The 144,179-nt window shown below is 42.7% G+C and overlaps 3 protein-coding genes across 4 annotated transcripts; 2 read left to right on the forward strand and 1 right to left on the reverse strand.

The window, feature by feature from the left end:
- Window positions 1-1,094: 1,094 nt before the first annotated feature.
- Window positions 1,095-65,262, forward strand: rtbdn (retbindin). 2 transcript variants are annotated; one of them, XM_043694923.2, is made up of 6 exons: window positions 1,095-1,294; window positions 10,412-10,566; window positions 46,191-46,278; window positions 48,469-48,597; window positions 51,874-51,985; window positions 60,763-65,262. In XM_043694923.2, exons 2-6 carry the CDS (start codon window positions 10,431-10,433, stop codon window positions 61,030-61,032), a joined length of 735 nt encoding a protein of 244 aa, XP_043550858.1. In that variant the 5' UTR covers window positions 1,095-1,294; window positions 10,412-10,430; the 3' UTR covers window positions 61,033-65,262. The 2 variants fall into 2 exon arrangements, with proteins under 2 accessions (XP_043550858.1, XP_043550855.1); XM_043694920.2 differs by having other exon boundaries at window positions 1,099-1,258.
- Window positions 65,263-73,432: 8,170 nt separating this feature from the next.
- Window positions 73,433-99,218, reverse strand: rnaseh2a (ribonuclease H2, subunit A). Its single transcript, XM_043694918.2, has 8 exons — window positions 98,972-99,218; window positions 97,000-97,071; window positions 94,999-95,125; window positions 93,886-93,973; window positions 89,475-89,612; window positions 85,550-85,637; window positions 82,409-82,532; window positions 73,433-74,337 (listed from the first exon to the last, which is right to left on the reverse strand). Exons 1-8 carry the CDS (start codon window positions 99,096-99,098, stop codon window positions 74,202-74,204), a joined length of 900 nt encoding a protein of 299 aa, XP_043550853.1. The 5' UTR covers window positions 99,099-99,218; the 3' UTR covers window positions 73,433-74,201.
- A 22,409-nt stretch (window positions 99,219-121,627) lies between these two features.
- prdx2 (peroxiredoxin 2) lies at window positions 121,628-128,623 on the forward strand. Its single transcript, XM_043694917.2, has 6 exons — window positions 121,628-121,650; window positions 124,593-124,710; window positions 126,296-126,449; window positions 127,308-127,430; window positions 127,792-127,922; window positions 128,332-128,623. Exons 2-6 carry the CDS (start codon window positions 124,605-124,607, stop codon window positions 128,415-128,417), a joined length of 600 nt encoding a protein of 199 aa, XP_043550852.1. The 5' UTR covers window positions 121,628-121,650; window positions 124,593-124,604; the 3' UTR covers window positions 128,418-128,623.
- Window positions 128,624-144,179: the final 15,556 nt, after the last annotated feature.

Raw genomic sequence — 144,179 nt, forward strand, 5'->3', positions numbered from 1 at the left:
TTCAGAATTGAGATTTGAGAATACAGGTTGGAGGAAGACATGGAGGTTGGAAAAGGGAAGGCCATGGAGGAAATTTGAAAACATGCTAGATGACCAACCCATCCACCGACCTTCTCAGTCTCACCTGAATGTCCAGCTTTTGTTTGTCACCCAATCCTAAACTCGGCTGAACAGGCTGGGGCTGTTTTCCCTGGAGCGTCGGAGATTGAGGGGTGAACTTATAGAGGTTTACAAAATCATGAGGGGCATGGATAGGATAAATAGACAAAGTCTTTTCCCTGGGGTCAGGGAGTCCAGAACTTGAGGGGATAGGTTTAGGGCGAGAGGGGAAAGATATAAAAGAGGCAACTTTTTCACACAGAGGGTGGTACGTGCATGGAATAAGCTGCCAGAGGAAGTGGTGGAGGCTAATACAATTGCAACATTTAAAAGGCATTTGGATGGGTTTATGAATAGAAAGGGTTTGGACGGGTTGGACCAAAGAGTCTGCTTCCATGCTGTACATCTATCTCTATGACTCTATTTGCAACCCCACTCAAAGCATGACAACTGCGGAGTGAACATCAGAACAGGAGTGCAGCCCAACCCCTATCCTTCCCATCTGCTCTCTACTCGATATAATGATTTATACCTTTGTTTTATCTACTTGTGTCAATAAGAGTTGCAACATTGTAAATTACAGTCTGGGGCTAGTGTTTGACTTGTGTGAGACTTGCCCCCATCAGGTGTGGCTCACTCGCTCTTACCTCCCTATCCCAAGGTTCTGGATTCGAGAAGACTGAAGACTGAGTTCAGACTCCGGTGCTGGACTGAGGGGGTGCTGCACTGTCGAAGGTGCTGTGAAGGAAAAACTACAGAGATGGTCCGCAATCTCAGAACTACTGACGTCCTTTAGCTGAGATCATGGTTCTTTTTAAAATATATTTTATAAAGCTCATTTGATTTCCCACGGTTCATTGCGTTATAATAATGTGATTTTTTTTTCCCCCCTCTCTCTTTTCGATCGGGGTGGGGGAGGTTGGGTTTAGCAGATGCCTCTCAGCTCCTCCCTCAGCCCCTGATGCATCACTGTGGTAGTGAGAGCAGGCAGCGAGAGATGCTGGCGGGAGACGCTAAGACTAGGTAGAGTGCTTCCCGTGAACTGACAGACGCACACCCCGTCCGAGTTGAGCCAGAGGCAGTGATCATCTTCCAGTGTCCTCCCCACCCACAAGTCGGACAGAGACCCAACACCTGGGAAAGCGGCTGTGATTCGCAGGTACCGGCAACGTTAGAACGGGCGATAATTTAGCCGGTGGGTTACAATGGTCACAGTGGTTTTTGTTTTGAAATCTTTTTTTTTTGCCTGAAATATTTCGGACGCGGGTAAAACCCAAGCAGTTGCCGGGCTCGATCCCTCATCTCGCTGCTGGATTGAATGTTGGTCATGTTTTAATGGTGAACGGGTGAACTCTTGGGACGGTCTGTCGATTTATCCCCCTCTCTCACCCCCCTTCCCCCCCCCCCCCAAAAAAATGAATATTTAACGTGCGGTTTAAATTGTTAAAAATTAGGAAAGTGTTTTGCTTCGCTGTCCAGATTTTGTTTTGGGAAGGGAAGGCAATGAAATGGAATCGATTTTTTTTAATATTTAAAAAAAAATTGCGTCAAGCCTCCAGCTATCCTTGCAGTCAGTGAACAGCGATGGTTAATCTCCAACCCAGGCAAAGCACGAATGGAGGCAGTGGATATGCGGATTTTTGTTGTTGTTGTTGGGGGTCTGATGTTAAACTGGCTGACATGAAATTTACACGGAGTGAATGTCCTGAAATTGAAGCGTTCGGGGCGGGAGGAGACGGGACCTCTTTTAATTCGGCTTAATAAGAGCGAGGATTAAAACGAATGATTCGGTGTGAGGCGATTGCGATCACCAGTAACCGGGAGCAGGGTTGAATATCAGTCTAAGGAGGGCAAGCATAAACAAAATACGATCCGTTTAAAATTAAAAAAAGAGTCCGATGTTAGAGCGAGAAATGTTTTTGAACAACCGGATCAGAATTGACTTGGGAAATTCAACAGTGCTCCCAAATTAAATACAATTTGGCACTTACTTTTTTTAAAAAAAATTATTCATGAAACACATTGTTAAAAGCAAAATAAGCACTCTTAGAAATATCTTTTTTTAAATTGGATAAAGAGTTTTAGAGAAAGATAAACCATCTGGAGTGTGAGATCCGGGGGATTGTCAATGGGAGGTTTATTGCCTCACCCCTGCTTTCAGGTCTAAGCGGGACACACACTCAGTAAAGTCAAGGTGGAAGCGGCCACACAGTTTTCAGGCAGGGGCTAATGACGATCCACCTAAAATGTGTTATTAAAAGCCGGGATGTTAGGGGTGAAAGATGGAACAAATCTGTGGTATTATCGAATGACTTTGAGCTTCTGGCCTGTTCCTTTTTTTTTTGGTTAAATCTTTTCGAATCTCTAAATTGCCCCATCGTGACCTCGGCTGTGCAAGTTAAAGTGGGTTAGCCATGGGAAATGCAGGGATAGGGTAGATGGAGAGAGGATGCTCTTCGGAGGGTCGGGGTTAACTCGATGGGCGGAATGGCCTGCTTCCACACTGTAGGAATTCTATGATTCTTTTCCAACGAAAGGTAACTCCGTTACTGAAGCATTTTAAAAAGTCTGACCTCCAGTGTTAAGCTCAACTCCGAGTGACAGCCGCAGGCTGTGTCCCCCTGACCTCCTGGGCTGCCAACCCAGCTAATCAAAAAAAGGTCGCAATCATTCAGCATTAAGGTGTATTTTACAAGTTTTGTTCTTCACTGCAGAGGGCTCAACCTTCACAGATGCTGTTTAACATTTGTGCACTGCTGGCAGACTTTTCTTTCATTTGAGATCTTTAGTCTCAGAAGCCTTTTGTCTGAAGAGAATATTGTACCTTCTTTCATAAACTGTGAAATTTACTGTGGAGAAGAATATATAAACATTGGTGTGAAATTAATTTGGGTCAAATTATGACAGATATTAATGAACCCACTGACACCACAATTGGAAAGCTCACCTTAGACTTGGAGAAACTGTCTTGGATAGACCCAAATGGACAAGTCTCTGTCATCCAGTGATTTTACTGTTTGAGGACAGAGACAAGTATTCAGGACAAGTGAGCACCAATGCTAAGCCATCTATCCATCCCTGCAATACTAACTTTATGTACAACATTAGCCAACAGTTAAGGTATTGTGCAAAGATGTGTAGGTTAGGTGGATTGGCCTTCCTAAATTGCCCCAGAGTGTCCAGGGTAGGTGAACTAGCCATGGTAAATATGGAGTCGCAGAGATAGGATGGGCCGAGGTGAGATGCTTTTCAGAGAGCTGGTGCAGACTCAATGGGCCGAATGGCCTCTGCCTGCTCTGTAGGATTCTATGATTCCATGAATTAACACTAGGCTCAATGTTACAACATGGAACAACATCAACATGGTCTGCAAAGGAGTCTTTTTTAATTCTGGACACCCATCAAACAGCAGGAGAATACATTGTCAAAGTAGCAGAAAGGTAGATTTCACGAAAGTATTAGTTTGTCTGAATGATATCACAACTCTGGGATTATGAAAGGACATTTTAGCGCTCCAGGTGAAAAATGTCAGGAACCAGGTGGCCTTTTTAGAATGTCGAGCATCAATGGATGGCAGTTCATTCTGCAGCCTGCCTAAATTTACAGTCTCACAACCAGATGAAAAGCAGACAGGGTAAAAGGTGAGGCCTCTGTCCTGTCGATATTCCAAGACGTCCTGTCATTTGGAATACGTTGAATCATGATATAACAGGCACAAACTATCACATAGTCCCACCAAGATCACCCTTCTAAACCTTAGCACTTAAGAAAAATAAAATCTCTGTGAAACGCAAAGATTCAAAACAATAAATAAACAAAGCATGCTGCAAAATGTTCACTGCAGGCTGTTGTCCATGGGACGAAGGTCATAAGAAATAGGAGCAGCACATTTGGCTCCTCAAACTTGCTCCAGTCAATAAGATCATGGCTGTTCTTGTCTCGGTCTCAATTCCACTTTCCTACTGTTAATATATTGACCCTTTTCGTCAGTCACCAAAACTTTACACATTTTTGTAATGTGTTATTGTCATAAATTTCCAAATGTGTTGGATATGATTAATCAGCACCTTTTAAAGGGGCCTAACCTGTTAAAGAGGCATTGAGCTGTTGAGTTCACTTTGTTCTTGCATGTGATACAATGGGTAATTTGTATTTCAAAAGTGCCACTGCATTATATCTCTTTTCAGTTGGGTGGTCCCTGTTCTTGACCCTGCTCTTCTCCCCCCCCCCCCCCCCCTCCCCCTCCATGACTACACTCATTGTCCCAAGTACTGAGGGAATTCTGCATGGTCACAGTTAGCATTTTGGTTGAGATGTTCAACCAAAGCCTGTCTGCCCCTTCAGGTAGATGTAAATGAACCCCTAGCATTGTTGAAAGAAGGATCTATCTGGTGTACTGGTCAATATTTGTCCCTCAAAGAATATCATGAACACACCATCTGTTCATTGCATTGACATCCATAGAACATACATGGTATATGTTGAGCACATGTTCATAAGACCAACTCAGGTGCCTTGATAGGTTAACTGCCACAAATCCTTCTTATTAGTATTAGTCTGAGCTACTGATGCCAAGTGGGGAAGGATGCCCACATTAAGTCCTTGGCAGAGATATCTTTGGTATTGTTAACCATTATAGGTTTAATACATGATACTTAATAGCTAGTAAATTACTTCTGAGTTACATAGTAAGTCTAACCTGAGGTCTCGCAAGAGACTGAAGTTTGATTAGTTTCAACTTTCTCTGTGGCAATGTAGAAATAAACTCATGTTGTGGCCAGATTCAAGCACCAATTTTACATCATACCAATCCATAAGTATTAAATCAAATACTCAAGTAGTATCTTTCTATGTGCAGATTAGCTTCAAAGATTGGCAGTCATTGTTCTATAAGCCAACACAGCAGTATTGCAGAGTCAGTGTTACCATGTATGACCAATTAGTTTGCTTTGGTACTGCTGCAAGCAGGAAGCATTGATGGGGAATACGAGGAGTTCCTGCATTTCCTGAAATAATGGCAAATGCCTGAATCATCTAGATATGGAGATGGCATTTTACTGTAACGTCCATCTGTAGGAGGCGGTATTTTGCTCCCTCGATGACTGTCCTGCCATATGCCTTAGGCCGCAATCTTCTAACAGAAGATTGTTCCACTTGTATGAATCCTAAACCAAGTGTCAATGTTATTAAAGAAAGCAATATCAGTAATAAATACAGTAGAGTATTCAGATAAAGCATCATGGCACAAAGAGTGATTGGAATATGGAACCTGCCACAACAGAGAATGGTTAAAAGGCATGGAATGATTACATTAAGAAAAGTTAGGAAAGTATGTGCAGAGGTGAAAGGGTGAGATGAAGATAGGAAGAGGTGCACGTGAAGCACAGACTTTGTATGGCCCATTTCTGTGATGTAAATACTGCTGTAAAGAAAAATGGTTACCTGCAACTTAAAACTCCATCGTTTAAATTTGCTTTTAGTTTAGTCATTCAAGGGATGATGTCAAGAAGGGCAGTCGAAATATGAAACTCTCTCCCACAAAATCCTGATGAGATGGAACATCAATTGAAAGTTTATACACTATGATTGATCGATTTCTGCCAGGCAAGTGTTATGAAACTAAGGCAGGCAAATGAGCCAACCTACAGATCGGTTATCGCCTAAATGAATAGCAGAAGGACTGAATGACCTTTACATCCAAAATTCAAAAGGGTGTTTCCTCTTGTGAGAGAATCTAATACTAGGGGTCATAATTTAAAAATAAGAGATCATCCACTTAAGAACAAGGTGAGGAAACTTATTTTCTCTGAGGGTTGAGAGTCTTTGGAATTTCCTTCTTCAAAAGGTAGTGGATGCAGAATCTTTACTTCTGCCATTCAAAATATTTAGATAGATTCCTGCCTTCGGAGAGAATGAAAGATTGTCAGGGACATGCAGGAATGAAGAGTTGAGGTTAAAATTAGATCAGCCATGAATTGACACAAGAGCAGAACAGGTACAAAGGCCAAATGGTCTATTCTTGTTCCTTGCTCAGACATTTGTATGACTTTTAATGCTCCTTTTTAATGTTTCATATTGCCAAATATTTTCTCCCCCAGTATCATATTTACTTTCTGAAACTTCTATTGCCCATTTCAGATTTGAAACAAGTTTTGAAAAACTGGACTTTGATTATTTTAGCATACTTGATGTTAAAAGCCTAATAATTTAGATGTTTAGATGAACACTTTGTAACCATGAACTCAAAGGTCACCATGGTAGCTGTGGAAATTCAAATTCAAATCTTGAATATAAAGTTAGTATCATTGATGGTGACAGTGAAACTAGCCGATTGAAGAAGAGTTGGAGCATAATCCCCAGTGTCCAGGCCAACATTTGTCACATGACCAACATCACTAAAACAGATTATCTGGTCATGACCACACTACTTTTTGTGGGAGCTGCCACCTTACTATATTACAATAGTGACTTCACTTCAAAAATCCTTTGTTGGTTTTGGGATGTCCTAAGGTCTGTTTCATCGTGTGGTCTATGCCTCTTCCTATTGTGAAGATATCAATTCAGATTCCATATGTGCTAATACCTATTTTGATAGCTCTTTCACATAAGCATTTTTCATGTGTGAATTCAGTGTGTGAGTTTTTGCAAATTGGTGGGAAATCGCATTCAAGCCCAGCTTTCAGTTGAATGATGCCCCAAGCACAAGACCCAGAAATTCATCTTGGATGGTAGTGCAAGACAGCCACTAATATTTAAGGGCAGATGTTGGTGTAGTTTTCATATCAATGGGCTCAGCAATTCATCAGTTCAGGTTAATACTGTAGGGATACGGGTGCTCATCCTGCTCTGGAAACTGATGGGATTTAATTAAATGACACAAAGTTATAGTCCAAAGGTTTATTTGAAATTGCAAGCTATCGGAGCTCAGCTCCTTCCTCAGCTAAGCTCCAAAAGCTTGCAATTTTAAATAAACCTCTTGAACTATAACCTGGTTAATTATTAGATTACTTACAGTCTGGAAACAGGCCCTGTTCGATTTTTGACCTTGCCCATCCCAGTCCAACTCTGGCATCTCTATATCATGGATAAAATTTTGAGTTAAATGACTGTAAACTGGAATTGAAAGCTAGTTGCAGTAGTAGTGATAATTATATCAACATCTATTGTTGTAAAAGCTTATTTGGTTTGCTAATAATCTATTGAGAAGGAAATCCACCACCCTTCCCTGGCCTGGCATACACCTGACTCCAGACACATGTCATGGTGGTATGTGTATGGAATGAGCTGCCAGAGGAAGCTGGATGGGTATATGAATAGGAAGGGGTTTGGAGGGATATGGACCAAGTGCTGGCAGATGGCACTAGGTTGGTTTGGGATATCTGGTCGGCATGGATGGGTTGGACCGAAGGGTCTGTTTCCGTGCTGTACATCTCTATGACTCTATGATTCTAATTTGTTTGACTTGTAACTGCCTTTTGAAATGACCAAGTGAGCTACATTTTTGCTTTTCAAAAGGTGGTTCAGTATCTCAAGGGGAAATTAGTGAAAGGTAATAAATGCTGGCCTGAACACCCACATTCCATGAATGAGCAATTTATTTTTTTAAAATCCTTTAGACAACCTGAAACTAAGATATTGGAAATACATAACGTACATAATATCTATAGATGAATAAAATCAATCTCTGCTGATTTAATTTTACTCTATAAAAGCAGACTAGCATAAAAGAATGGTTACAGCTGCCGTCTGGGTCCCCAAACTGGATGAGAGCATCACAACAAAGACTTGAATTTATATAACATCATTAATACAGTAAAACATCTAAAAATATTTTGCACGGTAGTGTTATCAAATAAAACCTGATATCAACCCACATGGAAATATTCGACCAAGTTTCTAGTCGCATGTTCCAGGAGGTAGGATTTAATGACCATCTTAAAGAAGAGAGAAATGTTGGGTTGAAGGAGGGAATTTCAGAGTTCAGGGATTAGGCAGCTGAAGATATGGTGGTTCACAATGGGGGAGATACAAATTCCTGATTTTCTAAAGGTCAGTCTTGGAGTGGTGCAGAGGCCAAGAGAGTAACAATGTAAAGATAGGGAGGGGACAAAGCAATTTGGAAACGAGGATGAGTATTTTAAAAATGGGAGCCTGTGAAGGCCAGTGAGAATCTATGAAATGTAAAGGAGGCTCTAAGAGAGTTAGGATAGGGTCAGCAGATTTTTGAAACAGCTTGATATGAAGGGTGAATGGAGCAAATTGAAATAGATGAATTTAAAGAAGATAAAAGCGTAGATGAGTGCTTTGACAGTAAATGATCTAGGGCTGGAGAGGAGACAGGCAGTGTTACAAAGGGTTAAGACCATTATCTAATCCTTGGGTACTGACTGAAACTAAACTGCTCAAGTTTCAGTCTTGTGAATTATGACATCAGTGAACCTCTCAATTGGATTACTGTTTTATAATTAGCTGGGAATCATCTGTTATCTTTCACATAACAGTATATGGCATTAACACAAAGCTCCAAGACATCAGAGTGAGCTCACACCATAGTTAGTCATGCAATGCTTTGCCTTCCAAACTATTTTACACTTGCAATCCTCCTCTCCAAATGCTTGAACACAGTTCATGAATTAATCATTTTGTTTTTGTAAAAAAAATAGATCTATTAACATAAGAAGTGATTCTGAAGAAGGGTCACTGGATCGGAAATGTTAACTCTGCTTTCTTGACACAGATGATGCCAGACCAGCTGAGTTTCTCCAACAATTTTTACTTTTGTCTAACCTAAGTAGGCCTTTGCTAAATCTGTTGAGATGAGCTTTACAATTACCAGGATGAGATTTAGCAATGGGGACTGGGGCACTTTGTACATTAGTCATCAGTGGCAGCATCAGTCAGTCCTGGGTCAGAATGATGCAGTTATTTACAGAAGGAAGCTGTCTCTATACTGCTGCAACTCAGAAGAATGCCCTCTCTGTGACATTTCCCCCCCATTTGCCACAAAGCATTAGGGAAACAGTGCATGTTCGTTGTGCTATGGTCTTGGAATTGGACTGCGACAGCTCAATCCCAATCCACAAAGGACTTGCATATCAACAGCCAGAACCAGATTGGACCTTTATACCAATTCAAGTTCTCAAAATTGTAAAGCCAGTATCTAACCCTTAACTTGTTTATTCTTTGTACTGAAAACAACACTCTTGACAGCTACAGAGATTCAGTCCTGCAAGACAGTTTGATGATGAATAGTATTGCAAAGGAAAATAGTGAATGACTTACATGCCATAAGCACCATGTACTCTTTATTCAGTGGAATATGTCAGTCTACAGATGTTTTCTTTACTTCAATAAAGGCTCCTCATCGAACTACTGTTATAAAGTTAGCTGACAATGTAGTGAGTTGAGTGCCTACAGTTTCATAGGACCAGCGCAGTGAATATTTATTTATTCCTTACTGCTTGGAAAACTTCAGTTTTATGGTAGAGCTAAGCTAAAAGGCAGGGTTTCAGTAGCAGGAAGAATGCATGGAAACTCGGTTGTTAAGTTAAATTAGAAGATCACAGGTTCATATCCTATTCCAGAGACTGCAGCACAAAATCTAGACTGACACTCCAACAAGGGAACGTTGCATAGTTGCAGATGCCATCTTTTAGGTGAAATATTAAAGTTCCAAATTCCATGTCAGATATACGTAAAACAGAATCTCCTTAGTTCTGTTCCAAAGAGCAGCAGGATAGCTATCCCTCCATTAACATCACTTAAAAACTGATTATCTGGCTATTACCATTTTGCTATTCATTTATGCACAAATCAGGCGTATTTTTTTAATAAGGTGTATGCTTCAAAAATGCTCCATTGGCCATAAAGCATATAGGGCATCGTGAGGTGGTGAAGGGTGCTATATAAATGCAAATCTTTCTTATTTCCTAATCGCCTTATTCATGGAGGTTAAAGTTTCATGGTTGAAAAATCGTGTTGCAGTTCCTTACAGTTCTTTACTGCCAAATTGTAATTAATTAGGCACACGATGAATCTATCCTCTGTGGGGAACAAACTTCCTTCTGTTCTATAATCTGTAGGATTGGGAACACTCGATCATTTCTGGTCTAGTGGAGAACACCAAAAAGCACAACAAGAAAGACTGCAGCTTTGATATTTGATGAGTAACTTTACACCTCTCATCCAGACTGTCCCATTTACCATCCCATCTAATGTTCTTTCTATCAGAGTGATATCAAGGGAGTTGTTGGGCAATTTTATAAATTTTTTTTAAATTCCTAACTTTCCATCCTTATGGGTTTTTTTTCAGAGTCAACGCAAGTGCCAAAATGCTGCCATTGATTGCTGTTATTTTGTTGTGTGGGACTGTTAGACACCTGGAAGCAACCTGCCCAGTAACTGGAAGCCACAAAGCTGCCCCGAGCCCTGAGCCAGATCTCCATGACTGTCCGTTATATTCAAAGAGTAAGTGTTTGCAAGCTATATTTAATATAGAAACAGACTATTTTGCCAAAGTAGTTTGTATCAGTGTTTATGTTGCACATGCACCTCTCTCACTGATCGTCTAAGTCCAGCATTAAAACATTATATTCCTCTCTGCATTGTTTAGCATTTCCTCAAATGCATCCATACCATTTGGGCAGCACGGTGGCACAGTGGTTAGCACTGCTGCCTCACAGCGCCAGAGACCCGGGTTCAATTCCTCAGGCCACTGACTGTGTGGAGTTTGCAACATTCTCCCCGTGACTGCGTGGGTTTCCTCCGGGTGATCCGGTTTCCTCCCACAGTTCAAAGATGTGCAGGTCAGGTGAATTGGCCATGCTAAATTGCCCGTAGTGTTAGGTAAGGGGTAAATGTAGGGGTATGGGTGGGTTGTGCTTCGGCGGGGCGGTGTGGATTTGTTGGGCCGAAGGGCCTGTTTCCACACTGTGAGTAATCTAATCATTTTCCTCAATCATTATCCAGGGTAGAAAGTGCCGCATTCTCATGATTCCCTGTGTCAGAGCGTTTTGCCCTGGTTCCATGCTATATTTATCCCTGACTATCTTATACTTACAATTCCTAGTTTTGATCTTCCTCACAGATAGAAATACTTTCTTCTTCAGCTGTCTGCCCGACGGCAGATCTCAATCACAGCACCATACCTTCCACCACAGGTATGGGAAGCCAGCTGGTTGTAAAGCCTTGAAACCTCAATGAGCAGGAATCAAATCCCACGCTGTTGACACCAATCTGGGGCTACTGGCTGTCAGCTGGTTGGACCAACTATCCAAATTGTCCAACCGATCTGCTTTAAGGAGTCCAAATTGTTACGGCAACATGTACTTCTACAAGCATGCTGCAGATATTGATGGTAGAGGCTTCAGTTTTCTTACCATCATACGACTGGCCAGGAACTTTTTACCACTTGCATGTGTTGAGAGTATTTGCAGGTTGATGGTACACCTGTTTGGCTGTGTTATGAACACACCTTCCTTGACCATTGAGTCCTAGCGTGGGATGTGAACTCAGAGCTTCTATGCTACCCACTGTGCTACTAGATCTTTTTCTTTAAATCTAGCCTGTTAAAGTCTTTATAACCCTGAAGACCAATGAGGCCCACATGGATTGAGGTTAAAATGTAATATATGCACCATTATTGCTATTGAATACTAAAGTAATGCACCCTGACATTTTATGTTCATCATGAGTATAACTTTACTGCTTTTGGAATGAGCTATTAGTTAACTAAGCAACATCTCACTTTAGGACTAGAATTTTGTTTATTTAAGTGTCTGAGATCTAAAGATGTTTGTGCATTTTTCAGCAGAATTTACCATGGGATATATTTAAGCTGTCTCTTTTGCATGATAACTGGAGTTGAGAGTCATAAATGCAAACCAATTGATGTTAACTGCATATGTGGGAGGGGTGATGTAACACAGTGTGGCACTCTTCTATTCATGATAACTAAGTGTCAGTACTGAACATTCTCCAGCCACACAAAGTCAGAATGAAAGCTCCATTCAATTGCAGGTTTCCACTACCCAACTTCCATGCAAAAGACTGAGCTCAGGAGCTTTGGCATTACTTAGTGCCCAGTGAAATCCCCCTAAGTAACACAATGCCTCAAAGTAGAATTACCGATTTTTTTCTGCTGTGTGGGATCTTGTTGAAAATCTACAAAAAGCAAATTAGTTCCCATTATGTAAGAATGATACCTAAAAGTGTCTTCATTGGTTGTGAACCCCTATGGTCCATCATGAGGATGTGGAAGGAATAACATAAATGCAAGTTTCTCCTTAATGATGTGTAAATTTGCTCCTGGCAAATGCTTCAAAAATCTTTCGCTGGAGAAGACTGCTTTCATATTTCCTCATTTTACATTGGTCCAATGGATAGATAATAGATTTGCATAATGCTGAGAACCCTCTTAAATGAACCCTGGCTGGAGTTGGGGTTTTTATGCTGGTGTAAGAGATGCTTAAAAACCTTCAAAAATATGGATGTGAGGATCAAAGTGTATTTCAAATATTCTGCCTTTTTATTTAATTTGTAGAGTATTCTGTTTAAGAAAGAATTGAATTGAAGCAACTTGCAGAAGAACTCTGATTATAATAGCTCACAGACTGTTTGATTTGCAAGATTTTAAATTCCCTCACAAACATCTTCAGCAGTTCAAAGGTTTGTGCTTTTGTGCAGTTGTTGACTCCCCAGAAGCTCTGATTTCTCTGCAGATCAGTGCCTATCTGTCAGCAGAGAGAAACCACTGAACACAGGACACAGCCAGTGATGAGCAGTAGTTGTGTGTAAGAAGCATACTTGAAAACGGTCACCCTTGTGGTGCGTTCTGAAATGGTATAGAAACAGGAACTGCTTGTCATTAACATTAGCTAGCCATATGCCTTCATTGTCTGGCTGAAGCATTATCCTCGCTAATTACTTCTCCTAAGACATTAATCTTAATACTTAGAACAAGGAGGACATGGAGAGTTAAACCCTTCCACCCAGAACTGGTTTTCTGTCCAAGGATTGAGCAACAATTGGATTATTTACTTCAAAGATATCTACTCCTAAGTATGTTTTTACTTCTGAAAAAAACATTCTTGTCACCAAAATCCAGTCAGAGAATCGAAGAAGTGAAGACCCTTTGGCTTTATCCTTCTGCCTAATTGAAAGTATACAGTTAATGGATACTCTTTTTGCCATTGATTTCCATCTACTCGGAATTGTTTGTCCAAGGATAATAAAGTTTTGGGTCTTAGTGTTGCAGAGCAACAAGTTAATTCCATCTTCTAGGTTTAATTTGTATTTCACTTTCTCCAAGAAGTGCAAGCAGAGCTTTCTAATATACGACACACAAATGAAGAGCAAAAGTAAGCTATTCAGCTCCTCAAGCTTGCTCTGCCATTTAATAAGATCATGGCCAATCTGTTTGTTTTTTTGAATTCAAAATTCCCACCTACGCTTGATAATCTTTGATTCCGTTGTCCAATAAGAGTCTATCCACTTCCACCTTAAAAATATTCAATAATTCAATATTCAATATTCTTCTGTTTCCTGAGGCAGAGAATTCCAAATTCAAACAAACCTGCAAGAGAAAAACATTTCCTCATCTCTGTCCTAAAATGGTGACCTTAATTTTTAAATAGTACCTTCAAGTATTGGATTCGCCCACAAGAGGAAACATCCTTTCAATGTTCACCTTGTCAAGATCATTCAGAATTCTAGTGATAAGAAAGTCCAATCTGTCCAACCTGTCCTCATAAAATAACCCATTAATTCTAGGAGTCAGTCTGGGAAACCTCCTCTGTACCATCTCAAATTATTTACATCTTTTCTTAAATCAAAGAGACCAAAATGCACATGATATTTGAGATGTGATATCACTGCTGCCCTATATGACTGTAACATAACATCCTTGTTCTTATTTTCATTTCCCCTCATAATGAAGGATAGCATTCCATTAACCTTCTCAGTCACTTGCTATAGCTGCATGCCAATATTTTGTGACTTGTGCATTAGAACACCTGGAACCCTCTGCGCCTCAGAATTCTGCAGTCTTTCACCATTTAAACAATATGCTGCTTTTTAAATTCTTCCTGTCAAAGTAAACAACTTTACATTTTCACATATTGTACTCCATTTGCCAGTCTCCATTTTGTCCACTTGGCCTATGTGAATTTTCTCATGTCCACTTCACAATTTATTTTCAAACCATCTTTATGTCATCTACAAAATTAGCTACCATACCTTTGATCCCCTCATCTAAGTCTTTAAAATGAAGTATGAAAAGCTGAGTCCCCACAGGACTCCACAATTTCATCCTGTCAATTAAAGAAATGCCCATTATGCTGACATTGGTTTTTGCTTTATTATCCACTACATGTGCTCCTACTTTGCACAATAGCCTTTGGCTCAGTGGTTAGCGTTCCTGCCTCACTGCACCAGGGATATGGGTTCAATTCCAGCCTTGTGCGGCTGTCTGTATGGAGTTTGCACATTCTCCCAGAGTCTGTGTGGGTTTCCTATGGGTGCTCCAGTTTCCTCCCACAGTTCAAAGATGTTCAGGTTAAGTGGATTGGCCATGCAAAATTGCCCACAGTGTTCTGGGATATATAGGTTAGGTGGGTCAGCCATGGGGAATGCAGGGTTACAGAGATGGGGTGGGTCTGGGTGGGATGCTCTTCAGAGGGGCAGTGTAGCCCCTCAATGAGCTGAATGGCCTGGTTCCAAACTGTAGGGATTCTAGGATTCTTTGATTAATGGTCAATTCTAACACCACCTTCATGGCAGATATCAAGCTATTGGACCTATAGTCTCTTGGTTTCTGCCTCCTTCCCTTTCTGAATTGATTTCTATTTGTTATTTTCCAGTCTGGTGTTCCAGAATCTACTAGGAGAAAGTGAGGATTGCAGATACTGGAGATCAGAGCTGAAAATGTGTTGCTGGAAAAGCGCAGCAGGTCAGGCAGCATCCAAGGAGCAGGAGAATCGACGTTTTGGGCATAAGCCCTTCTTCAGGAATGAGGAAAGTGTGCCAAGCAGGCTAAGATAAAAGGTAGGGAGGAGGGACTTGGGGGAGAGGCGTTGGAAATGCGATAGGTAGAAGGAGGTTTGGATGAGGGCGATAGGCCGGAGTGGGGGTGGGGGCGGAGAGGTCAGGAAGAAGATTGCAGGTTAGGAAGGTGGTGCTGAGTTCGAGGGTTGGGACTGAGACAAGGTGGGGGGAAGGGAAATGAGGAAACTGGAGAAATCTGAGTTTATCCCTTGTGGTTGGAGGGTTCCTAGGTGGAAGATGAGGCGCTCTTCCTCCAGCCGTCGTGTTGCTATGGTCTGGCGATGGAGGAATCCAAGGACCTGCATGTCCTTGGTGGAGTGGGAGGGGGAGTTGAAGTGTTGAGCCATGGGGTAGTTGGGCTGGTTGGTCCGGGTGTCCCAGAGGTGTTCTCTGAAACGTTCCGCAAGTAGGCGGCCTGTCTCCCCAATATAGAGGAGGCCACATCGGGTGCAGCGGATGCAGTAACTGATGTGTGTGGAGATGCAGGTGAATTTGTAGTGAATATGGAAGGATCCCTTGGGGCGTTGGAGGGAAGTAAGGGGGGAGGTGTGGGCGCAGGTTTTGCATTTCTTGCGGTTGCAGAGGAAGGTGCCGGGAGTGGAGGTTGGGTTGGTGGGGGGGGTGTGGACCTGACGAGGGAGTCACGGAGGGAGTGGTCTTTTCAGAACGCTGATAGGGGAGGGTAGAGAAATATATCCCTGTTGGTGGGGTCTGTTTGGAGGTGGCGGAAATGACGACGGATGATACAATGTATATGGAGGTTGGTGGGGTGGTAGGTGAGGACCAGTGGGGTTCTGTCCTGGTGGTGATTGGAGGGGCGGCGCTCAAGGGTGGAGGAGCGGGAAGTGGAGGAGATGCGGTGGAGAGTATCGTCGATCACTTCTGGGGGGAAATTGCGGTCTTTGAAGAAGGAGGCCATCTGGGTTGTTCGGTATTGGAACTGGTCCTCCTGGGAGCAGATGCGGCGGAGACGAAGGAATTGGGAATATGGGATGGCGTTTTTACAGGGGGCCGGGGTGGAGGAGGTGTAGTCTAGGTAGCTGTGGGAGTCGGTCGGTATATAGTAAATGTCCGTGTTGTTCATCCACTTTACCAATACCTTCCACCCCGACCTCAAATTTACCTGGACCGTCTCAGACTCCTCCCTCCCCTTCCTAGACCTCTCCATTTCTATCTCGGGCGACCGAATCAACACGGACATTTACTATAAACCGACCGACTCCCACAGCTACCTAGACTACACCTCCTCCACCCCGGCCCCCTGTAAAAACGCCATCCCATATTCCCAACTCCTTCGTCTCCGCCACATCTGCTTCCAAGAGGACCAGTTCCAAAACCGTACAACCCAGATGGCCTCTTTCTTCAAAGACCGCAATTTCCCCCCAGACGTGATCGACCTTGCTCTCCACCGCATCTCCTCCACTTCCCGCACCTCGGCCCTTGAGCCCCGCCCCTCCAATCGCCACCAGGACAGAACCCCACTGGTCCTCACCTACCACCCCACCAACCTCCATATACATTGTATCATCCGTCGTCATTTCCGCCACCTCCAAACAGACCCCACCACCAGGGATATATTTCCCTCCCCTCCCCTATCAGCGTTCCGAAAAGACCACTCCCTCCGTGACTCCCTGGTCAGGTCCATATCCCCCACCAACCCAACCTCCACTCCCAGCACCTTCCCCTGCAACCGCAAGAAATGCAAAACTTGCGCCCACACCACCCCCCTTACTTCCCTCCAAGGCCCCAAGGGATCCTTCCATATCCACCACAAATTCACCTGCACCTCCACACATATCATTTACTGCATCCGCTGCACCCGATGTGGCCTCCTCTATATTGGGGAGACAGGCCGCCTACTTGCAGAACGTTTCAGAGAACACATCTGGGACACCCGGACCAACCAACCCAACCACCCCGTGGCTCAACACTTCAACTCCCCCTCCCACTCCACCAAGGACATGCAGGTCCTTGGACTCCTCCATCGCCAGACCATAACAACATGACGGCTGGAGGAAGAGCGCCTCATCTTCCACCTAGGAACCCTCCAATCACAAGGGATAAACTCAGATTTCTCCAGTTTCCTCATTTCCCCTCCCCCACCTTGTCTCAGTCCCAACCCTCGAACTCAGCACCACCTTCCTAACCTGCAATCTTCTTCCTGACCTCTCCGCCCCCAGCCCCACTCTGGCCTATCGCCCTCACCCTAACCTCCTTCCACCTTTCGTATTTCCAACGCCTCTCCCCCAAGTCCCTCCTCCCTACGTTTTATCTTAGCCTGCTTGGCACACTTTCCTCATTCCTGAAGAAGGGCTTATGCCTGAAACGTTGATTCTCCTGCTCCTTGGATCCTGCCTGACCTGCTGCGCCTTTCCAGCAACACATTTTCAGCTCTGTTCTAGAATCTAACAAATTTTGGAAAATTAAAATCAATGCATGTACTATCTAATAGCCTCCTCTTTTAAGACCCCAGGATGATATTCAACAGGACCCAGAGAATTGTCAGTCCACATCTCCATTTGTTTCCTCTCATCACATCCCTAGTGATTGTAATTTCACCAAATTCATCTCTTCCTTCCAACTTGTGATTTACAGCTATTACTGGATTGTTTTTTATATCGTGAATACAAGCAAAATATTTGTTCATTTTTTTTCTGCCATTTCTTTATTATGATAATTCACTCCCCATTCTCACTCTTTCAAGGGCCAACACTCACTTTACTTTCATTTATTGTTTAAATACCTGGTAACCTTTTTTACATTTTTTGCAAGCTTCCATTCATACACAAATTTCTTTCTCAGATGTACGTTTTGCTATTTCTGCGATTCTTTATATTCTGCCTTGCTTCACTCTCGCCTCTACACAAATATATGCGATTTCCTTGAGTTCTGTGCGGGCTCCTTGAGAACCTTGAGCTCTTGAGGGGATATGGCATACAAAGGGAAAAAAGGACAAGGCAACATTACCGGGTAGATATTTCAGTAATGAAGTTGGGCAGGAAGGGGCAGTGTGCACGAACAAAAACTTGCAGCAATAAAGTCAAAGAGAGAAAATACATTAAAAGCCAAAATTAGTGGCTCTGTACTTAAATGCACATTATCAAGTCATAGAGTCATACAGCATAGAAACAGACCTTTCAGTTCAAATAGTCCATGCCAACCATGTTCCAAATTAAACTAGTCCCACCTGTCTGCATTTGGCCCCTTCTCCTACAAACGTTTCCTATTCATGTACTTATCCAAATGTCTTTTAAATGTTGCAACTGTAATTGCATCTACTACTTCCTCTGGCACACACTAACGACTTTCTGTGAAAAAAAATTGTTCCTCATGACGTTTTAATATCGTTCTCCTCTCACCTTAAAAATATCCCCCTTAGTTTTGAACTCTCCCGCCTTAGGAAAAAGAGTTTGCTATTCACTTTATCTATGCTCCTCATGATTGTATAAGCCTCTATAAGGTTACCCCTCCATCTCCTATGTAACAGTGAAAGAAGTCCCACTAATCCAGTCCATTTTTATAACGTAAGCTTTCCATCCCGACAACATCCCCGTAAATCTTTTCTGAACCCTCTCCAGTTTAATAATATCCCCCCTATAACAGGGCAACCAGAATTGCACACATTACTCTAGAAGAGGTCACACCAATGTCCCGTACAACCTTAATATGATGTCCCGAACAAAATAAATGAATTAACAGCACAAATAGAGGTTAATGGCATGATCTTATAGCCATTATGGAGGCATTGGTCCAAGAAGATCAGACCTGTGACCTAAATGTTCAGGCAAGAACTAAACAATAATCGAATGGCTTTGTTAGTATTAGATGGAACAGGTACAATAGCAAGAAATGATCCTGAATCAGAAGATGTAGAATGCGCATGAATGAGGTTAGATGGGAAAGCACTGATGGGAATAGTCTACAGGCCCCCTAACAGTAGCTATCCTGTAGAACAGATAATAAATCAGGAGATAATGAAGGCATGTAACAAAAGCAGTATATTAATCATAGGTGACATTAATTGTCATGTATATTGAAAAAAACAAACTGGCAGAGATAGTCACGAGGAGGAACTCATGCCTGACAAATTCATCATAATTCTTTTGAGGATATAACAGGCAAGATAGTTAAAAGGGAACCAGTAGATGCAGTATATTCGGATTTCCAAAAAATATTTGATAAGTTACTGCACATAATATGACTTAATAAGGTTAGAGCCAATGGTGTTCAGAGTAGTATTTATCATGGATGGAAGATTGGCTAGCTAATAGAAAATTAAGTTGAGATAAGGGGTGCATTCTCAGAATGGCAACCTGTAGCAAGTGGAGTGTCACAGTCATAAGTATTGGGGTCACAATTACGTATAAGATATATTAATGATATGGATGCGGAAATGAAGTGTAGCATCTCCTAATTTGCAGATGACACAAACATTGATGGGAGGACAAGTGACAAGGGAGACATGGTGTCTGCAGGGAATATAGATTAAGGCAAAAAGTTGGCAAATAGAATATAATATGAGAAAATGTGAACTTATGCATTAGGCAGGAAATGGAAAAAAAAACTGCAGCACAGGGGATTTAAGGGTTCTCAAGCATAAATTGGGAGCAGATATTCTCAGGGAAATGCATGACAGAAATGTGGAGGTTGTTTAGGGAGCACTTGCTGCAAGGCAAAGAAGGGATAGTAGGGTGAGGAATCTTGGATGACAAGAGATGTGGAACATCTGGTCAAGAGGAAGAAGGAAGCTTTCTTAAGGTTGAGGAAGCAAGGATCAGAACGGAACTGAAGAATGGACTTAGGAGAACTAGAAGAGGGTATGAAAAAGCCTTAGTGGGTAGGATTAAGGAAAACCCCAAGGTATTCTACATTTATGTGAGGAACAACAGGATGGCCACAGTGAGGATAGAGCCAGTCAGGGATAGTGGAGGGAACTTGTGCCTGGAATTGAAGGAGGTATGAATCGGAGGGTGAATACTTTGCTTCAGTATTCATTAATTAGATGGACCTTGTCATTTGTGAGGACAACATGAAACAGGCTGATACGCTCAAATAGGTTGATGTTAAGAAGGAGATGTGCTGAAAAGTTTGAAAAACATGAGGATAAATAAGTCATCTGGGCTGGACAGGGTATACCCAAGATTACTACGGGAAGTGAGGGAAGAGATTGCTGTGCCTTTGGCGATGATCTTTGTGTCCTCATTGTCCACTGGAGTAGTGCCAGATGATTGGAGGGTGGCAAATGTTCGTCCCTTATTCAAGGAAGGGAATAGGAATAACCCTGGGAATTACAGACCAGTCAGTCTTATGTTGGTGGTGGGTGAGTTATTGGAGAAGATTCTGAGACAGGATTTACGACTATTTGGAAAAGCATAGCTTGATTAGAGATAGTTAGCATGGTTTTGTGAGGGGCAGGTCTGCCTCACAAGCCTTATTGAATTCTTTCAGGATGTAACAAACATATTGATGTAGGTAGAGCAGTGGATGTGGTGTATATGGATTTTAGCAAGGCATTTACTAAGGTTCCCCATGGTAAGCTCATTCAGAAAGTAAGGAGGCTTTGGATAAAGGAAATGTGGCTGTCTAGATACAGAATTGGCTGGCCCCATAGAAGCCAGAGAGTGGTAGGAGATGGAAAGTATTCAGCCTGGAGCTTGGTGACCAGTAGTATTCCACAGGGATCTGTTCTGGGACTTCTGCTCTTTGTGATTTTTATAAATGCCTTAAATGAGGAAGTGGAAGGGTAGGTTAGTAAGTTTGCCGATCACATGAAGGTTGGTGGAGTTGTGGATAGTGTGGAGGGCTATTGTAGGTTGCAACAGGATATTGACAGGATACAGAGCTGGGCTGAGAAGTGGCAGATCGAGTTCAACCTGGAAAAGTGTGAAGTGATTCATTTTGGAAGGTCAAATTTGAATGCTGATTACAGGGTTAAAGGCAGGATTCGTGGCAGTGTGGAGGAACAGAAGTATCTTGGGGTCCACGTCCATAGATCCCTGAAAGTTGCTACACAAGTTGATAGGATTGTTAAAAAGGCGACTAGTATGTTGACTTTCATTAGCAGAGAGATTGAGTTTAAGAGCCGCAAGGTTATGCTGCAGCTCTATAAAGCCCTGGTTAGACCACATTTGGAATACTGTGTTCAGTTCTGGTTGCCTCATTATAGGGAAGATGTAGAAGCTTTAGAGAGGGTGCAGAGAAGATTGACCAGGATGCTGCCTGGACTGGAGGGCATGTCTTCTGAAGAAAAGTTGAGGAAGCTGGGGCTTTTCTCATTGGAGCAAAGAAGATGAGAGGTGACTTGATAGAGGTGTACAAAATGATGAAAGGCATAGATAGAATGGATAGGGAAAGACATTTTCCTAGGGTGGAAATGTCTATCATGAGGGGACATACTTTTAAGGTGATTGGAGGAAGGTTTAGGGGAGATGTCAGGGATAGATTCTTTACACAGAGGGTGGTGGGTGTGTGGAATGCACTGCCAGCAGTGGTAGTAGAGTCAAATACATTAGGGACATTTAAGTGAGACTTGGAGAGGCATATGGATGATAGTAAAATGTAGGGTATGGCAGTGAGTTTATCTTTAGAGTAGGATAAAAGGTTGGCGCAACATTGAGGGCTGAAGGGCCTATACTGTGCTGTACTCTTCTATGTTCTTTGTTCTAGCATCCAAATTCAACAAGAAGGTAAATGGAATGTTGGCCTTCATTGCAAAGGGACTGGAATATAAAAATAGGGAAATCTTGCGAAAAATATACAAAAACCAATTAAGCCATAGCTAGAATACTTTGAACCATTTTTATCCCCTTGTCTAAGGAAAGATATACTGTTGTTGGAGGCAATGCAGAGAATGTTCAATCGGTAGATCCTGGATGTGGATGAAGGTGAGGTTGAGCAAGTTAGGGCTGTCCATATTATAGTTTAGAAGAATGAGAGGGTAAATGTAAAAAGGTAGTTTCCACTTCTGAGAAAAAGAACAAGTCTAGAATCCCAGGGTATAATCTCAGAGTAAGAAGTCTCCCATTTAAGACAGAGATGAGAGGGAATTTCTTCCCGGAGGGAAATGAATCTGTGGAAACTTTTTTACCACAAGGGGCTGTAGAGGTTGGGCTAAGTAAATTCAAAACTGAGATCTATGGATTTGTAATCATGGTAAGCTCATTCAGAAAGTAAGGAGGCTTTGGATAAAGGAAATGTGGCTGTCTAGATACAGAATTGGCTGGCCCCATAGAAGCCAGAGAGTGGTAGGAGATGGAAAGTATTCAGCCTGGAGCTTGGTGACCAGTAGTATTCCACAGGGATCTGTTCTGGGACTTCTGCTCTTTGTGATTTTTATAAATGCCTTAAATGAGGAAGTGGAAGGGTAGGTTAGTAAGTTTGCCGATCACATGAAGGTTGGTGGAGTTGTGGATAGTGTGGAGGGCTATTGTAGGTTGCAACAGGATATTGACAGGATACAGAGCTGGGCTGAGAAGTGGCAGATCGAGTTCAACCTGGAAAAGTGTGAAGTGATTCATTTTGGAAGGTCAAATTTGAATGCTGATTACAGGGTTAAAGGCAGGATTCGTGGCAGTGTGGAGGAACAGAAGTATCTTGGGGTCCACGTCCATAGATCCCTGAAAGTTGCTACACAAGTTGATAGGATTGTTAAAAAGGCGACTAGTATGTTGACTTTCATTAGCAGAGAGATTGAGTTTAAGAGCCGCAAGGTTATGCTGCAGCTCTATAAAGCCCTGGTTAGACCACATTTGGAATACTGTGTTCAGTTCTGGTTGCCTCATTATAGGGAAGATGTAGAAGCTTTAGAGAGGGTGCAGAGAAGATTGACGAGGATGCTGCCTGGACTGGAGGGCATGTCTTCTGAAGAAAAGTTGAGGAAGCTGGGGCTTTTCTCATTGGAGCAAAGAAGATGAGAGGTGACTTGATAGAGGTGTACAAAATGATGAAAGGCATAGATAGAATGGATAGGGAAAGACATTTTCCTAGGGTGGAAATGTCTATCATGAGGGGACATACTTTTAAGGTGATTGGAGGAAGGTTTAGGGGAGATGTCAGGGATAGATTCTTTACACAGAGGGTGGTGGGTGTGTGGAATGCACTGCCAGCAGTGGTAGTAGAGTCAAATACATTAGGGACATTTAAGTGAGACTTGGAGAGGCATATGGATGATAGTAAAATGTAGGGTATGGCAGTGAGTTTATCTTTAGAGTAGGATAAAAGGTTGGCGCAACATTGAGGGCTGAAGGGCCTATACTGTGCTGTACTCTTCTATGTTCTTTGTTCTAGCATCCAAATTCAACAAGAAGGTAAATGGAATGTTGGCCTTCATTGCAAAGGGACTGGAATATAAAAATAGGGAAATCTTGCGAAAAATATACAAAAACCAATTAAGCCATAGCTAGAATACTTTGAACCATTTTTATCCCCTTGTCTAAGGAAAGATATACTGTTGTTGGAGGCAATGCAGAGAATGTTCAATCGGTAGATCCTGGATGTGGATGAAGGTGAGGTTGAGCAAGTTAGGGCTGTCCATATTATAGTTTAGAAGAATGAGAGGGTAAATGTAAAAAGGTAGTTTCCACTTCTGAGAAAAAGAACAAGTCTAGAATCCCAGGGTATAATCTCAGAGTAAGAAGTCTCCCATTTAAGACAGAGATGAGAGGGAATTTCTTCCCGGAGGGAAATGAATCTGTGGAAACTTTTTTACCACAAGGGGCTGTAGAGGTTGGGCTAAGTAAATTCAAAACTGAGATCTATGGATTTGTAATCAGTAAGAGAATCAAGGATTATGGGGAAAAGGTACAAAAGTGGAGTTGAGGATTACCAGGTCAGCCATGATCTCATTGAGTGGCAGAGCAGAGTTGGCGGGCCAAATGGTCTACTACTGCTCCTACATCTAATGGAGTTTGATGATTTCTTTAACTTCCTTAGTTAACAATGAATGCTGGATCCCCCCCCTTAGAATTTTTCATTTTAGTACGAATGTCAGCATACATTTGTTGAAGCTTTCCATCTTGCATTTATCAGGATAATTCATAAGAATACTAATTTAAAGTGGTAACCAACATTTACAGTATCTGAGAAAAGAATGCTGAATGATTGACAAGTAGACATTTCTATCAATCAGAGTTCTAATGAGTGCAGGGTGTTCAGTTTCAGTAACGTGCTTTGTGCAAACTCCATACAGGCAGTCACCCAACAATGGAATCAAACCTGGGTCCCTGGCACTGTGAGGCAGCAGTACTAACCACTGAGCCACTGTGCCACACTTTCTGTATTGATCTATCTACTAGCTTAGCGTCCCAGTTCACTTCAGCTAGCTCAGTTCCATGTGCATATTGTTGCCCTTAATTAAGTTTAAAATTTTTAATCTCAGACCCACTCTTCTTCCTTTCGAGGTGGAAGTAAAATTCAATCATGTTGTGGTCACTGCTCAGTTCAACAGCAAGTTCTTTCATTGACGCTGTTAGAAAACTTTGCCTATTCTCCCAATGTTTCACTATTTTCATCTCGACCAAATCTGTACCCTTATAAAGCAGCAATATGCTGAGTGCATCAATGTCAATCATATTTTCACCAGATTACCTAGCAGTTTACTGCTGTTCTCTGCAGCGATCAAAGCCACTGAAAAGGTCAATTCTTGGATGCTTCACTTTTCCTTTATTATGGAGCAGATCTTTCTTTCAGCCTTCTGTGACAGTAGCTGCTCAGAATATGCTAACATCCGTTCAGATCTCAGAAGGATTGCACCTGTACCCTTGACTTATCATTAACAAATATTTGATGGCTGAGTTATTTTTCAGTTGTTTAATAGTTTTTGTGACAAATGTCTGCTAGTTTGAAACAAGTTCTGTTGTCAATTGATAGATAATCAGGGTGCAGTCAAATAGTATGTGTGAAACAGTTTTTTGTTGGCATCACTTATTAATTGAACAAATTGGCAAAGCCAAACCTGTGAGGCATGATTTCCTTGTATATTCAATGGTCTGGCAAATAATTAATTTTGTGGATACCAGAGCTTTCCAGTCAACTTTTCTTCCCAAAAGATTTTCATCACCCTTCAAGCTGGGGAGTTTCCCATAGCCTCTGAACAAACTCAAATATCTCACCTCAAAACTCAGGATCAGTGACTGTTTGACCATGATCTACAATCACACTGGAGTCCAATTCTATACTTGTACACATTCCCTCATTCATGGAACATCCACATGCAGATATTCACACATAATAATAATTGGGGACAAAAATAGGAATTACCGGAAAAGCCTAGAAGGTCTGTCAGCACATGTGGAGGGAAATCAGAATGTTCTGAAGAAGGGTCACTCAACCCGAAACGTTAACTCTGATTTCCCTCCACAGATGCTGCCAGAGCTGGTGAGCTTTTCCAGCAATTTCTATTTTTGCCTCTGATTTACAGCATGCGCAGTTCTTTCGGTTTTACTAATAATTCGGAGTGAAAAGCCTAGTTCATTTTATTTTCTTTCTTTCATACTCTGAGAAATAATATTGCATGTCCTTGTTCAAGTTAAGCTCCGATAACTGCATGGCGAAGGAATTCAGTTTGGATCCTTACCTGATTGTTCAGTTCATAATCCCAACACAGCACCAGCAGAACTGTCACAGATATAATTCTCTGATGTGTGTTAAGGAAAGAAAGACTTGCATTTATGTAGTATCTTTCACAATCTCAGGTCATGCCAAAGCAGTTTACACACAATGAAATATTTTAGAAGCGTTATCATTATGGTCATGAAGGAAAAGAGGCAGCCAATTTCCATACAGCAAAGTTCACAAGCAGCAAATAAGTAAATAGCCAGACAGTCTGCTTTTTTTTTAAGATGTTGGTGGGGTCAATGGTGAGAATTGTCCTGCTCTTAACAGATTAGAACCAAGGGATCCTTCAGGCTCACGTTAGAGGGCATCAATCAAAATCTTATATGAAAGATGTGAAGCACCACCTCCATCTCAGCCCAGATTATGTGCTCAAAACATGTTATACATGAACATGCTTTGTTGGTGAATCCCAATCCTACCAATACCATCTGTAGTGGAGGATGAGAAATAAAGTTGGGTGGTAAGATCTGCAAAGCCCTGTAAAGGAAATATGGAGAGCACTATCACGATAGATATTGAGATTAACATAGAGTAAGTTTAGAGTTGTACACTCACCCCCTTAAATTGGCAAGGGAACTGATATTGGGGCCGCAGTGTGCAAGTTTGATATTGAAGAAGTTGTGTTGACATAAATAGTCGCATTGCCTGAATTAAAGAAGACTATAATCGGAGCATTACCTGACATAAGAGGTATTAAATAACTGGAATTAAAGGACTATTTTTATTTAAACCTTTTGCTTCTTGTTGACCTTGTCTTCTGGTGGGGCTGAATATTGGCACTGAGCCTAATTTGTGTAAGCTGATTTCTTGTTTTGGAGTCACCAATGAATAGAAAATGAAGATGGAACTTGAATTTCTATGAACACCTCTGAAATGCTTTGCAAACGAATGTGGCCCTTCTGCTTCACCCTACCTACAAGAACAAAGCACCTCATAATTTTTAAATTGCTGGTTAGAGGAATGACCTTCATTCTTATACCTACTTACCTTCAAGTGGTATACCTATCCACCGTGCCCTCCTTATCAATCAATTCATCTCAAGATCTCACCCCTTGCCTTTTCCTAACCTTGACCATATTTCATGCACTGATTATTTATTGATTTTTCTTTTAGGAAGGAAAAAACCTACTTTGCTGTGAAGCTACGCACTGTATGAAATGAAAGAATTAAAAAAAACTGCTGGCAGTGCATTCAAAATAGCAAAATCAATGGTTACATCCTGCTGATGTACAGAACCATTCAAGCTTGGCTCCCTTTAGTTTATAACCTCATCAGAACAGTTTGATTGAATTTCAGTCTCGTAACTCATTGCTGAACATGAATTATTTACAGACTACCCGCGCTTAAGCATTTCTGATTGCGCTTGTACTTAACCCATTGAAAGATGGGAACTCTTCTTTCTTGAGGGTGGGGGTAATTTAAAGGATTCGAATTGCAATAATACCTCAACAAGAAAAGCTGAGCCAGCATGGCTGATACTCAAAAAAGACCCTGCTTCACATTTCCAGTGCAAACAGGTTATCAGTCCTGTGAGGAGAAAGTGAGGTCTGCAGATGCTGGAGATCAAAGTTGAAACTTTATTGCTGGAACAGCACAGCAGGTCAGGCAGCATCCAGGGAACAGGAGATTCGACGTTTCGGGCACAGGCCCTTCTATCAGTCCTGTGAGCCTAATGTATTTCTCATCCACTCTGTATTGTACTCTTCCTGCATTTGGAGAAAAGACTTGCTTTGACAAGGTCCCACCAGACAGTACTATCATTTGTGTTTCGACTACCATGGATGAGGAATAAATATTGCACAGGAAAAAACTCCTGCTGTTATAATAGTGCCATGAGATCTTTTATGTACATCCAAGAGAGCATTCGGGACTTCAATTTAACATCTCATCCAAAGAATAGTGCCTCCCATGATGCAGTCCTTCATTGGTAATGCACTGGCAGTGTCCAGTTCAAGTCTCAAAAATGGGGTTTGAACACATAATCTTCTGACTGGAGAGTGCTAGCCATTGAACCACAACTAATGTGTAGCTCAGCAGAACAACCTGAGCTGTGACAGGCTCTGACTCCAGACAAAATATTACAACTATCCCATCCCCTCATTAGGTACACAAAAGCCAATGGATTATATTCAGAAACAGGAACCTTGGCTGATTTTCAATCCATCGACTGTGATAGGGGACTCTCTAGTCAAAGGGACAGACAGACGATTCTGTGGCTGACAGCGAGACATTAGAATGGCCTGTTGCCTCCCTAGTGCCAGGATGAAGCATATCTCAAAAAGAGGGGAGAATATTCTCAAAGGGGAGAAGTACCAGCAAGAGGTCATTGTACACATTGCAACTAATGACACAGGAAGAGAAAAGGATGAGATTCTGAGGAAACAATATAGGAAGTTAGGGCAGGAACTTAAAATGTAGGTCCTTGAGGGTAGTAATATCTGGATTACTCCTAGTGGCATGAGCTAGCAAGGGTAGGTTTAGGATTATAGAGCAGATGGATGTGTCCCTAAAGAGCTGGTACTAGGGAGAAGGGTTCACATTTTTGGATCATTGAAATGTGTTCTGAGATAGAAGTGACCTGTATAAGAAGGACATTTTGCGTTTGAATTGGAAGGGGACTAATACACTGGCGGGGAAATTTGCTAGAGCTGCTCGGGAGGATTTAAACTAGTTTGGTGGAGTTGAGGCATTGGGGTGTGTGTATGTGTGACACCCAGGGAGACAGTGAGAAAAGAGATCAGTCTGAGACGGGTACAGTTGGGAAAAGGAGCAAGTCAAACAGACTGACAGGCAGGAACAAAGTAGAGAATGAGATAGGACTGATAAATTAAAGTGCATTTATTTCAATGGAAGAGGCCTAACAGGGAAGGCAGGTGAACTGAAGGCACAATTAGGAACATGGGACTGGGATATCATGGCAAATACAGAGAAGTGGCTCAGGGATGGACAGGACTGGCAGCTTAATGTTCCAGCGTATAAATGGAAGAGAGGTGGGGAAGTGGGATTTTTGATTCGGGATAACATTATGGTTGTACTTAGGAAGGATATTCCTGGGAATATGTCCAGGGAAGCTATTTGGGTTGAACTGAGAAATAAGAAAGGGATGATCACCTTGTTGGGATTGTACTATAGGCCTACCAATAGTAGGCAGGAAATTGAGAAACAAATTTGTAAGGAGATCCCAGTTATCGGCAAGAATAACAAGGTGGTTATGGTAGAGGAATTTAACTTTCCCAACATGACTGGGACTGCCAGAGTGTTAAGGGTTTGGATGGAAAGGAATTTAAGTGTGTACAAGAAAGTTTTCTGATTCAGTATGTGGATGTACCTACTAGAGAAGGTGCAAAACCTGACCTCTTGGGAAATAAGGCAGGGCAGGTGACTGAGGTCTCAGTGGGTGAGCACTTTGACCGTAATTCTAATAGTTTTAAAATAGTGGTGGAGAAGCAGAGACCGGATCTAAGAGTTAAAGTTCTAAATTGGAGGAAGGCCAATTTTGATGGTTATGAGGCAAGAACTTTCAAAATCTGATTGGGGACAGATGTTCACGGGCAAAGGGATAGCTGGAAAATGGGAAGCCTTCAAAAATGAGATAATGAGATTCCAGAGACAGTATGTTCCTGTTAGGGTGAAGGGCAAAGCTGGTATGTGTAGGGAATGCTGGATGACGAGAGAAATTGACGTTTTAATCAAGAATAAGAAAGAAGGATATATCAGATATAGTTGGCAAAAATAAGTGATTCCCTAGGGTACTATAAAGGCTGTAGGAGTATACTTAAGAGAGAAATCTGGAGAGCAAAAGGGGGACTTGAGATAGCTTTGGCAAATAGGGTTAAGGAGAACCCAAAGAGATTCTACAAATACATTAAGGACAAAAGGGTAACTAGGGAGAGAATAGGGCCCCTTAAACAGCAACAAGGCCACCTCTTTGTGGAACTGCAGGAGAAAGGAGAGAAACTAAACAAGTATTTTGCATCAGTGTTTACTGTGGAAAAGGATATGGAAGATAGACGAGGAGGGGAAATAAATAGCGACATCTTGAAACGTGTCCATACTAGAGGAGAAGATGCTGAACATCTTCAAATGCATAAACTGGGACTTGATCAGGTGTACTGTAGAATTCTGTGGGAAGCTAGGGAAGCAATTGCTGGCTACCTTGCTGAGATATTTATATCATCGATAGTCACACAAGATGCTGGAAGATGGGAGCTGAAAATGTGTTGCTGGAAAAGCACAGCAGGTCAGGCAGCATCCAGGGAACAGGAGAATCGACGTTTCGGGCATAAGCCCTTCTTCCTATGCCCAAAACATCGATTCTCCTGTTCCCTGGATGCTGCCTGACTTGCTGCGCTTTTCCAGCAACACATTTTCAGCTCTGATCTCCAGCATCTGCAGACCTCACTTTCTCCTGCTGGAAGATGGGAGGTTGGATAACGTGGAGCCACTATTTAAGAAAGATAGTTGGACAAGCCAGAGAACTATAGACCGGTGAGCCGGACATCGGTGGTGGGCAAATTGTTGGAAGGACTCCTGATGGACGGGATTTTCATGTACTTGGAAAGGCGAGGACTGATTAGGGATAGTCAACATGGCTTTGTGTGTGGGAAATCATGTCTCACAAACTTGATTGAGTTTGTTGAAGAAGTAACAAGAGGATTGATGAGGACAAATTGTGGTGCTCGTGATCTATATGGACTTCACTAAGGTGTTCGACAAGGTTTCCCAGGGGAGAATGGTTAGCAAGGTTAGATCTCATGAAATACAGGCAGAACTAGCCATTTGGATACAGAACTAGCTCAAAGGTAGAAGACAGAGAGTGGTGGTGGAGGGCTGTTTTTCAGATTGGAGGCCTGTGGCCAAGGATCGGTGCTGGGTCCACTGCTTTTCATCATTTATATAAATGATTTGCATGTGAATATAGGAGGTATCATTAGTAAGTTTGCAGGTAACACCAAAATTGGAGGTGTAGTGGACAGTGAAGAAGATTACCTCAGATTACAATGGGATCATGTTCAGATAGGCCAGTGGGCTAAGAAGTGGCAGTTTAATTTAGTTTAATGGAATTTAATTTATATAAATGTGAGGTGCTGCATTTTGGAAAGGCAAATCAGGGCAGGACTTATACACTTAATGGTAAGGTCTTGGGGAGTGTTGCTGAACAAAGAGACCTTGGAGTGCAGGTTCATAGTTCCTTACAAGTGGAGTTACAGGTAGATAGGATAGTGAAGAATGCTTGCTTTTATGGGTCGGTACATTGAGTATAGGAGTAGGGAGGTCATGTTGCGGCTGTACAGGACATTGGTTAGGCCACTTTTGAAATATTATGTGCAATTCTGGTCTCCCTATTATATGAAGGACTTTGTAAACTTGAAAGGGTTCAGAAAAGATTTACAAGGATGTTGCCAGGTTTGGAGGGAGCTGCTGAATATACTGGGTTATTTTCCCTGACGCACCAGAGGCTGAGGGGTGACTTTAACCAGGTTTATAAAATCATGAGGGGTATGGATAGTTTAAAAAGCCAAGGTCTTTTCCCCTTGGTGAGGGAGTACAAAACTAGAGGGCATAAGTTTATGGTGAAAGGGGGAAGATTTAAAAGGGACCTAAAGGGCAACTTTTTCACGCAGAGAGTGGTGCATGTATGGAATGAGCTGCCAGAGGAAGTGGTGGAGGCTGGTACAATTACAACATTTAAAAGGCATCTGGATGGTATATGAATAGGAAGGGATTAGGGGAATATGGGCCAAATGCTGGCAAAAGGGACTAGATCAGTTTAGAATTCTGATCAGCATGGACAAGTTGTACCGAAGGGTCTGTTTCCGTGCTGTATATCTTTATGACTCTGTGACTCTGTTGAGATCAGTTGTAACTTGCCACTGGTACCTTAACGGTGATCAGTAACTCACTCCAGGGTCAGGTTTTGAACAAGAGTGTAAAAGCTTAAAAATGTGTTGCTGGAAAAGCGCAGCAGGTCAGGCAACATCAAAGGAGCAGGAGAATCGACATTTTGGGCATAAGCCCTTCTTCAGGAATCAAGAGTGGGCATGTAGCATGTAGAGGGATGCAGTGGTTATGTTACTGGATGAGTAAACCAGAGAGCTGGGTCAATAATCCTGAATGTGGGAGTTAGGATACCACCATGGCAAGTTAAAAATTTTCATTTCTTTAAAACAATATCTGGAAATTAAAAAAACTGACACCAGGGAAAAAAAGGCCAACATGTTCATTTAATACCTATTAAGGAAAAAAATGTAAAGAAAGATTGAACTGATCTTCTGTATATGTGAGTTGATTCCAGTCCCTCACCAATGTGCTTTGACCACCCTGTTCAGGCACCCTGTTTACCCCAGAGATATCAGCAATGGTTACAGCCCAAGAATGAGTATTTTTAAAAATGGGAATTTCAATCAGGCTTATATCTCACAATCATTACTCACTGTTCAATAATGGAGAGTGTGAATGTGTTGAGGCTTGACCAGGATAGGGTTGACTTTAGCTGTGATTTCCCTCAGTTAAATGATCTACAAATGACTAATCTGGAGTAGAGAATAATACACTGCCTGTAAGTGTAATGGGAGCAGATTCAGTGATAATTTTCAAAAGGGTAAATCCTTGAAAAGTATGTTTGCTGGGTTGTGGAGAGAAAGCAGGAGATTGGGATTAATTGAATAGCTTTTTCAAAGAGCCAGCACAGGCATATTGGAGCCAATGACTGCAGATGCTGGAAACCAGATTCTGGATTAGTGGTGCTGGAAGAGCACAGCAGTTCAGGCAGCATCCAAAGAGCTTCGAAATTGACGTTTTGGGCAAAAGCCCTTCATCAGGAATAAAGGCAGTGAGCCTGAAGCGTGGAGAGATAAGCTAGAGGAGGGTGGGGGTGAGGAGAAAGTAGCATAGAGTGCAATGGGTGAGTGGGGGAGGGGATGAAGGTGATAGGTCAGGGAGGAGAGGGTGGAGTGGATAGGTGGAAAAGGAGATAGGCAGGTCGGACAAGTCCGGACAAGTCATGGGGACAGTGCTGAGCTGAAAGTTTGGAACTAAGGTGAGGTGGGGGAAGGGGAAATGAGGAAACTGTTGAAGTCCACATTGATGCCCTTGGGTTGAAGTGTTCCAAGGCAGAAGATGAGGCGTTCTTCCTCCAGGTGTCTGGTGGTGAGGGAGCGGCGGTGAAGGAGGCCCAGGACCTCCATGTCCTCGGCAGAGTGGGAGGGGGAGTTGAAATGTTGGGCCATGGGGCGGTGTGGTTGATATGTGCGGGTGTCCTGGAGATGTTCCCTTAAGCGCTCTGCTAGGAGGCGCCCAGTCTCCCCAATGTAGAGGAGACCGCATTGGGAGCAACAGGTACAATAAATGATATTAGTGGATGTGCAGATGGCCTCCTTCTTTAGAGACCGCAATTTCCCTTCCCACGTGGTTAAAGATGCTCTCCAACGCATCTTGTCCACATCCCGCACCTCCGCCCTCAGACCCCACCCCTCCCAACTGTAACAAGGACAGAACGCCCCTGGTGCTCACCTTCCACCCTACCAACCTTCGCATAAACCAAATCATCCGCCGACATTTCCGCCACCTCCAAAAAGACCCACCACCAGGGATATATTTCCCTCCCCTCCCCTTTCCGCCTTCCGCAAAGACCGTTCCCTCCGTGACTACCTGGTCAGGTCCACGCCCCCCTACAACCCACCCTCCCATCCTGGCACTTTCCCCTGCAACCGCAGGAACTGTAAAACATGCGCCCACACCTCCTCCCTCACCTCTATCCAAGGCCCTAAAGGAGCCTTCCACATCCATCAAAGTTTTACTTGCACATCCACTAATATCATTTATTGTACCCGTTGTTCCCGATGCGGTCTCCTCTACGTTGGGGAGACTGGGTGCCTCCTAGCAGAGCACTTTAGGGAACATCTCCGGGACACCCGCACCAATCAACCACACCGCCCCGTGGCCCAACATTTCAACTCCCCCTCCCACTCTGCCGAGGACATGGAGGTCCTGGGCCTCCTTCACCGCCGCTCCCTCACCACCAGACACCTGGAGAAATAACACCTCATCTTCCACCTCGGAACACTTCAACCCCAGGGCATCAATGTGGACTTCAACAGTTTCCTCATTTCCCCTTCCCCCACCTCACCTTAGTTCCAAACTTTCAGCTCAGCACTGTCCCCATGACTTGTCCGGACTTGTCCGACCTGCCTATCTCCTTTTCCACCTATCCACTCCACCCTCTCCTCCCTGACCTATCACCTTCATCCCCTCCCCCACTCACCCATTGTACTCTATGCTACTTTCTCCCCACCCCCACCCTCCCCTAGCTTATCTCTCCACGCTCCAGGCTCATTGCCTTTATTCCTGATGAAGGGCTTTTGCCCGAAACGTCAATTTCGAAGCTCTTTGGATGCTGCCTGAACTGCTGTGCTCTTCCAGCACCACTGATCCAGAATATTGGAACCAATGGCCTACTTCAATGTTGTAAGATGCCACTTAGTGAAAATTTCTAAAACAATGTAGAATAGCAGTAGACATTAAATTCTCCACTCCCAGAAGAATGGGATTTATTTTCATGTAATTCATGTAAACAAGGATTTGCTGTTCAGAGGTTAGGTGCTTGAATTCCTTTAAATGGAGATTAGTAGGCGAAAGCTCAAGATTAGCCGACATAGAGATTCAGGGGCCTCAGGGGTTTGGGAAACAAACATGGCAAAAGAAATCTGGACCTGCCGCTCACAAAACTAATAGACTTTAGTGTTAAATATTAAAGCCACTTGTGCACATTCACAGAATTCTTTTGTACTGTTGTTAGTGATTTGCAATAGAAGTGATTAGGCACCAGTTCCTTTAGATGCATGGCATGACAAAGCTTTTCACTGTGCCTCGCTACACGTGACAATAAATTCAATTCAATATGGAATATGTCCAGCTGGACCATCTACCTTGTCCCATACTGTCATGATGTCTCATGCTTCACAGCTGAGGGACTCTTTTTTTATAGATATTTTTATTGAAAATTTAACATGTTTTTACAAGTTTACAAATAAAAAAAAACCCAAATATAAACAATGACATACAATTAAATCTTAAATAAATTATAACCAAAATCTATCAAACAGAAAAAAAGAGATACCGAGAGAAAAAAAAGACAAAACTCAACTAACTACTAATCTAACCTACAACTAACCAGAATGTATGATTAAATCTCTTGTTGAAACTTTATTGCTGGAACAGCACAGCAGGTCAGGCAGCATCCAGGGAACAGGAGATTCGACGTTTCGGGCACAGGCCCTTCTTCAGGAATGAGCAGAGAGTGTTCAGCAGGAGAAGATAAAAGGTAGGGAGGAGGGACTTGGAGGAGGGGCGTTGGAAATGTGATAGGTGGAAAGAGGTCAAGGTGAGGGTGATAGGTCGGAGTAGGATGGAGGCGGAGAGGTCAAGAAGAAGACTGCAGGTCAGGAAGGCGGTGCCGGGCTGGAGGGATTCGGCTGAGACAAGGTGGGGGGAGGGGGGATGAAGAAACTGGTGAAGTCCAAGTTCATCCCCTGCGGTTGGAGGGTTCCCAGTCGGAAGATAAGACGCTCCTCCTCCGACCGTCGGGTTGTTGTGGTTTGGCGGTGGATGAGTCCAATGACCTGCATATCCTCGGTGGAGTGGGAGGGGGAGTTGAAATGCTGTGCTACAGGTTGGTTGGGTTGGTTCGTCCGGGTGGCCCAGAGGTGCTCTCTGAATCGCTCCGCAAGTAGGCGGCCTGTCTCCCCAATATAGAGGAGGCCACACCGGCTGCAGCGGATGCAGTAGATGATGTGGGTGGAGGTGCAAGTGAATCTGTGGCGGATATGGAAGTTTCCTTTGGGGCCTTGGAGAGAAGTGAGGGGGGAGGTGTGGGCGCAAGTGTTGCACCTCCTGCGGTTGCAAGGGAAGGTGCTGGGAGTGGAGGTTGGGTCGGTGGGGGGTGTGGATCTGACAAGGGAGTCGCGGAGGGAGTGGTCTCTACGGAAAGCTGATAGGGGAGGGGAGGGAAATATATCCTTGGTGCTGGGGTCTGTTTGGAGGTGGCGGAAGTGACGGCGGATGATGCGCTGTACATGGAGATTGGTGGGGTGGTAGGTGAGGACCAGTGGGGTTCTGTCCTGGTGGCGGTTGGAGGGGCGGGGCTCAAGGGCGGAGGAGCGGGAAGTGGAGGAGATGCGGTGGAGGGCACCGTCGACCATGTCGGGGGGGAAATTGCGGTCCTTGAAGAAGGAGGCCATCTGTGTTGTACGTATTTTGAACTGGTCCTCCTGGGAGCAGATGCGGCGGAGACGAAGGAATTGGGAGAATGGGATGGCGTTTTTACAGGGGGCAGGATGGGAGGAGGTGTAGTCCAGGTAGCTGTGGGAGTCGGTTGGTTTGTAGTAGATGTACGTGTTGATTCGGTCGCCTGAGATAGAAACAGAAAGGTCTAGGAAGGATTAAATCTCTTACATTATTCAAGAAAAAAAACGACGGATAACACAGAAATTGAGTAGTGAAATACATGCTCGGTATGTGTTAACATCAGATCGTAACAAAACCCGTATTCGTGCAGGATTCCTCTCCCAAGGGGCCCCGGACCAGCCAGGTTCGCCTCAATTAAATAAAAGCCCTTGTTAGGATGACCGAAATATCTGTATTTGTGTAATTCAAGAAGGGCTGCCATATTTTATGGAATAATTCGGTTTTTTGGTGCACCATATTTGTAAGGAATATTCCATGATTATTCTGTGCCAGTTCGAAAGTCCCACCAACCAGTTTACCAAAATATTTTTCCTTGCACAAAAAGAGAGAATGGAAAATAATCTCTTCCCGGTTGTAATTTCAAGTGTTCTTTATCCAATAAATGTGTCTCCTGTAGAAGAGCTATATCAACCCTTTCTTTCTTGAGGTTTGATAATATTTTCTTCCTTTTAATTGGTGAATTACTCCCCTTGACATTCCAGGTGCACCATTTATTCGACTGATTAACCATAATCATCCAGGCAAGTCCAAGACCCCTTGGGAGAAGAAACCCTATCTAAAACATCCCGAGCATAGAGCATATAAAATTCACAAAAATAAAGGCTCTTTAATACACTCACATCAATATAATAAAAAACTATTTCTAAATAAAAAAAAACTTATTTAAACTAAGATTTTCCCCCTTTTTCCCAGGGGGCATCACTTCCTTTCCAAAAGCCCATTATATCCTCTCCCAACCAGTGCCCCACCCTTGACCCAGGCACCCCATGATATGATAAAGAAAATTCAAATATACTACAGAGCTAGAATTAACAGTGTACACCCTACCACCCCCCCCCCCCCTCCCCCACACCAACACCTGGATATATTTGGTAATGTTACTACCATGTATGAACATATATAATGATAAAATTACAGTCTCAGCAAATAATAATTAAATATCGTAATACAAAATAACAGGGGAAAACAACCCCGCTCCAAAAGACAGAGATAAAATAGGATAAGGTAACCACCTCCCCCCACCTACATTAACTAGACCCCCCAGCCTTACAGCTAAGTGAAGAACAAATAAATAAAAGCCTCTCCCCCCCCCGGAGATAATATTAAACAGTAAGGTAATGAAAGGGAAAAAAAAGGGTAAACCTGGGTGGGGGGAGGGCAAAACAACATTAATTAACGCTTACAATCTATCTACGAGAGTCCAAAAATTCCATGGCCTACTCCAGCAATCCCTTCATGGCTAAAGCGTAGCGTCGCTGGGTAGCGCAAGGAGTACTGAATGTTTAAGTCCCTTAAACGCCTCTTCATTTCGTCAAATGCCTTCCTCTTTTGGACCAAAGCTGGGGAAAAGTCCTGGAATAACATAATCTTGGATCTTTTATAAATCGTGGCTTGGGGATCTTTCCCAAGATTTCTGGAAGCTTCCAAGAGCATCTGCCTCTCCTTGTAGCTCTGCAGCCGGAACAGCACCGGGCAGGGGCGCTGTTCAAGCCGGGCCCGCGTATTGCAACCCGGTAGGCCCATTCCACCCCTACAGATCCAGCCTCCAGATTTAACAGCGGTGGAAGCCACTGCTCGAGGAACGCTGTGAGCTGGCTTCCTCTTCCCGTTTGGAAAGGCCCAGCAAACGAATATTTTTTCGACGACCTTGAGAATCTAAGATTTTCTAAGGTCCAGACTTGCTGTTCGAGAGTCTGGACCTGATCCACAGCCGATTCTGCTATAGTCTCGGAGGTTGTGGCCTTTAACTCCTCCCCTCCAACTCACCACTCGATTTCCTCGATATCTCGGTCGTGCTTTTGTAGCGCGGCCGAGAGTGAATTCCATCTGCTCCGGGACTCTTTGATGGAGGCGTCGATCTTCGTGTCAAGTTTGGGATTACTTCCACAAGGCTCGCCACTGTAGGTAAGTCCCCCGGGGCGGCTGCGGACGCCTCTGCTGCAGCTTGGGAGGGTGTGGGAGGGGTTCCTGCCTGCTGAGAACTGCGGGCTCCTTTCCCCCTAGTCATTTTTACAGGAGAACAGACTGTTTAAATTTAGTACTGAGCAACTAATTACATTAAGTATAAACTATTTTAAATGATTTGGTAAGTGTGGGGGAGGCGGGTGGCCCACTTTGCCCAAGTCTTGGGAGGAGCACTATAGACTCAGACTTGCTGGGTCGCCGCCATCTTGGATCTCCCCAGCTGAGGGACTCTTAACCCACTCTCACCTTTGTGTTAGAAGGTTTAGAGGTTCAAGTCCCAGTCCCCTGGGAACCTGAGCACATAATCTAGGCTGACACTGCTATTTCAGAACTTTGGGACATTTGCATTGTCTAAGATTTTGTCTTAAGGTGAGACATTAAATCAGAGTTCAGACTATCCTCTCAGACACCCTTATCAGAACATTCAACAGGTGAGTTATCCATGGTGGCCTGGGCAATGTTGTTTCTCAAAAACATTTAATTATTTCATTTTTAAAAAATTATCTGGTCAGCGTTGCATTGTGGAGAAAGTGAGGACCATAGATGCTGGAGAATCAGAAAGTGTGGCTCTGGAAAAACACAGCAGATCAAACAGCATCCGAGGAGCAGAAGTGTTGACGTTTCGGGCAGAAGCCCTTCATCAGGAATGTGGAGGAAGGGGACTGAGAGATGAATAAGGGGGTAGGGATAGGGCTGGGGGGAAGGTAGCTGGGAAGGCGATAGGTGGATGCAGATGGGGGGTTAATTGTGATAGGTCGGTAGGGAGGGTGGAGAGGATAGGTGGAAAAGAATATGGGCAAGTAGGACGGGTCAAGAAGGTATTGCCAAGTTGGAGGGTTGGATCTGGGATGAGATTGGGGGAGGAGAGATTTGGAAATCAGTGAGGTTGATGTTGATGCCATGTGATTGAAGTGTCCCGAGGCAGAAGATGAGGTGTTCTTCCTCCAATTGTCAGGTGGCTTGGATTCGGCAGTGGAGGAGGCCCAGGATTTGTATGTCCTTGGGGGAGTGGGATGGGGAGTTGAAGTGAATGGCTACAGGGCAGTGGCGTTGTTTGGTTCGTATCTCCTGGAGATGTTCCCTGAAATGCTCCGCAAGTTGTGTCCTATCTACCTGATGCAGAGGAGACCACATCAAGAGCAACAGACACAGTAGAATGAGGCGGGGGGATGTGCAGGAAAATCTCTGCTGGATGTGAAAAGATCCTTTGGAGGTGTGAATAGAGGTTTTACACCTATGTGGCAGCAAGGGAAGATGCTGGGTGGGGTGGATGGGTTGATGGGGGGGCGTGGACCTAACGAGGGAGTGCAAGAGGGAATGGTCTCTGCGGAATGCAGACAGAGGTGGGGAAGGAAATATATCTCTGGTGGTGGGGTCTGATTGTAGGTAGTGGAAATTTGGAGGAGTTTCCTTTGTATAAACTGGCTGCCACGTTCCCAACAGTGTGAGAGATTGACTACATTTCAAAAGTATCTACTTGGCTGTAATGTATGTTAGGGGCCCTGAAGGCGGGTAAGATGCTGGTAGATAACAAGTCTTTGTAAAAATTTGAACTTGTTGATCCTTTTGCCATAACATTCCCACAAAGCTCCATGCCATACTTGAAGGATACTTATTTTGACAGGATACTTCTGCATAATCTACATCAGTAGTTTGGGGCGGCACAGTGGCACAGTGGTTAGCACTGCTGCCTCACAGCGCCAGAGACCTGGGTTCAATTCCCGCCTCAGGCGACTGACTGTGTGGAGTTTGCACATTCTCCCCGTGTCTGCGTGGGTTTCCTCCGGGTGCTCCGGTTTCCTCCCACAGTCCAAAGATGTTCAGGTCAGGTGAATTGGCCATGCTAAATTGTCCGTAGTGTTAGGTAAGGGGTAAATGTAGGGGTATGGGTGGTTTGCGCTTCGGCGGGTCGGTGTGGGCTTGTTGGGCCGAAGGGCCTGTTTCCACACTGTAAAGTAATCTAATCTAATCTAATCTAAACCTTTGCAGTGTCAAGGCACACTTCAATGAGACACACATCCCCCCGCCTTTTTCAGTTGACTTGAAGCTAATGCGCATTGCCAAATCGGCACCCGTATGTGGTGTTGGAAGTTATGCATGCAATGCCGTGGAAGCTTGTGCATGCCTAATTGGTAAGGGTGCCTGGTGTCTGCAGATAATAGACACCAAGTCTCCAGAGGAGAGGGGAGTTGAAGTGGGAATGAGACTGCACAGATGCAGTCTCAGGTAAAACAGCGCTGCTTCCTGAAAATTTCAGGGCAATGTTCTTAGCTTTTCAAGTGCTGTGACACACCAGTTGAAAACTACTGTTCTCGCAAGCAAGTTTTGTCAGCTATTCCTTTGCAACAGCGAAAACTGCAAGATTACTGAGCTGAAATATAGGCAAGAACCCACATCATCTTTGGGAAGTGGCTCAGTAGTTAGTACTGCTGCCTCACAGTCGCTAGGGACTTGGGTTCGATTCTACCCTCAGGTGACTGTCTATGTGGAGTTTGCAAGTTCTACCCATGTATGCGTGGGCTTCCTCTGGGTGCACTGGTTTCCTCCCACAGTGCAAGGTGTGTAGGTCAGGTGGATTGTCCATGGGAAATTGCCCAATGTGTCCGGGGATGTGCAGGTGAGGTGGATTAGAAAGGAAATGCAGGGTTACGAGAATAGGGTAGGGGATGGGTTGGTGGGATGCTGTTTGGAGGTTTGGTGTGGACTCAATGGGCCGAATGGCATGCTTCCACACTATACAGACTCTCAGATCTGCCTTTGTAGCATCAACTGTATGCTACTGATCTTGACTGGAGGAAAAAGGCGACCAATTTGAAATTCTTGAGAACAGAGTACAGACAAAGAATTTTGCAGTCCAATCTGGAAAAGATAAAACTCATTGAGACTGAACTGAGAGAGATTATCCAAAACTCTGGCACATGACATTGGCTGTTAACAACAGCAGGTAATAATGAGAGACACGCAGCAACCCCAATTGACTGGAACAAAAAAACAGGGGATGAAGGGCTTTTGCCCGAAATATTGATTTTCCTGCTCCTCGGATGCCGCCTGACCTGCTGTGCTTTTCCAGCACCACTCTGATCTAAACTCTGGTTTCCAGCATCTGCAGTCCTCACTTTTGCCTGGAACAAAAAAACTCCATGTTATGATCATCTGACCAGAGACCTTTGCAAGACATGGTCACGTTGCCAATAGAACAGGGTTTCCAATTAGTTTATTTCTCATGGTGGCTGTTAATGACAACTCACTATGGAACTAACCTGTTAAGAGTGGGCTGATCTACACAGACCAAGCTCGGCTTGCCAATTTACACTTAACGCACTAATCCAGCCTGATCAGGGTGGATGTGACACTATTGATTTGGGCAGACTTTTGAGGAGGTGGGGGAGAAGAAGAGTTAGGAGAATATCAGCCAATAATCTTAACTTGAACGATACCAGTCAAAAACAACCTACCCTTCATTAGTAGCTCTGTCTGAAATGAGATCAGGTTTGATTGTAAGACCTCCCAAGATTGAAGAACCAGCCAACACTCAGTCTGTGCTCACATATAGAGTGCCCATTGGGGTATAGTAGTATCAGAGAATTGGCAATGCTAGTGGCATAGTATTGGTTAGAGACAAAAAAAAAGTCTGCAGATGCTGGAATCCAAGGTAGACAAGCAAAAGGCTGGAAAAACACAACAAGTGAAGCAGCATCAGGAGATGGAGAAGTCAATGTTTTGGGTGTAATCATAATATAGCAGACCAACTAAACACCCCCATCAGATCTAATTGGCAGGTATAGATAACCACAGGTGGCCCCAAAGCAATTTTACAGTCAAGTACTTTAATGGAGTTGGCATCAATCATTGTAATGTAGGAAACTCCACAGCCCATTTGCACACCACAAGATCCCACAAACAGCAATACATTTGATCAAGGTGACCTGTTTTTGGTGATGTTGGCACACATGTAAACTTTAGTCTGGATAACATGTCAGGAGAGAAGAAAGGTAAAGGTTTGGAGTGAAAAAATCCACTTGCTGTTATTGCTTGTGATGAGAGACTGCATAAGGCATCAATGAAAATGTTTATAGTCAGTGTAATCGTCAGCTTCTGGCAATGAAATACATTGAAGATATGTAGTTGTTTTGGGGTACATGAGAATTACTCATTTTCTTCCAGTTTCATAACTCTTTGAAGTCCCAATTGCTTTATAATCCTTGCATTCAGCAGATAAATGTTTAGAAATCTGTACCTCACAGTAGTTGATCTCCAAGTTGCTAATTTAGGGACAGAAAAGTGAGCCAGGATTTCCAGCTTCTGATCACCAGTTGAGTGACACTTTTGCTTCCCGAACACCATATGCATTTTGGGAGCTGGAAGAGGAAACACCTTACTAAACTACTGAGTTGTGGGCGTATATTTTGTATTAATCTATCAGTCAAGAGAACACAGAAATAGTGAGTTTTGAGAAGATTTGTAGGTCAGGTTGAGGTTCTGGATGTAAGTTTGCTCGCTGAGCTGGAAGGTTCATTGTCAGACGTTTCGTCACCGGATGAAGCTTTGTCCAGAGGCCCAGTATGGTGACAAAACGTCTGAAAATGAACCTTCCAGCTCAGTGAGTAAACCTACATCCAAATTCCATGACTATGGACATTGACAGTAATTTTTGTATCAATTACTAAAGGTTGGACTCAAAAGTTTCAATCATTATGTAGTTACAGGAAGAGACTATTCAGCCCCTCAAGCCTCACTATTCAATTAGATCATGATTAATCAGTATATTAACTCCATTTACTACCTTAGATCTGTAACCCTTTAATACATTTGACTAACAAAAATCTATCAATCCCAGTGTGAAATTTTCCAACTAACCTCCAACCTAAACTGTTTTCTGAGTGAGAGTATTGCTAATTTCCACAACCATGTATGTTTAGAAGGGCATACTAACACCAGTCTGAAACTCTAATTGTAAGGTTTAGTTACCACGTTGTGCACTTCTCCATTAAAGCAAACAATTACTACTGATCTACCATGTCATCGAGTCCTAGTCATACAGCACAGAAACAGATCCTTCAGTCTAACTAGTCCATGCTGAACATAATCCAAAACTAAGCTAGTCCCACCTGCCTGCCCCTGACACATATCTCTCCAAACCTTTCCTATTCAGGTAATTATCCGAGTGTCTTCTAAATGTTAGTTCCTTTTAAATCACTGCAAACATCTCAATGAGTTTCTGCCCATTACAGTGAATAGAAATCAGGCAGGAGAGGTGGCAAATTCCAGAGCATACATTTAATTATCCTGGACATCCTCTCAGACAGAAGTGTAGGTTTCTGGTTAGGCAGCACTTTGTTCAACATTCTCCCTTGATCGGTTCATAAAGACTCACCAGTTCAAAGATTTGATCTGATCCCCAGTGTCATAGGATGAGAAGTTTAATCATGTGGATTGGACTATGAAAAAAAATTGTCATCTCTATGACTCTACGACTGAGTGGCTGGCGCTGTCACTGAACAGGAAAGTAGGCTCCAGTTTCTCTCCCAGCACACTGCCTGTCACAGCAGATTTCATCATGCAAAATCGCTGAAGGCCTCCCTCGGTTAATCAAAGCAGCATGTGCTACAATCTTTCTATTCACATCACTCAGCTATTTTCCTCAGCTTCTGCAAAACAAAAACCTGAACTGCCAAATCCTTGGCTGGCTGATCGTCACCTTCCTTGTGTATGCAGTAAAGGGAATCAAACAGTTCACCCTCACTCTCCATGGTACAAAACTGGAACTTCAGCAGGGACAAATGTTGTTTTTGCAGCTCTGGGACTTGGGCTTGTATTCAATAATGAATGACACTGCATGTGTCCAAAGATAGTGCAGCTAATTTTGGTGCATTTGTCCAGCTCCCCAGGGACATCACCAAATGCTCCCATCCTGTGCACAAGCAATGAAAGAACAGAGTGAATGAATGTGACATCTGGGAGCTGTTTCTCCATAACTGCAGTTCCGTCCTCACAATCTGCTGTGGATGCAGTGACGGGCTTTAAGTCTTCAGCAGGGTATTTGTACCTGATGTGGTAGTACTAATGGTAACATAAGAACGGTACTCATATAGTACAGAAAGATTTAATAAATTATCTTGAGAGCTCATGATATTTGCATATATTTCCATCACCGGTGTGGGCCATGCGTGGGCTAGGACTGTGACATATGGTTATAAACTGCAGCACGCTGCCCTCAGCATGTCATGCTACAAGCAGCCCTAGTAAGGTGGAGACTAAGAACTTTTCTAACATTGGGTCACAGTGATGAGACCACAAATATGCTTCCTTCACATATATCGCATATAGCTGTGAGGCATAACCTGATATGTGTACAAACAGTTGTTCAAAAGGATTGGTAAAAGGAAAACTGCAGACCCTTAGGTCATGGATGTTAGGGACTAAAAGGGACTTTTGTTAAACAGTAAATAACATGGCATTCTGCCTCCATTACGCAAACACATTAGCATTCAAGGTCATGCAACTTTGAGATGAGTGTGGGTTTCAGATGCTTTATTGTTCACTGCCAACTTCCCTGCAGGGTGACTTGCATCTATTTTGCCCACCTCTTTGACTTTTCACCCCTCCTCATGAGGCAGCACATTTTGTCAAATAGTAATAAATTCTCCCAGTACTATGTCCAAGCTGTCATCTTTTTTGTATGTAAAGCTAAATAATTATCAGCAAGCTATTCAACCACACGAGGCATCACATTCAAACTTGCAAGGGTGGCTTATTGCCCCCACCCTGTTTAGGGGAGGTATTCAGTTCCCAGTTAAAACCAATTGCTTGAGTAACCATCAGGGATTCAACTCTGGAGGAAAGATAACAAGGCAAGTTGACAAAATCTACTGAAATCAATCATAATTTCTTTTGCAACTATATTTTCAGAAGTGATCTTTAGTATTGGAACGAGGGCCAGGTGGATCTCGTTGACTGCGAGAACTCTGATTGGCCTGGGTTAAGAACCCCAATCAGGGAGCCCTGGCTGACAGGAGTCTCAGAGATTCTGCTCCTTCTAGGGATTGGCTCTGAGCTGGCTGGTCAGAGTCCATGTACTGTGCACATGTAACTAAAGGGTGACTTGGTGACAGTATACCAGCCTGCGTGGAGTTTATTTTTCAGGATCTTAATGCCAAATGTCATCAGGCACTAATGTCGCACTGATGCATTCCTAAGAAATAGTCTGACAGTGTAATGAGGTACACTTTTGGGGTAAAGTACAACAATCTTAACTCTGAAAGTGAACATAAGCTGCTCTTCAACTGGAATGCATAATGCTAACATTGGGTGCAAAAATGGAGAAGAGGAGTGCTCTATCTTAACTTTCATAAAAGTAATTTGGACACTGACCCCTTGCTCCCAAGAAGGAAGAAATAACCACCTTAAAATGTTGACATTGCTTGGTTATTGAAAATGCAGAAGGTTGTTTTAAAAAAAAATACAATGGCTCAACTACAAACAGAAAATATAGCAGGAGACAGGAGCAGAAAAATCTGAAAGGGGAAGTACAGACATTTTACTGGTTGCATTAGTGATTACTCTAATTAAAAATAATAATGGAGAGGGGACATGGCTGAAAACTAGGGGAACTAGAGCAATGTTAACTGAGTTCACAGCAAATGACTGTATTTCAGCAGCAGTGTACAGATTCTAGTAGTATCCCTCTCGACTGTCCTGGTTTAATCAGGATGGCCTGACTCTGTAAGCTAATTTCAGTCCTGTACTTCTTCAAAACAACAGTCGCAGAAGTTTAAACACTACCCCAAGTTATAAGGTTGCTCGTCCTACTGGGACTGGAGGTATAGAAGTGTAAAGAATGTTGACAGTTGCCAAATTGAGGGTTCTCACTAGCTGTAGGCCTATGTCACCAATTGCTAATGTGGCCAATGAATCAATCCTGGATGGTTTTAGTTATTTAAGTCAAACTGATATTCTTTGAATTTTAAGCGATTGGATACAACACATTCTATTTCCTTGAATTACAGATGCTTGCTGCACAGCGAACATAAAGGATAAAGTGAATACTTCACCAGAGGCTGTGTCCTGGAACCAATGTGGACGCTTGAGCACAAAGTTAGTACAACATTTGATTTTTAAAAAATCACTTTTCTTCATAGGCTGTTTTCAGTAGTCGCATGAAGTGGATATGTACTGACTTGATCTTTGTGTTGACCAAAGGAAAGAATAATTAATTGGAGAATGGAGCCTTTTGAGAGAGAGAGAAGAGCAGGTCCAAGACTAGTTTTTAAATTTAAATAGGAGCAATTGAGAAGACTGGCTAAACTGAATGAGCAAATTAGGACGGTGACTCAGTGGTTAGCACTGCTGCCCGACAGCACCAGGGTCCCAGGTTTGATTCCAGCCTCGGGCAACTATCTGTGTGGAGTTTGCACATTCTCCCCGTGTCTGTGTGGGTTTCCTCCGGGTGCTCTGGTTTCCTCCCACAGTCCAAAGATGTGCAGGTCAGGTGAATTGACCACGCTAAATTGCCCATAGTGTTAGGTGCATTAGTCAGAAGGAAATGGGTCTGGGTGGGTTACTCTTCAGAGGGTCGATGTGGACTGGTTGGGCTGAAGGGCCTGTTTCCACACTGTAGGGAATATATATATATATATATATGTATATATATATATAAAATATATAGTCAATAGAAGAAGCAACCAGCAGCCATTTGAGGGGATATTTCAGAATTAACAGAACAGCTATATTCCCTTGATAAAGAAAAAGTTAGATAGTTTTTTTTCACTTTAAGCTTTTTATTATGATTATGGGCAGCAGTAGTGCAGTGATCATGCCACAGAACTGATAATCTAGAACTCCAGGCATGTTCTGGGGACATGGGTTTGAATCCCAAGGTAGCAGATGGTGAAGTCTGAAGTAACAAAATCTGGAATTAAATACTGGCCTGATGGTGACCTCATAACTACCGTCAAATATCATTTTTTTAAAAAGTACCTGGTTCAGTAAGGCCCATTTGAAGGAAGGAAATCTGTCATCCTTAATTGGCTTGGCCTATATGTGACTCTAGAGCCATAGAAATATGGTTGACTCTTAACTACCCACTGAAATGGGCTACCACATTACTCAATTGTATCAAATTGCTACAAAGGCTGAAGAAAGGAAAGAAACTAGACATATCATTTGGCATCACCCAAAGCAGCAGAATTAACAATGTCAAACCCAGCCCTGTCAACGCTGCAAAGTCCTCTCAGTTGCATCTACGGTTTTGCGCCAGAATTTAAGAGAACTGTCACAAAGACTAGTCAAGCAACAGGCTGAAAGTCATTTCACAGAAAACTACTCTATTCCCAATGGCCCAGATATCACCATCACTACCCCTAGTACTTCTTGTCACACTGTCAAAATAGACCAAGCAGATCTGGCAGTCTGTGATGTACTTTTTCAGTGTGACTTGCCCTGGTAGTTCTTGACATCGATTCTCATAGCTTCAAGTTTAACCACCTGCCAATTATCACCTACTGAACCTCCTTGAGTGATGAATCAATAATCCTCCATGTTCAACAGCACTTGGAGGAACTACTGAGCGTGACAACAGGACAGGGACTTGAATGTCTGTCATCAAGAATAGTTCAGTAGCACCACTACAGGTGGAACTGCTTCAGCCCTTAAGGTCACAGCTGCTAGATAGGGTCAGCTTTTCATGATATGGGAAAAGCAAGAGGATAAAAGCAATCTGCCTGTTGCAGATGCATTTTTCTGTGACAGTATCAATTCATTGCAGAAACTAACTCCCATTTTCTCAATGGGGACACATGGCACCATTTGACAACAAGCTTACCAACACCTGTGTGGTGTGACTGGAATTTATGATATCATTCAAATTACATTTAGGTAAAGAATAACTCCTGGAAACTCCATGGTTAACCCAAAGAAAGTGAGGAGCCACGCCCAATGAATAGTCTGAACCAAGGCTATTTATACAAACTAGAAGGTCCCGAGTTTGATTGCCTTGTCTGAGTTTCATTGAGTAGTCTTAGTTACAGCAGAAATTGATGAACACAGCGCTTCAAATAACCACAGTGCCCTGAGCTGTAAAAGAGAGAAATCAGCCATGATCTCAGTGACTCCTGCTGTAACTGCATGGCTGAACATGGACTGCTTTGGGGCATATGGAAAATTGCTCTTGCCAGCAGAACCAAAGGGAGGAAAAAGAAAAATGATTGGGTATTCTATGCCTCAAGGTTTTACTGATATAAAGGAAAGCACTGTCACAGTACATTAGTAAATTTCTTTTCTCTCTAGGTGCGAGCAATTCTTCAACCAGTTGTCGTGTTTCTATCGCTGCTCCCCAGATGTTACAATTTGGGCAAGCCCAAGGCATTCCAATTCTCTTCTGAATGTACCTCTCTGTCAGGGCTTTTGTGACCAATGGTAAGTACAATAATGCTCCTCCAGCTACTTAAGGACTGAACAATTCATATTTGAGTATACTGAGCGCATACACAAGTGGCATGGTGAATCACAACATCCTTTCACTCAAGCATCTGCGTTTAGACGGAATCCTTCATCATTGTTACCTGTAAGAATCAACACAAAGCAAAACATCTCTAGGTACTTCACAAGAATGTCATCAAACAAATTTCTTTCTTTAAATTAACGAGATGTAAGTGTTGTTGTCAAGGTGGAAGGTCATTTTTAAGTGCCCCTTGTGAACATGATGATGAGCTTCCACCTTGAATCACTGCAGTCAATGTGGTGAAAGTACACTAAGCAGTGTTGCTAGGAAAGAAGTTCAAAGATATTGAATCAACGCCAGTGAAGGAACAGCATTGTAATTCCAAAGGTATATTAGGACAAATTGGGCAATCATATAGTTTTTAAGTACTGTCTCAAAGGATGAAAGAGTAGTGAGGAGACTTGGTGAGGGAATTTCAGAGCTTGGGACCTAGGAAACAGAAGGCATGACAAGCAATGATGGGATGAAGAAATAAGGAATGCATATGACTGAGAATGAACCCATTATCCTCTCTCTCTGTCTTCTATCTACTTACCAATTACAAACATATATCACTGGATTACATTTAGGCAGACTCCACTTCTCTTCATAACATTGCTCACCTTTCAGCTCAAGTGATCTAAGTGTCAAGTGTCAGAAGGTTGTTCCACAGTGGGGGGGTCTTCTGTTCATGGTATAAGTGTTGACCCGGCCTTCAAATAACCATACTTGCTGCAAGACCAGTGATGATGATTACCAAAGGGATGATTTTCTGATTTTTGCCATCCTTAAGCCAAGGTCAGTTTACTGTCCCAATGCTCGCCCACAGAGATCAATTAAATCCACCTAAGCCAGGGGCTAAGTTGAACATATTCTTGGTTTTGAGACTCCACTACTCCTTTGATAGAGTTGATGAGATATCAGAAGATTGATGAGACAGAACTAATTTCCTGATTCTATCCCAGTTCTGAAAATGCAACAGACTCTCAGTTTGCAACCAGGCCAAGAGATAACATTTTGCAGTGGATTCTACCAAATTTCTGTTTCCAGAAACATCTTCAAAAAGTAATAACCTGATGGAAAACTCTGTCCCTGGGTTATTTTATCAGCAATGGTAGCTATAAAAATCAGACAAGAGCAACTCACAGAGGGAACTGCTCCTATACTTCCCACTCTGAAGTATACACTGGTGGGTGAATGAAATGACTGTTGTGAAACCAAACCAAGATGAATAGAAACCACAAATGCTTTAGTCATTGATCTCAACTTGAGGGCTAATGGGCTGTGGGGCATTACCAGTAACCCAGTCTTGCAGAAGAAGGGAAAATAGTCATGTATGATGATTCCTGCTTGGCTTGTATTGACATTTACTGCTGTGTGCAGATTATGCTTTTTTTAATATAATCATAGACACGGTGCAGAGAGTAGCTACTTGGCCACTGCACCTCTGTCATTTCATTGAAAAGGTTCTTCAACCAGTCCCAGTACATTCGGGTCTTGAGATTAGTGAGTGAGGGAGTGGAAGGGGTGGTGGAGATCCATACATGCTTTTCCTTTAATCTGAAAATGTGAATTTCTTTCAACTAATGATCTACCCTTGAATCTGCTTCCATTATCCTTTCAGGCAGTGCAATGCTACCACCCCCTCCACCCCCACTGTTGTCTCTGGTTCTTTTGTCATTTATCTTGAAGCGTGTGGTGCCTTTCACCCATTGCAGGTGAAAGACCCTGACTTCTTCCCATAGCCAAACATTTTGTCAGCACAAGAACAGCAATTTGGCCAAACTACAAGAAAGACTGGGCACATATAGATTCATTACTGTATTCCTGATGAAGGGCTTTTGCCCGAAACATCGATTTTACTGCTCCTCGAATGCTGCCTGAACTGCTGTGCTCTTCCAGCACCACTAATCCAGACACATAGTTTCATGCAGTTCCATATCAATAGAAGTGATGGGAAAGGAGGAACCTTGAGCTGAGAGAAGTCTCTGTGGAGCAATTGGTCAGCGCTTTCCCGGCACCTTCCCCTACAACCGCAGGAGGTGCAAGACTTGCGCCCACACCTCCCCTCTCACCTCCCTCCAAGGCCCCAAAGGAAACTTCCATATCCGCCACAGATTCACCTGTACCTCCACACATATCATCTATTGCATCCTCTGTACCCGATGTGGCCTCCTCTATATTGGGGAGACAGGCCACCTACTTGCGGAGCGTTTCAGAGAACACCTCTGGGAAACCCGGACCAACCAACCCAACCACCCTGTAGCTCAACATTTCAATTCCCCCTCCCACTCCACCAAGGATATGCAGGTCTTTGGACTCCTCCATCGTCAGACCACAGCGAAATGACGGTTGGAGGTGGAACGCCTCATCTTCCGGCTAGGAACCCTCCAACCACAAGGGATGAACTCGGATTTCACCAGTTTCCTCATTTCCCCTCCCCCCAGCCTGTCTCAGTCAAATCCATCAAATTCAGCACCGCCTTCCTAACCTGCAATCTTCTTCCCGACCTCTCCACCCCCACCCCAATCTGTCCTATCACCCTCACCTTGACCTTTTTCCACCTATCACATTTCCGACGCCCCTCCCCCAAGTCCCTCCTCCCTATCTTTTATCTTAGCCTGCTGGACAAACTTTCCTCATTCCTGAAGAAGGGCTAATGCCCGAAACGTCGATTCTCCTGTTCCCTAGATGCTGCCTGACCTGCTGCACTTTTCCAGCAACACATTTCCATCTCTGATCTCCAGCATCTGCAGACCTCATTTTCTCTTCACAGCACCAAGGACCCAGGTTCACCTCCAGCCTTGGGTGACTGTCTGCCTGGATTTCCTCCAGGTGCTCCAGTTTCCTCTCACAGTCCAAAGATGAGCAGGTCAGGTGAATTGGCCAAGCTAAATTGTCCGTAGTATGAGATGCATCAGTCAGAGGGAAATGGTCTGGGTGGATTACTCTTCGGAGGGTTGGTGTGGACTTGTTGGACCAAATAGCCTGTTTCCACGCTGTAGGGAATCTAATCTAAACATTCACCAGTGAAGTAGTTTTATGATTGCTTACTCAATAAAAAAATTGTTAAAGTAGGATCGCTGGATCACATGCCAAAACAAGCCAGCGCAATAGATACTGTTAAACTCATTCATTTCTAAACCAGCTTTTAATGGGAGTACTGGTGGTGATTATGGCTGTTCTCAAGCAGTTCTATTTTCCCTCGACAGGTACAAAGCATGTGAGAATGATCAGACCTGCATTCGGGACTGGAATGCAGATTTGAAAAGGTCAAATCGTACTCGGGGCATCTGCACCTCGGACTGTATTCCTTTCAGTAAGGTAGGAACAGTGGCGAAGTTACAGCTGCTAGTGCAGCTCCAACAACAAAGACTGAAACGATGGTGAAATTAACATAATATTACTCTCCTATTGGTTTGATCCGCAGTATCAGAATGTTGAGGCCCACACCTAGTAATCTGATAGAATTTCAGAGCAATTGGCTCATCTGATGAGTTGTTCAAAACAAATCATGCACCGCACTGTTGTGGAATCTTGCTATGCAGAAAAAAAATGACCTCCAAAGCAGTGAACGTGCCTCAGTGCGATTTGGCACATTTGGAAGGTAGTGCAACAGATTCTGGAAGGCAGAGCAAGGTGGAAATCCTGCTTTTCATTTTCTTCCCAGGATGAAAAATGTTTTGCCGCGACAGTAGCTCAAGAGCGACAGGACTCCCACCAATGATCGCACTCCCACCAATGATCGCAGTCCCCCTCCACAGCCAAGCTTGCAGAGTTGGAGCAGAAGCGCCAGCCTTCCCCCAAAGAAGAAAGCAGTTCGGCAAAGTTGGACTCAATTGCCTCCAGCTATGCTAAAGCAGCTTGTCAGTTCATTCATCATGGAGAAGCAACTATATTCGGGGCTTGAGAATGGCGAGTGGGGGAGTGGAGGGGGCGGTGGAGATCCACAGAAAATAAGTGATTAAAAGAAATGTCTGCATTGTTCACTCAAATGCCTGTGAATTGTAAGGCGTGAGTTTAAAATTGTCTAGAAAGCTCTGTCAGATCTCATTTTCAACTGAGACACCAGAGGCTTGAGACCCCAACACCCCTTCCGCTGCTTCAGGTCAATGATTCGTGAAGACACATTGCATTTAACGTCTCCGAACAACGCAGGGAACATATCATCTTAATCGATTTGATGTGGAGTATCGCAGATGGCAAGGCCCAGAGCAGCTCTTGAAGAAGGAGTGTATCTCAAGTAGTTTAATCTTCCTCAGATTATAATCATTAAAACCTCAAGAGTGACGGAATTTTAGAAACAGGAAAGGTGGCTGCTGAAGCAGGAAATATACTTTAGGAAGCAATTACAGCCAACCCTTCATGCAAATAATCTGACTGTTTTCAGTCGTATTTCAGCATTAGCTTCTCATTTTACGCTGTCATTTACATTGATTTTGTAACCAGACATAAGACTCTATTTTCTCAAGCATGAAATGCCTTTGCATTATTTATAAAAGCAAATTACTGCAGATGCTGGAATCTGAAACCAAAAGAGAAAATGCTGGAAAATCTCAGCAGGTCTGGCAGCATCTGTAAGGAGAGAAAAGAGCTGACGTTTCGAGTCTAACTGACTCTGTCGACTATTTCGGTGCAGCTTCATGCTCTCGTCCTGACCTGAAAAAATCATAAACTTCGCTTCCAGTTTCCATCCCTCCATCACCTTCACCTGGTCCATCTCCGACACTTGCCTTCCTTTCCTTGACCTTTCTGTCTCCATTTCCGGCAATAGTCTATCCACTAATATCCATTACAAGCCCACTGACTCCCACAGCTATCTGGACTACAGCTCTTCTCAGCCTACGTCCTGTAAGGACTCTATCCCTTTCTCTCAGCTCCTTCGCATCTGCCGCATTTGTTCCGATTAGGCCACTTTCCAAAGTGGTGCTCTTAATATGTGCTCCTTCTTCTCCAACCGTGGCTTCCCACCTACAGTTGTTGACAGGGCTCTCGACAGCGTGCGGCCTATCTCCTGCGCCTAGACCCTCACCCCCTCCCTCCCCTCCCAGAACAAGGATAGGGTCCCTCTTGTTCCCTCCTTTCACCCCACCAGCCTTCACATACAAAGAATAATCCTCCACCATTTTCACCAATACCAACACGACGCCACCACTAAATACATCTTCCTTTCCATCCCCCAGTCAGCATTCCGCAGAGATCGTTCCCTCAGGGACAACCTAGTCCACTCCTCCATCACACCTAACACCTCTCCCATCACACACGGCACCTTCCCATGCAATCGCAGAAGGTGCAACACCTGCCCCTTTACCTCTTCCATGCTCACCATCCAAGGCCCCAAACACTCATTTCAGATTAAGCAGCGTTTCATTGTACCTCTTTCAATTTGGTCTATTGCATTCGTTGCTCCCAATGTGGTATCCTCTATATCGGAGAGTCAAAACGCCGACTGGGTGATCGCTTTGCTAAGCACCTTCGGTCTATACGCAATCAGGTCCTGGACCTTCCGTGGCTTGCCACTTCAACACACAATCCTGCTCCCATGGCCACATGTCTGTCCTTGGCCTGCTGCAATGTTCCAGTGAAGCTCAACGCAAACTGGAGGAACAGCATCTCATCTTCCGACTCGGCACGTTACAGCCTGCCGGTCTCAACACTGAATTCAACAACTTCAGATGATTATCCCATCTCGACCCCTCTGTTTTCATTCTGCTCCATAATTTTATTTCATTTATTTTACTTATCTTTTTAAAAAAAAATTTCACTGTTCTGTACCTCTTATTTCTTGGTGTCTCTCTTTCTCTCGCTCCCCACTCTCTCATCACCTTTTTCCTCTCCTCTTCCCCCTTTGCTACCCTTCTCCCCTGTTTTTCATTTTGCTTCTGCTTCACCCCTCCCCCCACCCCACTATATTTTGGCACATAGCACTGGTTTCAGCCTTGGTCATTCACAGCTCCTAATCTCCCTATAATCTCTCTATGCACTGTCATTATCACCTCTTTATTGCTACCTTTGCTTCTGGAGCCATGACTCACCTTCTCCGCCTCGTATAAATACCTCCCTATTTCTCCCTGTTTTTAGCTTTGACAAGGGGTCAGTTATACTCGAAATGTCAGCTCTTTTCTCTCCCTACAGATGCTGCCAGACCTGCTGAGATTTTCCAGCATTTTCTCTTTTTAGACTGCTAAAGTATTTCCATGAAACAAAAACAGAAATTGCTGGGGAAGCTCAGCAAGTCTGGCAGCATGTCGAGAAAGCAGGGTTAATGGTTCAAGTCCAGTGACCCTTCTTCAGAGCTGAAGGTGCTGCTAGACCAACTGAATTTCTCCTGCAATTTCTGGTTTTGTTTCAGATCTTTAGCATCCATAGTTATTTGTTTTATTAAAGAATTGCCATGGTTGCTAAAGTAGCACCTCTTTGTCTGTTGCTGCTATTTCTCATTTTTGGCAACTCCGGTGTTTTTTCAAACGATAAGTCTACCCAACACAAGAGCTGTACTGAGAGCAACAGAACCATTTGAGTCACTTATTGGGTTCAGATTATTTTGATAGTTTAGCCAACAGAGCAGGTTAGAAACATAGAGACAGCTTACAGAGAAGCCATTTGTTCCATTATGTTTGTGCTGGCTAGCAGTAGTGCAATCCAGCACAGTTCTACTTTCAGCTCTCATTGTGTAGACCTGTATGGCATGTTCTAAGCATTTTTTAAAAACGTGATGAGGACTTCTGCTTTTAGCATCATTTTAAGCAGTATTTCAAAACCCTTTTGGGACAAACGATTTTTCAACACCCCCCTCATTTTCAATCAATTTTTTTTAAATATGTGCCCTGGTTGTGGACCTCTCTGCTAAGGGAAACAAATCCTTCCCATCCACTCTTGCTAGGTCCCTTTAAAATTTTATATATTTCAAATAAATTTCCCTTCAGCTTTCTTCATTTTGAAGGAAATAATACAGACCCACCTTTAAAAAAAGAACTGCAGACGCTGGAAATCAGAAACAAAAACAGAAAATACTGGAAAAACTCATCAAATCTAGCAGCATCTGTGGAGAGAAACTACAGTTAACATTTCATGTCCAGTCACCCATCTTCAGGCCTATCTAATCGTTCTTCAAAGCTAAAGTTCTCCTGGCAACATCTTAGTAAACCTCCTCTGACTGTGATCTTGTAATGTGATGATCAGAACCACATCACAAGTTCACAAGCAAATATTGCCCCACACTGTGAATGCACTTTAATTCATCTACTAAAATGTGTTTGTTAAATTGAAAATACTTTTCTTTCCTCGTCAATTTATTTGGTCCATTTGGTTGCACTCTCATTTGAGGTGAAAAAATTTGGGGTCAAACCCCACTCCTGGACTTGAGCACATGATTGAGGGTCAGAAACCATCGCAGTACTGAGAAAGAGGTGCATTGCTGCCAAATAGCAACATGTTAAGCCATTACATCATTTACCTGCTTGTATGTCACAAAAGATCCCACAGAAAGAGGAAGGAAGTGCTGCTGGTATCCTGGCAACGAATTGCTTCTTGAGCACCACTACAATGATCGGATAAATTAGTCACGTTTATCCATCATGGTTTGTGCACGAATTGATTTCTGTGTTTACTATATGACAACGGTGACTATACTTCACAAATAATTCATTGATTGGCACCTAAAAGATCCATGTTCTTTCTTCCTAACATTTGGTTTGCAGCCAATAGGCTGGGACAAAGGGAAGCAAACAGCTTGCCATGAGGATTCTGAAAAATCAAACAAACCAAGTATGGATAAGTGCGCTTCATCCAAATTATCAACACCGAGTAATTGACAGTATTAAGCTGCAAAGATCAATGTTCAGAAGATAAGGTGTATGATGATCACTGTTTTAGAATGAAACAAGTTTGGAAACAGTAAACTGACCCAAAGGGGTTCTGCTGATTGCAGAAATTGAAAGAAAAACGCAGAGATACAAGTTCCTGGTCCTTTACTACCTACCTAAAATCAAGAATATACAGGGTTGGGATAATTTGAACTTTTGGGGTATGCATTAGCTGCACTTGAATGATTGGATCTTAAACCAGATGACCCAAGTACACTTACGGAAATGCCAAAAGTGATTGGAAGCATCACAGAAAACAGTGAGCTATTTTGATTCCAGGCATCTAGCCCTATACATTCCTAAGTCTATTGAAAATATTAATACTTTCTTATTCAAGGAGAGGAGAAAGGAAGATTGAATCAGAATCAATACATTAAGAATTTTATAACGTTGGACTCCAGATAGAGGGCCGATTGGGTAGGGGGGTCAGGTGTAGCTTTTAAATTATCGTTTTATATTGGGAAAGTATTTGATGACCTATAAGTTGCACCACTGCTGAGTAATCAGTATCAGTCAAATAGTGTCTGGATGACATTAAGCTTGCATATTAAAGTCTAAAGCTTGGAGAGCAAGCTACAAAAAATAATAGGAGATTTGAGATCCTGAGAAAGAACAAGTTACAATAAGAAACAAAGCAATGAATTTTGATTTATGCACAATGTAGAAGACTCAACTCAACAGATTCACACTGGTGTTTATTCTCCATATGAACCTCCTTTCATCCCTCTTTGTCTAACCCTTTCTAACTTGCATTTTTTTTGTTGCTTGTGTTATCTAGCTTTGCATTGAAAGTGAGTTTCACACTTTAATATATTTCTCCTGATTCACTTGCCTCCCAATCCTTTTGTCCCTACTGAGGAATGCTTTCTTAGAGTTCTGCATCACCCAATAACTCACTCAAATGTTCGCTGTTCATCTGTGACCTTGACCAGTGAGCACAACGGTAAATTGGCCATCCATGTACATGTATTTCTTTCGAAACCACTTAGATAGTGTTTGGAAATTTGAGGAGAAAGTGAGGTCTGCAGATGCTGGAGATCAGAGCTGGAAATGTGTTGCTGGAAAAGTGCAGCAGGTCAGGCAGCATCCAGGGAACAGGAGAATCGACGTTTCGGGCATAAGCCCTTCTTCAGGAATTTCTTATGGAAATTTGACCCATGGTTACATTTCCTTTCCAGCAAAGTAGCAGCAACACCAACTGGAATATCACTGTTGCTACTGAGATCAGCTAATAAATCCTAAATTTGGGATAAATCCCAACAATACAAATTTAATTTATATAATCCATGCCATGTGGCAAAATGCTCCAAAGCACTTCACGGAAGTGTTATCAATCCATATTTGACTATGTGCCCCATAAGGAGATACTAAGGGAGATGATCAAAAGGTTGGTTGTAGAGGTACATTTTGAGAAGCAGCACTTTAAAGGAGGTAAGAAAGATAGAAAAGTTGAGAGAAGGATCTCCAGAGCTTAGGGCTACTGCAGCTGAAGACATAGCCATCAGTGGTGAATCAGTTAGAATTTGGGATGTGTGCAAGAGACTCAAATTGGATGGACTGCAGATATTGCAAAGAGTTGTGAGCTTGGAGGTTGCATAGGTAGGGAGGTACGAGGCCATGGAAGGATTTCAAAAAGTAAGAAATGATCTAAGTCTTAATCTCAGTTACTGATTTGATCAGAAAGAAATGCTTGCATTTGTCTTGCACCATTCATGATCTCCGCACATCGTAAAAATCTTCACAGTACATGAATAGTTGTCACACAGCAACCAATTTGTGCATAACAAGGTCCCCAAAATAACAATGAACTAATGACCAGATAATCTGTTTTAGTGAAGTTGTTTGAAGGAAAAGTGGTGGCCAAGGTACCACATTCCTCTAAGTTGAAATAGTGTCTATAGTGATCTATTGCACCTACTTGAAAGGGCAGATAGGTCAGTACATTAACACTGCCTCTGACAGTACGGCTCTCCCTCAGTATAATGCCGGGCCTGAATTTTGCTTCCGAATCTTTGAACATACGACCGTCTAATTCTGACAACCTAAAGTAGCTGCTAGCACAGAGCCACAGCTGACAACTGACCAGTCACTGAGAAACAGTTATAGGCTTGTTAATGCATTTCTTCTGCTTGTTAATGCATTTCTGCATGCATTCTGATGATGAAACAATAAAATAGAACAAAGTATTACAGGTGCTGGAGATCTGAAATAAACAAAAAAAAGACCCTTCCTGAAGAAGAGTCACTGGACTCAAAATATTAATTATTTCTCTTCACAGATGCTGCCAGACCTGCTGAGTTTCTCTAGCAATTTCTATTCTAGTTCTTCAGCTGTTATACTGGATATAACTGAATCTCGATTATTAGCATAGCATTCACATTGTAACAAGGAGCTTCACTGCTTTAGCACTTGTAATTATATTTCTGAGCTAATGCCACTGTGCACAGCATGCACTTTCTTCACAGCACTTGAAATTCATTGCAACCCTAGTTCCAGCTGAATGATAATTGTGTGACAATTTTGCTGAAAGATGATGACGTGTGTGACAAATGGTCACAGATGTCTATGAATTATGTCGCATCGATAAGCTTCTGTCTTTCAGAGGATGCTGGGCCCCGGGGAGAATTCTGCAGCCAGCTGGAAATTTGCTGGAATATTTCTGCGGGTTTTGAGGCGTTGTCAAGACAGATGAACATCCCTGTCGTGATGTGTAGGACAGGATGTCTTAGTTAGAAATTGCCTGTCATAAAGATTGCTGTTAGCAAATTGTTTTTCTTCCCCACACACTCTCTTCATGTCTTCACCTCCACCTAAGAGCAGTGACTTGTGATATCACTACAGGTATCAGCTGCCCTGCAAACACTAGAGAAGCCTTTTGAGCCGAAATAGCAGCGTCTTTGACCAATGGAATGGGTCAGATCTGGTCCTCAACACATGTCCACAAATGCATTCTCCAATCAGAATCAGGATGCTGGTTAGGAATTGATTCTTTTCCTTCCCTGAACTCTTACCCATGGTGCTTTGGTTAATGCTGGGCTTATATCAGGAGGGAATGTGGTGGTCTTTGCAACCATGAATACAACCTACCTACATCTCCACAAAAGCAATTTAATTTGATAATTTACTCACCAAAAAAAGTCAATGTAGCTCATTATTATCATCACTCCTCAGTCAGTCTTTAAGCAGTCCACAAGCTAATCTACACTTAAGGCTGAAATTCATTATTATGATTTGGGCACTTCAGTAGAATTGCAGCTCATGTTCTTGATCCAAAGACCTTCTCACTTACTGTAGCCACCTCCTGTGCACCTAGCTTTAACTTCAGCCTCCTCTCTGACTCCACATTGCTGCTCGTTCCATTTCTGCTGCTTTTACTGATCGGGTGTCATGGTGCATGGGGATTATCGCAATTTCAATATCCAGCCATGCTGTTCAGCATACAACAAAGGAGAGACAATTGTTTTATTGAAAGAACACCATGGTGGTAAATTGTGCCAAATTGTGATGATGATACAAATAAAAGTAATCATAATAGACCATCATTTAAAAAAAAGTATACATTCATTAAAGGATTGCACATACATAAATATTTCAGTATTTAACTACAATATGTTGCAATATGCAAGTCTCTTTAATTTACACAATGAAGGGTGTCTTGCACACTACAGTTTATATTGAAACCTACAGATCACATGTTTACAGGTTGGGTTAATTAAGTTCTCTACCATTTACATCCTATTTGAGTTTTAACTATCTTGTAGTTTTCTTGTTCTACATCTTATTTGTGGAATTGCATGTTTTCTTCTTAATTCCATTGCATATTTACTTTTGTCTGGCTGTGGTGAGAGATAGTAACTGGAAGTGCAAGATACTGCTTTGGATTTTGGGGAATGCAAAAGGAGCATAATAGAGCAACAAGAGGTGAAAAGACTTAAGAAATGCAAACGGTGGTCGATGGGTTTTTAGGGTATCACCATCATCCCTGCTTGTTCAGAATACTGAAGTATACCTCGGGCCTAGCTAAGTGATCATTGCTATTTTTCTATATGCAATATACGAAGTGTTGGACAGAAACCCAGTTTAGTTAGATGCTGTTAATATCTCTGCTGATAGCAGCATCAGCATCTGCCGACAACAGTGCATCCTAGCAATAAAAAAAGCACAGTCTCTAGTCAATATCATGAAATTGCTGGCACATATGGCTTAATGGCTTTCTTTATTTTATTTTCTTCCAAGATGTACAAGAACGGAAAAGATCTGTGTGAGAGCATATCTGGAAGTTCTTTCAAGGTCAGATCCTGTAATTGCCTGAACATGGACGAGAATGACGAGGAGGTGATTAAAACCCTGATGCAGGAGGATAGCACCAAGGCTGGTATTAATGGGGAGCTCCCATGCAAAGAGAAGCGCAGCACTCGGAACAAGCTGAGGCGCTCCATCCGCACGCATTCACTTTTCGTGGAAGACATCGATGGCAGTGGAAGCGGGTTCCCGACGACCGATTAGTTAAAACTACGGTTGCTGTCTCTCTTTTGTTTTGCATAGTTGCTGCTCCTGTTAAAACCTACTCCTTGCTGTATTTACATTGATAAATATTCCAGAGTTAATACTCACCATCCCAGTCCTCTTTATTCTCTATTCTCGCATGCAACCCATCTACATTTCAATAAACTCCATCAAATTCCCTCCTGATTTAAGTCCAAAGTCAACCAAAGCACCATGAATGAGAGTTCAGAGAAAGGAAAAAAAAAATCTCCTGTTCTTCTTTCTATATCCTCACATTTTCTTTCTCACAAACTAGCTGATTCAGGATTAAGTTTACAGCCAAGTCAATATTTTAGCATTACTATCAAGCTGCTAATCTCAGCAGTGAAAAAATGATGCCACACCATCTTGAGTCATTAAGCTGAGATGTCCAGTGTCCAAATTTGGTATCTTGGCTTCCATTAGACTCTACCGAAGAAGTAGTCAGATATGTTTTATCCATCAGTTCCAAATTACCACCACCTAACTACATATTGACCATCATCCAAAAAAATAACACAAAAATAGAGAAGGATGAATGGACCTTTTAAAGAATGAACTTTTAGCACGAGTTAGACAGTAATGTCATCCCATCAGGAAATTAGACATACGTAATGGGCCTTTCTCCATCCCGAATACAATTCTCGGGTTCACATTTTAATCCACCGAGTCATTCCCCTACACACAACTTGTGTAGATTCCTTCAAAAGACACATTCCTTAAGTCAAGACAAATGACTCTCTGCAAGTTCAATGACCAAGTAGATCAAACTTATGGATGCAGTCCCTAAGTTGTGAAGGACAACTCCAGGTTGTAAACCCAATCTTACAACTGACTCTGACCTCCTCCGTGGACTGGAATGGCTCTGGAACCGTTATTTTGGGAGGAGTAATTGAACATCTAAATTCATGTAAACATTTAATCCTGTAAGAACCAAATAAGAAGTTGTCAAAGAAACTTAACAGCAGATTCTATTCCAAATTGCTATCATTCTTTTTGCTGAGTTTAGGAAGAAATATCTGATAAGATTAGGATTTGGTAACATTGTACTCCTATTCTCTCGTTCCTTGTTTTGCAGTCTAAAAAGTTAAAGTTACCTGCTCACAGCAATTCCTCACTTCATTTTGAAACTCTGGATCACACCTCTGAAATAATTTTGCCAGAGAAAACAGACTCAATAATATATAAAACGTATGACATTAAAATAGAGAACTAATCCAACAGTATGCAATCACTTCACTCAAAGTTCCAAGTAGCACTGTCATCTCCATTCCCTTTGGGCATGGTTTGTATTTAACATATAATGTTTGTGATAAGAGAAGGAACATTTGGGACAATTCTCAAGCCACCTGCGCTTTCGCAGCAAACTTTTAGATGCTACAATTCTGCAGCCCAGTTTGTGTGAAATTTGCTTGCTCTGATCCTAACTCCTACTATTAGGAAAGAGGAGAATTTATATTTAGCACTTTTAACAATTGCTGTAAAATTTGAGTTGTAGACCACCATTTGCTTGGGTCACATAGCCTATTACTGTTGGATAGGTGGTGGTGTGTGTGTGTGTGTTTGTGGGGGGAGGAAGCAGCATGTGAGTAATAGTCTAATAATAGTCTATACATTGCACCTTGTATTTAAAGAACATATAAGCATTCATGAAGATATAGTTTACTTGCTGGATTTTACATTTAGACTTTCTTGCTTCTGAAATGGTCTTGAGATTTTTCTGTAAATTTCTAATAGAAATTATTATAGAATTAAAAGGATGCAATGACTATGGAGTACTGATAGCTGTATTAAAATGTAATTTGGTGATCATTTTCAGAATGTGTGTTAAAATGTCATTGTAGCAAATCTGAGCAAACATAAATACAGGACTGGTGGTGTAATGCCATACATTGCATAACAAATTCATAAAGATACAGACATGTTATCCTGACTAGAATACTATTATGCTGTATGAACAGAGATTTTACAGAATGGATGAGGGTGACATTGTTGATCAGCTATTTATTAATTTAAAAAAAGTCAACATTTGAATCAGTCCTCCTGAAGGCAGCAACTTATGCTAAAGTACAGTGCAGCGCCTACCAGGCACACTCACTCAAGTGACCATTTGTTCATGTGTAAACTTTAACCAGGAATATTGGCACTCGACTTGACTGAGATCTGGGTACAGTAGGAAAGGAAACTGAAATCAGTAGAGCAAAACTGAAGATCGGATATCTGAGCTGATTTCTGCCAGTCCCCCACAACCTGGTCTTAGCATAGGGCGACTGTGGCCAATTCTGCCAAACCAGTCAACTTAGCTTATGGCTACTTTACAACTAAATATATGCACGTGGCCCAGCAATTGCAATAGAAGAATGTTTTGCTATTGCAGATGGATCAGTCACAAGTGGTGCATTATTGCTGACATACCAGTTTGCATGAATTGGGATACAAGGTGCTTCTATTGGTACCTAAAGTGATAATTCATAAGTTGCCCAACTGTAGTTAAGGGTTAAATATTTAAACAGGACATCTGTCTTCCAAGTGGTATCACTTCATAGAATGTGTATAAATGAAATCCTTGATGATGATACTGATCCTGTATGTACTGGCTCAGCTTTTGGATCCTCCATGTTAATCTTTTAAAAAATATTTTATCATCTTCATTTGATAGACAGGATCAAATGAATATTAAATGTTTCTAAAACTATTTGTTAAAAAGAAGTCCATTATTTTTCCTCCACTGATTGTAAACTATAATTCTTAGCTGTTGCTGTACCATTACATTTCAATTTACTTTTCATTAATCTTACAATAAATTCACCCTTACCAGAAGGTGAATAATTTGGCTTAGCATCTTCTATGAATTGTGTCAACAATAACATGGAAAATGTCAGCAGACAGACTGCTTCATTTCTCCACTTACCAATTAAAGAAACAGATCTTTTTGCCTTGCCAATCCTGCCAGAGACTTGACTGATGTGGTAATCTAATAAGTAACTTTCTGCAGAACAAGAGAACATAGAAACTTATAAAATTCAAAGGCCCTTTATCCGCCAAAACTACATCAACACGAATTGTAATATTGAACAGAAATGGGCTGATAAGCAGTAGACGTTTGGCCTAGCAAAGAGATGAATTGACCTTGTTAAAAATTAGTTTGCTCCTTCTTTGCAGGTTGCTTATACTTTGAACATGCCATGTCAGTTGGTTTCAAAAATACTTAGTTTTCTTGATAATGATACAATTTTTCTGTTCGGAGCATAAATAATAAATCAGCAAGACTAGAAATAAAGCAAATGAATGTTTTGTAGCAGCTTGTTTCGTAACAGATGCAAAAGCACAGGTGAAAGTTTTGGCTGAATCAGTTTTTTGCGGGCAAGCCTTACAAAGAATTTTTTTGTCAACTTTGTATCATGTGGAACTCCTGACTAGGAAAGGGAAATATAGATACAAAAGATGGGTTGAAAACTTATCCACTTCTGGCTAGACGCAATAAATTAATCATCATTTTCTGTCTCCTGCACTGCGTCAGTGTTGATATGGTGATGGCTCTGGCTTTACTGACAATGTTCAAACAGAGTAAACCTCTCGAGGTCCAAGGAGAAATGGGTCTGTTGACTAAAGATTGGACCTCCGCCATGCTGGAGCAGAGAATGTATGACCCTATTCTTACCCTGGCACCATCACCACCCCTTTTACACACAATATACATATGAATTATCAATTCTCCTGCAACATTAGAAACTATAGCAACTAACGTCAAGAGTCAATGCATTGATGCTGCTTGCTTCAGACTACATTCTTACCAACATACAGTACTCCTATCTCACAATAGGTTAGCCACAAATTACTGCTTCCTCTCTCCTCTATTCTTTCCTTCACCCCCTTTCCAGTCAAATACATTTAAAATTAAGAATTAAATAGAATTCATTGCAGTCTCTTTTGTATTTTAGGCACTGTTCCTGCCCCGTAATGTCTCGTATATTTGGTTTTAAAGTCTGTTTATCTTTCTGTGGTGGATTGTAAGGATCTGCTGTGGATTTGGTCCCTGTGCACAGTGTGCTGTAAACAGGATGTCCTCATATAAACGGATAGTGCGCTTTTTTTGTCTCTGCTTGTTCTATATTTTTATTAACCAGGTTATCTGTCCCTGTAACTACTGATGTTGTGCAATTCTACAGAAATGTGAGATTTACTAATAAAATGGGAAACACGGTGATAAAATCTCTAATGTCACTAAGTCTCATTTATGTTGAGAAACAAATTTATTGATACTCTTTGAACCAGACCAAGTTTCACAGTTAAGGTTTACACTTATAGTTGTGTTAAATTGCACAAAAGATTTAAAATGTTTTAAAATTCATTCACAGGGGAGCGTGTGTTACTGGCATTTATAGCCCCTCTCTAAATAGCCTGAAAAAGCCCATGTCGTGCAAGGTCATTTGAGAGGATTGTTAAAATCAATCTCATGCAGTTCAGGAATCACATGTAGGCTAGACCCGCTAAAGATGGCATATTTCCTTCTCTGAAGGACAACAGTGAACCAGATATGTTTTATGACAATTTGGTAATTTTATGGTCATCATTACAGACTTATTTAATTATCTGAATTTAAATTCCCCAACTACTCTGATAAGATTTGAACCCAGTCTCTGAAATACTAATCCAACAATCTTTGCAGGACAGTGCCCATAACACTATATGCTGTTATTAGTAATACATGAAGGGAAGCTACAAATCATTCCCTAAAATATATCTGCTACACTTTTTCCAATTAGTTTTCTCTCTTTAAAGATCTTGGACATGGTACCAAGTGAATCACCCTTGTCCAGATGCACAGGGGTAAAAGGAAAGCTTACATAAAGTCTTAAAGATGTAACGTCCTTCTGCTTCCTGCTTACAGTGCGAATTACTCAGCAGCCCATTTAGGCTAGTGAAAATTAGTTCCTCCAGCCTCCATGGCCGAAGAGCTGTAATTATTTAGGGCTATGATGAGACCATAACTGGTAAGTAATCTACAGTTCCAGACTGTGAACAGATTTCATCAGAGCCCATTAGTTCCAGTTCTGCAGAGAAAGAGGGATGCCACTAAGTGAGAAAAATATGAACATCAGGATTCTGGGGTCAGCAGCAGAGAAATTATCTTGTGCACTGACAGTAAAATGTCTTCCAAGAAAGAGAGAGGCTTGCTTAGCATAACATTAACACATCGGTGTGCAACACTGCAGCAGCATACTGCCCCACACTTTGATTGCTTTTATTAGGTTTAATGTACCGGTCTGAAGTTGCAGAAACTGATTGAGGAAACATCTGCTTGTGAACAGTGATATCCACTAAACATGACTGTCAATAGGAGAGAGAAAAATGGCCTAGTGACCCAAGACACCCTGCGATGACTGAAGCTGCGAAAGAAAAGAATGCATTCAGGGAGAAATTAATACTAAATTGTTCAAGTCTGATTACAGATTCATTTTTATTTCATTAGATTTTTAAAACATTTGAAAGGAGGCAGCTCCAGGTTAAAAAAAAAATTGCATTTCAGCATCTGTATAAAAATGGATAGAAGAATACAGCGCAGTACAGGCCCTTTGGCCCTCGATGTTGCGCCGATCCAAACCCACCTAACCTATACTAACCCACTATCCTCCATATACCTATCCAATGCCCGCTTAAATGCCCATAAAGAGGGAGAGTCCACCACTGCTACTGGCAGGGCATTCCATGAACTTACGACTCGCTGAGTGAAGAACCTATCCCTAACTTCAGTCCTATATCTACCCCCCCTTAATTTAAAGCTATGCCCCCTTGTAATACCCGACTCCATATGCGGGAAAAGGTTCACACTGTCAACCCTATCTAACCCCCTAATCATCTTGTACACCTCAATCAAGTCACCCCTAAACCTTCTTTTCTCTAATGAAAACAGCCCCAAGTGTCTCAGTCTTTCCTCATACGATCTTCCTTCCATACCAGGCAACATCCTGGTAAACCTCCTCTGCACCCGTTCCAGTGCCTCCACATCCTTCCTATAGTATGGCGACCAAAACTGCACACAATATTCCAGATGCGGCCGCACCAGAGTCTTATACAACTGCATCATGACCTCAGGACTCCGGAACTCAATTCCTCTACCAATAAAAGCCAGTACGCCATATGCCTTCCTCACCGCACTATTTACCTGGGTGGCAACTTTCAGAGATCTGTGTACATGGACACCAAGATCCCTCTGCTCATCCACACTACCAAGTATCCGACCATTAGCCCAGTACCCCATCTTTTTGTTATTCTTCCCAAAGTGAATCACCTCACACTTAGCTACATTGAATTCCATTTGCCACCTTTCTGCCCAGCTCTGCAGCTTCTCTATATCCTGCTGTAACCTGCCACATCCTTCCTCACTGTCAACAACTCCTCCGACTTTCGTATCATCCGCAAACTTGCTCACCCAACCTTCTAACCCCTCTTCCAGGTCATTTATAAAAATGACAAACAGCAATGGTCCCAAAACAGATCCTTGCGGAACACCGCTAGTGACGGCACTCCATGAAGAAACTTTGCCATCAACTACTACCCTCTGTCTTCTTCCATCCAGCCAATTCCTAATCCAAACCTCCAACTCACCCTCAATGCCATATCTCCGTATTTTCTGCAGTAGCCTACCATGGGGAACCTTATCAAACGCCTTACTAAAATCCATATATACCACATCTACCGCTTTCCCCTCATCAACCTCCTTCGTCACCTTTTCAAAGAATTCAATAAGGTTTGTGAGGCACGACCTGCCCTTCACAAAACCATGCTGACTATCCTTGATCACATTATTCCTATCCAGATGTGCATAAATCCTATCCCTTACAATTCTCTCTAAGACTTTGCCCACAACAGAAGTGAGACTCACCGGCCTATAGTTACTAGGGTTATCCCTACTCCCCTTTTTGAACAAGGGAACCACATTTGCTATCCTCCAGTCTTCTGGCACTACTCCTGTAGACAAAGAGGACATAAAAATCAAGGCCAATGGCTCTGCAATCTCCTCCCTTGCTTCCCAGAGAATCCTAGGATAAATGCCATCAGGCCCAGGGGACTTATCTATTTTCACCTTTTCCAGGATTTCCAACACCTCTTCTCTACATACCTCAAAGCCATCCATTCTACTTATTTGTGACTCAGTATTCACATCGACGACAATGCCCTGTTCCTGAGTAAATACTGAAGTATTCATTCAGTGTCTCCCCAATCTCTTCCGCCTCCACACGCAACTTCCCACTACTATCCTTGACTGGACCTATTCCTACCCTAGTCATTATTTTATTCCTAACATACCTATAGAAAGCCTTAGGGTTTTCCCTAATCCTACCGACTAAGGACCTTTCATGTCCCCTCCTTGCTGCTCTTAGTTCTCTCTTCAGGTCCTTCCTGGCTACCCTATAACTCTCAATCGCCCCAATTGAACCTTCACGTCTCATCTTGAGATAGGCCGCCCTCTTCCATTTAACAAGGGATTCCAATTCCTTATTAATCCACGGCTCCCTCGCACGACCCTTTCCTCCCTGCCTGACAGGTACATAATTATCAAGGACACTCAATATTTGCTCCTTGAACAAGCTCCACATATCATTTCCACTCTTGCCTTGGAGTCTACTTTTCCAAGCCACACATCCTAAGTCATGCCTCACCGCATCATAATTTCCCTGACCCCAGCTATAACTCTTGCCCTGTAGTACACACTTATCCCTCTCCATCACGAGAGTAAAAATCACCGAATTATGGTCACTATCCCCAAAGTGCTCACCTACCTCTAATTCTAACACCTGGCCTGGTTCGTTACCCAGAACCAAATCCAGTATGGCCTCACCTCTTGTTGGCCTGTCTACATATTGTGTCAGGAAACTCTCCTGCACACATTGAACAAACACTGACCCATCCAACGAACTTGAGCTATAGCTTTCCCAATCAATATCAGGAAAGTTAAAGTCCCCCATAACAACCACCCTATTACTGTCACTCATCTCCTGAATCACCTTCCCTATCCTTTCTTCAATGATTCTAGGACTATTAGGAGGCCTGTAAAAGACTCCTAACAGGGTGACCTCACCTTTCCTATTCCTAACCTCAGCCCAAACTACCTCAGATGGCAAGTCCTCATCCATCGTCCTTTCCACCACTGTAATACTATCTTTGACAAGCAATGCCACACCTCCCCCTCTTTTACCCCCACCTCTGACCCTACTAAAACATTTAAATCCTGGAACCTGCAACAGCCAATCCTGTCCCTGTTCTAGCCATGTCTCCGTAATAGCCACAACATCGAAGTCCCAGGTACCAACCCACGCTGCAAGTTCACCTACCTTATTTCGTATACTTCTTGCATTGAAGTATACACACTTCAAGCCACTTTCCTGTTTACAGGCACCCTCCTTTGAAATTGATGCCATGTTCCTAACCTCCCTACACTCCAGGCCCTGCACCCTGAAGCTACAATCTGGGTTCCCATGCCCCTGCAGTTAGTTTAAACCCCCCCCAAGAGCACTAGCAAACCTCCCCCCAAGGATACTGGTGCCCCTCAGGTTCAGGTGTAGACCATCCTGTTTATAGAGGTCCCACCGTCCCCAGAAAGAACCCCAGTTATCCAAAAACCGGAATCCCTCCCTCCTGCACCATCCCTGTAGCCACGCATTTAAGTGTTCTCTTTCCCTATTCCTCGAATCTCTATCACGTGGCACGGGTAACAAACCAGAGACAACAACTCTGTTCGTTCTAACTCTGAGCTTCCAACCTAGCTCCCTGAAAGCCTGTCTAACATCCTCCTACCTATGTCGTTGGTGCCAATATGGACCACGACTTCGGGCTGCTCCCCTTCCCCCTCCAGGACCCGGAAAACACGATCAGAGACATCACGTACCCTTGCACCTGGGAGGCAACATACCAAACGTGAGTCTCTCTCGTTCCCACAAAACCGCCTATCTGTGCCCCGAACTATCGAGTCCCCAATTACTACTGCTCTGCTCTTCTTCACCCTTCCCTTCTGAGTAACGGGGACAGGCTCCGTGCCAGAGACCTGAGCCCCGTTACTTACCCCTGGTAAGTCATCCCCCCAAGTATCCAAAACGGTATACTTGTTCTTGAGGGGAACGGCCGCAGGGGGTCCCTGCACTGGCTGCTTCCTCCCAGTCCCCCTCACTGTCACCCATCTATCTGCCATCTTTGGAGTTACTACTTCCCTATAACTCTGATCTATGACCCCCTCTGCCTCCCGAATGATCCGAAGTTCATCCAATTCCAGCTCCAGTTCCCTAACACGGTCTTGGAGGAGCTGGAGATGTGTGCACTTCCTGCAAGTGTAATCGGCAGGGACGTCGATGGCATCCCTCACCTCATACATGTTGCAGGAGGAACATTGCACTGCCTTCACTGCCATCCCTCTAAAGCTAACTTTTATTTTTAAAAAAACTGGGTCTAAAGAATACAACAAGCAAAATTCAGCACTTACCTACTTACCACAACAGATGTTATTATTAGGTTAGAGGAGGAGGGCGGGTGGGAGGCACTACCCGTGTAGTGCCTCGGGTTCCTCTCCTTAACTTATTAAAGCTTGTTGGGTCTGGTGTTGTCTGTGTACTCACTGTAGCAGATGGGAGCTCCTTAATTTTTACTTTCATCTCCAAATCTTCATTTAAATATACTTGAGGTAATTTTCATAGAACACAATATTAAATTGCTCACCCAATATACTCCTTGCACAATTATCTTTTATGCTCAAGTTGTTAGAAACCAAAATCTGAAAGGTATGTAATTCATTAAATAGCCCTGGAGTTTGCGGTCTTCATTCCAACAAAATTGTTAGCGTTCCCTGTTATAACTCTACAAAAACTGATAAGACGGAAGGAATACATTAATTTGCAGAGCAACATGAAAATGCAGCAGTTGGTTCAAGTGAGCTACTCTTGGCTGCACTGTAGAGATTCAGATAGCCTGATATCTATACTAAAAACCATGATTTGCTGCAACCTTCCCACTCAATGTCATTTGTTTCACAGTTTAAGATCCTTAGAAAACCTTGCACTTTGATGGATGACCTGCAAAAAGCTGTTGAAATGATTCTGATTTATAATTAATGATAAATGCCCTTTCTGACCCAAAAAATCTAAGTGTTATATTTGTTGATTGCCAAATTTCTCCATATCAAAAAAAAAATCCATTATTGCACAAAAGTGGACATCTTAATTAAAAATGGAGGCTACTAAGTGACTGTGACATCCTGGTGTACCTTTTGAGAACACTACATTGCAAGTGGTACCATACTTGTTGGAATCATAGCTACCATCGACCAGAACATGATCATTGGTTAATGATTTGGTTGGATGTTATAGGTTGATTTTTAATGAGTTACTATTGGTTAAGTGAGAGCCAGATAATCACAGGACAATACTTGAGAAGGGGTGTACTTTGATTGGAGGCTGTTCAGAGATTACTAGACCAATTTAGGAGATGAAAGGTTTACTTTACAAGGAAACATCGAGGAGTTGAACCTGTATGCACTGGAGTTTAGAAGAATGAAAGTTGGGGCCCTCTTTTCACCTAGTGATAGAGTCCTTGGTTTAAGAACCACCACTGCCTTCCAAAGGCATGTAATAACATTTCTGGGCAGGTTGAAAAATAGATTAAATTGAAAGAAAAGTGATCTGACTAAAACATATACAATTTCAAGGAGGCTTAATAAGGTAGATGCTGATAGGGTATTTCCCCTTTTGGGGAAAATCTCAAACCTGGACACAGTTTAAAAAAAAAAAGAGGTTTTCCAGTTAGGGCAAAGATGAAAAATAAATTCTTGGCTGAGGATCATTAGTGTTTGGACTTTTCCTTAATGAGAGGTGGAGGCTGGGTTGTTGAATATATTTAAAGCTAAATTGATTATCTGCAGGGATATGTAGAGTTGTGTGTGGGAAAATGGAAGGCAAAAATTTGCAGTTAAGGCCATCATTCAAAACAACCATGGTCTGACTGAATAGTGCATCAAGTTCAAAGTGGCTGAGTGGTTTCCTGCTGTTCATAATATTTATGTTCTCACGTTCATTGTATCCATTTAGTTGGTACCAGATTTAAATTACTACTGGAAAGGGAAAAGCATGTCTCAGATTCATGCAGACAGCTTTCTTTCAGACCAGCAATTAATGACTACAAAATCCAGGCTGTTTTATGCTGCTGCCAAATAATATTAATTATGTTTAAACATACCAATACACATCAGTGTTAAGGTGTACTAGTGGCACTGCAATCACCAGTTTAATGTAGTAAACCTATATCCCTACAGGGACACAGAGCAAGCAACCACTCAGCAGAAAGAAACAACTTGATTTTATATAGCACATATTAAAAAGTCCCAAGGTGCTTTAGAGGAGTATTGTCAAACAAATTCAACATCAAGCCACATAAGGAGATGTCAGGTCAGAAGACCACAAGATTTCTGAAAGGACTACATTTTACAGTGCGTCTTGAAAGGAAGACAGAGATATGGAGAGGGTTATGGAGGGAATTTCAGAGCTAAGGCCCTAGCAGCTTAAGTCATGGCCACCACTGGTGAAACAATAAGAACAAAAGTGATGCAACAGAGTCAAAACTAGAGGAGAACTGCCACCTCAATGACCAAACCAGATCACGATTATAGCATCAGGTTCACTGTGGTAACAGAGTTTACTGTCTCAGCCGCACGATCTGCAATGTCAGTGTCACTTTGCCACAGTTCATACCAGTCACACCTCCAAGGCAGAGGGATCAAACCATCCTACAAGATCTCCAAGCTTTATCTAGCCTCTTTTTTCAGTATATCACTGCTACTTGTTTTATCTCCTTTTTAACCTTTATCATGCCCTTCAGGTTCAATGTCTAAGAGGCTGCTGCACTATACTCTATCATCGTTCCTACAATGTACACATGGACTGAGGTAGACAGTAAACATGCTGCTCCAATTTATATAAATACAAAAGTGAAGTAAGAGGAGGATATGTAATTCAAAGAAAAACACAAAAGTTACAGTAACTAAGTGATTTACTCCATGACATGGGCATGGTTATAAAGATCTTCAGGGCTCAAATTTCACCAAGTAGCATCTCAGGTTAGATAATAAATTATCACGTGCAAATTCTCATTTCTCTGGGATAACCACTAATTAACTAAAATGACTTTGAGTCAATTTTTAAAAATTCAATATATTGGAGTTAGGACAAAGATATTTGTAAATGACTGCCCTGCAGTTCCAAAAGACAGTGTTTTAAAATATAGTTCTAAACTCTCTGTCTTCCATTAGTAAATTATTTTTGCAAGCCTAGAGCTCTGTAAACAAACAAACATTGAGCCACTGGCTCTGGAACCATGATGTGTTGTAAAATGAAACAGCAGGGCTTAAAAACAAGTTTAATGATTTCTTACAGAGGGACTTCCCCACCTTTGCATTTTATTCAACAGAAATCACCAGGCAGTACCTCAGGAGGAGGAGAGAAGGTTGGGGAGGTGGGCTGGGGGGGGGGGGGGGGGAAGAAATGGAAATAGTTGAAAGAAACAAAGAAAATTTACTCTCAGCCTACAAATTACAGGAAATATCAAATTAAAGAGAAAAGCCTTCAGTCAATTTCCACTAATGCAAAAGCAGAATAACTGCACATTCTGGAAATTTGAAATAAAAAACAAAACAAAACTTGAAACACTCAGCAGTTCAAGCAGCATCTGTGGATAGAAAGATTTCAGCTCAAGTGACCTTTCATCAGAATTGATGAAAGTCAGTTTTCTTGATGGAACCAAAGAGTTGCTTTGCAGATGTAATTCTTAAAAATAAAAACAATGAAGTTCAAGAACAGTTTCTGTGACCTCAAATACCCAACAATGGAGATCCAGGCAAAATACTCAATCCAAACTTTCGATATTGACAAGGAACACGTCCTTGATGAGTAGCTCTAGGATGAACATTCTCATGAAAAATTCAGTTCAAGGTTACTGTCGCTTCTTGCGTGCATGGGCTAGATGGTTGCTCATTGCTGACCCACATTTCCCAGCATGCTGCTTCTTGGAAAAGCTCATTCTCTGCATTTGTTTTTTCTCTCCTCCCACCACATAGCATTTGAATTCCAAACTCTGTTTTGCACTTTTTCCATACCCACGAGATCTTGTGCTCATAGGTTCACAAGAGAGACAAGTTTCCTTTCAGTGAAGAAGCGATGTGGCTGATCTTTAGGACCTTCGGTCTTTCTTTGAAAGTAGGAGAGGACTGAAGAGACTTCCTTTTTGTTGTCATCCTCATCATCATCCCTACAAAAATACAGCAGGTTAAAAAAATGCACTTCAGAAAATATTGTATCTGGGAATGCAGCTGGCAGAGTCTTAGCCTGAAGACCGGGAAGGAAAAATTCAGAATTCTTCCTTAAAAATTTTATTACAAAGTTCTGAGGGCAAAGCTGAACTTAACTAACAACTTGAACCAAGTGGAGCATTAAATTTTAGCAGGTTGAGAAGATTTGTAGCTCAGGTTGGAGGATCTGGATGCAAGTTTGCTCACTGAGCTGGAAGATTCATTTTACGACATTTTGTCACTATACTAGGTAACATCAATGAGCCTCCGGTGAAGCACTGGTGTACTACAGGAACTGATAATCACCAACTCAAGGAAACCTAAACACAAATAGAAAGCGGGTCACCTACACCAGTGCCTCACCGAAGGCTCGCTGATGGTGTTACCTAGCATGGTGATGAAACATCTGAAAATGAACCTTCCAGCTCAGGGAACAAACTTACATCCAGAGCATTAAATCATTTGTCTTGCAAATCAGGCAAATCTTTTGGATTGTCAGTGCCCTGTGTGAACTGAATCTGGACAATTTGAAGAAGTTCCGAGATGGCACGATCCTACAGAAATAATTGTCCTTAAGCCTGAATGAATTTGAGCTCTGACTGGCAAGCCAGAGGATATGTCACAAATAAAAAACATGTCTTGGTGTGAAAAACATTTGTGTCTGCAGGGGGGGGGGAAATAGATGTTCATCTGACAAAGGTGGACACATGCTTGTACAAGTTTACTCCATAGCTGGTTACACGAAATCAGACCTCAAGCAGCTTAGATCGCCAACAAGGTGTGCCTGAATTGGGAAGAGCTCCCAATCCTCAGCACTAATCTACCTCACTGTAAGTGGCAGAATGGTGCAAGGCTGCCAATGTTATGGTACTGGCATGTATTGCACCTACATGAGGAGAGAGAATCATTACAGTGAATAACTTCAGATGTCTGGTATCAGAGTTACAGACAATTTTTAAAAAAGCAAATGCACTAGATGTCACCAAACAAAGCAACTTCTTGTTGATTCTTTTGTTGGACTTGTCCATAGCTGAACATTTAATGCCACTCAGCATGTGGCCTGTCATCCACAATCAGGTACTCAAAACAAAAAAAAAAAAAGTGTGCTGTATAAACCTGAATCCCGGGGTGAAAACTCTGCTGGACTGCAGAGGTGAACAGGACAATGCATCATTCAGCTTCAATTAAATGGAAAAACAAGGTGAAGTGTAGTGAAATCAATAAAGGTTAATATAAGAACAAAGGAAGGGCAACTAATAGGTATATTCTAAATCAACCTGTTCAGAGATGTTATTACACACCTCTGAAATGGGTGGGTCTTGAACCCAGGCCTTCTAGCCTAGAAGCACCACCACTGTGGCACAACAGCCCTGAAGGACATTAATATTTCAGAAGTGGAAACAAGTAGAGACAGGGAGGCTGCAGAATGATTTAGCTAGGCTGGAGAGTAAGCAATGAAGTGGCAAATGGAATACAATGTGGAAATGTGTGAGATTATGCACTTTAAAAAGTGGTTAAAGGCTTCCGAGTCCTTGTTCAGGATTCTCTCAATTAATTTGGAGGTTTGCAGTTAGGAAGGCAAATGAAATGTTAGCATTCATTTTGAGAGGGCTAGAAAACAAGAGCAGAGATGTTCTGCTGAGGTTGCATAAAAGCTCTGGTTAGACCACATTTGCAATATAGTGAGCAGTTGGGGCAGGGAATCTCCTTGACACTTAGAAAAATATGCTAGGCCTAGATAGGTTGGACATGGAGATGTTGTTTCCACTCGGAGGAGAGAAAAGGATATTCCCCACACACCCCAAATGACAGCAAAGACTCAAGAGTGAAGGGATGGACTTCTAGAATCGAAATGAGGAGAAATTACTTCTGCTGAATCTATGGAACTCCATGCCACAGAAGACTAATGAGGCCAAGTCATTGAGTATATTTAAGACAGAGGTAGATAGATAGGAGCATATTTAAGACAGATGGGTCGTATGGGAATCAAAAGTTACAGGGAGAAGGCAGGAGAATGGAGTTGAAAAACATTGCCATGTTTGAGTGATGGAGCAGACTCTATAGGCGGAATGGCCTAATTCTACTTAGGTCTTATGGCATGGTCCTGGGGTCTTTTTGTAATGAAACAGGAAAACAGCCAATATTACTGCCCATCCCTGCATCACTGACTGGTCTGTATGAGAGCTCAATTTGGTAAATAAGATAACTTAGAGAAGACAGAGTTAACATCACATCAGCATTCAAGTTATTTGCTTCATCATTTTTGTTTGCCTGTGCATCCAAACCACACCTCAGTTCATGAAGTGTGAGACTATCTTAATTCTGCATTATTGAAGCATGCACTATACCAGCTTGAAAGTTCAAAACAGATACCAGCTCAGGGTAATTGTGGAGCCCTAGATTACAAGGAAGGAAGTACAGATTTCAAATCAGTCTGCAATTGTCCACATTTTATATCCACAATGTAGTGGCCTAATGCTTGATTAGGCCTATAAACATTGGAAAGAAACAACAGGTATTCCTAGAGCATTTTCATGATCTCAAAAATGTCACAAAGTGATTCAGAGTCAATCAAGTACAGATATGAACAGCATGCAATATGATTCCTTAACAGCAATGAGATTAACAATTTTTAAAAATTAAAACAGTGGTGCTGGACAGTGAGAGAACTCGTGTTTGAATAGAGCCAGAGGATCTATTAGATTCACCTGACAGGGAACTGCTATCATTCGAAAGCCAGCAACTCCCACAGTGCAGTGCTTCATCAGTACTCACTGAAACATGATTACACACTCAATGTCTGTGAGTGGCTCAACAATGAAAATGTTACCTCTGCCAAAGTGGATATCCAATTTGGATGAACATTAAAAAAAAACCATTAATGCAACATTCAGGTCTGTGAAGGAGGTGATGAATCCTAACTTTACAATCTGCCCTAAATACTGGAGCTGGTCTCTCTATCCTGATGCTCCGCCATCCTTGCCCAATTCCAAAATGCAACTGTACTCCACATTAAATGATATATTCCTATGGAGATGAGCATTTGAAGTAGAATTTCAACCAAGGAAATAAGTATTCACTTTAAAATAAAAATTGAACAAATTAACAGTCTGCACGTTTAGTTTTATAACATTATGAACTTCAAACTGGTAACTGAGGTTACTGATTTGCTGTCTGCCAAATTAAAATATTTTCTACAATAACAGCTATGATTCTACTTGTGTAGCTGACTTTTACTAAAAGTTAGTCTTGGTGGTTCCAGTTCTATCAATATTTGCTGGGTAACTATATTACAATCTGTACAGTGGAACTGAAGAACCAATCATATAAAATGTGTTTATATGACATTAGCAAATATGATAAATTATTGAAAGAAAAGCAAGAGTGGAAGTTTAACTTTGCAGCAGCACTGGGTGATAAGTGACAATAATTAAGTGCAGAAAAGGAGAAAAAATATTCTGAATGCAAGAAAAAGGAAAGGAAATACATTTTAATTAGGAAGATCATAAGGAAGCATAGGGTGGAAGGAACTTGCTGTGCATATACGCAGGTAAATGTGGACTTAACTATATACATTCTTGGGCATCCCATCAATTTAAAACAATAGAAAAGGCAACACACATTATCAGCGATCAGAAATTATTGTTATGAAGATAAAATTGATAATATCTCCCTGCACTCTAATGATTAGATATTTAAGTGATTTCCAAGGTCCTCAAAGATATTAGGATTGTGGAAATAGTTTTATCAGTTTCCATGTCAGTAAGACAAGGGTGCACAGATTTAAGAATTAAATGGAAAGTTAGAAAATTCCTTTGCACAGATGTTAATCATAATACAGGCCTTTCTGCCACAAATCACTGTTGAAGCAGAGCATGTGTGTTTAAAATAGCAGTAGCAGTCTTAAGAAAATAATATTGAACAGTATACAGACAGGAGGTAACTGCTGGTCCCCTCAACATCCGCCACAGACCCAGTCTAGCAGTTATGTCCTTTAGGACCTAACCAGCTTGATCCATAGTACTGTTGCTGAGCCACTCTTGGTGGTAGACATATGAAATCCCCCACCCAGAGTACATTTTCTGCCTTTGCCATCCTCAGTGCTTCCTCAAAGTGTTGTATCAGTATGCCTCCATGTTGAACATCAGCTGAGGGAGGACGTACATAGTAATCAGCAGGAGGTTTCCTTGCTCATCCTTAAACTGAAGCCACGAGACTTCATGGGGTCCACAGTCAATACTGATATATACCACTGATGTTACCTCTGCTGGGTCTGGCCTGCCAGTGAGATAGGACATATCCAGAGACGGCAGTGGTGGTGTCTGGCACATTGTCTGCAAGATATGATTATGGCAGGCTGTTGCTTGACTTGTCTGAGAGACAGCTCTCCCAATTTTGGCACTAGCCCCCAGATGTTAGTGAGGACAACATTGCAGGGTCAACAGAGCAGCTTTTACTGTTGTCTTTTCTAGTGCCTAAGTCAACGCCACGTGATCTGTCCAGTTTCATTTCTGAGAGACTGTAGCACTTGATAATAAGCAGGAAACATTAGCAGTGCTTCGTCCGGAGGCTCACTGAAGTTGTTACCTAGTATAGTGATGAAACATCTGAAAATGAACCTTCCAGCTCAGTGAGCAAACCTACATCCAGAGCTTAAATGTCCCTAATGTATCTGACTCTAGTACCACCGCTGGCAGTGCATTCCACACACCCACCCCTCTGTGTAAAGAACTTACCTCTGACAACTCCCTAAACTTTCCTCCAATCACCTTAAAATTATGCCCCCTCATGAAAGCCATTTCTGCCCTGGGAAAAAATCTCTGGCCATCAACTCTATCTATGCCTCTCATCACCTTGTACACCTGTTTCAAATCACCGCTCATCCTTCTTCAATGAGAAAAAAAAGTCATAGCTCCTTCAAAATAAGGCATGCCCTCCAGTCCAGGAGCATCCTGGTCAATCTCCTCTGCACCCTGTCTAATGCTTCCACATCCTTCCTATAATGAGGCCATCAGAACTGAACACAATATTCCAAATGTGGTCTAACCAGGGCTTTACAGAGGAGTAGAATAACTTTGCAGCTCGCAAGCTCAATTCCCCCTGCTAATGAAAGCTAACACACCATAAACCTTCTTAACAACCCTATTAACTTGGGTGGCAACTTTGAGGGATCTATGGACGTGGACTCCAAGATCTTTCCGTTCCTCCACACTGCCAAGAATCCTACCTTTAACCCTGTAATCTGAATTCAAACTCATCCTTCCAAAATGAATCACTTCACACTTTTCCAGGCTGAACTCCATCTACCACTTCTCAGCCTAGATCTGCATCCTGTCAATGTCCCATTGCAACCTACAACAGCCCTCCACGCTACCCACAACTCCCCAACCTTCATGTCATCGGCAAACATACTAACCCACCCTTCCACTTCTTCAAAGTAATTTATAAAAATCACAAAACAACAGAGATCCCAGGACAGATCCCTGTGGAACATCAATGGTCACAGAGCTCCAGATGAATATTTTCCATCTACTACCATCCTCTGTCTACTAAGGGCCAGCCAATTCTGTATCCAGGCAGCCAAACTTCCTTATATCCCATGCCTCCTTACTTTCCGAATGAGCCTACCATGGGGAACCTTATCAAATGCCGTGCTAAAATCCATATACACCTCAGCCACTGCTCTACCTACAATGTGTTTAGTCAAATGCTCAAAGAATTCAGTAAGGCATGACCTGCCCCTCACAAACCATGCTGATTTTCAAACCATGCTTTTCCAAACAGTCAAATCCTGTGTCTCAGAATCCTCTCCAATATTAGGAAAGTTTAATTCACCCATGACAACAACCCTATTACTTCTGCGCCTTTCCAAAATCTGCCTTCCTATCTGCTCCTCTGTTTCTGTTGCTACTGGGTGGGGGTTTAGAAAACACCCAATAAAGTGACTGCTCCTTTCCTGTTTCTGACTTCCACCCATACTGACTCAGTAGACAAACCTCTTCGATGATCTCCCTTTCTGCAACTGTGAAACTAATCGCTGATTAGCAATACCACTTCCCCACCTCCCTCCCTATTTCTTTTGAAATATCTAAACTCTGGAATATCCAACAACCATTCCTGCCCCTGAGATATCCAAGTCTCTGTAACGGCCACAATATCGTAGCTCTAAATATTGATCCATGCTCCAAGTTCATCCCCCTTATTCCTGACACATTGATTGCAACTTTGCCCTATCAATTTCTACCCTTCCTCACAGACTCTCAGCATGCTGTAACTGCCTGTCAACCAGGTACCCCATCCTCTCATCCAAAGCTCCAGTTCCCACCCCCCCTGCCAAATTAAATTTAAAACTCTTGAAGAGCTCTAGCAAACTTTCTGCCAAGGATATTGGTGCCTCTCCAGTTCAAGTGCAACCTATCCTCTTTGTACAGGTCCCACCTTCCCAAAAAAAAAGTATCCCAATGATCCAAATATCTGAAGCCCTTCCTCCTACACCAGCTCTGCAGTCACATGTTTGCTGCACTTGCTCTCTATTCCTAACATCTCCAGCCCGTAACACCAGTAGCAATCCTGAGATTACTACACTGCCCATACTGCCTTTTAGCTTCCAACCCAACTCCCTATATTCACTTTTCAGGTCGTCATCCCTTTCCTAGCTATGTCAACATTACCGATGTGTACCATGACTTCTGGCTGGTCACCCTCCCCCCTTAAGAATCCTGTAGATTTGATCAGAGACATCCCTGGCCCTGACAGCCCTGAGGTAACATACCATTTGGGAGTCTCATTTGTGACCACAGAATCTCTTGTCTGTTCCTCTAATCATTGAATCTCCTATCACTATCACTGTCCTATTCTCCACCCTTCCCTTCTGACTCTTAACTGCCCTTCAGGCAATTAGAGATGAGCAATAATATTTATCTCATGAATGATATTTTTTAATTCTATAATCAACCTGTTCAGAAAGGTTATTACACACCTTTGGAACAGGTGGGACTAGAACCCAGGGCTCCTGGTTTAGCAGTAAGGATACTTTCACCTTGCCGCAAAACCCCCTTATCCACAGACTTACTTGCCCCAATTAGTTGTCTACAGCTGATCATTATGTAGTATACTGATTTATTCCCAATTACTCAATAATAGTCATCTTCTGAAATAATATCAAAGCATAGAGTGAGAATTTCTAATACACAAATGTTATCAGCATAGTCAGTTATTCACTGCTCTGATATAAAGACAAGGGAAGGAAGGTCCTTGTTCTGTACCCAATGAGCTGATATCAGCCAGGGCAACATCCTCTGAGGTAACACAACTAGCCTTGGTACTTAGTGGCAACATCACAGGCTAGTTCAATCAATCTGGGATCTCACTCCTGATTTTCACTGAGTAACCCTTGCAATAATGAATAAGTGCACACATCCGAAAAGAACTAGGATTAGCCTTTGCTCTGATATTTCCCAAAACAATAGACTGTTGAACCCCAATGCTAAGCTTACAAATGATAATTTCCAACTTGGATGAGATACTGAAGAGTGGCCAGTGTCTGTAGGGCAATATCCCAATAGTCACCTGTAAGGAGAGAGCAGGAAGCAAGGAGTGTAAAATTTACAAGGAACTAGCAATATTCATTTGCCTTACTTCTAGTAATATGACTGTCATTACATGTTAATTAACTGAGGTTTTCATTCAATTCAGCAACACTGGACAACAGCAGAAAGCCAAAATTCTCCCCGAGTAAAGCGATCCAGCAATTCCTGCTAGAAAATACATATTTGTAGAATTAGGTTTGAACTGAATTGGACAGTGATGATGCAGCCCAGCGTTAAGATTAGTGATCTAAACAGTCATGTTGGGGAAGAGACAGGACAGAAATATGACAAAAAAAACTGGAAGACAACATTGGATAGGCTTATAAACAGCAAGTTGTAGACTAAAAACGTACCCAATGGCAAGTTTCAGGAGACAAGACTCTCTCCTTAAAACTAAATTCTACAACTTGTGGACTAGTTAATTATGTAATTTGTTCCATACCAGTGCACAGGTACTGCCCGTGTATCCAGAATTGCCTGGGCTGTGCTCCAACTGAAGCGTACAAACTGTGGAAATCCAAACACAGGGTCCACCTGGTTCTCCAGCCAATCTTTTGTTTTAGGATCTACAAGGAACAGCAGATGCAAAAAACAATGAAATCCTTGAAAACAAGGGAACTTTTCTCTAGAGCACTCTGGTGCAAATCCCCATTACGCAAGAGAATTGACAAATGCAGTGGCTGTTTGTAGTGCTGCAGATAGTTTGATGTTTAATTTTATCAAATAGCCCTACACAGCATCCCACACAGTAGAATGTGAAGAGGAACTGCAAACCTTAAACCAGGTAACCATATATTAAAAAAATATAATCAAATGTCTAAGAGTTTATATCAGGAAAACCCAACAATTAAATTAAACCCACCAGTTATTTATTGCTGCAACCTAAATTTAAAAAAATAATTTAATTAAACTACAGCTGAAAGAACAAGTATTCACGTTTTCTGAAAATCCTGCAAATGTTGAATAAAAAAAAAGTGATTTGTCTTGTGTATCGATACTTTTTAAAAATACAAAAAGATCCCATTTTCTACTTTACTTGATGTCTTCCCAAGCAGCAAGGCTGCGATAATCAATTCTGATGTATTGAGAATCTTACACACAAGTTTACATCCCATTGCTCTGACAACAATTCAATCTGACTCAATATGGTACAATAAACACAGACGTCTAGAGGCACAGAGAAAATAAGAATGGTGCAGGATTCATATACTATGCAAGTATTGCACATCACTTACAGCTACCTCACCAATGTGAGAACTAACAATTAAAATAGCACGGCAAGAACTCCTTCCCTAGCTTTAACAGTAGTGTCCCACATACAACATTCAGCTCACTTTCAGACTCTTGTATATAAAAAAAACTTTTCGTTATTTATGCTGCACTCAGATCACTATTTTTAGTTCACATGTCCACTACTCAAAGCTTTTGTGACGCTCAGTAACACTTAAAAGTTAAGATCAAGGAGAAACCAGACTTTTGAATTGCAATGTGACATTGTATAGTGCCCAGTGGTCAAAATCCCCTGCTTTTTAATATTTTTCATGATATTAAAGAAGTTCTCTTCTCTCTCCTAGCCTTTTGATGAAGAATAAATATTACATGTTGAAAAAAATACAGTCTGCAAGTTTTGCATCATGCACGTATCAAGACAATTCATTAAGAAATATCAATCATTCTTGCAAAAACCCTGTTGAGTGCAAGACTAAAACCTCTGCTAAAGTGTGTCTTTTGTCAACAATACTCAAGTTCTGTACTACCAGACAACTATTCATAAATGTTCTCTTTTGACTGTAGGACTCAAGATTTAGGCAATAAAGCAGGTTTTACATGGAAAGAAAAAGCAAACTCTAATAGCAAACCAATATAGTGACTTCATTTAGTTCATCTGGACCAGGTCAGACACAAGTATAATGTGCCTTTAGTACCAAACCTAGACCAATGTGCGAAAGTCTACCCACCACAGGATCTCTATTAGCCATTTGCCCAGCTGCAGTACAATGGCCCAAGAACTGTCAGTATGGGTCAGAAGGTTATGCACTCAAGTTCTGCTAACAAATGTGAAGACAATCTCAGTTGACTATCAACACTGAAGGAGTACTCCATTAGAATAACAGAGTACAGGAACACATTCTTTGGCTCACCATGATATGTTGACCATGATGTCATTCTAAACTAATTCCATCTGCCTGCACATGATCAGTCTTTCTCTCCTGAACAGACAGGGAATAGAGTGTGTCTAAATGCCTCTTAAAACATTGCTACTGTGTCTGCTTCTACCTCCTCCCCTGGCACTGCATTCCACTGCTGGAGATACTGTAATTATAATTAAAACAAGGACATTCTTGCCTGCTCAAGTAGATACAAAACATCTGCCGATATTATCTGGGACAGAAGTAGAGACAATTCCCAAACGTCAATGTTTCTTCTTTCAGTAAGACCACCAAAGGCAGATTATCTTGTGACTGATACATTTGGTGTTTGCAGGACCTTGCGGTGCACTGGCATTTCACCTATAGGTCAGCAATGGTGCATTTTAGAAGTAATTGGTTCTTTGTAACAAGCATTGAGCAATCTAGTGGATATGGTAAGATTACTACTAGAATGCTTAATATAAATGAGGTGGGAGTACACGGTCACATACCCGCCAAGGTTCAAATTTGATATACAGAAAATCAGAGGTTTCCACCAGTCAGCAAAAATATATCAAATGAGCCAATTCCTGGTAACTGTCAGGTAACTGTCTGTGTTAAGTTTGCACATTCTCCCCATGTCTGTGTGGGTTTCCTCCGGGTGCTCCGGTTACCTCCCACAATCCAAAGATGTGCAGGTCAGGTGAATTGGCCATGTTAAATTGCCCATAGTGTTAGGTGCATTAGTCAGGGGGAAATACAGGATCGGGAATGGGTGTGGTGGGTTACTCTTCAGAGGGTTTGTGTGGACTTGTTGGGCCAAAGGGCCTGTTTCCATACTGTAGGGAATCTAATCTTAAAAAAAAAACTAAAATACTGAATTACTGATAATATATCCAGATGTTTTACGTGCGATTTGTGAATTCACATTTGGGGTTGCTTCCTTTCTACTTCAGTGCAAAAGTAAAGTCAGTTAGTCACCAAAATATATCACCAAGGCATTCTGACGACCATTTTTAAAATTAGATCACAAGCCTTTAACAGCAGGTCAGCACTGGTCTTCATGAGATCAGTTTAGAGTGGGGATTGGGACATAAAAATTGAGGTATAATTTCTCTTCAATCTCCCCATATCCTCAAAAGACACAAAACAGTAAACTGCAGAGGGAAGATAAACCCAGATTATTATTTCACATTACTCCCAAGAAGTCAATGGCACAAACAGAAACTGACAAAGCAAATTTGAATAAACAACATTACTCAACAGAAGAAGTTTGTGAAAAGCTCAAGTAGGAAGCAACAAACACATGAATATGCAACCACAATCGATTCCTCCCCTCAGAAGGTCCAGTGCAAGTTTCTCATTTCATTTCTCCAAACAAAACAAAGTCAATCAATTCTCATTACTCCTGTACTGTATTGACTGATGACACGCTTGCTACTGATAATTCTTACCATTCGGATACCCTGAACCATAATCCAGGTTTATATCACCTAGATCTTCAACAAATTTCCATGTCTGAATTGCATGATCTCTGGCAACCTGAAGGACACACAATTGAAAGGACAAGATTAACTTGATTCATCAACTCTGAAAGTTAGAATTAAATTTCAATATTACGATGTTAGTGTTATATTCTTTAATGGAAGTATAATGCATGAAAAATAAGAATACTTTTTCAAGTATGCAAATAAGTAATGTCTCAATTCCATTTCTCCCTGGAATACTTCAGTATTTTAAAATCACTCACATATGAAAAAATAGCCTATTTTAAAAATCAGCCTGTTCGGAGGTGTTATGCCACACCTCAAGAGCAGGTGAGACTTGAACTTGAACTAGGGACCATACCAGACCTGGTGTTGGGGAATGAGCCTGGCCATGTGGTTGAAGTTCCAGTTGGAGTACTTTGAGAATAGCCATCACAATTCCATAAGTTTTAGAATATTCATGGACAAAGACAAAAAAGTGGCCCTAAAGGAAGGGTGCTAAATTGGGGGAAGGCCAACTACACTGGAATTCAGCAGGAGCTGGGGAATGTGGATTGGGAGCAACTATTTGAAGGTAAACCCACATTTGAAATTGGGAGGCATTTAAAGAGAGGTTGATTAGAGCACAAGACAGACATGTCCCTGTGAAAATGAGGGATAGTAATGGCAAGATTAGGGAACAATAGATGGCAGGTGAAATTGTGCGACTAGCCAAGAGGAAAACGAAGCATATATGAACGTTTAGGCAACTGAAGACAGACAAAGCTTTGGAAGAATAAATCGGAAACGTAGGACCAATCTGAAAAGAAGAATTAAAAGAGCTAAAAAAAGGGGTCATGAAATATCTTTAGCAAACAGGGTTAAGGAAAATCCCAAAGCCTTTTATTCATATGTAAGCAGCAAGAGGGTAACTAGGAAAAGGATTAGCCCACTCAAGGACAAATGAGCAAGTTATGCGGAGTCAGAGAAAATGGGCGAGATTCTTAATCGGTATTCGCTGAGGAGACGGACAGGATGGATGTTGAGGTTAGGGATGGATGTTTGATTACTCCAGGTCAAGTCAGCATAATGAGGTAGGAAGTGTTGGGTATTCTAAAAGGTGTTAAGGTGGACAAGTCCCCAGGTCTGGATGGGATCTAGCCCAGGTGACTGAGGGACGCAAGAGAGGAAATAGCTGGGGCCTTAATAGATATCTTTGCAGCATCCTTGAACAAAGGTGAGGTTCTGGAGAATTACTAATGTTGTCACCTTGTTTAAGGGTAGCAGGGATAATCCAGGTAATTGTAGACTGGTGAGCCTGATGTCAGTATTAGGGAGGCTGCTGGAGAAGATACTGAGGGATAGAATCTATTCCCATTTGGAAGAAAATGGGCTTATCAGTGATAGGCAACATGGTTTTGTGCAGGCAAGGACATGTCTTACCAATTTAGTAGAATTCTTTGAGGAAGGGACAAAGTTGATTGATGAGGCAAGGGCTGTACATGTCATTTACATGGACTTCAGTAAGGTATTTGATAAGGTTCCCAGTGGTAAGCTGATGGAGAAAGTGAAGACGCATGGGGTCCAGGGTGTACTAGCTGGATGGATAAAGAACTGGCTGTCTCCTGTTGCCCAGAGCATAGCAGTGGAAAGGAGTTTCTCAAAACAGAACTGTGACCAGTGGTGTTCCACAGGGATCCATGCTGGGACCACTGTTGTTTGTGATATTCATAAATAATCTGGAGGAAGATATAGGTGGTCTGATTCGCAAGTTTGCAGATGACACGAAGATGGATGGAGTAGCAGATAGTGAAGGGGACCGCCAGAGAATACACCAGAATATAGATAGACTGGAGAGTTGGGCAGAGAAATGGCGGATGGAATTTAATTCGGGCAAATGAGAGGTGATGCATTTTGGAAGATCTAATTCAACAGCAAACTATACAGTAAATGGAAAAGCACTGGCAAAAAAAAGAGATCTGGGTGCTCAGGTCCACTGTACCCCAAAGGTGGCAACGCAGCTCGATAGAGTAGTCAAGAGAGCATACAGTATGCTTTCCTTCATCGGATGGGGTATTCAATACAAGAATTGGCAAGTCATGTTACAGTTGTAAGATTTTGGTTCAGCCACATTTGGAATACTGCATGCACTTCTAGTCGCTACATTACCAAAAGGATGTGGATGCTTTGGAGAGGGTGCAGAGGAGTTCACCAGGATATTGCCTGGTATGGAGGGTGTTAGCTATGAAGAGAGGTTGAGTAGATTAGGATTATTTTCATTAGAAAGAAGAAGGTTGAAGGGGAACCTGATTAAGGTCTACAAAATCATGAGGTATAGACAGGGTGGACAGCAAGAAGCTTTTTCCTCCCAATTACTTGAGGTCACAAGTTCAAGGTGAGAGGGGAGAAGTTTAAGAAGAGATATGTGTGGAAAGTTCTTTATGCAGAGGGTGGTTGGGTGTCTGGAATGCGTTACCAGAGGTGGTGGTAGAGGCAGGCACAATAGTGACATTTAAGACTGATACATGAATGGGCTCGGAGCAGAGGGATACAGATTCTTAGAAAGGTTTAGAGAGAGGATCGGGATCGGCATAGGCTTGGAGGGCCAAAGGACCTGTTACCGTGCTGTAATTTTCTTTTGTTCTTCTGGCTCAGAGGTAGGGACACAACCACTGCACATCAAGAGATAGCGTTCTATACTTGTCATTTTCACATCTGGTTTAGAGTGAAAGACATTGCATATTCTAAAGTGGTTTTATCAGATATCAACAATGGCAAATTCAAATAATATTCTTTTTCCACATATTGGTCTGCAAGTGTGACCCATTACTGCCACCTTAAGGACATAATTTTCCAGTCAAATCTTTCCTATGCAACTAGAAAGAACAATACGTTAGAACAGGAATTTCAGCAGTGCTCATTCTGCACACCAACACAGGAAACATTTAAAAAGTTAGTGACGTGAAATTACACTTTGTACACATTGCAGTTTATGACATATTCTGCTATCAATTATACAATTGGTCCATTTGACCAGTTATTTCCAAACTGCTGTATTTCTAGCATCTAAACACTGCCATCTGATGGTTTAATCAGTAAGTGCAACTCTCAAGCCTAGACCAAGACCTGTCAGTCTGGTGAGAAGCAGAAAGCTAGCAGTGTTAAACTAATTATATTGCGTCACCTAGGAGTGTATTAGTTAGATGATACAAATACAACAAATAATTTATAGGAGTGCAGTTCAAGAGATATGGATCAGTCAAACTATTTTTGCTTATAAACACTTTGCACTTGATAACATTGTTCTTCACAAGCAAACACAGTAAAGCACAGATGCACACCATGAGCTTTCCCCTTGTGCAATATCAGAAATACTAAAGTAAAATTGCCTCATTGACCTACACCATTCCAGTTATTGGGGAGAAGACTGCAATTGGACGAGGGTACGTTGCTGCAATTATACCCTGAAATACTTTGTATTGAACTGCATTTAATGAGAATAAGTGCAATGAAACTTTTTGTTAAAATAATTCTGGAATTCCTTCTTAAAACCTTAGATACAAAACTACAGTTTACTCAGGACAATGGCCAATTTACATTGGTGAGAAAACGTAAAGAGGAGAGTTAAACAGTGATGTAGTGTGATATACTCAGTTTGCTAAATACAGTGCATGAATCGTTCCCTCAAATGCTCAAGATTTCTTGATTTCAACTGGGAAACCAGAATTTCAAAGTGTTTTTATTCATTGTCTGGAAGTAGGCATTGCCGGTAGGGATGGAAGTTATTGCCAGTCCCTGGTTACTTTTGAAATTGAGGTAGCAAATCTTCTTCAACTGCAGGACTCCATGTGGCAAAAGGTATTCCCATGACCAAGAGGAAAAACCTAACACACTCCTAACATTCAGCACTCACTTTGGCACAGATGCTCGCTGCACTGACTATTGGGAACAAGGAATCAGCCTTGGATCTGACTGTGACCTCCAGGCCTGGGAAACGTTCCTTCAGCTTTGCCTCATACTTTTCTGCAGGTCCCACTGTGTCTACGTAAACCTAAGGATAAGCAGAGAATAATGCAGCAATATAAAAATCACTTAGTTTTTACTTAAGAATGGGAACTGTAGAATTCATGCTGCTAGGCAGAAAGACTCTTCAAATGGAGAACTAGACAATGTATTTTAAATAACAGATATTAGTGCTTAAAAAAATACAAAATGAGACATGCAATTCAGAAACAATTAGGCATGTACTATACAAGGAAGCACAGGTGTGACCAACTTTGTACATGTGCATAGTTAAACTGTTTCACAGAAAATGAAAACAAGTTTAAAAAGCAACTTAATAGCAGCTGAACTGATTCATGAGCCAGATTAAAATCGATATCAGATAAAAGCAATGGTGTTAATTTATTATTGATATAAATAGCAGAATGATTGTTATTAATGAAATCCGTAACGAAAACTCTTTAGGGTAATCATTCATGTTAATTCACTAGTTGACCCAATTCCTCCCATGCAGCTCAATGATTCTATGAACAAGGTGTGTGCTTGAAGTGGACGATGAAATGTAGTTCAGGCTATATATAAAAAAATCAGAACACAATCTCAGTTGAAAAAACAAAAAGGAACATTGCCATGGTAAAGCATCAAGATAGTGTTATTTTTAGACAGGGTGAGCAATTATCCAATTAGAGACCTGAAGCAAGACTGCATGTTCTTGTCCAATATAGTTCTATAACTGTAGGATAAAATGTTTTAAAAAACCCAACATTAGATAGTCCTCAGAAACAGAAGGTCACAGAAGCTAAGATGGCAGCAGAGTTTTCAGAACAGATTCCACGAAATGAGACAAAGGCATTTGGCTAAAACTCCTCATTGATGTGTCAGCTATCTAATAAGGATCAGGTTATCAAAACCATCACTAATTTTTGATATTTAATATAGTAGTTTTTTTTGTGACCTGGTAGAATTTACTTTGTTCAAGATTTCTAGCGTCTACTATCCATAAAAGGCACTCATAACAAAATGCTTAGCTCGAAGATATCTTCCCTCCTCTGCTCAATCTAGTACTTTCTCAATCCCTTATATTGCTTTCAAAGGCTATGGGGAGAAAATGGGGTTGAAAAACCTATCAGGAGAAAGTGATCAGAAAGAAAGTGACTGCAGATGCTGGGGATCAGAGTCAAAGAGTGTGGTGCTGGAAAAGGACAGCCGGTCAGGCAGCATTCCAGGAGCAGGAGAATCAATATTTCAGGCATAAACCCTTCATCAGGAATGAGACTTATGGGCCAAGAGGGCTGAGAGATAAATGGGAGGGTGTGCGCATGTGAGTGTGCGCGTGGTTTTGGGGGGGGGGGGGGGGGGGGGGGGGGGAGTGGTATGGTAGCTGGGAATGCGATAGGTAGATTAAGATAGGGGAAAAGTCATAGGTCAGAGAAGACAGTTCAGCAGATAGGTGGGAAGGAAGATGGACAGGTTGGACCATTCAAGAGGACAGTGCCCAAGTTGGGAGGTTGGGACTGGGGTAAGGTGGGGAGGGGGAAAAAAAAAAAGAGGGGAAGTGTGGAAACTGGTGAAACCCACATTGATCCAGTGTTCACAACAGTTCATCAACTTTACAAACACCTTCCACCCCAACCTCAAGTTCACCTGGACCATCTCAGACACCTCCCTCATCATCCTGGCAGTATCCCATCTCCACATTTTCAGCGACTGGCTCAACATGGACATCCACAACAAATCCACTGACTCCTACAGCTACCTGGACTACACCTCCTCCCAACCTGGCTCCTGTAAAAACATTATCCCTTATTCCTAATTCTTCCACCTCCACCGGATCTACTCCCAGGAGGACCAATTCCACTTCACATCCTGCTCCACCGACCTTGAGCCCCACCCCTCTAATCGCAACAAGGCCTCCTCCATCGCCAAACACAAACTACCTGATGCCTGGAGGAAGAACACCTCATCTTCTGCCTTGGGACCCTCCAACCATACAGGATCAAGTTTTCCAGTTCACCAGTTTTCCCATTTCCCCTTCCCCCACCTTATCCCAGTCCCAACCTTCAAACTAGGCACCACCCTCTTGAACAGTCCTACTTGTCCATCTTCTTTCCACTATCTGCTCCACCCTCCTGTCCAACCAAATCACTTTTCAACCCCACCTTTATCTACCTCGCACATTCCCAGCTACCTTCCCTCCAGCCCCATTGCCATCCCAGTCCCATTTATCTCTCAGCCCACAAGCCTCATTCCTGTTGAAGGGCTTATGTCCGAAATGTTAAATTTTCCTGCTCCTTGGATGCTGGCTGACCGGCTATGCATTTCAAGCACCCTTGAAAAAGCTATCAGCCATGATTGAATGGCAGAGCAGACTCAATGGCTGCATGCCTAATTTCTACTCCTATGTCTTATGCAAATGTGTAACTATGTGGATTTTTGTTCTTTTAAAAGAGCAAAAAACAAAAGAAAGGAACTATGATAGCAACAACCCAATTGAATAATGCCACCAATAAAGTTTTTTTTTAAATTTATTTGTGAGATGTTGGCATCACTGGTTGGCCAGCATTTATTGCTTGTCCCTAATTGCCCTCAAAGAAACTTTGTACAACTGGTGCAACTGAATGAAGTGGCCTTGTAAGCCAGAGGGCAATTGAAAATCAATTACACTGAGAGAGTCTGGAGTCACATGTCAGCCAGACAAGGTGAGGATGACAGAATTCCTTCCCCAAAAGACATTTGTGAACACGATGAGTTTTTCCGAAATCAACATGGACGGTTTCGTGGTCATCAGTAGATTCTTAATTCCAGATTTGAACCCTGGTCCCCAGAACATTAGCAGAATTTCTGGATCAACAGTCTAGCAAGAAATACCACTAGGCTATTGTCTCCCTATAATAATCTACTCAATCTCATTGCAGGAAATACTCTCATCACACCGAATACCTAAAATAAGTGCAATCACATAAAAGACAGACAGCCTTAGCAAAAGGTTTAGTACAAAAAAGTTATCCTCCCTCCTCTTTGCAATCAGAACCCTGTACCCTTCTGGCAAAAGCTCGTTGTCCTGAAAGATTAAATCTGCATCCTTCTCCACAAATGCTACCTAATCGGAGTACTTTCAGAATCCAAGACTCAATGGTTTGCCTTCCTCATACCAAATACAAAAGAATAAAACAACAGCTTTTAAAATTAATTAGAATTAGTGCTCCATCTGCCTTAGTTTTTCTCTTTCAGCTGTATAGATTGTGGTATATGAACTTTACAAGATATAAACAGAATCAAAATACGTGTTACTTATAGTAACATTGGAGGTTAAACAAGAATAAACCTACTAATTAACGTGTACTATTCTTGAAGTTCAGTCATCAATAGTCTAATTATTTTGATTTTGGTCAACTAGCAGAGATCCAATAACAAGACAGTTTTTAAAAGCCAACTTTACATGTTAAAAAGGCATTATCATCATTGATTCACATACTATCCATGTCCTAGCTGGTTACCACTGATCAGAAACTGAACTGGACCAATCATTAAAAATGCAGGTCAGAAGTTAGGAATTCTGAGTGAATAACTCACCTCCTATCTCCCCAATGCCTGCCCACTCCATACAAGGCACAAATCAAGAGCATGATAGAACACTGTCCATTTTCTTAGATTGTTGCAGATGCAACAACATTCAAGCAGCTCAAAAGCACCTGAGGCAAAGCTTTCTACTTAACTGGCACCCTCTCCACATTCTGCACTGATGCAGGACAGCAGCAGTGTGTACCACTAAACGATGCACTTCAGCAACTCACAAAGGATCCTCAAATAGCATCTTTCAAATTCATGACCTCTACCACCTAGAAGGTCAACGGCAGTTGTATGAGAACACAGACCTGCAAGTACCCAATCAACCAACACTATTTGGACTTAGACCTAGAAATGCCATCCCTTCACTGTCACTAGGTCAAAATTCTATAACTCATTCCTTACCATCACTCGGACTATAGCGATTCACAAAGGCAGGTCACAACCTCCCCTCGAGGATATTTAGGGATCGGGGATAGCTGGCTTAGCTATGACACCCACATTCCATGAATGGATTAAAAATAAAAAATTGTGTTTTAAAAATGCCACACTCAATGGCAAAAAACAAGCTTTGGGATTCCATGAGCAGAAGGTCAGAGAAAGACAACAGCATCCCAAAGAATGGCTAAACCAGAAACTCTCTGATAGGGAAGAAGGCAGTACCTAAAGATGACTCAAGTAACAAGTCAACATTTAGGAGAACAAGACTGTAAAAAGAAAAAAAGTAGTATGTCCAAATTATTTTATTTACTCACCTCTTTCACTTGAACACCACTGTCCAATGCATACTGAATGAGTCCAATGGCAGCATCATGAGACAATGCATTCAGGTTATATTTAGTTCTGATGAGAACAAGAAATGATAAAACAGTCAGTCAGTCAGTAATTGATGGTTTCAATCTCTAATTCACCATGTGGAAAAATGTGGTCTCATTTCTAACTACCAGAAGGGAAAACTGTTCCCCATGTATTAATCTTGCTACAGGAAGAAAGAAGGTTTTCATCAACAAAGGTCAGAAACTTAAGAAAGGCGTGCACACTACAGAATGAAGTGTTTCTAGTATTTTGCCAATCTAAACTGAGATATCTACTGTGTAGTTCTGACAAGATTGCAAAACATACAAGAGTTGCTTTCATGCTTGATGCCAGACACCCACTACAGTATGACTGCAACCAATACAAACCAGCATTTTAAGTTAAGCAAGCAGAACTAGGGTTCCAAGCCTATCAGCTTTCCTCTAATTTAAAAATACGTCACCAACAGCTGATAGGATGCAAACAGAGTGCAGCATTCCTTAACTGGAGATCATCGGGTTGTCCACTTGCACTGTTTCAAAAACTGTAGTCGGCATCATGGTGGCAGCATAGGTATTAACATGCTTCAAGTTGTCAAGGATTTAAAGAAAGATGACCAAGTTTAGAAATTTTTTTTAGTTTTACATTTGGTGTGAAGCTTCTGTGTGGCAATTAATAATTGATAGCAATAAAGAGGACGGCAAGGAAAAGGGAAGATTAGTAAATGGGTTATCTGAATCAGGGCCATTAAAATCTAGCTAAGACAATTTGGAGAAGCAAGATAACCCTAATGGCAGACCTTCCACATGGGTGAAAATATCAAAATTTTGTATTGATAGTGAAATGAAGGCAAACATCTCAATCAATCATAACAGTTCATTTATAAAGATAGCATGGAAGGAGTGTATTCAACCCCTGTAGTATCAGGTTCTGCCAAATGTAACTTTCCTGCAAAGAAAAGTGACATTATCAGCCCACTGCAACATCTGCATGTGGTCAGTCATCTTCATCTTATTCCAGCCCTAACGTGCCTCAAACCAACCCCTCCATTACATCAATATGCTGAACAGTACCTTTGCTGCATTGAAGTTGAGATTACATTGGGTGAAAGGACCTCCAAGGCCCAGCCGATAAAATCATTTGCTTCATCTAGTTTCGCAAACAGTTTTTCTCTCTCTTTCTCTGTCAGTGTCTTGGAGTCTGCAAGAGAGAATGGATTTGATTCGATTCGATTAATTATTGACACATCAAGATACAGTGAAAAATATTGTTTTGCCTGTTCTACAGGCAGATCATGTACCAAATAGCAGTAGAGAGCACAACATGGTTTTACAGCTGCAGAGAAGGGGCAAAACGGGACAGCAACATTAACATTTGAGAAATCATTCAAAAGTCTAATAACAGCAGGAAAGCAGCTGTTCTTGAATCTGTTTGATTGTGTATTCAAAGTCAACATCTTCTGCCCGACAGAAGAGGGTGAAAGAAAGTATAATTGGGGTGGGGGGGAGAAACTTGAATTATGTTGGTTGCTTTCCTGAGGCAGTGCAAAGTAAATGGAAATAAAAAAGCAGAAAGGGAAATAAAATCAACCTATCAGGGTCTGCATTTAGCTAGCAGTTGAAATATTCCCTTCGTGAGGTAAGGGCAACAAGAAAAAAATGAAGGCAAAGATAACAGCCTGGTGGCACAGTAGGCCGCCAACACATTTAGGTGTTTGGAAACCAAAGGACATGCTTTCAATTCCCACACAGTAATCTTTGCTGTTGGGTTAAGTCACTTCTGGAGGCAAGGCCCACAGGGTAAAAGTGAAACCAAGCAGCATAAAAGATAAGGGATCAAACAGATAATGGCAAGGTGGTCCCTGACCAGAACTGTAAGAAGAATGGGAAAGCAAGATCCTGAGTGAAAATAAACAAAAATAAGCAGCTGTGTGGCAAGTCTTGCTTTCAACTCTGAGTCACATTAATGCATCCGAGGAATCATAGAATCCCTACAGTATGGAAGCAGGCAATTCGGCCCATCGAGTCCAACGAACCCTTCAAAGAGCATCCCATCACCCTACTCTATCCATGTAACCATAGATTTCCCATGGCCAATCCACCTAATCTGCACGTTTTAGACTGTGGGAGGAAACCAAATCACCTGAAGGAAACTCAGACGTGCAAACTCCATATGGTCACCCAAGGGTGGAATCAAACCAGGATTTCAGCGCTGTGAGGGAACAGTGCTAACCACTGAGCTGCAGTGACACCGTAGGGGGCTCAACACTTCAAAAAGGTGGTTAACATCACCTCAACAAACTTTGAAAAATTTATTTTGTGAACATTAAAAGAATCCCCATGTGTCAAAAGCAAAGGCAGAAATTGCTGGAGAAAAATCAGCAGGTCTGGCAGCACCTTTGGAGAGAAAGCTGAATTACCTATTCAGGTCCAGTGACCCTTTTTCAGAGTGGGAGTAAATTCCTGCCACATTTCCAATCTAAACCACATCAAGCAAGGAACTAGCAAGGTATTGTTCGGGACTGGGAAGAAAAGTCAGAAATCACAAATCCTGCATATTGTGCTAATTTGATTCAAGAGGTTTTTAAGAAACTGGCCACACGCCACTTCTTCATTTCAAATACAGCATGAAAGGTCACAAAGACCTGGAGAGCAGAATAATTTAAAGAAAATTTAAACACAAAACAATTAGTGACTCTTACATTTTACTATTCCTGGTTTATGCTTAATAATGAGCAATAAGATTGTAGTTTTGCAATATTTTTTTGAAGCTTTCTTGAACAGCAATTAGTCACCAATATCAAATACACTGCAGATTAATTCCAGCCATTTTCAGTACTTTGTTGAATATCAGAAACACTTAAAATGTTGCAGCATTCTGGAGCCAGGGGTGAGCAGCAAGGTCTGCAGTATTGATACCTTGATAAGGAACAAAAGCTTGTACAATGTTTGCACTTATACTTGCTTGCTTGTAATTTCTATATTTGGGTTTTGGCAGCATTTGGCAATTTCACTGGATTATCAGAAGCATTTTGACTTTTTAAAACTAAAAAAAAAATGTTTTGACTTCCGTACCGGCAACCTTGAGCTCCTCAAGTTGCTGTTGTTTAGAAAGCAGGCAATAACAGACTCCATATACCATCGGCCCTGAGAGAAGAGTAAAACAATACATTAGGCACAACAGTCCTGAACACAGGTGAAGAGGTCAGTCAGTCGACTAACAGGACATATAGGGAAACAAACAACCATTATATGGCGCAGAGATTCTAATGACAATAAGTCATCTGGGAGTGTACAGATGTGAACACAGGTTCATAATTTAAAGGTTTAAAAAGAATCAGTCAGAACAGATCACTGCTGTTTTAAAGATCTCAAACACACAATAGGATTGATTTAGTAAAGATATCCAAACCTCTTAAATCTGCCTGACATACAAGTTACTTACCCAGGTGAAGTTGTAATAAGCCTTTACTAAATGGTTTCCGAATCACCAAAATACATATGCCCACATATTTCAAACAAAGACAGAGTTGCACACTTGAGTTTCAACCAACAGCAATCTACTAAATAGTAGTTTTGGAGGGACCCAGTTAACATTCACTATTTTCAGGTAATTTTCTCCTGTTTGTAGTACTAGCTCAACACTATTTTAAAAAGTAGAGGGAGATGCCACCTATTGCCAGGCCTTTGTTGTATTGCTTGGAAAATGACTAAGTGTGGGACTGGTTTTCCTTCCTTGACACTTGAAAGGGTTCAGAAAATATTGACAAGGATGCTGCCAGGGTTGGACATGATTTGGAGATGCCAGTGTTGGACTGGAGTGTACAAAGTTAAAAAAAATCACAACACCAGATTATAGTCCAACAGGTTTATTTGAAAGCACTAGCTCCTTCATCAGGTGGTTGGAGGATTTCAGCTATAGGGAGAGGTTGATTAGGCTGGGGCTGTTTTCCTTGGAGTGTCAGAGGCTGAGGGCTGACCTTATAGAGGTTTATAAAATCATGAGGGGCGTAGATAGGATAAATAGGCAAGGTCAATTCCCTGGGTGAGGGAGCGCAGAGCTAGAGGGCATAGGCTTAGGGTAAAAGGGGAAAGATATAAAAGGGACCCATGGGGCAACTTTTTCATGCAGAGGGTGGTATGGAATGAGCTGCCAGAGTAAGTGGTGGAGGCTGGTACAATTGCACCAGCATTTAAAAAGCATCTCGGTGGGTTTATGAATAGGAAGGGTTTGGAGGGATATGGGTCAGGCCCTGTCAGGTGGGACTAGTTTGGGTTGGGATACCTGGTCGGCATGGACAAGTTGGACCGAAGGGTCTGTTTCCGTGCTGTACATCTCTGATTCCTCTCCTATTGTGAAATACAGCAAGCCTTTTGCCGCATTAAGACCTGGAGTAGGTACAATTGCTGTAATTAATTCACTCCCTCCCCCCACCACCCTCACCCCTCCCCAATAGTCCCCCTCATTCCCCCACCACCCCCCACCTCTCCCCCATCCTCCTCACCCACAAACCCCCCCCCACCCCTACTACAATCACCATCACCCCCATCCACACTCTCACCCTTTCCCTACTCACCCCACCCTACCCTCCCCCCACTCCTATCACCCCTCAACCTCCCCACACCACCCTCACCCTTCCCCCACTCATCCCACCCTCATCACCCCTTCCCCCACACTACTCTCACCCTTCCCCAATGCCCCAACCCTGCCCTACCCCCTCACCTCCCTCACCCTTTCCCCCACTGACACTAACCTGCCCCAACCCCTCGCTCCGCCCCGCTCCAACCCCAACCCCTCGCTCCACCCCACCCCTGCCCCAACCCCAACCCCTCGCTCCACCCCGCCCCGCCCCTGCCCCAACCCCTCGCTCCGCCCCGCCCCTGCCCCAACCCCTCGCTCCGCCCCGCCCCTGCCCCAACCCCAACCCCAACCCCCCGCCCCGCCCCTGCCCCAACCCCAACCCCAACCCCCCGCCCCGCCCCTGCCCCAACCCCTCGCTCACCATCGCCCCCCACCCCCAAGTCTCGCCCTGTCGTCGCCCCTCACCCAACACGGGCCCTCTTCCAGCCTCATCAATGCCCAGGCAGCAATCTTCAGTCAGGCAGGCGGCGGGCACGGCGGATACCAGCCGGTAATTTTTACTGCTGTCCTCCAGAAACTCGCTCAGGTCCATCGCAAAGGCGCATGAAAACAATTCTGACTACAACCGCCAATCTGAAGCAGGACAGCGGCGGGACTTTTAAATATCTCGAGAAGCAACCGCCACAATGACCTCTCCCGCGCTCAGCGATGACCTGCCCTTTCACCTCTGATCCCATCCCTGACGCCCCATTTGTTTTATTAAAAAAATCATGCGGTAGAAAGTTACCCTGAACATTTACAGCAGGATATTTTTTCAAATTTAAATTTGGATTTAATTTAATGTTTAAGCTTATCATTCACTGCGACTTAATATCCTTTAGTGCGCATGTGCCTATGTGCGCAAAGCCCCTGGGAGTTGTAGTTTAAGACCCAAAATCAAATTTTGTTTTAAATATTGAAACTTGAAGTAGTCTTCCAACAATAAAAGAGCTTATGGGGCTCAAATAATAATACATTCGATATATTGTATTATCTTATACATATTTATAAACATAATGTTGTGATTTTTTTCAGCTCCAGTATTTAGTCTTCATCTCATTTTAAGGTTACCAGTTTAGCATAGCACTCAATGGGTTCTCTGAACTTCAAATGGTCTTATGAATTATTCCGCCTGAAGTATCAGCCCAGATTGCTCTTTCAAATGTTGATGTAGCCACTCTGCATTTCCGTTTCATTTCAAATTTTCAGCATATTGCTTTATATTTATCTCTGCAATGAAATCAACTACCTCACAGTTACCATGGGAGCAACATGTCTGCCTATTCAGATAGATGTTGACTGAACTGTCCTTACGCTGTTCAAAGAGCAGGAAGTGAAGCTCCCAGTGATTCAGCCAACATTTTCCTTTATCTGTATAGCAACAAAAAGCTAATTAACTGTTCATGCATTTGCTTTTTGTATTTTAGACTCAGCTATTCCAATATTCTAACTGGTCAGCCATCTTTTACCACCCATAAATTTATGTTTCTCTGCTGCCCATATCTTAACTCAGATGAAGTTACATGCAATCACTGATTTTTGTTGTTATTCAGTCTGCAAACTACTTATTATTAAAAGTTTTCATCATCATGCTCACCTCCCATCACGATCTCTTTCCTTTGGATCTCTGCAACCCAATTAGACCTAAAAACACTCTCTTACCCCATGATCCATCCACACCTTTCACTCTTTTCCATCAACTGTTGATTCCTTCAATACCATCGTCTGAAAATCCCCCTATTCATCCCTGTATCCTTACCTCTCTTCTTTAAGACAATCCTTAAAACCTAGCTTTTGGTCACCTGGTGCAATGTTTCTCTGATGAAGCTTGCTGTGCATTTTTGTCTGATTGCGTACATGTGAAACACTTTGAGATATTTTAAATGTAATGCACCAAATAAATTCAAATTGTTGTAGGATATTACCAAGACGAAACATCTCTCTATCAAACCGCATCACCTGTCAATTTATTTTGCCCACAAAGTGACAAAACACCCTACCCTCCTCCCTTTTATTTTCTACTACTAAGCCACTGCTTCAGAATGTCTTTTTAAATTCATTCTTGGGATGTAGGTGTAGCTGACCAGGCCAACATTTATTGCCCTTCCCTATTTGCCCAGGAGAAGGTGCTGCTAAGTTGCCACCAAACTGTTGGAGTCTAATGGGTGTCGGTCCCCCATAATGCTATTAGAAAGGGAGTTCTAGGATTTTTGACCCAGCAACTGTGAAGGAAAGGCAATATAATAGTTCTAAGTCAACTCTCAAACCTTCCTTACTTAACAGGTTAAACAGCATTTTCAACAAAGTCACACTGGCAATGGGAAATTTCATAACCTGTATTGCTTTTAAAAGTTAGAGGTCTTGGAGCGCCATCAACTGGGGATCAAGCATCAAAACTTTCTTTAATTTGACGAAGTCTTTTGGGTATTTCCCAATATTGCCCTTCGGTCAGCATGGTGGCTCAGTGGTTAGCACTCCTGCTTCACAGCACCAGGATCCCAAGTTCAATTCAAGTCTTGGGTGACTGTGTGGAGTTTACACATTCTCCCTGTGTCTGCGTGGGTTTCCTCCCACAGTCCAAAGATGTGTAGGTTTGGTAAATTGCCCATAGTGTTAGATGTATCATTCAGAGGAAAATGGGTCTGGGTGGGTTACTCTTTGGAGGGTTGGTTTGGATGAAGGGCCTGTTTCCACAGTGTAAGTAATCTAATACTGACCATTATGATAGTTAAAATCAGGAACAAACACTGCTTTGCTTGTGTGGACCAGAAAAGGGGGACATTATCAAATTTTTTAATTTCAAAAATACACTTTATTCACAAAAAAAACTTTAAATATACATAGTCACAAATGCAGTTTGGTCCTGTACAGTAGCATATCAAGGAAACAAACATTGAAATTTGACACCATCCAAACAAACCAAAGACATTTCTTACACATTCAAAGCTATATTTGCATGCATTTGAAGCACTAGGAGGATCTGATAACTGAACTGACCTACTTTAGCAACTTTTAAGGTAAGTTGGTTAAAAGTTAAAGAAAAATAGCAAGAGTTAAATTCTCAATTCCAGGGGTTTGATTCACCAGAACTATCTCTGTTTGACTGACACAATTTTGTCTGAGATAGGACATGAAGAACTCAAAATGCACCCCAGACTTGAGCTCATAATCTAGGTTGACATTCCAATGCAATACTGAAAGATTGCTTCAGTGGTGTAGGTAACAATTTTCAGATGAAATGTTAAACCAATTAAGGCTCTGTATGTCTTATCAGCAGGCTATAAAAGATCTGGTGGCACCAAGTTGAAGAAGACCAGAGGTGCTCTCCCATTGTTATCCCTCAATTAACATCAGGTCATCATTGGTTTTTATGGCGGGGGCAAAGGTGCTGCATTACAACTTACTCTGGGAATCCCAGTTGCCGTGGCAACACTCTTCTTGTAGTCTGAAGCATGAACTAGTGATGGTAGAAGCTTCAAGGTTCTTACCATCGCATGGCTAAACAAGAACCTCTCCCACTCTTTCAGCCTGCCACTGGTGTGTGTTGGAAGGATTTGCAGGTTAATACTCATCATACTAGGTGTGACAGCATCTATTCTTCAGTCCAAAGAACAGTTATATTAGACTCTAAATATTAAATCTGCTTCTGTCCCCCCATATTCTACTAGAAATCTTGAGTTTCTCAACAGTTTTTGCTTTTGTTTAAGATTTCCGACATCTGGCGTATTTTGATTTTTTTGATAATAACCCTGTTTGGCCACATCATGAATGCTTTTCTTGGCCATCATGTCCTGTGGTATGACTCACACACTTATGGCTCAGAGACAGAGACACTATCCACTGTGCGCATAAGACCTGCTCCTTATGATGGGTATCTGTGCACAAATTGACTGTCCTGCTTCCCTTTATTACAACAATGACTGTAAAGTGCTTTGGGATTGTGAAAGGTGGCAAGTAAGATGAAGTTATTTTCTTAAAAAGTAATTATAAGTAAAACTACAGATTTTGATTTGTAGATAGACCTCGCAGCTCTGCATCAGAACGCTATAATTTCAAGTCCCATCCAGAGCCATAGAGTAGGCATTATTCTAACCCATAAAGGCCCAAGAGTGTACTTCCTCTTCAAGTTAGTATTCCCTAACAGTACCAGCATGCTTCTTTGCAACAAAAACATATTGGCTGAGGTTATCTTTTAGTTTTAGCACCTGTTGTTTCTCAAGTGTTTCCAAAATTTTTGTCACCAGCAAGTATTCTGCTCATTGTCCCTGTATAACCACAGCTATCACTATCTCCTTCACTAATGCCACCAACAAAATAGCAAAGCAGTATGTTCCTTTGGTTGTTCATAATAGGCCATTCCCGACTTGCATAAACCAAACATCGACTGTTAGATGTGACTGCACAATTGGGCAACACTTGCTGATTAATTCCAAATGTTCTCATACTTACATGAACAATTAAAACAAAGGTAGCTAGCCGAGCTTGTAACATGACTCATTTAACCTTGCTTGACGCAACAGAAACATTTGTACATGGGCCCATTTTCTGCACACAAAAGGAATATGCTCAAGCCTTTTGCCTTTTTTGAATTTCCTGTGAGCTTGAGGAACCTATAGTTCCTGTTTCTCTCACCATGCCAATGTCAATCAGAATTGACTTGCCAACCAATCAGAATCCTTTTCTCCTAGAGTATAAATTGTTATGAAAATTTGAAATTTAGTATTCTTGCCTTTGTCCTCATGGGGGCAAGACACAAAACTTCAACAACAGAGTCATTCTGTTCAGCAAGATGTAAAACAGCAGAAATTTCAACTGATGTGAGAACCCAGGACCAGACTGAAATCCAACTTTACCTCCCCTTCTGCCATTTGGGCTGCTACCCTGGATGGGACAAGCAAATTACAACAATAGGATTGCATGGGTGCAGAGTTGGGAAACGGTCATATTCCTGGGTAAAATCCATCATCCACACCTGCCTTGTAGAAATGTGAATAGCTCTCCAAGCCAGGACTGTCAGAACCATCTGTCTCCCACTGTTAACCTTCAGAGAACCAATTGCCTTTTGCAGCTTTCAATGTATAAACTGCACCTTTAGATTTGCTTTGACATTTACAAAAAAAACTTATATTTTGTGTTGTGGCATATTGAATCTCTCCATAATATCCCACAACACTTTACATGCAGTTAATTGTTTCAAAGTGTGGGCATCATTATATTGGTTTTATTTTGTATGCAAGAGAGAATGCTGGCCATGACATTGGAGAATTCTTTGCTCTGCTCTGCCCTGAATCGCACTGTGGGCTTTTTCTCTGTTGCAGTCATGTGTACTGCACAGTGTGCCAGTATTCTACTGGGAAGGACAGGAAAAATGTCAGCTCATGTCCAACTCTTAGGTTATCTCCAGAAGATCAAGCTTGAGAGGCAGATTGACTTCCTTTTCAATTATGTCTCAAGTTTTACAAGCTGTGTATTCTCATCTCATCCATATCCTGACTTCACTATAAGAAGTTTCACCACTAATTAAATAGTAAAATATTTTATCTTCCCCCTCTACAAGTGTAATGCTAGTAGTTTAGTCATATGGGGTGGAGCTGAACTCTGTAAAGGAAGGATGGGCAACTTCCTGTTCTCTCACTTGATCCTATTCTAGAAGCCAGTGGTGAATATGAAAGACAAAAGACTCTTGTATTCACGACTTCAGGATGGAGGAACACATAAAACTTTTAGCACAGCAGGAGGTCATTCAGTTCATTATATTTGTGCTGACTCTCCGCAAATGCAGCTCAGTTACTCCCACTCCTTTAGTGCAAGGCCATGCAATTTCTTTTACTTTCGGCACTTATCCAGTTTCCATTTGAAATCCAGGATTGAATCTGCCTCCATCATACTCCAAAACTTTGCATTCCAAATCTTACCCATTATACCATCGCAGTGATTGGAACGAAGGACAGGTGGATCTTATTGGCTATGAGATCCCAGATTGAGGCTGTTAACATGGACCTGCCTGACAGATATGAACCAGAATTTCCCCTTCACTGTTTGATCACACAGCATTGCCCTTTGATGTGAAGGGCACTGCTCGTCACTGGCCACTCAGGTGTTTCCTTTCTTCCTGGTGGTGGAAATTTGAATAAAGATTCGTGCACCTTGTGTCTTTCACTGTCTCACACCTGCACACACACAACATGGGTGCTGGGGTAAACATAAGCACTACCGCAGTTAGGCGGTAGTGTGGGAGTTAAAAAAAGACAGGGGTGTCAAACATTCTGTTCACTCTGAGAGCTGGCTCTGCAGGAGCTGGATCAGTGTCAAGGACTCTCCATGTGTAAATAAAGGGCAACTTAGTGACAGGATGCTGGCTTCTGTGAGGTTATTTAATCTACCACACTTCCAGGCAGTGCGTTCCAAACTAGAAACTCTTGCAAAAGAAATTAAAAACCAGAATTTCTTCACTGTGTCTCACACCTGCACACACACCACATGGGTGCTGGGGAAAAAATAAGCACTACCGCAGTTAAGCGGTAGTGTGGGGGTAATAGAAAAAAAAGGAATTTCCTCCTCATGGGTCTGCTCCTGGGCCTGGCCAAACTGGCCATAAACAGGTCCAAAGGCGAGCCATGGAGGGGGTCGTTAGGGCCGACTGCCTGCCCCTCTTCCACGGTTATGTTAGAGCCCGGGTGTCTCTGGAGAAGGAGCACGCGGTGTCCACCAACACCCTGGAGTTTTTCAGGGAGAGGTGGGCGCCGCAGGGAGTGGAGTGCATTATTTCCCCCTCCAACTCTATTTTGATTTAATCCCTGCCCTCCCCTTCACTGTTTGATCACACAGCATTGCCCTTTGATGAGTAGGGCACTGCTCGTCACTGGCCACTCGGGTGTTTTCTTTCTTCCTAAAGAAAAAAAGAAAAAAATAGATAAACCCCCAGAAATTGGGATTTGTGGTTTGTCCTCATTTCCCTGAAAACTGGTTGTATGGTTGGGTTTGAGGTCAGGCTTTGCCATTCCTCTCCCTTGTAAAATTGCTGTTTCTTTGTATACAGCTGTTAATGTTAATTGTTTTGTAAACTGTATGGTTTAATAAAATATTATAAACCGGAAATTGGGGCCCTCTTGTGACATAATGGTAGTGTCCCTACCTTGGACCAGAGAGGCCTGGGTTCAAGTCCCACCTGATCCATAGGTGTGTAATAATATCTCTGAACAGGTTGATTCAAAAACTAGGTTATTAAAAAAATATATACAGGAGATTCAGAGGGTCTCCTCAGGTCTAGGGACTGGCACATGTAAATAAAGGGTGACTTGGTGACAGGATACTGGCCTCTGTGAAGATATTTCATCCAGGGATATGAAGTGTTTAGAGGGATATGGACCAACTGCTGGCAAATGGGACTAGATTAATTTAGGATATCTGGTCGGCATGGACAAGTTGGACTGAAGGGTCTGCTTCCGTGCTGTACATCTCTCCAATTACATTTCCAATGGTTCTTTCACCATTCACTGTATATTAGTGTCCTCCCCACCCTCCCAGCAGAGGGAGTGGTTTCTTTCTATCACGTCTGAAGCCCTCATAATTTTGAACACGTCTATCAAATCCTAATGTACATCTCATACAGTGAGGTACTTTGAAAGTATTGTCACTGCTGTGACTGCTGGTTATTATTGTCAGGAAATAGCAATAAAAATGCACCCAGCAAGGTTCAAACGATAGCAGTGAAAAAATGACCAGATTATTTGTCTTGGGGAATATTGGTTGAGATGTAAAGATAGTGTGACAGGATCTTTATTTCCATCCTGTGAGTGCAAGTGGAACTTTAATGTCTCAACGCAAAAACAACAACAAAGACAATGTAACACTCCCTGAGAGCTGTACTGAAAGAATTGGGCTGGATTATGTGCCCCAGCTTACACAGTGGCTAAGTCCAGTTTCCCAGTTTACTTCATTGGAATTGCAAATTAATCACATTATGAAAGCCTGGGATTGTTGTGAATTCCACTTTGCTTTCAAATCATGTACTGGTTTCACATCCTCTCTCTGCAAGGGCTGCTAGAGACATCAAGTCGATGGCACTTTAAAAAAAAAACTCGCTCAATAAAATATATCTATCCAACCCTTAAGAACAGACAGACAACAGGGATCTGGCTTGTCGTAGTTTGGAAAGGTGCCAAGATACTTTCATTCACCTCTTAATGACCCGTGTTGTTGAATCAAGGATAGTATTTTGAAAGAATTCTTTGCTGTTGTCACCTAATCCACCTGCTATTTCTACTCTTCTGTTCCTTGTTACTGTGCCAATAGAGTCAGTGATAATGCAAAACTGGCAATGAAATTTTCATATTTCACCCCAATCCCCTTATGTTTACTGTGATGCTGTTTATCACAGAACCGCAGAGTTGTGACAGCACAGGAGGCCATTCAGCCTGACATGTCTGCATTAGCACTCCATAAGAATAATTTAGTTAGCACGGCTCCCTTGCCACTCCCAGTAACACTGCACATTTTTCCTTTTTGGATATCAATCCAATTCTCCCTTGAAAGTCTATTTGAAACTTCCTCCAACATGCTTTTGGGCAATGCATTCCAGATATCAAGAACTCACTGTGCCGTAAAGCTTTCATTGAATTCCTACAGTAAGCAAGCAAGCCATTTGGCCTATCATGTCCACACCAAATCTCCGAAGAGCATCCCACTCAGACCCACCTCTCTACACTATCCCTGTAACATGCATTTCCCATGGCTAGTCCACCCAACCTGCAATCCTAGACACTACGGGCAATTTAGCATGGCCAATCCACCTAGCCTGCATATTTTTTGGACCAAGGGAGGAAACTAGAGCACCTGGAGGAAACCCACATAGATACAGACAGAATGTGCAAACTCCACACAGACAGAGGGTAGAATCAAACCTGGGTCCCAGGCACTATGAGGCAGCAGAGCTAACCACTGAGCCACCATGCTGCCCAAAACTTTTCTCAGGTTTTCTTGCCCTTTTCCTTAACATTGTATTGCTCTTGTTCTTAGTCCTGTGGCTTATAATTTTATCAGCTTTCTGGTCATTTCCTATCTTCTCTAGGTACATCAAGGAGTGACCTGATGGAGCTATTTAAGTTTATGAAAGGGTTCAATAAAATTGGCACAGAGAAGATGTTTCCACTTGAAGGTGAGATCAAACTACAGGCCACAAAAATATTGTAGACAACAATAAATCCAGTAGGGAATTCAGGAGAAACTTGTTTACACAAAGAATAGTGAGAAATTGGAACTCGTGTTGAGATAAAGTGTGAAAAGCGATCTTGGATAAAACATAAGAGGGAGGGAAAAAATAACAGAAGGACACAATTAGAAAATGAGATGAAAAGGGGCAGGAGGACATTTGTAAGCTGTATAAACACCAGGATAAACCAGTTGAGCTGAATTTCCTGTATCTATGCCAGAAATTCTATTGAATTCTAAGTAACCAAGCCTGTCTTTCCATTGCTTGACTACATTTTCGTCTGATGATCTGAAATCTGAGGGTTGCATCAACTTTGATGGCCCTTGCACCTTTGCAATCATGTTACAAACCAGGAGAGATGCCTTTTGGACTTTTACCAAAACTGTTGCTCAACAATTCAGTGAAACTGTTCCCCACCCTGCTGGTTTATCTATTAGCCCTCAGAACATGAAAGCTTGCCTTCTTTTGCTTCCGCCAACCCTAAGTAAAATAATCTTGGAAAAACAAATATCACCTCCCCCATTCTGTTCCACAAATAATGTATAGTTTCATTCCTGGTAGATGTTGGCACCCTAAAGAGGAAGAACAAAAGCCTTACATTTGTATCTTGCCGTACATGATCTTAGATGTGCCAAAGCATCATGCAACTGACAAAATACTTTTAAAATGTGTGGTCCCTTCAAAATGCAGACAGTACAGGGGTAGCAAAGTTCTGTTTGCTAATATACCATGTTTCCCTCCCCAATACTCCCAGTGCCTCATCCCCCTCTCATGGTACCTTCCCATGCATTTGCAGAGGGTGTAACACTTGCTCTTTTATCTCCTCCCTACTTATTGTCCACTCTTTCCAAATAAAGCAGTGGTTTACTTGTATCCATTTTAGTCTAGTCCACTGTTTTCATTGCTCACAATGCCCTACACAGGGCAAACTAAACACAGACTGGATGACCAATGTGCAGACCACCTTCACTTAGTTCGTAGGTATGACCCCAACCTTCCAGTTGCTTGCTATTTCAATATGACATCTTGTTTTCATGCTCACATTTCTGCCCTAGATCTGCTGCACAGTTCCACTAACATAATGTGGAGGGATATCACCTCATTTTCACTTTGCCACTTCACAAACTTCCAGACTCAACAACAAGTTCAAAAGCTTCAGAACCTGATTCTTACCCACCTTCCACCCACTCCCACTTCCATCCTCAAAAATTGCTTTGTTTTCATGGTCTTGCTGTCAATAAAGCTAACATACACTCTGCTATCAGCACTTACTGCTAACGCCTACTCTGGATCTATGTTTTGTATGTTCTCTGCAACCATTACCATTTCCTATGCTCTTTGTTCTGTGACATGTTTGATCTGTACTCTCCCTCAGTCACTAACCTTCTCCTGATCTTCCCTTCTGTTGCACTTGCTGCTTTCCAGCTTTTGCAATGACATAAATCTAAACACTTTCCCAACTTTCTTCACTTCTGAATTACAGTCATATTTGACTCAAAATATATACTCTTCTCCTGTCTCCACTGATGCTGTCAGACCTGCTCTGTCTCTGTATTTATTTTGCGGTCTTTTGCTTTTGTATTTTGCTTTTCTGGCTTTGGGCAAGTTCATTGTCACTTAAATAGCCAAACTCAAAATAAATATGTAATTTTTGGATTGAGTCTTTATTCACTGTAATATCTTCCCTGCCCTTGGGGGATTTTAACAATGATTATGTTTATATATCCTCAGTTTTAACACATAATATCTGGAAACACTTTGGCTACACCTTGTGTCAGTTAGTACTGGCTTAGTTGATAGCTCTCTCACCATTGACTTGACAAGTTCAATTCCCACTCCAGGACTTGAGCCAAAAGATCATGGCTGCCACTTTGGTACATTACTGAGATTGTGCTGAACTGCTGCAAGTGCTGTCTTTCAAATGATATAGTCATAGAGTCATACAGCATGGAAACAGGCCCTTCGGTCCAATTAGACCATGCTGAACCATGTTCCCAAACTAAACTTGTCCCACCTGTCTGCATTTAGCCCACATCCCTCCAAAGCTTTCCTATTCATGTATTACCCAAATACCTTTTGAACGTAACTGTATCTCATCTACTATAGAGTCATAGAGATGTACAGCACGGAAACAGACCCTTTGGTCCAACCCATCCATGCCGACCAGATATCCAAACCTAATCTAGTCCCATTTGCCAGCACTTGGCCCATATCCCTCTAAACCCTTCCTATTCATATACTCATCTAGATGCCTTTTAAATATTGCAATTGTACCAGCCTCCATCGCTTCCTCTATTAACTCATTCCACACACGCATCACCCTCTGCATTGAAACATTGCCCCTTAGGTCCCATTTATATCTTTGCCCTCTCACCCTAAACCTATGCCCTCTAGTTCTGGACTTCCCCACACCAGGGAAAAGACTTTGTCTATTTATCCTATCCATGCCCCTCATGATTTTATAAACCTTTATGAGGTCTCCCTCAGCCTTCGACGCTCCAGGGAAGATAGCCCCAGCCTGTTCAGCCTCTCCCTATAACACAAATCGTCCAACCCTTGCAACATCCTTGTAAATCTTTTCTTAATCCTTTCAAGTTTCACAGCATCTTTCCGATAGGAAGGAGACCAGAATTGCATGCAATATTCCAAAAGTGGCCTGACGAACGTCCTGTACAGCTGTAACATGACCTCCTAACTCCTGTACTCAATGCTCTGATCAATAATGCCTTCTTCACTATCCTATCTACCTGCGACTCTACTTTCAAGGAGCTATGAACCTGCACTCCAAGGTCTCTTTGCTCAGCAACACTCCTTAGGACCTTACCATTAAGTGCATAAATCCTGCTAAGATTTGCTTCCCTAAAAATGCAGCACCTTACATTTATCTGAATTAAACTCCATCTGCCACTCCTCAGCCCACCACCTCAGCCCGCCTTGCTGATATATATGGTCGCTGCTTTCCTTCCCGGCTGCCCCTCTGGTCCTCGTCACTTCCCACGCTGCTCCCGCTCCTTCTGTGAAAGGGAAAACACCGCTGTCTGCTACTGGTAAGTAATTTATTTTTTAAAACTGCCTTACCTTAGCTGCAGTCTTCTGGGTTTGTCTTATCTCCGCTGCTGCTCGCACTCAAAAATTGTATGTCCGGTAAATAATTTTTTTTTTGAGTATATTTAAGTTAGAGGTTGATAGATTTATAACTACCTTGGTGTAAGCCATTGTGAAGATGGGATGGGTATAAGACATTAAAGTATTTGATTAGCCATGATTGTTTTGAATGGTGAATCAGATTCAATGGGCTGAATGGCCTATCCCTGTTTCTATGCCACTTTGTTATTGAAAACTTCATGGTTGGAGGGTGAAGATGATTGCTTTCCATGGAGCTTACAATGAGATATTGAGGCATGCTGTCCAAAGTGCCCACAGAAGATGCCAGTCAGTTGCAGCTGCCTGAAACCTGCATAGACTTTCGAGTTGGGAATTGTCACCACCTTGTTTCTCTGCACTGCCAAAGAAAATAACAGACAGTGTATAAATGAGATGAGATTAGGTAGTAGTGATGTCGAGACCACTTACTGCTCATTAACATAGTTCTTCATCTAATCAATAAGACCTTGAGTGAAAAATTAAATCTCCTTTTTGCTGATGTAGAAAATCTCATTATTAATTCCATTCTCATCATATTTTCCCAGTTGGTTCTATTGCCCTATTTCTCAGGGCCTTGGAAAATTCCACCCAACATTTCATCTCTAACATATGAAGATCCTCATAATGGTGCGAATCTGACAGGAAATGGTGACCTTTTCATGTCTTCTGGTTGCTGCCTGATTGGTTTCATTGCCCTTATGTGAAATCACAATTTTAGCTCAGACTGGCTTTGTCCAATATACGTGTGTTTCAGGAAACTTGGCAACCTGTGTATGCCAAGTGATCAATACGGCCATTTCTAAGTCATTCATTCCCTTATTAAAGTCAATTCCTTCCACAAGAGCCACAGGCGTTAAATGAACCAATGGAATTTGAAGATCAATAGTCCCTCCTTTTTTATCGATCTGGCAGGTTTGCAACAATAAATCCAGGCTTCCTGGTGTTGCTTCCATTTCATTCTACACAGAAACCACTCTCTCTGTAAAAATGTTGACCCTCGTGTCCTTTTTAAATCTTCCTCCTCTCAGCTTAAAAATATGCCCCCTAGTTTTGAACTCCCTCCACCCCTGAGGGAAAAGATCTTTGCTAATCATCTTATCTATACCTCTTACGGATTTTAGAAACCTCGATAACATCACAAACTCCTACAGTTCAGTGAAAAAAGTTCCAGCCTATTTTTATACCTCAAACCCTCCATCCGTGGCAACATCCTGGGAAATCCTTTTCTGAACCCTTTCTGGTTTAATCCTTCCTATAACAATGTGACTAGAACTGCACACAATACTCCAGAAGAGGCTTCACCGATGTCCTGTGCAACTTCAACATGACATCCCAACTCCTATACTCAAATGTCTGAGAAATGAAGGCAAGTGTGCCAAATGCCTTCTTAGCCACCCTGTCTTGAGAAGTTAAACTAAGGCTGAATTCCCTGCTCGGGTAAATGATCAGATGGCACTATTTTAAAGAAGAACAGACAAGTTATTCTGAGTGTCCTGCCTTACATTTATTCCTCAATCAGCATCACAATAAACAGTTCTTTTGATCATTTGTGGGAGCTTGCTCCGTGCAGAATGGCTGTGCCATTTCCTACATTACAACAGTGACAACACCAAAAATCCACCACTGGCCGTGAAGTGCTTGGGATGTCTTGTGGAGTTGAAAAATATTATATAAATGCAACTTGTTCTTCTTTGCCTCACGTAAATTTTGATTTCTTTAAAGTCAAATGGACCATCAATGTCTGAAAAGGCATTTCATTGAGAGTCATAGAATACCACCCAGTTGGTGTAACTGCCCAGAAGAAAAATTCTATTGAAATAATTTGGATTTAATAAACATCTTCCATGTAGCAAAATATCCCAAGGCAACCCATTGTCTTCATGGGCTTGGCAAACACATTGTATAAAGAATTTGACAGGTGCAGAAAGGCTCAGCAGATCAGTTAAAGAGTCTAAGTGCATTACAGATGAGGATTTCAAGTTGTTCACACATAGAACCTCCTGCTCCCAGAAAACTGTTTGTCCAGTAAGTAGATGTTCCCCTTCAAATTAAAAATAATAATGAAAAAAGATTATTGCGCGCACCAAAGACTAAATGCTTCATGACTGTTTAATTTCTAAAGAAGCTTTCCTGCTGAAATTCTGACGGCTGAAGACAGATGCAATGAATATAGCAGGTTATACGACACACCCATGGGTGTTCAGTTCTGTCAGTGTCTATTTCTTATCTCAGCAAGCCAAGAATGTGCCATTGCTCCTATCTATAGGATGCCACAAGAAGTGTCATAACACAGGGTTAACTGAAGCAACACAATCAAACAAGGCACCTTTACAATATACTGACACATAATGTAGTTTTACAGGAGCTACAGGAAATATTTGCAGAGCTTTACTGGTCCTATGGTATATTCAAAGCATCTGATGCAACTTCAAAATTTAATTAACTTGCTGTCTAAGGCCTCTTAACCGTAGTGCACTGAGGGGCTGGAAACTAAATAGAATACAGAGCATAGAACAGGAACAGTTCACAATGTTGTGCTGAACATGATGCAAAATTAAACGAATCCCTTCTGCCTGCCATTGGTCCATATCCCTCCATTCCTTGTATATCCATGTGCTTATCTAAAAGTCCCTTAAATGCCCCAAGTGTGTGTGCCTAAACCAGAACCACCCCTGGCAGCACATTCCAGACTCCGACCACTCTCCTTGTAAAAAAACTGGCCTCTCACATTCTCCTCTGAACTTTCCCCCTCTCACCTTAAATGCATGCCTGCTAGTATTAGACATTTCAACTCTGGGAAAAAGATTCTGACCATCAATCCTATCAATGCATCTCATAATTTTATAGACTGCTATCAAGTCTCCCCTCAGCCTCCGCTGCTCAAGAGAAAACAACCTGAGTTTTTCAAGCCTCTCATAGTCATCGAGTCATAGAATTGTACAGCACGGACACAGACCCTTTGGTCCAAACCGTCCATGCCGACCAGATATCCCAATCCAATCTAGTCCCACCTGACAGCACCCGGCCCATATCCCTCCAAACCCTTCCTATTCATATACCCATCCAAATGCCTCTTAAATGTTGCAATTGTACCAGCCTCCACCACTTCCCCTTGCAGCTCATTCCATTCACGTACCACCCTCTGTGTGAAAAAGTTGCCCCTTAGGTCTCTTTTATATCTTTCCCCTCTCACCCTAAACCTATGCCCTCTAGTTCTGGACTCCCCCAACCCAGGGAAAAGACTTTGTCTATTTACCCTATCCATGCCCCTCATGATTTTGTAAACCTCTATAAGGTCACCCCTCAGCCTTCGACACCCCAGGGAAAACAGCCCCAGCCAGTTCAGCCTCTCCCTGTAGCTCAAATCCTCCAATCTTGACAACATCCTTGTAAATCTTTTCTGAACCCTTTCAAGTTTCACAACATCTTTCCGATAGGAAGGAGACCAGAATTGCACACAATATTCCAACAGTGGCCTAACCAATGTCCTGTACAGCCGCAACATGACCTCCCAGCTCCTATACTCTGACTAATATTCTGACCAATGAAAGAAAGCATACCAAACGCCTTCTTCACTATCCTATCTATCTGCGACTCCACTTTCAAGGATTCTCTAATCCAGGCAGCATCCTGGTAAACCACTTCTGCACCCCCTCCGAAGCCTCCACATGCCTCCTGTAATGTGGCAACCAGAATTTAACACAATACTCCAAGTGTGGCCTCAACAAAGTCTTATAAAGCTGCAACATGATATTTTGACTCTTGTACTCCATTCCCCGACCAATAAAGGCAACCATGCCATACACCTTCTCCACCACCCTATCTACATGTGTGGCCACTTTCAGGGACTTTAATTTCAAGATCTCTCTGTACATCAATGCTGTTCAGAGCCCTGCCATGAACTGTATACTTTTCCTTAACATTTGATCTTCCAAATTGCAACACCTCACATTTACCCAGATTAAACTTCATCTGCCATTTCTCAGTCCATATCTGCAACTGATCTATATCCCACTGTATCCTTTGACAACCTTCTATCCAGAACTCCATCGAGCTTTGAGTCTTCTGCAAACTTACTAACCCAACTATCTACAATTTCATCCAAAAAATTAATATATATCATAAACAGCAGAGGTCTTAATACGGATCCCTGCAGAACACCCCTGGTCATGGACCTCCAGCAGAAAAACACCCTTCCACCACATACCTTTTATGGGCAAACCAATTCCTGAAGAAGGGTTCATGCCCGAAATGTCGATTCTCCTGCTCCTTGGATGCTGCCTGACCTGCTGCGCTTTTCCAGCAACACATTTTCAGCGCAAACCAATTCTGAATCCAAGTGCCAAGTTACTGTGGATCGCATGCAACTTAATCTTCTGGATGAGCCTACCTTGTCGAAAGCCTTACTAAAATCCACTGTTGTATCCTCTTCGATCACTTTCAACACCTCCTTGAAAAATTCAACCAAGTTAGATTTCCAGCCCTGCACAAAACCATGCTGAATGTCCTTAATTAGGCCATGCCTTTCCAAATGCATGTAAATGCTATCCTCAGGAATTCTCTCCAGTAGCTTCTCAACCACCAAAGTGAGACTCACCGGTGTATAATTTCTTGGATTATCCCTACGTTCCCTCTTGAACAGAGGAACAACATTAGCCATTTGTCAGTCCTTCGGGACCTCTCCAGTGGCAAGCAAGGATACAAAGATCTTGGTCAAGACCCCAACGATCTCCTCTCTTGCCTCTCTCAATAATGGGATATATACCATTGGGCCGTGGGAACTTATCCCCCCTTAATGCTGTTCAAGAGATCCAATATCACTTCTTTCTTGATCTCAAAATGCCCTAGCACATTAGTATGTCCACATTAATCTCGCTAGCCTCCATGTCCCTCTCCTGGGTGAATATCAACACCAATAACTCAGTTAGGATCTCGCCCACATCCTCTGCTTCCAAGCACAAGTTCCCTCCTTTATTCTTGAGTGGTTCTAACTTCTTCCTAGTTACCCTCTTGTTTCTAATGAATGCAGCTTCAAAATTTAGTTAACTTGTTGTTGAAGGCCTCTTAACCATAGAGCACTGAGGGGGTGTAAACTATATGCCAAATGAGGAATGTATATTATCAAGAGTATTGCAATTATACAGAGTTGCAGGTGGCATGGCGGTTCAGTGGTTAGCAATGCTACCTCACAGCACCAAGGATCTGGCTTTGATTCCAGCCCTGGGTGATTGTCTGTGTGGAGTTTGCACATCCTTCTCTGTCCACGTGGGTTTCCATTGGGTGCTCTGGTTTCATCCCACAGTCCAAAGATGTGTCGATTAAGTGGATTGGCCATGCTAAATTTCCCATAGTGTCCAGGAATGTGCAGGCTGGATGGATTAGCCATGCAAAAAACAGGGTTACGGGGATAGGGTAGACGGAGTGGGTCTGGGTGGGCTGCTCTTCAGAGGGTCAGTGTGGACTCGATGGACTGAATAGCCTGCTTCCACACTGTAGGGATTCTGTAATTCTACTTCAGAGTGTATTGCAAAAAGTTTGCTTCTGTTTATTCATTCATGGGATGTAGGCATTACTGGCTGGGCCAGCATTAATTGTCCATCCCTAGCTTGAGAGTCATAAGACATAGGAGCAGAAGGAGGCTGTTCAGCCCATCAAGTCTGCTCTGCCATTCAATCAGATCAAGGCTGCAATTCTGTAATTTTCAAGTGAAAATGTACTCTTTCCAATTTTATGAATAAAGTATATTTTGTGAGGAAAAATTGAATTAATTAATCACAGCAACAGGGCAGAATTTTCTACATTTAGACTCACAGTTTGAGTCAACACAAACTGTGCCGGTCAGAGTGCCCCGTTGTGAGATGCAGCCATAGAGATGTACAACACAGAATCAAACCCTTTGGTCCAACTCGTCCATACTGACCAGATATCCTACATTAATCTAGTCCCATTTCCCAGCATATGGTCCATTTCCCTCTAAACCCTTCCTAATCATATACCCATTCAGATGCCTTTAAAAGGTTTTTATTGTACCAACCTCCACTACTTCCTCTGGCAGCTCGTTCCATATATACACATAATGCCATTTACAAGTTCGCTGATGACACTACCATAGTCAGTCAAATCTCAGATGGCCGACGAAACAGACTACAGATGGAAGGTGGAAGACCTGGAAAAATAGTGCACTGAGAACAACCTAGCTCTCAATGCCGGCAAAACCAAGGAACTCATTATTGACTTTCAGCGGGATGTTACTCATGCCCCCCTACACATTAACAGCACAGAGGTGGAACGAGTGGAGACTGTCAAGCTCCTGGGAGTGGTCATCTACAACAAGCTTCCTTGGACTCTTCATGTGGACGCACTGGTTACACAGGCCCAACAACATCTTTTCTTCCTCAGGCAGCTGAGGAAATTTGGCATGACGGCGAATACCCTTTGCCAACTTTTATAGGTGCACCATCAAGAGCATTCTGTCTGGATGTATCACTACCTGGTATAGCAACTGTACCATTTAAGATCCAAGACCGTTCCAGCATCCTCAAAGATCCATCCCACCCTGGCAATGCTTTTCTACAACCTCTACCATCGAGGAGAAGGTACAGAAGCCTGAACATATGCACCAGCCGATTTCAAAACAGTTTCTACCCTACTGTTGTTAGAATACTGAATGGACTCACAATCTCTTAACATTCACCTGTACCTGTGTTTTTGTTTTGGCCACTGTTTACCTATTATTTACTTAACTATGCTACTTAACTGTGTGATCTGCCTGTATTGCTCGCAAGACAAAGCTTTTTACGGTGCCTTGGTACATGTTACAATAAATTCAATTCACATACCACTGCATGAAAAAGCTGTCCCTTTTAAATCTTTGCCCTCTCACCTTAAACCTATGCCCTCTAATTTTAGACTCCCCTCCCCTGGGGAACTCTTCCCAGATTAAGGCTTTCCTCAATTAAGACATTTCCCTCCTCATCCAGCGAATGATTACAGACGTGACAATCTAGACATATAGGCTCTCTGCTTCACTTAAATAAACAACGGCTACAACTCCGATGTGGAGGGGAAACTCTCAGCAGCAGTGGCTGGCTCATGGACATTGAAGGAGTTGGAGGAGGCCTCATGAGCTACCAAGACTCGTTCAGGTACCTATCAAAGCTTTGCCCTGGAGGGTGAGCCGGGTGTCCCATCCACGCATTGAAAACCCTTGTGGCAGTCTCTGTTAATCAATAAGTGGTCAGTTAAATATGCAGATGAGCCATCAAGTGGTGCCATGCAGGCATTCTGTATATGTGCTAATTTTCCTGTGGAAGGAATGTATGGACTCATTAATCTGACTTAGAAATTACCCACCCCCTGAGCCAGACCTCACCACCCCTGACTTCTCCCCATCCCCAAGTCTCGGACAAAAATAATTCTCTGCTGCATTATTTTATTTTGAATCACCTGATGACTGCACCCAAAATGCTGCCAAAATAGAGTCACAGTTACGGCACTGCAAATCACCTCCAACACTGAAAATACCTCTTACAGCCACAATTTTTTTTCTGTACTCTGTCTTGGATTACCTAGAATCCTATAAGCCACCAATTCCTGCTGAATAGACAGTGGAGAGGTAGGTGGGAGAATGGAGATAGGGTGTGGAAGTCAACCAGATGCTAGCCTTCCATTCTTTTCTGATCCTGGATTCAGGTTCAGTTCAGGTCTGGCCAATATGGTGTATGTACTCCAGATAAGTGAGTAAGACAGTCTCACAATCCAGTTCTTAGTGAAGAACTATTGTAAAGAACTACATATAACAGAATTTGAAGAGAATTGGGCATATTCTTTTGTTACTGACAATCAATCACATGACCTAATCTTTCAACGGAGATCATTTTTAGTTGCCTACCATTACTGGCTGCATATTCAGCTGCCTAGGTCATCATCTCTGGAATTGACTCTCTTAAACTTCTTAGCTTCCCTTTCCTCACTTTCAGAGTCTAACTCTTTCAGCAAACTGTGGACCATCTGCCCCAATAACGCTCACTGTCAAAGTTTGCTTTTGAAACTCCAATGGCATGCCTTGTTGCATTAAAGGTACTCTAAAAATGTAATTTATTCTTATTAGAGGAGAAACATTTCTAACAAATAACAAACAAACGTAGTAGTTAATAATACCTAAATTACTGCTCAGTGGTTAGCACTGCTGCCTCACAGCACCAGGGATCCAGGTTCGATTCCACAGTCTAAAGATGTGCAGGATAGGTGAATTGGCTATGCTAAATTGCCCCATAGTGTGCAGGTGGATTAGCCATGCGATATTCAGGATTACAGGGATATCACAGGGGGCTGCGTCTGGATGGGATGCTGTTCAGAGGATTGGTGTGGAATCAATGGGCCAAATGGCCTGTTTCCACACTGTAGGGATTCTATTCTCTATACTAGTAGTCCTCTGTAATTTTCCTTTGTTTAATCAATTCTGTTAGCTTCTGTATGCACAACTTACATTGTACTTTCAACAAAAGACTCTAAGACATTTCACAGAGCTACAAAGAGCAAATGGGTTCCAATGCGAGTTACCAAATGTGCAAAGGATTGGCTTTATGCAAGATCTTGCATTTATTTTGCACAAGAGTCCACAAGCAACAGACTTCCTCTGGAAACTTGCCTAAGGTCATTTTTGATTTCTAATGCAATGCTGAGGGGAGCGCTGCACTTTGCAAATGCTGTTCTCCTGCTGAGACATTAAACCCCATCTATTTGCTCAGGTGAATGTAAAAGGTCCTATGACACCAATTTTGAATAAGAGCAGGTGGGTTCTCCCAGGGGTCCTGGCCAATATTTATCCCTCAATCAAAGTCACAGAAGAATATATTACCTGGTAAAGATCATTTTGCTGTTGTGAGACCTCGCTATGTGCAGATTGTCTGCTGCATTCCTGACACACAAGGACTCACTTCAGATGTACTCCATTGGCTATAAAGTGCTATGAGAAACAAAAACAGGAATTGCTGGAAAAGCTCAGCAGGTCTGGCAACATTTGTGGAGAGAAATCAAAGTTAATGCTTTGGGTTAAGTGACTCTTCCTCAAAACTGAATTGCTATGAGAAGTCCAAAGAACTTGCAAAAGACTACTACATAGAAATACATGTCTTTTGTTTCTCATGGCAACGTGTTCCAATGCTGAAACAAAACAGAAACAGCTGGAAAAACTCAGCAGGTCTGGCAGCATCTGTGGAGAAAAAGCAGAATCAACATTTCAGGCCCAGTGACCTTTCTTTTTGTTTTTTGTTTAGTATGTTCAAACAGTATTTGGCAATGCTGGAGAAAAATGTGACTCTCAGTCAAATATGACTATCTTCATCCAAAAGACACACCACCCCCTGCAATGGTGTAATATACTTGAAGACAAATTCTGACAGATTAGTTCCTCTTCCTAACCATGAACAATTGCAGTGGTCCCCACACTATTTCCAGCTAAGATCTGCTAGATCAGCAAACAACTGAGTCTTAGAATTCCTATTTTAAAAGTGAATTATGCAAGTTAAGGAATTTTGTCTTTTTTTTCAACAACTGTCTGATGTGAAACAATCAATTTAGAAATGATAGGTAACAAAAACTCAACACAGAAAAAAAATACAGTGGAGAACTACCCCAGTCTTGGCACTCATATACAAAACAACCTAGGCTGTTTTTACTAGTATATTAAATGAATGGAGAAAATGATTCGAATATATTCTTAGAAAGTTGACATACCCAAACATAGGGTAGTAAATATTTCTCAGTATTAGCCTGGTTGCCTCAGGTATGAAAAGAACAAAGTTAAGGACTCTATTAATGTGGAACTGTAAAACTGGAGTTTGATTATTTAAAATCAGTCTGATTACTAGTAAGCTTCCTGTTGCTCCTTTAGCTTGGATCACACAATCCACTCAGAGAAGAAATCCGCCTACCCGTTGATTCATTTAATAAACCAGGCAAGTTGTTCAACTGCACAATGGTTTATTGCTTAGTTTACGAGAGGCTGGTCTCAATTCCAATCTCCCCTCTGTTAGTATTTCAACTTGGCATCAAGCTTGCTGAGAGTGACCCCTTCTCTCTTCCTTCGCCCATTGCTATCTGATATCCTCTCCTGATCATGCACCTCCCTCTCCTTTTCCTCATTACCCTTCTCCACTACCATCTCTCACTCTATACTACTTTCTCTCCCTCACTACCACCTACCCCCACGCTGTCGCTGTCCCTTCCTCTTTCCCTCTCTACTACTAGCCTGATCTCATCCTTCCTGTTCATACCAGCCATCTCCCTCTGTCTCACTTCCCTTACTACACCCTCTTCTTGCCTCCATTGTCTCATGTTCTCTCCAGCAATCACTGTCTCACTCTATACCACTTTCTCTCTCTTTCATTACCACACAATCATTCTCTGCCATCCACACTTTCATTCCCTTTATGAGCCACAACCTCCTTACTCTCCAGCCTCTCTCTCTCTCTCCCTCCCTGTCGCCAACACCCTTCTCTCAACAATTTTCTGGAAGTGACTAATTGTTAAAGTTGCACCAGGATAACTTGATCTTGAAACTCTAAAGTCATGCTGACGTTCACAGCGTATCTATCCCTTTAATTGTTGGAGCCGGGATGGATTTTTTGCTGAGTCATTCTGGACCCATGCTGCCTGAGATATTTAAAACCTCGCGAGTTCTGGCTCCTTATAAAAGGAAGAAGCGCGGTGCAGAGGGTTGGTTGCAAGAGTAAAGCGTGGAATTAACGTAAGTGCTGTAGAGACGATCAAAGCGCGGTGTTAGTGTTTTAAACGAAATGGCTTATTTTGTTCAGCTTGTGCGTCGTGGATTTTTGCATAGGGTTATTTCACTTTGCTAGAAGTGGAAACAGTTGATTCGTTCGTGTTTTGCATCCAATTCAGCAACAAAAATGTATTCGCAAGTCGGGAAGAAATTCCTTGTAAATTGAGTTATTGGTTGGGTTTTGATGGATTGAACGACTCTGAAGGCGGAGCTGCAGTAAAAGAATAAAGGGCGCAGTGTGATCTACATCCCCTTTGTTTAAAAACATGTCGGAGCTATTTTTTCCTCCTATTTACAAAGCGACTTTCTGGGGAAGGCCCTGTAAAACCCAGCTCAATCTCTTCATGGGTTCGACTTTTTAAAAACTCTTCGAGATCCAATTGGTATTTTTCTTTAGCTAATTGGCTGCTTTAAAAGGTACAAAAGCGCTTTGCAACTCTTCTGACTTTATATAAAACATTCCCCATTCATTTATAATCTCAATGTATCGACTTCCTGTTCAGGTTGTTACAACCTGAGCTACAAACCTTTCCTAAATCTTAAAGTATCTGCTTCCAGTTTCACCTAAAAGATTCATTCTGTTACCAGTTGGGATTTCAAGCTGGGCAATTGGTAACATTTAATGCTAATGCTAATGTTAAAGAAACAAGTGATTTGAGACCAAGCACTTGCCCCTGGGATGAATAGGGATAGAAACTTAATGTTTCTAGGAATGTTTCACTTAATATAACTTGCTGAAATAGTTTCCACAGTAATCCCAGTTTGTAGTGACAATGGCACATTCTCTGCTCAATTCTTTTCATTCTAGAAACTGAAGCATTGAGGAAATACTACTTCCTGTTAGACTCTTGCAACTGGCATACTGTTGTCTTGCAATACTTGTCATTGATTGTCATGTGTCCTCTAATCAGTATCCCTGAACTAGCACTACTTGACTGTCCAGAGTCAAGAGGAAAATCTCAGATTAAAATGCATTATTGTCGTCAGGATTTCCAGTAGGGCAAATGGAGAAAAAAAATCTTGGCAGCTTTTCCAACACCAGGATATTTTTTGACTCTTAAGACTTTGTTTGTTTAGCTCAAGTATATTTCTCTTTCAAAGTAAACCAGCTCCAGACTGACTTGCTCGCCAGTATCTGCAGTACTCAGTTTTGCCAATGTTGAGGCTGTGTTGGATGTTGAGTTTAGTTGTGAATCTGGCTGTCTTGCCCTGTGGGTATTGAACAGTTGTTGTTTTTCTACTGCTTCTCATTGGATAAATGAGAATTCAGCTGGCCCCAAGGAAGCTTGTGGCCTTCAGTGAAGTTTCATTTGAGTCAATGATCCTTATCTTGAAAGGGTCAAGATGCTCATTGATGCTGGTTGTTAGTAGAAATGCCAAATGAGAAGAGTGAACTTAATGGGTTGTTTTACCACTCAGTAAAATTGACTGGAGATAAAGGTTTTTATTAGTTTCCCCATTTGACTGTCTTTTTCTTGTAGTTAGACATGGATTGCATTCTGTAATTCACCAGATGAGACATTGTCCCAGTATGCACATTGCATGGGTTTGTTTTGACTTAACTCTAGACAATTCTCTCCTGCCCTCTGAGCCAATGCTGAGAATTTGACAGCAGATTACAACTAGAGAACGAGTTGGATCAATCAATGGCTGTTGTAGTAGAGGTCACTGCATTGGAATAGGTTGGAAATACTGACTAGTCTGGAAGCTTATGTAGTTTCCATCTGAGAACACTTGATTTTGCAGAGGCTAGCAACCTAACTGTCTTGATGCAGCTGGTACAAATATTTACAGCAATTTAAAGATCTGTAACTATGGTTTCTTATATTTTACTTAGCTTGGAACAGCTGGGTTAATCTGTTTCCTTAAATATAACTGTGCCACAATAACTTTGTACAATGCCAACTATTTTCATTTCTTAAATGAAAATGTTATGAGAAACACAACAAATACTAAAGTTCTTCTACATCTGAGAAATTCCTCAAATTCCTTGTTATAGTTGAACTTGCATGACTACTTCATTTTGTTTTTCAAATCAACCTGTCAAGTAGAGCTTGAACCTGTCTCAAGCATGGATCCTACCACTGCATCTCAAAGACTAAAAAAACCACTCTCCTGACCAGGAATCAAACTTGGGTTGTAGTAGTGACAGCCATACCATGGCTGTTTTTTGTTTTAATGGATCTGTTTTTATATCCTCAACATATGAAGGATATTGTCACTGGTGTTTTAGCTTTAGACTTAAATTTAAGTCTCTGTCCTTATCACAAATCTATATTTCCCCTCTGCTGTTCTACTCAGCAGCCAGTGGAATATACCTGGTATATTAATGAACCTGATTTATCTGTGAAAACTAGATAGTTGGGGCAACCCTTTCAAACCCATCATGAGCAACAGCCCACCTGCAAATTGTAATAGGAGGTGGGGTTATTAACATTAATTCAATAGACTGCTTAAATATAATTAAATGGTGGGTTTGGTTCACTTGATCTGCATGGGTGGGGAAAGTGAGTATGATGGATAGATGTCTGGCATCTGCAGTCCTCCCGTCCTCCTTGGAATCCAGCCTTGTGTGGTGCTGAAAAAGCACAGCTGGTCAGGCAGCATTTGAGGAACAGGAGTGTTAGTTCCAGGCCTTCATCAGAATGGGCCCAGGGTGGAGGTGAGGCTGGGGGAGGGTAGCAGAGTATGATGGGTAGGTGAAGATCTCTAGTATCTGCAGTCTTCACTTTTTCCTTGGAATCCAGTCTGTTCACTCACCTACAAACTGGATGTGCAATCCTACCAATGGGGCACTGGTTTATGCCACAGTGTTCACAATGTACCCAGGAGTGTCTTAAGTGCTAGTCATTTTCCACATGATCAAATGCTGATTTTTGTTTATCTATATTTCTCTTCCTGTACAGTTGCGATTCAAGATGTCAGCTGGAAATGCTAAAATTGGTCAGACTGCACCTGATTTCACAGCCAAAGCTGTGATGCCCAGTGGAGAGTTTGAGGACCTCACTTTGTCCAAATACAAAGGTTAATTTTTTTTTGTACTTGTAATCAATACAAAGCAGTGGAGCATGTGAACAGTTCTGCTTTGGTGTACTCCATTTCAGCAATCTTGGCAAAGCTTAACAGGACTTTGAATTTTGCTCAGATTCCAGCATTAGGACAATGTACATTAAGTACAAAGTCTGCTGAGGCCCTGCAGGTTGTATAGATAAGCTTTTTGCAATTGATTTTAAGCATGATCTAATTGAATTTTGAAAAATTGTAGTTATTTATGTCAATAGGGAGCAGCATATATTTTAATCATTCTTTCTGCCAAATGAAGTGGGACTTTGCCAAAAACCAAAGGCCAATTTAAATTCTCAACTTCATTACTTAAAGGTCCCACTGTTGTAAAAATCAGGCACAGATCCACCATTCTAACTTTAATGTTACTGTTGTTTTTGACCAGGCCAACACTTGGGTGCCTTTACCTGATTCCTTTGAGCTGAGTGCTCTGGTATGTCAGTGACAACACTGCTGTGGGTCTGGAGTCCGATTTCAGCTAAGCTAAGATTTGCCTTCCTGAAGGGTGTTGCAAAAATGTTGGTTACCATTACAACTGCCTTATAGTACAGTTTGTTTAAAAGATTGTGTATCTCTATATTGTCTGGATTTGAATCTGATTTCTGGATTACTTGGTTATCAATGCACCACTTTCCTTTTTGAAAGGAGAGGTCTTTGAGTCCAGAAAGGAGTCTCATGGCATAGGAGGCTACTTTGCATCTGTATCTGCTCTGAAAGAGTCTTACACAAGCTTACCTTGCCCCATAAGCCTGCAACATTTCTCCAACTATTTTGCAATTGCTTGTTTCCACCTTTTCGTAATTCATTCAGATCAGCTTGCCTCATCTAGATTTTTCTCTTTGCAAAGAAGCAAATGTTGGTTAGTCTTCAGTTAATGTTACTGTATCAGCCACTTTCTATAGAGCATTTCAATTTTCTCAAGCAGTGAAGAAATTCTAATTACATCTCAATGAGAAGACATTCTTGTAAAGAATTAGTCAGATGTACAGCATGGAAACAGACCCTTTGGTCCAACCTGTCCATGCTGACCAGATATCCCAATCTAATCCTAACTGCTAGCACCTGGCCCATAACCCTTCCTATTCATATGCCCATCCAGATACCTTTTTAAATGTCACAATTGTACTAGCCTCCATCACTTTCTCTTGCAGTTCATTCCATACACATACCACCCTCTGTGAAAGGTTTCCCCTTGGGTCCCTTTTTTATATCTTTACCCTCCCTTCCTTCCCCTCCCCCAACTAGCTTTCCAACTATTTTTGAATTGAACCTGCTGTAAAGCTGTATCTGATTGCATAATTAAGACCCTCCTCCTTGTTCAAATCTTTCCATTGTTGCTAAAACATTACCTCTTCCAGATTAACTTGTATTTGCCATCTTCCTTCAACAGTCTTCTATACTTTCCTCTGATCATTCTTGCTACTTGTCAATAAATATTTAGTGCACTTATCTGGACCATTCATGACGACAAGGCAACATCTAGTAACAGATTGGGTGAAAATTCTTGTCAATATCTAATATGGTACCAATTTTTTTCCCACTTCAGGAAAGTATGTTGTATTGTTCTTCTACCCCCTGGATTTCACCTTTGTGTGTCCAACGGAGATCATTGCATTCAGTGACAGAGCTGCTGAATTTCGCAAGATCAACTGTGAAGTAATTGGTGCTTCGACAGACTCTCACTTTAGCCACTTGGCCTGGTAAGAATTGTTATCTGCTAACAGGATGGTGTACAATGAGCTTGCAAATGGGTGGCTAGGGTCCATCTCCAAACTCATTTGACTGCAAGCTGGTGCAGTTAAACCTTCTGAGCTGCTTGATAGCCCAATACTGTCATTATGAATGACTTTTTTGTTCCAAGACTTTATCTGGCAGGTTGATTTCGGGCTATTTATCTAGTAGATAAAAATTTCTTAGTCAAGAGATCTAGAATAAACTGAAGAATTGTAAAAACTGTACTCAACATTGCTTGCTTAACTTTTTTGGACCTTGCATATTTTTATCCAGTTTGTGTAATATCAGGAAACAGGCACTACGTATCAATACCTATTGAACAAGCCAGTGCAAGCATAGGCCAGATGGCACTTTTTGCACTAACATTTGATTCTATGAATTGTCAATACTTGTAATACCCCTAGACTTTGGGAGGGACAAAATACACTTTATTCTTTTAATTCTATTCTTTTGATCAAGTCAACCTTCATCACTAAAAATCAAATTTTGCTAACCTGAGTCAACTTTGAAAGGGGTGATTAATTCCCTTGAGTCAATAAAGTAATAAATTTCCAGCTATTTAACAGATGTTGGTTTGGATTTAGCTATAATACTACACTTTAGGCTAGCCATACTAAACCAGCTATAAACTAGTGAAGCCAGTTTGTAACATGTTCTATTTTAATCCATTGGATCTTTGAACACAAACCACTTTTTAAAAGGAGGTAACATCATGTTGAACACTTGTGTGCCTATGCATTTGATTAAAGTGGATATTTCACTTAAATTTGGAGCGATTCTCTTTTGCATTTAAGATTAACCTATTAATACAAATGTTTCTTTAGGACCAAGACTCCTCGTAAACAGGGTGGCATTGGCCACATGGACATTCCACTGGTTGCTGACCTAACGCAGTCCATTGCCAAAGACTATGGCATTCTGAAGGAGGATGAGGGGATTGCTTACAGGTTGGTACAATATAGACTGGGTCTTGTGAAGTTTCACTTTGCATCTAATTTACCTCTTCATCTATCTTCAGTCTTAGAACTGATCATTGTTTCTGCTGACAATCTTTAATGCTATTCATTCTGTGGTGAGTCGGTGTTGATACCCAAATCAAATTCTCATTGACTTTAAGGTAGTTGTTGCTAGAGTTGGTTTCAGCAGTTCTTTTTAGCCAGAGATGCTGAAGATATTTGGAGGAAACCTCTCTCAAAGAATTGGAGGAAACCTTGTCTATCAAGGTGATCAGGGTTGATAGTTGGGGATCTTCACAAGTATTATTAATTACTTTTTGGGGTAACTTGCCACCTTCTCTCCCCTATCCAGAGGGCTCTTTATTATTGATGAGAAAGGAATCCTGCGTCAGATTACAATCAATGACCTTCCAGTTGGCCGCTCAGTGGATGAAACCTTGAGGCTTGTGCAGGCTTTCCAGTTCACAGACAAACATGGAGAAGGTAATGGTCTAGATCTCAATATGACAAAATGAAAACTAGTCTCAAGCTAAATTATCTTGTAATAGTAACTTTTTAATATTGCACTTGCAGAAAGTCACTAGGCAGCTACCTCAATGGATCACCTGGGTAATGGTAACCTTTGACCAAGTTGCACTTAAACTTTGACATAAGATTAACTTCAAAGTTTTAATTAGCATGTTATGACCAAATTTCTTGGCACCTATCTATCCTAAGATCTAGAGAAAAGCAGAATCTTGCCAATTGTGACTGCATTTGAACATTGACAAAGATCCCTTCTAGAGCAGTGACTGTTCTGCAGTAGGAAGTGGTACTAACAGGCACTTTGTATTCAACAGTGTCAGCAATCACTATGAAGTTAACTTTTTTAAAAATTTTGATCTCTCTCTAGTTTGCCCTGCTGGTTGGAAGCCTGGCCAGGACACCATCAAACCTAATGTTAACGAAAGCAAGAAGTTCTTTGAGAAACAATCCTAAACATTTCTGCTTCATCCATGCACAATATTAAATGAGGAAAGTGTATTTTTTTGTTAAGCAGGCACTTGAAGACCTAGTGTAGATTGCTGCACATTAGGATGTCGTTTTTTTTGTAAAACATTTGAGTAACAAGGTCCAACTGTGCTCCTGTGAATGTTTGTGTTTTTTTTTTAAACTGTGTGCCAGAATAAAACTTGAGAACAAAATTTGTCTTGGTGTATAATACTTGCTCAAACTGAAGGTAGTACATCCATGGCTAACATTGCATTAAAATGGTTCTTGGATCACTTCTACCCACTAGGTCACCCAGGTACACACCACAATTTCCAATAGTGGTGACTTTGTCTGCATATGTAAGCATACTACGAGTAGTGGGCTCACCTTAAGGCATCTAAGAGGCTCTCCGCTCCTTTCAAATGACTGACTGACTGTAGATTTGTACTTACAAATCTTGAGCTAGGTTAGTGAGTTCCATACACAGCCTACAAGTGTGCAAAGATTATAGCTTGAGGCTGCTAATGCTCAATGCTGTGCACCTAGAATGGTTAACAATGAAGGTGGGTGAAGGAAGAGAAAACAATCAATGTAGCACTTTGTCTTGAATTGCAGTCATATATAGGAAAATGGCAGTCAACTTGTGCAATAAGTTTCCACAACTAATAGGACTCTTCAAAAAGAACATATTGGCCAGGACAATAGAACTTGCTGTTGTTCAGCATAGTCCCATGGGATCTTTCACATCTACCTGAGCATATGATGTCTTCACATGATGTATGAAGGTGATTGCCAAAACCGTGGAGGCATTAGCCTGTTTGTGCTTGATTTACAGATTGGTTTTTGAACCTGCTCCAATCAAATGGATCAATAGTAGTTCTGCTGTCACTAAACCACGCATGGTTCAGAGGATTCCAAACTGCATTCCTGCTTTATATTGTCCAGAGATCAACTAGTACAATGATGGGAGGGTAGTTATCTTGATTCTGTTAACTGGTGATCCTCACTAGGAGGTGGCTATTTAGTGAGGGGAAGATTCTCTCCATCAGTACTCTAGGAGACCACAACCTAGCAGGCACCTACAAACATTTACTGTAGAATTAATATCTTGAGTTTGCCAGCCTGTTCTTCAGGTGCCTACCATACCATCCCCAAACCTATCTCCTGATCCTGCCATTCTGCTATCAAGTGCTAGTCACACATTCCAATCCTCTAGATGCCCCCTGGCTCAATGGATATTAGCCTTTACCGACTGGAGATCAGAGCTTAAAGTGTCATTGGAAAAGCACAGCAGGTCAGGCAGCATCGAAGGAACAGGAGAATCGACATTTCGGGCATAAGCCCTCCTCATGAATGAGGAGGGTGGGCCAAGCAGGCTAAGATAAAAGGTAGGGAGGAGGGACTTGGGGTAGGAGGAATACGATAGGTGGAAGGAGGTTAAGGTGAGGCTGATAGGCTGGAGAGGGGGTGAGGGCAGAGAGGTCAGGAAGAAGATTGCAGGTCAAGAAGGTGGTGCTGAGTCTGAGGGTTGGGACTGAGAAAAGGTGGGGGGAGGGGAAATGAGAAAGCTGGAGAAATCTGCATTCATCTCATCCCTTGTGGTTGGAAGGTTCCTAGGCGGAAGATGAGGCACTCTTCCTCCAGGTGTCGCGTTGCCATGGTCTGGCGATGGAGGAGACCAAGGACCTGCATGTCCTTGGCAGAGTGGGAGGGGAGTCGGTGTCAAACACATGCAGGTCCTTGGTCTCCTCCATCACCAGACCATGGCAACACGACATCTGGAGGAAGAGTGCCTCATCTTCCGCCTAGGAACCCTCCAACCACAAGGGATGAATGCAGATTTCTCCAGCTTTCTTATTTCCCCCACCCCAACCCTCAGACTCAGCACCATCTTCTTGACCTGTAATCTTCCTCCTGACCTCTCCGGCCTATCACCCTCACCTTTAACCTCCTTCCAGCTATCGTATTCCCAACTCCATCCTCCCTACCTTTTATCATAGCCTGCTGGCATACCCTCCTCATTCCTGAAGAAGGGCTTATGCCCAAAACGTTGATTTTCCTGTTCCTTGGATGCTGCCTGACCTGCTGCGCTTTTCCAGCAACACATTTTTACCCACTGGAGAAGGAGATGGCACAGGGCAGGGTCACACTAGGCACACCAGATGGCAACTGGATCACAATATGGAGCAGAAACAATAGAGTAGCTACAGACACTGCCTGGGGCCACCACACTGCACTCACAACCCAGTTGACTAGTTTAAGTCAGGTGGGGCAGAGAATACACTAGTAATGAACACTACCTGCTGAAGTGTCTGGGTCCAGCCAACCCCTCTTAATAGAAATGCTAACAGCTTGACACAGACTCAGTACAAAATGCTAATAGCCAGGGCTGCAAGTAATCATCCTTCTCAGAAAGAGTGATTAGTGCTCATTACTACAGCAATGGATTTCCACGCAGAGGTTGAAACTGACCGTGACCATGCAGAAATTAACAAAGGCTGCACTGGGACTGACAAAGACTGCATCAAAACCAATCAATGATTTTGCAATGATTGCCATAAACAAACCATGTTACAAAGACAATCTCATCACTGATCTATTGTACCACAAGATGTATAACAGGTTCTTGACGTGTGCTTCAGGTTGAGAGAAAACTCGCAGCTGACTCGCAACTGTGCTGTTGGTGTCTTTCTCTTCCCCGGAGCTCCGCTATTTCCTTGTACAAATAAACTCTGTCGTTGAACCCTGATTCTGACTCAGGAAACTGGTGATTTTCCCCATAACAATTGGCGCTGCAAGCAGGGTTCTTATTCCTGGTGCCCTGGTCCAAGGCCACGATCGGGGGACCAGAGTAAGAACCAATTTGTACCTGCAAACGGGAAGAGTCAAACCGGGCCAAGGACACAGTTTAAAATGTATACCAATTGTAATGTCTAATTTGCTACAGTACGGAGTTAAATTTTTTTAATTACATATCTGTGGAGAATGAGTATTAACTACTGTAAGAATCTGCTGCTTGTGCTGAAACAGCCAGAGGATAAGGTCATGCCTGTCTTAAAAGCCCTGCCCTAAACTGGTTGTTAAGAGGGGTAACACCCCACACGAAGGTTGGGATTTGAAGTGAGAATTGAAGTGCCAAGGGTAATAGGAGTTGTGAAGCACAAGTGGCAATGTCAGGTAGAGAAGTCGGAGCTTTGTACCTGAGTTCGGAAAATTGACTCCATCCCCCCAGACCTCCCCCTCACTCAGCTCCTAGCTCCCAGCCCTGCTGAGTTTTCACCATCCCCCCAGACCTCCCACTCACTGAGGACGAACGATCAGTCCTCAGCAAAGGACTCACCTTCATCCCCCTCCGCCCACGCGTCAATGAATTTAATACACGCCGTGACATCGAACAATTCTTCCGTCGCCTCCGCCTCCGAGCTTACTTTCACAATCAGGACCCCCGCCCACCTTCCGAGGACCCCTTCGCCCACCTCCAACACACTGCATCCACCTGGACACCCCGTGCTGGCCTATTACCTGCCCTCGACCTCTTCATTTCCAACTGCCGCCGGGACATTAACCGCCTCAACCTGTCGACCCCCTCCCCCACTCCAACCTCTCACCCTCACAACGCGCAGCCCTCCAATCCTGACCTCACCATCAAGCCAGTGGACAAAGGGGGCGCAGTGGTAGTCTGGCGCACTGACCTCTACATCGCTGAAGCCAAACGCCAACTCGAGGACACCTCTTCCTACTGCCCCCTTGACCATGACCCCACCCCCCATCACCAAACCATCATCTCCCAGACCATACAGAACCTCATCACCTCAGGAGATCTCCCACCCACAGCTTCCAACCTCATAGCCCGGGAACCCCGCACTGCCTTGTTCTACCTCCTTCCCAAGATCCACAAGCCTGACCACCCTGGCCGACCCATTGTCTCAGCATGCTCCTGCCCCACTGAACTCATCTCTACCTACCTCGACACTGTCCTATCCCCCCTAGTCCAGGAACTCCCCACATATGTTCGAGACACCACCCACGCCCTCCACCTCCTCCAAGACTTCCGTTTCCCCGACCCCCAATGCCTCATCTTCACCATGGATATCCAATCCCTCTACACCTCCATCCGCCATGACCAGGGCCTCCAAGCCCTCCGTTTTTTCCTCTCCAGATGTTCCCAACAGTACCCCTCCACCGACACTCTCATTCGTTTGGCCGAATTGGTCCTTACCCTTAACAATTTCTCCTTTGAATCCTCCCACTTCCTCCAGACCAAAGGGGTAGCCATGGGCACACGTATGGGCCCCAGCTATGCCTGTCTCTTTGTTGGCTACGTAGAGCAGTTGATCTTCCGTAATTACACCGGCACCACTCCCCATCTCTTCCTCCGCTACATTGATGACTGCATTGGCGCCACCTTGTGCTCCCGCGAGGAGGTTGAGCAATTCATCAACTTCACCAACACATTCCACCCTGACCTTAAATTTACCTGGACCATCTCTGACACCTCCCTCCCCTTCCTGGACCTCTCCATCTCCATCAGTGACGACCAACTTGACACTGACATTTTCTACAAACCCACCGACTCCCACAGCTACCTGGATTACACCTCTTCCCACCCTACCTCTTGCAAAAATGCCATCCCGTATTCCCAATTCCTCCGCCTCCGCCGTATCTGCTCCCAGGAGGACCAGTTCCACCATAGAACACACCAGATGGCCTCCTTCTTTAGAGACCGCAATTTCCCTTCCCACGTGGTTAAAGATGCCCTCCAACGCATCTCGTCCACATCCCGCATCTCCGCCCTCAGACCCAACCCCTCCAACCGCAACAAGGACAGAACGCCCCTGGTGCTCACCTTCCACCCCACCAACCTTCGCATTAACCAAATCATCCGCCGACATTTCCGCCACCTCCAAACAGACCCCACCACCAGGGATATATTTCCCTCCCCACCCCTCTCCGCCTTCCGCAAAGACCGTTCCCTCCGTGACTACCTGGTCAGGTCCACGCCCCCCTACGACCCACCCTCCCATCCTGGCACTTTCCCCTGCCACCGCAGGAACTGTAAAACCTGTGCCCACACCTCCTCCCTCACCTCCATCCAAGGCCCTAAAGGAGCCTTCCACATCCATCAAAGCTTTACCTGCACATCCACTAATATCATTTATTGTATCCGTTGCTCCCGATGCAGTCTCCTCTACATTGGGGAGACTGGGCGCCTCCTAGCAGAGCGCTTTAGGGAACATCTCTGAGACACCCGCACCAATCAACCAAACCGCCCCGTGGCTCAACATTTCAACTCCCCCTCCCACTCTGCCGAGGACATGGAGGTGCTGGGCCTCCTCCACCGCCGCTCCCTCACCACCAGACGCATGGAAGATGAACGCCTCATCTTCCGCCTCGGAACACTTCAACCCCAGGGCATCAATATGGACTTCAACAGTTTCCTCATTTCCCCTTCCCCCACCTCATCCTAGTTTCTAACCTCCAGCAACACGATCCCCTTGACTTGTCCGGACTTGTCCTACCTGCCTAGCTCCTTTTCCACCTATCCACTCCACCCTCTCCTCCCTGACCTATCACCTTCATCTCCTCCCCCACTGACCTATTGTACTCTATGCTACTCTATCCACACCCCCACCCTCCTCTAGCTTATCTCTCCACGCTTCAGGCTCTCTGCCTTTATTCCTGATGAAGGGCTTTTGCCCGAAACGTCGATTTTGCCTGTCCTCGGATGCTGCCTGAATTGCTGTGCTCTTCTAGCACCACTGATCCAGAATCTGGTTTCCAGCATCTGCAGTCATTGTTTTTACCTACCTGAACTGATTCAGAGACTAATTAAAGGAGGCAAGCCCGCCTGGGGTCCAGAACAGGAGGAGGCATACAGTCAGCTTAAAATTCGACTCATATCGGCCCCTGGGCTAGGGCTGCCAGATCCCAGCAAGGATTTTCACATCCACTGTAATAATGAGGGAGGGTTTTACTCCGCAGTGGTCACCCAAGACCACAGTAGCAGGTGAAGGCCCGTAGGGTACTACTCAACTACAGAAGAGCCGGTGGTCACCGGGTTGCCCAGGTGTCTAGCAGCCTTAGACTGTGCTGCTTGGGCCGTTGGGGTTAGCGAGCCCATAGTAATGCCAGGGAATGTCATCCTCCACACTAAACACACCCTCGTAGAGATGCTAAACACAGGGACAACTGAGGGCCGTTTCAAATATGAGAAGGGCAAAGTGGGAGGCAGTCCTTTTACCCCCAAGTCGGTCCGTGGTAATAGTCAGGAATATGGGACAAAACCCAGCTGAGGGAATTCTAGATAGAGGGGAACTGCACACAGTGGGGATACAGATGGGGATGGGGATAGGGGGGTGAGTAAAAGATACCCCCGAGACACAGCCAAGGAGACTCTCTTCGTGAATGGGTCACAAAAATACGTAGCAGATTCGCCCCAAACAGGGTGGGCTGTGGTAAATGATAAGTTAGAAACAGTTATGTCCAGGAGGATTGATGGAAGTCAGTCCACAAAGATAGCACTCACCAAAGCAATGGGACAAGCAAAAGGAAAAACCGTGAATATATAAATGGACAGTCAATATGCCTTCAGTGTAGTCCATGACTACATGGGGTAGAAGAGGATTCACCACTGCGGGGGGAACCCCTAACAGACACCAATTAAGAATTCAGGCACTTTGCGTACCAGTGAACAGCCAAAGGAGGCTGCAGTAATAAAAATAAAGGCCTATCAAAAAGATCCCGCAAAAGTTGCACCAAATTGGCTACAATTCAAAGGAAACCAAGCAGCAGACTGAGCAGCTCAGAAAGCCCTAGAACAAGAAGCCATTAACAAAACTGCAATAGCCACAATTGAATTAGCAAATGATGCTATCCAAATTCAGCAGGACACCCCGCAGGAAGAGAGAGAGAGCAATGGGAATTGCAGGGGGCATTCAAAGGGGAGGGTAGTATCTGGAGGCCAGCAGACGAGGTGGTAGCACCAGCAGGTATACAGAACTCACTGCTTGAGCTACACTACAGGCTCTCCCATACAGGTAGAGAGGCCACGATAGCAAGCCTAGGGAGAGAGTGGTGGGGGAAGGGAATGGGAAGAGACGTGGCCAAGTACTGCCGCAGGTGCATGGTTTTGTGCACAACACAACCCAGGGAGACCCATAAAAGCTAGGATGGGACACCAGCCCAGACCAAGGGGACCCTGGGAACACCTTCGGATAGATTTTACAGGGTCACTACAACTTCCCGTGGGAAAACCTACTGCCTGGTCATCACAGACCAATTCATCCGGTGGGTAGAAGCATTCCCGACCAAAAGCTGCACTGCGACCACTGTAGCCAGAATATTAGCAGAAAAGGTAATCCCTAGGTGGGGGGGAACTCCTCCAGATCGACTCCGACCAGGGACACATTTTACAGGCGAAGTCATGAAGACCGTATGCCAATTGCTCGGCATTAGACAAACATTTCACATTCCCCATCGCCCCCAGAGCTCAGATAGAATGAACCGAATGCACAAAAATGCTTTAGCTAAGGCTATGCAAGCCTCAGGCAGAACACAGGCTGAGGTGCTGCCAGCCAGACTAACGAGATTAACAGTCACCATGAATCAGGTAACTGGGCTAACACCATATGAATTAATGACTGGGTGAGCAATGCAATTGCCTGAGACAATAATCACAGGTGGCACTGATGTGGATCCACTAAAAGACAAAATTCGGCGATATGTCATAGAATTAGGCTCCCAAGTGAAAGGGATGTGGAAATCTGTAATTGACAAATAGGATGAAAAGGACGGGGCAGGGGAACTCGGAATCTTCCCTGAGGTCCCAACAGCAGGAAGCCACATCCTGGTGCGAGCACTGCCTGACAAACCAGGCTTTGTCCCAAAGCCATATGACGTTTCGGGCATAAGCCCTTCTTCAGGAATGAGGAAAGTGTGTCCAGCAGGTTAAGATAAAAGGTAGGGAGGAGGGACTTGGGGGAGGGGCGTTGGAAATGCGATAGGTGGAAAGAGGTCAAGGTGAGGGTGATAGGTCAGAGTGGGGTGGGGGCGGAGAGGTCAGGAAGAAGATTGCAGGTTAGGAGAGGGAGGAAGAGAGCTTCTTCAAGGAAGGCATCCTTGTAAGAGGATTCGCAGTAGGTTAAAATCCTCAAGGAGAAAGTGAGGTCTGCAGATGCTGGAGATCAGATCTGATCTCCAGCATCTGCAGACCTCACTTTCTCCTCGAGGATTTTAACCTACTGCGAATCCTCTTACAAGGATGCCTTCCTTGAAGAAGCTCTCTTCCTCCCTCTCCTAACCTGCAATCTTCTTCCTGACCTCTCCGCCCCCACCCCACTCTGACCTATCACCCTCACCTTGACCTCTTTCCACCTATCGCATTTCCAACGCCCCTCCCCCAAATCCCTCCTCCCTACCCTTTATCTTAACCTGCTGGACAAACTTTCCTCATTCCTGAAGAAGGGCTTATGCCCGAAACGTCGATTCTCCTGTTCCCTGGATGCTGCCTGACCTGCTGCGCTGTTCCAGCAACACATTTTCAGCATTAAAAGAAAAAGCACATGGAAGCATTGGACCCAACTAAAACTATCTAAAGACTCCTGTGACCAAACTAATGTCATTGACCATTCCCCAGGTACCAGCAGCAAAGGCAGACAAGACAGTCATCGCAGGAAGAGTACCAAAAACACAACAGAACAAGGGCACGACTGCACCTCCTAAGGGAAACAGAGACTTTAACTGTTAACACTATTTTAACTGCAATATGTATATACGTATCTGTATGTCATTGTATTTAAGTGTCACGACTGTTGGGAGCATGTCAGGATTTGAAGATAACCTCTTCTATAAAACCCACCTCAGTTTCCATGGGAACCGAACCGTCTGCTACACACTGGCGCAATCAGTGGAATCCCTATTTGTGGCTACCCCAGTGTGGACCCTTCACAACCGTATACAGTGGACACCTTGGGAGCGCCGTGTAAAGGGCAGATAAGGAAATACAAGTGGGGATTTCAGGGTAGATGTGTGCAGCTGGGCCGGGCCCCCCAGACTAGGGAGGAGAAGACCCATTTAAAACCCGGTAATTACCCACTCTGTTTCACAGGACAGGGATGGGGATGCGTTTATGCCCTGGTTCCCAAAATTGACTCATGCATCCAGACACAGTGCCCTTATCAGCACAGTACAGTCAATAAAGAGTTGGATAGAGCTCTTAAGGATTGTGGAATCAAGGGTTATGGGGATAAGGCAGTAACAGGATACTGATTGAGGATGATCAGCCATGATCATAATGGCTCGAAGGGCAGAATGGTCTACTCCTGCACCTATTGTCTGTTGTCATTGGCTATAAGGGACAGTTAATCTACACCTGCAGTGAGCAGGCATGTTTGAATGTGTCAGCTCTGCCACATGGACGTACATGTTCGATACTTACCAGCAAGGGGGATCGAGGGTGACATGGGTGGACAGACAAACAGAAGGACAGGACAATGTCTGTCACCGAGCAGCGATGGGATTTGTTTTCCTATTTAAGGGGACTTAGGCGACAGATAGCCCAGACCTCCCAAACCTGTTCGCAGTAGGCACAATTGTGCCCCTTACTGTACCATGCCCCAGTGGGGGACATATTCGGAGAAGGATACTGACCCGCTCCATCAGTCAGGAGTTCTGTGCTGACTGGCAGGCCTCCATCACTTTGGGGTCACCACTGGGTTATGGATTTTTGGGATCTCTATCTTTGCGGGGTGCAGCAGGGGTCATCAGTGCTAAAAACCAAAACGATCTTCTATGTGGCCTGACTATCCTAGGCAACACTACCTTGAAAGCTCTGGAAGCAATCAACACAGAGCTGGTTGAACTCAGACTCTACACACAGCAGACATGTTACACGGTGGCTTATCAAATATCACAGCAAGGAGGAGTTTGTACAGTTATTGGTGACAATTGTACCACCCATGTTATTGATGCCTCTTATAATATTACAGAAGCCTCAAGATTATCTGAGACCAGCTGGACAGTTTTCGACAGGGAGCCACAATTACAGACAGCTGGCTAAACTGGTTGCTAGGTAAATCTTGGGGACCCTATTTGGCAGACGGGATAGTTCTCCTCATTGCACTCGCGCTGGTATTCGGTATGGGCCTTGGGTGTTTAAAGCTCTGCTGTAAGATGCTACTGACAAGAACTTTACCAGCAGCAACTGTCACCACGGAAGAGCCCCCAATGAAATTGGCACTCCATGATACCCCTCGGGATGGGGAGCTCCTAGAGATGACCTACCTCTACATGTAAATTGGGTGGTTTGCAGGAGATCTCTGAAGTCACCTCCTTGACCACAAAGTGGGGGAGTGAAGTGGGAGATGGCACGGGGCACACAGACACACAAGATGGCCGCTGAGTCATCAGTTGGCCAACTTGACACACAAGATGGCTGCCAGCTCACAATATAGAGAGGAAACAGCAGAGCAGATACAGACACTGCTTGGGGCCACCAGAATGCCAGTACAATGTACTCACAACCCAGTTGATTAGTTTAAGGTAGGTGGGGAGAGAATACATGAGTAACAAACACTGCCCGCCAAAGTGTCTAGGTATAGCCTCTTATAGAAATGCTAACAGTTTGATACAGATTCAATACAAAATGCTATTAGCCAGGGCTGCAGTAACTGTCCTTCTCAGGAAGAGCGATTAGCGCCCATTACTACAGCAATGGATTTCTGTGCAATCAGTGAAACTGACAATGTCTACACTGAAACTGACAATGACCACGTGGAAATTAACAAAGGCTGCACTGGAACTGACAAAGACTGTATCAAAGCTATCAATGATTTTGCAATGATTGCCATGAACAAACCATGTTACAAAGACAATAATCTCATCACTGACCTATTGTATCACAAGATGTATAAAGGTTTCTTGACGTGCGCCAGGTCGAGAGAAGTCTCACAGCTGACCACTGTGCTGTTGGTGTCTTTCTCTCCCCGGAGCTCTGGTATTCCCTTGTGCAAATATCCTCGGTCATTGAACCCCGATTCTGACTCTGAGACTGGTGTTTTTCCCCACAATGCCTCCAAGTTAATCCATGGGCCATAGAGTCATAGAGATGTACAGCATGGAAACAGACTCTTCGGTCCAACTTGTCCATGCCGACCAGATATCCCAACCCAATCTAGTCCCACCTGCCAGCACCCGGCCCATATCCCTCCAAACCCTTCCTATTCATATACCAATCCAAATGCCTTTTAAATGTTGCAATTGTACCAGCCTCCACCACTTCCTCTGGCAGCTCATTCCATACACGTACCACCCTCTGCGTGAAAATGTTGCCCCTTAGCTCTCTTTTATATCTTTCCCCTCTCACCCTAAACCTATGCCCTCTAGTTCTGGACTCCCCCAACCCAGGGAAAAGACTTTGTCTATTTAGCCTATCCATGCCCCTCAAAATTTTGTAAACTTCTATAAGGTCACCCCTCAGCCTCCGACGTTCCAGGGAAAACAGCCCCAGCCTGTTCAGCCTCTTCCCTGTAGCTCAAATCCTCCAATCCTGGCAACATTCTTGTAAATCTTTTCTGAACCCTTTCAAGTTTCACAACATCTTTCTGATAGGAAGGAGATCAGAAATGCACACAATATTCCAACAGTGGCCTAACCAATGTCCTGCACAGCCGCAACATGACCTCCCAACTCTTGTATTAAATACTCTGACCAAAAAAGGAAAGCATACCAAACGCCTTCTTCACTTTCCTATTTACCTGCGACTCCACTTTCAAGGAGCTATGAGTTTTGTTTGTTCAACAACACTCCCTCGGACCTTACCATTAAGTGTATAAGTCCTGCTAAAATTTGCTTTCCCAAAATGCAGCACCTCGCATTTATCTGAGTTAAACTCCATCTGCCACTTCTTGGCCAATCAGAACAGTATGGACAAGACTAATATCATTATGAATTATTTGAGCAGAAATCAATTCAATAAATCTTTCCCCTTCCCTTGAAAGCACTTCTCATGTCAGGTATGGTTATCCTCACCACATTAATGATTCTTTGTACCGGAGCAGTGATGCTAAAGAATGAAAGGAATTGCTTTTATAAAACTCCTGTTGAAGTATTCCAAGTGAACAGGGTACCTCTGAAGCCCTGTCACTCCTTATTACTCAGGCAGTGCGCAAACATCAATGAGATCAATAGCTAATGATTGTTTCAGCAATGCTGAGTGTGCTGTAAATATTGAACAGAATGCTGCAGAACGCTTCACTGATCATCGTCAAATAGTTGCTGAGGGATCTTTTACAACCACCTGTAGGGACAGACTGAGCTTGGTTTAACCTCTCATCTGAAAAATAACATTTCTGACGGTGCGGCACACCCTCATTAATACCTTGGACTGTCAGGTATGAGTAAAAGTCTCAACCTTTTTTAATTGAGACTTCCAGTTGTGTGCTAATCATGTGCTTTCTCTTTTTTTAAGCCAAGCTGCACTCTAGTAGCACAAAATAATTAGCGATTTCTGAGATTTGTAGCTCAGGTTGATGATAAGTCTGTAAGTTAGCTCGTTGAGCTGGAAGGTTTGTTACCATGACGAGGTAACATCATCAGTGAGAGCCTCCAGTGAAGAGCTGGTGGTATGTCCCGCCTCTCTATTTATAGAACTTGGCTTCTTAAGGTGGGCAATGTCATTTCTGGGTTTTTTTTCAATGGAAGGTAGATAGAGTCTAAATCGATGTGTTTATTGAAGGAATTTCGGTAAGAATGCCATGCCCCCAAGAATTCTCGTGCATGTCTTTGTTTCGCCTGTCCTAGGATGTGTGTGTTGTCCCAGTCAAAGTGGTGTCCTTCTTTGTCTCTATGTATAGAAACTAGTGATAGTGAGTGGGTTGTATCTTTTGGTGGCCAGTTGGTGTTTCTATATCCTGGTGGCAAGTTTCCTGCTTGTTTGTCCAGTGGTTGTTTTTACAGTTCTTGCATGATGAAACATCTAAAAACAAACCCTCCAGATCAGCGAGTTAACTTAAATCCAAACAAAATAATGGCAAAATTCAACTCTTATTGGGTCAAAATCTGACATCAACAAATTGCAAGTGATTTATAATGCTGATTTTGCCTTCAGATAAAAGCTGCCTGTCAGCATCAACGAGCAACAAATTCAAGGATCTTTTCCATGGAGCCATCAGGAGATATCTCAATCTGTCACCTTAACAGATCAAGTGAATCCTTAGAAGAGCATAAAGGCAGTGGGAGTATGCTTAAGAGGGAAATCAGGAGGGCAAAAAGAGGACATGAGATAGCGTTCGCAAATAGGGTTAAGGAGAATCCAAAGGGTTTTTACAAATACATTAAGGACAAAAGGGTAACTAGGGAGAGAATAGGGTCCCTCAACGATCAGCAAGGCTGCCTTTGTGTGGAGCTGCAGAAAATGAGGGAGATGCCAAATGAGTATTTTGTATCATTATTTACTGTGGAAAAGGACATGGAACATTTAGAATGTAGGGAAATAGATGGTGACATGTTGAAAAATGTCCATATTACAGAGGAGGAAATACTGGATGTCTTGAAACACATAAAGGTGGATAAATCCCCAGGACCTGATCAGGTGTACCCTAGAACTCTTTGGGAGGCCCAGGAAGTGATTGCTGGGTCACTTACTGAGGATTGTTTTTCACACTGGAGGCCTGTGACCGGTGGAGTGCCACAAGGATAGGTGCTGGGTCCTCTACTTTTCGTCATTTATATAAATGATTTGGATGTGAGCATAAGAGGTACAGTTAGTAAGTTTGCAGATGACATCAGAATTGGAGGTGTAGTGGACAGCGAAGAGGGTTACCTCAGATTACAATGGGATCCTGTTCAGATGGGCCAATGGGCTGAGAAGTGGCAGATGGAGTTTAATTCAGATAAATGCTAGGTGCTGCATTTTGGGAAAACAAATCTTAGCAGGACTTATACACTTAATGGTAAGATCCTAGGGAGTGTTGCTGAACAAAGAGACCTTGGAGTGCAGGTTCATAGCTCCTTGAAAGTGGAGTTGCAGGTAGATAGGATAGTGAAGAAGGCGTTTGGTATGCTTTCCTTTTTGGTCAGAGTATTGAGGACAGGAGTTGGGTGGTCATGTTGCAGCTGTACAGGACATTGGTTAGGCAACTGTTGGAATATTGTGTGTAATTCTGGTCTCCTTCCTATCAGAAAGATGTTGTGAAACTTGAAAGGGTTCAGAAAAGATTTGCAAGGATGTTGCCAGGGTTGGAGGATTTGAGCTGTTGGGAGAGGCTGAACAGGCTGAGGCTGTTTTCCCTGGAGCGTCGAAGGCTGAGGGGTGACCTTATAGATGTTTACAAAACCATGAGGGGCATGGATAGGCTAAATAGACAAAGTATTTTCCCTGGGTTGGGGGAGTCCAGAACTAGAGGGCATAGGTTTAGGGTGAGAGGGGAAAGATATAAAAGAGAGCTAAGGGGCAACATTTTCACGCAGAGGGTGGTACATGTATGGAATGAGCTGCCAGAGGAAGTGGTAGAGGCCAGTACAATTGCAACATTTAAAAGGCATTTGGATGGGTCTATGAATAGGAAGGGTTTAGAGGGATATGGGCCGGGTGCTCACAGGTGGGACTAGATTGGGTAGGGATATCTGGTCGGCGTGGACAGATTGGACCGAAGGGTCTGTTTCCGTGCTGTACATCTCTATGACTCAATGGCTCTATAACTGATGTGGCTGAATGAGGTGCACTATGGGAATACTCTCAGCATTGATGTTTGACTTTTGACATTTCAGTTCACCTTTTTATTTCTTCGTAATGTTGTACATCAACCGATGGGGATGATGTTTGTCAAGGATGGAGACCATCAGCTTGTCAATAAACTGTAAGAATGTCACCAAGGCTCATTTGAAACAAATGTCCAGGCCTGTGACCTCTACCATTTCAAGGTGCCCTTGTCAGCTCTAGAAGAACACCCCTATCTTCATTTGGAACTAAATCTTGGAACATCCCTTCCGCATATAACTGCAGATGTTCTTGCATCAAGTTCAAGAAGGGGAATAAGCTGACTGGATCACTCCATGAAAAGAGCTGGCATAGACTTGATGGACTGATTGGTCCATCTGTGCCCCGTAAAGACCCGGCAAAATTTGTAAGGGGAAAAGATCAATTTTCAGTGCTGTCTCCTTATCTAAATTGAAACTAGGTAGAAGGACTATCAGTAATGCAGAATTATAGAGATGAGGTCTTACAGGCATCATCTACCAAAAACCCACAAACAGAGGAGGTAGAAAGAACATCAATTGCCCATTTAAAGGTAATATTGGACTTAAAGATATGAATGATCGGAGTTTGGTGATGTAACCAATGTCAGCGAGGTGGATCTCACAGAATGTGAGTTCTCTGATTGAGGCTGTTAACCTGGTCCAATCAGGGAGCCCTGGCTGACAGATAGAAACAGGAGAGTACTACCGCTGTTAGGCAGGAGTGTGGGGGAAGAATAAAACTTAAAAATAAAACAGGAGAGTCAGAGGTTCTGTTCACTCTGGGAGTTGGCTCTGTGCTCGGTGGGCCAGTGTCACGTGCTATGCATGTGTCAGAAAAGGATGACTTGGTGATGGGATGTCATTTGTGGAGTTATTTCAGTGGCATCCAGAGTGGGATGATGACATGAGAATGATGAAATGCAGGGTTACAGGGATGGGGGTGGAATGCCCTTCAGAGGGTCAATGTGGACTCAGTAGACCAAATGGCCTACTTCTATTCAGCCCATCAGGTCTGCACAGACTCTTGAAGGG

The sequence above is a fragment of the Chiloscyllium plagiosum genome, unplaced genomic scaffold (assembly GCF_037043375.1).
Source record: "Chiloscyllium plagiosum isolate Xiang-an unplaced genomic scaffold, Cpla_swu_hap1 HiC_scaffold_45, whole genome shotgun sequence".
In the NCBI taxonomy this organism is placed as follows: Eukaryota; Metazoa; Chordata; class Chondrichthyes; order Orectolobiformes; family Hemiscylliidae; genus Chiloscyllium; species Chiloscyllium plagiosum.

Bases quoted from the DNA above. Each gene is read 5' to 3' on its own strand.
- rtbdn (XM_043694923.2), top strand. From the start codon at position 10,431: ATGCTGCCATTGATTGCTGTTATTTTGTTGTGTGGGACTGTTAGACAC. The intron at 10,567-46,190 runs GTAAGTGTTTGC...CTTGAATTACAG, and splicing joins CTGTCCGTTATATTCAAAGA to ATGCTTGCTGCACAGCGAAC. The intron at 51,986-60,762 runs GTAGGAACAGTG...TTTTCTTCCAAG, and splicing joins ACTGTATTCCTTTCAGTAAG to ATGTACAAGAACGGAAAAGA.
- rnaseh2a (XM_043694918.2), bottom strand. From the start codon at position 99,098: ATGGACCTGAGCGAGTTTCTGGAGGACAGCAGTAAAAATTACCGGCTG. The intron at 85,638-89,474 runs GTGAGTGCTGAA...TGTGTCCTTCAG, and splicing joins CAGCGAGCATCTGTGCCAAA to GTTGCCAGAGATCATGCAAT. The intron at 74,338-82,408 runs GTATGGAACAAA...GTATTTTTGTAG, and splicing joins CGGGCAGTACCTGTGCACTG to GGATGATGATGAGGATGACA.
- prdx2 (XM_043694917.2), top strand. From the start codon at position 124,605: ATGTCAGCTGGAAATGCTAAAATTGGTCAGACTGCACCTGATTTCACA. The intron at 124,711-126,295 runs GTTAATTTTTTT...TTCCCACTTCAG, and splicing joins CACTTTGTCCAAATACAAAG to GAAAGTATGTTGTATTGTTC. The intron at 127,923-128,331 runs GTAATGGTCTAG...ATCTCTCTCTAG, and splicing joins CACAGACAAACATGGAGAAG to TTTGCCCTGCTGGTTGGAAG.